The sequence below is a fragment of the Magallana gigas genome, chromosome 1 (assembly GCF_963853765.1).
Source record: "Magallana gigas chromosome 1, xbMagGiga1.1, whole genome shotgun sequence".
Taxonomy (NCBI): Eukaryota; Metazoa; Mollusca; class Bivalvia; order Ostreida; family Ostreidae; genus Magallana; species Magallana gigas.
Window position 1 is genome coordinate 22,303,872 of NC_088853.1, and position 144,179 is coordinate 22,448,050.

A 144,179-nucleotide genomic window follows, 5' to 3' on the forward strand; every position below is an offset into this window, starting at 1 on the left:
CTAACAGTCATTTAGTAAATTCAACTTACTTTTAAGATATTTTATATTTTTTCTTACTTTTTACAATTAATTTATTAGTTTGTTAAAAGAGGGATGTAAACATAAACAATTTTAAAATGATTTCTTTGATGATTTATGCGGGTTTTGAAGATAGCCATCATTGCAGAATTATTTTTCTTTTTTTTGCAAAGTCGCTACCATCATATCCCGCATGAATTACCAAAGAAAGCATTTTACTGGTTTACTATTTCCTAGTTTATTTTGTCATGTTATCTGTACTCATCGGACTCCGTTAAAAATTCTGAATGTCTGAAATTTATACATGCCGGAAGTATAATGAAGATCTTTACACCTTTAAATGTTTTGACGTGTGGAAGCTAATATGATGCAATTTTAAAAGTTTTTTTATGATTAACAAAAGCTGTCCATTGAATAACAGATCGGTGATTTTTTTTTATTTCATTTCATTTTAAGATATACTTTAGCTCTGCGAGACAAAGTGAAAGCTACATTAATATTTAACTGTTAATTTAAGATTTATTCTTCAGATATGGGTCATAATAAATTATGAGTTATTCGAGTTTTTTTATGAGCGTTATTTGATGAGCCGAAAGAGATGATGTTGTTAGGTATGGGGAATAGATAAAATGATATGGCTAGCTATCAGAATTCAATTACGTCCAATGAATTGTGTGAAAAGTATTAGTTGATACTGCTTAATTATACCTTTTCCATTGAGATTTTAAAAATGATTCTTCTTGCAGATGCATTTTATTGATTTGGAATGTATCAACATGAGAAGTACATAATCACAAATGATTGAATCATGGAATCTATGATATTTAGTACATGTATCTACTAAAGGTGAAACATATCTGGTACTTGGTAATTATCCTTGAATAGAAGGTGTAAGTTTTTAAAAATATTTGGTTGATCATAATCAATATTTAAAAGCAATTTCTGATTGACATGACAATGTATTATTATTATCTCTTAAAATGCATTCTAAAGGATCTTGTACTTCTACTCTGTCCCGAGTTTTTGCTTCCATCATTTTTTGCTTGATATTTCGATAATCATAAATACCTTTGTGATCAAACCACGTTCATCCGCTAATATGAAAAATGTCCAGATTATCTGTTTTAAAACGCTCCTTCTACCGGTTCAGGTTTCAATACACATCCAAAAATAGAAAGACTACGGGATTTTGCATTGCATTAGCCATTAATAAGCCCGGATGATAACATTGAAAAATTGCGCGAGGTATCCCGAGTACTTCAAAATGAAGAGAAGATGTAAACATTTCCCATTATAAATCTCCGTAAGAAATTTGTTTTCGTTCCTGTGAACTATTATGAGTAAAAAATGATAATTGTTCAATGAAGATATCTTGGATATTTTCCCCCTTTATCGATCTCAACTGTATTGTATTTCTTTCACATGTATATGTATTTTTATTAGAAATAATCAAAAAAGGATGGAAGCAATAACATGGGACAGACTATTGTTATAATCTATGAGCATTGTGGGTAGTGTGTGTATTGTGACTGCATACAGTACCTACACTAGTATGTACAATACGTATGTGTATACTACACTGTACTAATAAGTGTAATGATACGTGCGTATTCCACGTACATGTTTTGACGCTGTTTTTACAAAATTGTCTTGCATGCTATGGACTTTATGTTATAATATTGTTTTGTCTGTCATTTGATTTCCTTTTGACTGTATGCCAACATAGTGATATCAATAAACCATGAAATTAGATTGAATTTATTTGAACATATTTTATTGTATGAAAAAAGAAATAGGAACAAGAGTTATGTACAATCATGTCTACTAGTAATTTGTACTTTTTGAAGAAAATAAATAAATTTGTAACGATTTTCGCCAGGTCATAGATATTTTTGTAATCAAAATTTAAAAATTATAATGAAATGACTAAAAAATGACCAAAAATCTATGCACTGAAATAGATTGTAAAAATTTGCAAATTATTTTCTAATATCAAACTTTTTTTTTAAGATTGTAAAATATATACATGTACCTAAAATATCTGTGTGCCTGTTTATATGATAAAGTAGGGTTTTTTTCAAAAAATTGTACTTTTGAAGGTTGAAATTTAATTTTATATGAATATAATTAAATATTTACTTTGAAGTTCTGTATATTTCTTCATATGTTTTCATTGAAAATCTCTGACATTCAGTTTTCAATAGACCAATCCACACTTTACAAAAGTGATGTCCCTTGATCGCCATATTTAGGGTTTCTCACAGAAGATCTTAAAGTAGTTTAAAGATAGTTAAAAGGTTTATGACTTTGTCATTTTGTGGTAGTGTTGATTTTGCGTGTGTTTGTTTATTAAATCAAAAGATCAATATGTGTGTTTAAATAAAATAAAATATGTGTTCATGTTCATGTTGTTTTCATCAAATCATCATTTCATACTATATTCATCTTCTTCTATTGCATGTTACTATTAATAACTAAACGACCTGATCGACGAGACAGTTGTATGTAAAAATATCAACGCATTTGATTGGCCTAGCCACTTTGACGGATCGTGCATTTTATAAAAACCAGTTAACAGGTTCTGAGAGTGACCAGACCAGTTACGGCTCAGGGCGTAGGCAGAGCATATTCTAGCCACTTACGTACATATAAATAGTTTCATACAGAACGCACAGTAAGTAGTTTTTATCTCCTACTAATATTTCCTCTTTTGAATGAGTGAATGAATGAATATTTTTATAGTCTGCCTTACGTATATATTAATTTAGTATTCTGATAATTTTACTTTATAAATAATGAAAACGTAATGTTGAAGTTTACTTGTAACGCTGTATTCTATCCTCTAATATTTCATGTACTTTTTAATTGAAATACGGCACTGTTCCAGGTACTGTATATGTGACAGCTACATTGCCCAGATATAGTTAGATTAGATTCAGCTCGATTCCATAAATCGGTACGATATCCTTAGATATGCACATTATTACATTTATATTATATGTAATTCTAGAGAACTATTTTATAGCCAATTATAGCAAGTAACTGAGTATAAAGTTGCTGATATCCATTTTAAATTATCAAGTTCAATAACATAAACGTAATTATTTTATTACCAATGTTAGAGGCTGTGGGACTGTGTGTTTTACTTATATAACAAATACATGTTAGCGTGCAAATGAAATTATTGTTTGTCATATTGTATATTAATATTTATGTTGATTATTGTAGGGCTGATCCCATATATAATATAGTCCTGGGGTCAGGCAATAAAGTGAGATAACCCACAACCGGACTTGTTTTCCTTTATAAAACACCGGCTACAATTTGACAATAAAATTCCCTTTTTCTTGTGTATTTTGATTGCCCCAGGATGAGGCAACCCACACATCGAAGGAATAAATCAAAATTAAAGAGATTTTAACACAGGACGCCCAAATATTTGGTAGCATAAAGAAGGAACAAGTTGCTGTCCTTTAAAAAAGGACTGCAATACGTGGACCAAATGCATGAGTTTCCAACGAAAACGTAAAAGCCTTAAGATTATCAGATATTCCACCGACTCTAGCCGCCTACTTTTAACCACTATAAATTTGTATAGCCCTGACTTTTCATCTCAGAATTTAAAGGGTTCATACTTCTAAAATAATTATGATCTATATCAATGAAGATTGCATGTAAAGTATCAGGCATTCGGCGAGTTCTACTATTTGCGCACACATTACGCTTCGCACTACTTTGTTAGCTATGCAGTAACAGCTTTGTGTAAATTGATTTCATATTTTGATGCATTTTTCTTGAGATCTTAACTTTTATAGAGTGACATAATTATTCAATCATCTATTATATACAGACACAAAATTATCCAATCATACTTAAATGCTTAAAAAAAATTTTAATCGGGAAGTACTCTAGCCTCGCCTTACGGCCTACTATAAAAGTTAAGTTAAGCTACATGTGTATTTGGAAAACAACAAAACATTGCAAATTATGCTATTTGATGCCTGTTGTAGTTTCGGCATAACATCAACTTATTTCATAATAATGATAGTTCATATCAAATGCTGATGATTTCTTTCAAAGGAATTCTTTGTTTCTGTACTGTTTACCGAAAACTTTACATTTACAGCGCCTTTGAACTTATATGTGCATATGGCATGGAATCCCGATCCCGATTCAGATAAACGCGTGCTAGCCTGGTTCCCTGAGCTACTCATTACGTACGTACAGGAACCAGGCTAGCTAATGCGCAGGCTGAATTTTTCCCATAGCATCCGGTTTAATCTCGCTTATATATTTTCTGCGTGGACCTCAGGGTCCACGCAAAAAGTTTATTTTTTTCCCTTTTGACCTTTGGGTTGACCCCGGGGAACAACTGGATTAGATTAGTTCTGTAACTCGTCAAACCTGATCACGGCTTATGAACACAATTAAACGTCCAAAGGCATTTGGAATATTTATTATTGTACGATGAAATGAAATGTTCAAATGTACAAAACCAATTAGTACTTCTGAGATATAACCGTTGAATCATATCTTTTCATTAAAAGTTTTCTTGACAAAGTTTCTGGCACTATAGAATCATTTTTAAACGGAGCTCGGACTTTGAGTAGTTTTGTCAAACAGCAATATGACGTAGTCATGTCTATTTCATTGCTGGCCACTCAGCCATGGCTCATTGAAATCAACAAGATTTGTCTGGTCTGGGTTTTGAGGTGAGATTACGTAATCTTTGTATATTTCACTTGAAACCAGCGTTGTTTTTAATTTGTTTTGACACACGTAAAAGATAGTTACATCCTACTGAAAGTCCAAGATCTTGGTAAGGTGGCTCACTACAACGTGAAATATTTTCTCAAATCTGCAGAAAATAACTTGATTATGATAGATATCATAATGGATTCTAATGGGCAAAATATGTGCAATTTTGGATGAAAAATTACATTTTTAAATGCATTTTTAAATGCAATTAACATGAAGAAAATCTCCAGGCGGATTCGAACTCACGATCTGCGGTTCAGAAGCCCAATACTTTAACCACTGAGATAAGACAATACACAACCCAATTGAACGATATAAACAGTTTTTAAAATTATTAAAACATTTAAATCGCCATCTTGTGACGTAGTGTCTTAAAAAGTATAAGTGTAGGTGTAGTGGGGTACCTTAAAATGGTTCGATTTTTAGCCACAGAAGCGAACTTAATAACATAATTTAAACCTGTTCCATGTATCATTTAAAATCCTGACAAAGAGCGTATATAATGGCTAAAAAGCGACGACACACATACATTTCAATGAAAAAATCAATTTTTGCCAACTGGCGAACTTTGTAATCATGCATATTATATATATATATATATATATATATATATATATATATATATATATATATATATATATATATATATATATATATATATAGTACATGGACTCGAAAGCCGTCCCATGATATTATAATTTTAATTTAATGAAAAATTGATGCACTGTTTTATCCGAGGATATAAATATGCTGTGCTATGAGACTAAAGAATACAATCAGTGATCACAGCTCAGTTATATAAAATCAGTACCTAAATTTCGGAAATTACATAGCGTCAGATACTTATACTAGTATCTATTTTTACCAAAAGGTACTTTCCATTCAAGCACTGGTAAAACGAAATAATTTGAAAAGCGGTTATACCTCTTTGACTTGTTTCTGACAGTATTTACATCTACATTGTAGAGTTGCCTCGCCCTTGTTTCTTATGTTTAATCACATTAACATGACGTTAACCACAATGTTTTGTATAAACATTGATTGTTAAAATACATAAAGAAAGAAATAGCTGATATGACCACCGCTTCAATGTTGTTTTAAATATCCGTTGACAGTTTAGAAAAAGGCCCCTAAATTGCGATTGAAAAGAAAAATGTGAGGTATAAACATGAGGATTTGTTATTGCATAATTATGATGATTCCATATAGAATATTTTTGATTTAGACTGCAATCTGATTGTACATAGCGAATATAGAAAAACAATGAGCAGATCGTGGATCTGATTTTAATCAGATTGTTTTAGACTAGCTGCATATAGCAATAAAATTTAATTTTAAGATAATACGGTATCATAAATAACAATGGAAAAGAACTTCAAACTTCATTTGTTCATGATCATCAAATATACATATATCCCTGAGTAAATGTCAAATTTTTTTGTTGAAATGCATTAAAAATCACACGCACCGATATGCTCACGCTTTCTTGCTACAATTTTTCAAATTCCACGCTTCATGCAACATTTTAGGGGTCAGTCGGTGTGACGTCACTAACTTTTTCGATTGGTACTCACATCCGATTTTCTGGAGGGCGGCGTGAAATCCCGGCAGGTGCGTGGCGTTTAACCCGAGTCTATTCAAACACAGAGACACATACACGTCCTCTAGATAAATGAACGGGACGTCCTTAGAGACTTTATACACTTTCTCCACGACGTTCATACTAGTCACGTAACCCGTACCGGAACAATATGGCGGATACAACTTATTGGGGTACATTTCGTAGGTCACTGACCACTTTTCGGTTTTGGACCTGATTGGCTCGCGGCTGAGGTTACAGTATCCCCCGATACCTTTCTCTAGCACAGAACTATATTTCGTCACTGCATCCTTCAAGGAATTCAAATTCACAAACATGTCGTCATCTGTTTTCATGAAGAATTTGGCGACCTTGCACTTGAGACTTGCCCACTTGAAGGCCATCATTGTTTTCAAGGTCAAATTATTATAACTATCTACGAAGTCTTCTTGAATGATGTCACGATAGGTGGCGCTCTCCGTTTCCAAGGCAACCTGATCCGCGTTGTTTGACGTCGCCCCGAGCAGGAAGGCGTACCTGACGTCACCTGTATTCGATCTCGTATGCGTCAGCCATGTTTCTCGGAGCGCCTTCCTCCTGGCTGTGTTTACATGAGTTGTAGAAATGAGCACGATGACCTTGACATCTCTTTTATCGGCCCCGACACTGCATATTTCCTCGTTATCCAAAATATAAGTGTAATGATGCGGAAAGCACGAATCGCACACATCCGGGCGTTTAGACACTAACGTCCGGTTTTGTGCGGAAATCCAATCGGTTTTGACGATGTTAATCGAATGGGTTGGCGCTTTAGTGGCAAGATTGGAAGTCTGGAAATAAAGCACACGTTTTATATCCGTGTTGACGGTCTTGACGATGGGGACTAAACTTTTCAGGTTGTTGTTGATGTACATCAGGTGCATTAAAAGAAGAACTGAGGACGTGGCAAGAACGTAAACAAAGTTCAACATCCCACACGGTGTACAGAAAAAACGCCTCAAACGGCGCCACAAATTGAACGCCATGTTTTTACTTTCGTCAGCTTAGAACATCCATTGCGTCATGGAGGAGATGTTTTACTAACCAGGACATCGGCTGTAATGAAAAAAGGATAGAGTGTTAAATAATTTTCCTTCCTTTTTCCGGTTGTATATAAGTGGCGGATGTACCGATTGTAAGTTGTAACAAGGGAAGGGGGGGGGGCAGTTATCACTGAATTGTATACTCTTCTTCTTAACATAAAACAATAATAACCAACGTTTAAAACTCAACGACAAAATTAAAAAGGCATAACCATTTAAAAATAAACGTTAGAATCTAGGTCTGAAATAACAAAAGCTGGTTTTATGGTTGTTAATACACACATATTTAGCTCTCCATTATACATATTATACATGTACCATGTTGCACAATGCACAGGAATCTATAGATCTACATTGTAAGTATTAAAAGATTTTTTTGACGTCAGGACCCTGCGAAAAAGTAATATTCTGAGGAAAACTTAAACGGAAGAACTCATCTTCAATTTAATTTCATTTAAAAAGGAAGTGTTTCTAATTTAGCGATATTTGCATTAGTATGGTATGTATAAGTACTGTCTTGTGTACTTACTTAGAACGTACTACATTTTGTAGTGACTCCTCATTTAACAGCTAGCGAGCCCTTCCAATTCATCTAGTCATCGATGACACGTGAAATCTCCAGTTACATCTTCAGATCCAAAATCCTTAAGTGAGAGAAAAAAATGTTGTTTATGTTTCCTCCAATACAACGCCACTGAATTAATTTTAAATGTGTTAAGTGCATGTACATGACTAAGAAGGGAGTACAAAGTACTAGGAAATGGGATGACATACATCGATTCACGTCACTTGACACGGAAGAAACTTATAATGTACAACACCGGTTGGGTATCTTAATTTTAATTAATTCACTAAAAGCAAACAATTTAGATTTAGTGATATACATGTAAGCGTTTTTATAAGGAAACGAATTTACAAGGAAATGAATCACTTAAGAAAATGTTTTTTTAGGGCTGGAGAGTATTTGTATGCTCTCTCTCTCTCTCTCTCTCTCTCTCTCTCTCTCTCTCTCTCTCTCTCTCTTGTTTCCGAGTTTTACCGGAAAGGCCGGAGAAGTTTCGGTTGATTTTGCGATTGACCTGTAATTTGGACATGTATTGAAACCTCGAGCTGCCCAAACCATACCGAAAAGCCAGGTAGTCAACAAATTATCCTTCAAAACTTTATCAAAATTTTTGATACGATGTCTGAAGCCATAAAATTGTTCTTAATGGAGAGAAAAAAAGCAAATTTGAGTAGTTTCCTTTATATCGTTATACAGCGCTCTTCTTCTTAAGAAGATAAGTATACTCTAAAAATGGCCACTAAAAGCAAATTTGTTGACTTCGGAATTTGAGTAGTTTCCTTTATATCGTTATACAGCGCTCTTCTTCTTAAGAAGATAAGAATACTCTAAAAATGGCCACTACCATCCATTCCACTTAAATTAGCTGTGAAACCTTTAAGTGTTCCTTATATTGTCTGACTAATTTGATTTTCTTCCATTCTTTGTCATACATTTCTAATATTCCGCATTCGGAACTTCTCGTCTTAAGTGACTTACAATGTGCTACGTTCGCAAATTATCGCGCCTTTTCGGCAGAGCTAGGGAAAACACCTCCCTTTTCTACATAATGGTGTTAGTAGTTGTTACAATTTATCTCATTAAATGTCTAGACAAATCTACACATAGTTGTCTCTTCTGATGTATATTTTAGGGATTAATATCAATGAATATAATCAAGTTTGGCTCAAATAACAGAAAATGATAAGTTGTTCTTAATTGTTAATTAGTAAGAGGAGGTGGGGGGTAACATGGACGCCAACGAAAGGCCCGAGAGGTTGCGATTGGTTGCTATTGCCACGCTCAAGGCTTCGAATTAGTCTAAGGTGAACATCTGTTGTAGTTATAAATTAGTAACCCGGATTATTTTTAAAATGGCTGAATCAGATGTTACATTATACCACGTACTCCAAAACCAACTCGAGACTGTCAAACACAAAAATTAGCTCGGGTCGCTTCACCTCTAAATATTTTATTCAGGGAGATAGTATTTCTTTAAAAAAATACATGATCAATACTTATTATCATTAGACTAACAACAGTGTAAAAAGTAAAAGGCAAAGACAGAACTTGAGATTTCAAGCGTATAAGATCGAAACTTATTATTTAAAAAAATTGTAAAAATGTTCTACCTTGCAGTCCGATTCATTATTGTTACACGCAAAAACTGAACACAATCGAATGATTTCACATCAGTTTATTCCATGAGTGTATCAATGCGAGGTTGAACAAAGACTGACAGAATTTCTTATACAATATCTTTTAAATAGAAATTAAATGTCAAATTCCCACGGACGGGATGGAGGTTATTAAAAGTTAAAACAAAGATTAATGTGAAAATGCCTAGCCTGTTTATAATCTAAAATTTAATTGGAACCAAATATGCCAAGTCCCACAATTTAAGCGATAAGGTATGAAAGATAGCAGGGAGAACTGTCAAAGCCTCCCCCCATCCATAATTTACATCATTTGCTGACCTTACAAGAATTTGTAGAATTAAATTAAGCTCTTAACGTTAGCACTCTATGTTGATACACATGTATTCCCCCCGGAAGCGCCATTGATAAATATCAGAGTAAATGTCGAAACATTGCGACTATCTCTTTTGTCCTTAGCAGACTTGTTATTTACGTTTGGCGATCCTAAATCAGTGAGGCCAACATCAGACCCATATCATACCAAATGGCGTCGGAAGCAAATTGAAGGGGGGGGGGGGCTATAGCCAGACCTCTTCAAAACATTTTACAAGCAAATAAAAAAATGCTTATGTTATGTCTGAATCGGCAAAAATAAAAGTAGAGGAGGGGCTAAATGTAAGCCCCCCCCCCCGTTCCGACTCCTATGAGACCGGTCTAACATTTTATATCAACCTGTTACATGAAGTCCCACGGTATCGATACTTATAACCGATTTATAAATAAATGTAAGTATAAGGTCAAAACTTATTGTTAATTATATTATATTTATAGGGTAATAAAACAGCGTAAAAATCTTCTACCTTGCAGTCTGAGTAATTATCTTTTGTATGTTTGCTCATTATGTTGATACACGGGTATTTTCCCCCGGAAGCGACATTGACAAATATGATACCAGAGTAAATTTGAAACATTGCGGCTATATCCGTACCTTTGTCCTTAGCAGACTTGTTATTCACTTTTGGCAATCCTTAATCAGTGAGGCCGACATCAGACCGATATCATACCAAATGGCGTCGGAAGCAAATTGAAGGGGGGGGGGGGGGGCTAGACATCTCCAAAACATTTTACAAGCAGATAAAAAAAATGCTTATGTTATGTCTGACTCGGCAAAAAAAGTTTGGGGGGGGGGGGGTGGGGGGCTTCATGTAAGCCATGTAGACACCCCCCCCCCCCCTCCTGGCTCCTATGAAACCGGTCTGACATTTGATATCAACCTGTTACATGAAGTCTGATATTCTAGCTTTTTAACAGCCCAGTCAATCAATAAATAATTATTGAAATATACAGACAATGTTTTATTAAATTACGATAAACGAATATGCCAGTTGCAAAATCAATATTTGAAAAAAAAAACACCAGATAATTTTCAGCCCAAACAGCCGTCGAATTATATCTGGGGTTTTTTGTTGATTTGCTTCTTTTTTTTAGGGGGGGGGGGGGTATACAAAATAAATCCTTCATTAATAAGAGATACTGTCAGGGTTTAACTAGAATTTCGGATATGTAGAAACAAGACCCACCCCACTCTACTTAAAAATAGTAGATAGTCTGTGATCTTCAAAGCGCAGAGATTGTATAACGCAAGAACAAGATCTTTGATTACGAGTTCAGATTCCTTGTGTAAATAAGGTTCAAAACAAGCGGGAAAAGGATCTTAAAACTGAACAATGGAGAGCAAATGAGGTCTGGAGTAGTCATGTTCATGCGTAATATTATTTGGAATTCCGATGGAAAATTAAAACTTTTAACCCTATAGCGAATGCAATAGGAATAAAGGAAATAACAAATTCATGATATACGAGTACATGAAAATCGGTAAATTAAAGTTTTTGTTTGTTTTGGGTGTCATTTTGTTTTTTGTTGTTGTTATTTTTATTTTATTTTTAGGGGGGGGTCGGGGTTGGGGGTTGTTTTGTTTTGTTGGGGTTTTTTTTGGGTATGTTTGGTTACTTTTTTGGGGGGTAGGGTTGTTGTTTTTTTGTTTGTTTTTTTTTTGGGGGGGGGGTGTTGCAGGTATTAGAAATATGTTCAGAACAGGGCCGTCAGTTTTTTTGTGTGGAAATATACCTAATATCGAAAAAGACTGCTAAATTATTTTTTTTATATCTCTTCTGTTAAATAAAATTGAACACTGAGTAAACTGTTTAGTTCAGCAGTGATAGCTCGCATGTTGATAAAAATCACAATTGTATATCTAATATTGATTTACGGCATCCGTTTTTTTTTTGTTTTTACTGAGTACTATTGCATATATTTAAAAAAAAATCAGCCTTTAAATGTTATAGAATGTATTATGACCAAGCTGCAAAATGACATTTCCATCAACAGAAAAAGTTGACTACTTCTGGGGTCTTAATCGGGGGGGGGGGGGGGAGTGTCATGTCTTCAAGCACTTGTGGACACTTCGTACAAAGTCACTCAGCTGTGTCTAGAATGCATTCTAATTTGCTGCCATACAATGCAGTATTATGCGTCTTAGACCTGTCGTATCAATAGCTCAATGTATTCTTTCTTTAAAAAAGCGATCTGTCTGGAGAAAATATTCATGACTCTTAGTTTTTTATATAAATAGAATTTGAGACCGACTTGATTTTTTTCAAATTAATAAGAATCTAACCTCTCCCCATTACACAGCCAGCGATTAAAGAACAGCATTTTTTTGTAAAAACATTTTCTTTGATAAAAAAAAAATAATAACCTCGTCGTTTCAGAACATTATCACTGACGTTTGCCACTTCACAACAAAACCAGTCGGGTTTTTTTTCTGGTATCAAATGAATTTTCACAAATTATTGGCGAGATTCCCCCTCTTCTCTCTCTCTCTCTCTCTCTCTCTCTCTTATTCATTTTACACTTTTGGTCTGTTTCTGAAATATATTCAACTAAAGTTCCCATGAGATGAAGTTTCATTCATTTCGTGACACAAAGCAATCTCTCTCTCTCTCTCTCTCTCTCTCTCTCTCTCTCTCTCTCTCTCTCTCTCTCTCTCTCTCTCAACAGTTTTGTTTAACAGGTCCATCTCTTTACATGTTTTAACACAATATCAATATGAAGCCAAACAATGTATCCAGCTCAGAAAATCGGGCACCTGCTACATCATGTAAAACCGACGGTGGCGACTTTAGACAATTAGCATTCAGCTGAGCACTGTTAAAGGACAAAAGTCCCCTAATCAGATGACCAGGGCTTTACATCCTTACCTTGTTTAAGAAGAATAAATGTCCAATCACCCGAAAACTTGTTCCTTATTTATCAATAAGCGACCGTATTTTTTCGACACATTTCTTTGATAAAACAGAGCAAAGGTACCTATTGTCGGGACACATTTCTTTGATAAAACAGAGCAAAGGTACCTATTGTCGTGGTTCTCAGTTGAAGTTGATGAGAATCAACCGCTGTACACAATTCGATCGATACCAGAGTCAGAGACCTGTTGCACTTCGGGAAAGATTTATTATTAACGAGCAAGGCGTGTTACACAGGCTTAATCGATCAATAGATGAGAGAGAGAGAGAGAGAGAGAGAGAGAGAGAGAGAGAGGCGGATGGACAGAGAGAAAGAAGATTACCAAATTGTTTGTTCCCATTGTTGATGGAGTATGCAGCAGGTTAGAATTACCCTGAACTGCATATATATATATTGGGAGTTTACGCATGCATGCACTTTCTACAGGGAGAGCCATTTTTTGAGAGGTTCAATTTACAAGTGACCTAAATCTCAAATCTAAAGATCGAAATTCATTGAATAAAGAATGGTTCGCCTACGAAGTCGTTACAGGTATATTATCCTTTGCAATCGGTAGTCTAAAAGGAGATAATGAGACACGTGTTCCTATATTAGAGATACGAATTTCAGATTGTGATGGAACAAATTTACTCAAGATTGGTGACTGGCCTGACATTTATGATTTTATCTTTAAATCTTTTGACACTCAGGTCCCGAACGGAATGTCTTTAATTTGTGTTCTTTCATTGTTTACTAGATACAATACTACGTCGGACTGAAAAATTCATAGAGTGGGGGAGAGACAGAGGGATTTTGAAATAGAGATTACAAAAATCGTATCGATAAATTATCAAACTGTGGCTCCACTGAGCACTGAGCTTCAAATATTCTTAAAAATCGGAGAGAGAGAGAGAGAGAGAGAGAGAGAGAGAGAGAGAGAGAGAGAGAGAGAGAATATTCATGAGATAAAGAGAGAGAGAAAATGAGAGCAGGAGGAAATACTGGATGTCCAAGAGAAAATAAAGAAAAGACGCTGATTACATTTTTTATCGCCTTATCTGTATCTCACTTGAACCTTAAATTAGAATGAGCGCGTGCGAAGAGAGAGAGAGAGAGAGAGAGAGAGAGAGAGAGAGAGAGAGAGACTTATTCGTGACTTACCTACTACAAAGTGTAATTACTCTAGCTTCCAGGTTATCGGTTGAAGTGACTTCACCTGTGTAAAACCATAGTTTGAGTATGTACCTGTATTCGTGACCCACCTAATAGATTACACGGTTTCCCAGCACCCAATCGCGTGTCCCCATTGTGCTGTCTCGTTGACCATGCTAAAAAATGCGCTTGAATTATAAGATTGTGAAACAGTTACATTGTCAGCTTACAGTCCGTCTTGATGAATTTAAATAGCGTGAAACATCTTTGAATCGTTCTTTTTAAACAACTATTGTGACCGAAATAGAAAAGTGTAATTAAGTTAAGAATTTGGGTCATGGGGCAAGGATAAATTGACAAGTTAAAGGATTTATATATATTAAGTATATATATTTTTTAGTAAATTTAATACCCTTTTTCTGTATTTAGTTTCAATGGATTCTGTTTAAAGCGCTAAAAGCCTGGATCATCTCTTTGACAATTAAGCTTATGATCATTTTTGATATAAAGATTACGTAAGGACAACGTGAAATGTGGCTGGTATAGGGTAGGGTAAACATTAATTATGGTCAGAACTAAGTGTAACATTAAAAGTTTAAAATCAAAGATTCCTAAACTTAACTGTATGTACAGGTAATACTAATTGGGAGGTCGAAAAAGAAAACATGTATGAATACAAAAAAATTATATATATGGACACGAATTTCTTGTAATAATAAGATTTGCAAGTAGCTAATTGATTTACTGGGCATGGTGAATCAAAAATGGTATATATCCCTATATATATTCATTAAATTATTAACTGAAGTGACACATTTTGAGCCATCCTCATAATTGATTTACTTTACTATCCGATTAAATGGTTAAAGTTAAATCAGGCTGCTTACGATATTAATATTAAAGTAGGTGAATCAATTTTTTTTTTAACTTGAGAGAGAGAGAGAGAGAGAGAGAGAGAGAGAGAGAGAGAGAGAGAGAGAGAGAGAGAGAGAGAGAGACTTTAAACTCAGTTTTAACGGGGTTTTTTACACCGGCTGTATATGAAAGCAATTAAAAATCTAGATCATTAGATATTAATACATGTACACGTTTATTGATATATGCAGGTCTGTTACTCTACGAGAAAATTCGGGTTGACCAGCTGTTGACATGCCACATATCAATCTTAATTTTTTCCCACAACACAATATAAATATGATTTTACACTTTTAAATTGAATATTGAAAACTTGATTGAATATTGAAGCAAGATTTTTCCAACACGCTTTTAAGTAATTTTAGAACCGAGATTGAATTACTATAATTTAATACCCTTTTGAACAATGTAAACCAAAAAGAGATAACTCTAAGATAAAATCACTAAATATATTTAGATTTTTAAGGTAGATTTGGTTGGTGGTAGAATAGAAATGGTCTGTTGAGTAGCCAGCCTCTTTCCAAACAATTTTTATTGGTTTTTTCCGAATTTAAGAAATCATTGGCTTCAGAAATTCTCATTTTTTCGTGTGGAGGAAAAGGGGGTGTAGAGTTGCGTCATGCCACTTTGAGTTGTATCTTTAAAGGGATAAACCTCCACTTTTTTTTTTTTTTTAAATGATACGGACTACGTGTTCAAACACACATAGTGTGACGGCACACACACACCTACACTGGATCAGGTGCTCGGTCAATCAAAACATGATCCTTGTGGGGGATCGAATTAATGCGGAATGCTTCGGAACACTCCAACCTTTCCGTCCTCTAAGGCAAACGGAACGTTTCGGGCATTTTTCATACATTAACAGTATAAATGAAAGTTAATCTTACTCAAAAGGAAATCACCGTTTTCAGATTATTAGATTTTACAATGTTTGCCTATAAATTCTTCTTATTTTTTTTTATACAAATAACCAATAAAAAAGTTATCCCCCGCAAAAAAAATTATCCCTATAACCCCCTCCCCTTCTTCCGACAAACGAAATTATCCCCCGGGCCTCCCTCCCCGGTCCCTAGGGAAAAATAAAAATAAGTAAATAATTATGAAAGGTTATTTATCTCACTATTCAACAATGTTTATGCTAATGTTTGTTCTTTAATGAAGGTTCGAATTCCTCATATGCTCAATTATGCTGTATTGTTTATACGATATCTGGAGTGATAACTTCCGAGTTCGAAAATGAAAATCAATCAAATCAAAACTATCGAACACATTGCTATCTTCGATCGCAAATTCAAGAACAGTTAAGCGTGAAAGAGGGGGGGGGGGGGGGGGGCTGTCACAACTTAAGCCCTCCAACTTAATTAAGTGTTCATTGATAGGTTAAGTAAAGGAGTTAGGGAAAATGTGGGCTGTTTTATTCTCAATTTCCTGATAAAAAGTTATTCTACTCCTAATGGATTATTTTTTACCAATTAAGATGTCTCTCTCTCTCTCTCTCTCTCTCTCTCTCTCTCTCTCTCTCTCTCTCTCTCTCTCTCTCTCTCTCTCTCTCTCTCTCTCTCTCTGCTTTCAACTTAATTTCTTAATCTTTATCACGTCAAAATGTTGAAATATTTTCTCTGAGATTGTGTGCAGGATTGACCGATAACAATCTGAAAATTCTTTTAACACTACCCTTTTGATGTTGATTTACCTGGAATTAAGGGGAGGGGTATTCACGAAATTATACACCTCACCTGCATTTTTAGCTCACCTGAGCCAAACGCTCAATTGAGCTTTTCTGATCACAATTTGTCCGTTGTCTGTCGTTGTCGTCGTCGTCGTCATTGTTGTAAACTTTTCTCATTTTCATCTTCTTCTCAAGAGCCACTGGGCAGATTTCAACCAAATTTGGCACAAATCACCACTAGGTGAAGGGGATTCAAGTTTGTTCAAATGAAGGGCCACGCCCTCTTTAAAGGGGAGATAATTGAGAATTATTGAAAATTTGTTGGTATTTTTCAAAAATCTTTTTCTCAAAAACTATTCGGCCTGAAAAGCTTAAACTTGTGTGGAGGCATCCTCAGGTAGTGTAGATTCAAGTTTGTTCAAATCATGGTCCCCGGGGGTAGGGTGGGGCCACAAGAGGGGGATCAATTTTTACATAGGAATATATAGAGAAAATCTTTAAAAATCTTCTTCTCAAAAACTATCAGGCCAGAAAAGCTCAAATTAAATGAAAGCATCCTCAAATAGTGTAGATTCAAGTTTGTTCAAATCATGGTCCCCGGGGTAGGGTGGGGCCACAATGGGGGGATCAAGTTTTACATAGGAATATATAGAGAAAATCTTTAAAAATCTTCTTCTCAAAAACTATCAGGCCAGAAAAGTTCAAATTAAATTGGAAGCATCCTCAGGTAGTGTAGATTCAAGTTTGTTCAAATCATAGTCCCTGGGGGTAGGGTGGGGCCACAATGGGGGGATCAAGTTTTACATAGGAATATATAGAGAAAATCTTTAAAAATCTTCTTCTAAAAAACTATCAGGCCAGAAAAGGTCAAATTAAAATGGAAGCATCCTCAGGTAGTGTAGATTCAAGTTTGTTCAAATCATAGTACCTGGGGGTAGGGTGGGGCCATAAGAGGGGGGGATCAAGTTTTACATAGGAATATATAGAGAAAATCTTTAAAAATCTTCTTCTCAAAAACTATCAGGCCAGAAAAGGTCAAATTAAATGGAAGCATCCTCAGGTAGTGTAGATTCAAGTTTTTTCAAATCATAGTACCTGGGGGTGGGTTGGGCCACAATTGGGGGATCAAGTTTTACATAGGAATATATAGAGAAAATCTTTAAAAATCTTCTTCTCAAAACCTTTAGGCCAGGAAAGCCCAAATTTAAGTGGAAGCATCCCCAGATCGTATAGATTCAAGTTTGTTTAAATAATAGTCCAGGGGTAGGGTGAGGCCACAATGGGGGATGAATTTTTTCATGGGAATATATAGAGAAAATCTTTAAAAATTTTCTTTTTAAAGACTATTTGGCCAGAAAAGCTTAAACTTGTGCATAGGCATCCTCGGGTAGTGTAAATTCAAGTTTGCAAAATCACAGTCCCTAGTGGTTGGGTGGGGCCTTGATGGCGGTTTGAATTTTTACATAGGAATATATAGAAAAAATCTTTAGAAATATTCTGGGAAAGTTTTCGGTCCAAAACTCAGTACCTAGTGTGAAAGCACACGTTATGCAGAACACCGATTTAAGTTTGATGAAACTATGATTCCCTAGAGAAAAGTGGGGCCATGAAATTGGGGGGGGGGGGGTATATAGGAATAGAGAAAAATCTTCTTACAGGTACAACAACAAATGGGGCTTGGTATTTACCAAAAAAAAGAGGTGAATAAAACTTGGCAGATTTTCAATTTTTTTAGCAAGATCTACTGTACTTAGTTGTCAAGATATTTTGATACTGTAATGCAAATTTGATCAGAATTAAGTCAATTGTTGCTCAGGTGAGCGATGTGGCCCCTGGGCCTCCTGTTTAACCTGTCATACTCTTTAATAATTAAATATCCACAGTTTTAATGCGTCAGAGGTTAGAATTACTCCACCTTATCTCTAGAAACGTACGGTTTTATTTTGCCTTGGACTAGAATGTGGTTTGATCTATTTATACGTCATGTTATTACGCCATGCGCAGATCTAGAGATTGAGTTAAACTAATTTAATGAAAATTACATACAGTAAAAGTACAAAAATTAAGGCCTTGGACCCCTCCCCCGACAAACAATCCCAAATTCACCCGGAAAAATTTTCTCGATTCGCCGATCCGCGTATGGATAACGCCACTGTCATAAGAGTTAAAAATATTTAATATCAGATTGAAGTTATACTTGGCATTGTGAATTTTAAGACATTTATTTACATATATGTACAAGGGTTTGTTTTTTCTCGTATAACTATTCTATATTTGAATTGTGTTCATGAATATAGCCAAAGCTAGACAAAACCAGATCTAGCCAGTTTTAATCAACTTTCCCACGTATATACCAGGTATAAAAACATAACCTTCCTTGAACTGTTAAGTTACTGTCATATTATATATCTAAATTTATATCAAGCATTTTCCCTAACAAAGATTTTGCAGGTAGCAGTTCTTGAATTACAATTTTTTTTTTTTTATTAATTTAACATCTATAGGCCTACAGTTATTATTGAACATGCATGTGTAAATTGTTTTTATGCACCAGAGTACCCCCTTGATATTCATTGTGTATAGCTGTCAACGATATAAATACTTTTTGTTCTCATTGTGTTATAAGACAGAAGGATTCGCCCTTGTTGTTGCGTCAAGATTCACGTAATGAGAAATATAGCCTCCATTTTTTGCATTTATCCTGGCAGACGGACAAAAAATAATAGTTATTGAATTATACAGATATCATCTGAATCGAACATCCGGGTACTGTTTTCAAAGACCATACACGGCTTTAACACTTATCTCTGGAATTTTACAGATTTGGGACCCAAAGAAAAAAAACCTGTTGCGCACTCCCAGCATTAATTCGCGACCTTCAACTTAAAATTTGAAGGAAACAAAATGGCGGACTTAAAGAGACGCCGGATCTCCATGATCCGAAAACAAGATAGTAGATAAATTGTTCATTAGGGCTGAATTATTTGGTAGAAAGATGTTTTTGCTGATAACTATTGAATTTATAACAAAATATTTGTTGTTTATTGAACGTGTGAGCTAACGGTCTCATATAACTGAATAAAAGGGCGTTTTTATATCATTTGGAATCCCGAATTAAAGCAGTTGATATAGAGTTAGCATGAAGTAATGTGCCTACAAAATCATGTAAGTATTTATTTGATTGTATGGTCAGTAATTACAAAATATTAAGAATGGGAATAAGAACTTTGTGTATGTTTAGGAGAAATAAAGTTTTTTTTTAAATATTCTGTAGACATTAGACAGACAGTGCAAACATTTCATTTTCTAAATTTTCACTGGCCTATTCGAAATATATGTAATAGCTTTAACGAGAATTTAATACGGTTTATTTTCGGCAAACACTTGCAGAATTGATTTAATGGTTCTGTAAATATCGCCATATTGGATTTGCATTCATTCAATTCCATTGCCTAAAAGGCAAAATTATTTAATGACCGTTAAGAAGAAAAAAATCTTGACCTACATATGATAAATGTTATAAATCGTAACTAAGAAAATATCATTGGCATTTTTACCATCTCCTTTATAATCAAAGCGGTTATTACCTAGTACGTTCAGTGGAAAGGGGGGGGGGGTTGCTGCGCCAACCCCAAAAATTCGTTACAAGCAATACGAAGTAGGGAAATCACTAAATCAAAATAAATAGGGGAGATAATAAGCTCATCAAATTTCTTTTTTTATCAAAAAAATATCAATTTTCGAGTATTATATTTTCAACTAAAAAAATTATAGACCCCCCACTCCCGCCTTTCCCCTGTACTAACTGTAGCCTGTTATGTTTTTTCTGATCTTCAAAGAGCTATATCATTAATAGCACCTTTGACATAAAAATCAAGCACTTGTTACGTATTAGTTTCTATTTGTGGAGATAGGTACATACATGCACAGATCGGGGGGGGGGGTCACATTCTTAAAATTACATTATAAAATTACCAAAAATGTGCCCATGGCAAACTCAAATAAGGATAGGAAGCCCCCCCCCCCTCCCCCCTGAAATATATGGATCCGCGCATGAGTACATGTAATCTTTAGGAGGGTTGGTGATCAACAACACCACCATCAGATCCTCCTCCCTAATTATATTAGATATGATTTTTGGGAGTTGATTTTAATCAACTCTCCTATGCAGTTACTCTGGCAAACCGAAAGTGAAACAGTGTTTGGACCTAAGCACAAATCATCACCACTGACAAGACGTAGATCTTGAAAATAATAAATAAATCTTATGTACTGTATGCTGTACCATTGTTTTTCAAAAGAAACGTATTTATAACTACCTTGAAAATAGTCAGATTTTATATAGTACGAACAATTTAATTGTTTTTTGTAGTTGCATGTATTCCTACGCCAGAGTTAATTAAATATAGTCTCGTTCAATCAGACGCTCGACAGTCTCCGTAAATCTCCGACAAGCAGAGAATCTCTCTTGGTTATCGGATATAAACGGAGACAGCCGAGCGTCTGGTTGAACGAGACTAGAGTTCAATATTGCTTGGATCCAGACGTGTACAATTTTTAGAAACATTTCGATTACTGATAAACAGTTCGATGGAATAAATTCTATCTTTAAATATTACACAACATGATTCATACGGGGTTTTCTCTAAATTCCTGTCGGAAATGTGCGAAATTCAAATACAGATTAGAAACTACTTGCCAGGCAAAATAACATATCGTTAATTTTAAAATTGATTATAATCAATAAGATCAACTCCCGACAGTACTTCAGTACTTTGATTTTATATCTATAAACTGTCATTTAGTAAAGAAATAATCCATATATTTTAGTTCTGGGATTTGAACATTTTGCTATATCTTTATAAAGAGATCTCCTTCGTAAGGAGATCAAAGAGGCGTATCAACAGTATTGAATCATAATACAATCCGAAAGCATTATTATCAAAACCGATTTGGTTTGACTTTTCCTATAGCGTCACGATCATTTCTGTCAGCTACGTCATGCATAAATTATACACGCCGCCGGTGTGAAAACTATATGATTGGTTAACTCCTATTTTTAGGCCGAGTTATCAGTATACGCTTATGCAATGCCAGAGCTGAAGGATTTCTCAGAACAGTTTATTTCCCCCCAATATTATTCATTCAAAATCGACTATCCCGTATGTTTAAATTCTGTGCTAAACTCTCTCTCTCTCTCTCTCTCTCTCTCTCTCTCTCTCTCTCTCTCTCTCTCTCTCTCTGTGTAAACGGGCGTTAAACCATAGCCTCAAGCTACGGTCCAGAGTACGGCGTTATAAAAAATATAATATTTAAAAGTTGCATGTGCTAAGCGTTCATTTCATGTAAATACCGTAAATGTATAATGCACATGTATTACCTACTAACTTGCCAGTCAAAGTGATAGGTATGAATTCCTCGATTTCTACACCTTTCGATCGGCAATCGACAGTCAATAAAAGTATTGAACGATGGTGTGAAAGAACGAGACGGAAGTGGAGAGTGCAAGAAGGTTTGTACATGTGCGTCTTCATTAGGCAAGTGTCCGATTCGTTTCTCTTCTGTTGCCCTATCACTTTCGGTGTAAATATATATACAGTCATTTAGGGTATTTCGGGTCACTTTTTACATTTCTACTGCAATTAAATAAACAAACGAATATTATTAATGAACCTGGGCATTATTAAGAAGTTTATTGTTTGATTGAAAAGACTTACGAACCAAATTGCGATTATCATTGATAAAACGACCGCAGTGGGAGCTTTATTTAGACCTTCAATTCAAGGAACTGCGGGTCACTTCCGGTTATTTCGGGTCACTTTATAAACGTGTGCAAAACAAAACAAAAATTACATTTAATGTTGTTTTATGACCAAAATTAGTTAGTTTTGCTAATATCCAATTGTTATTTCAACAGAAATGATTTTTTGTGGGGGAAATCGCTCACGGTGAAAGCTGATATCAACACACTATATTGACCGTGTGTAATGTGGGGCGGATCTAGCTTGAAGACCATGGAATTATGTCCTTTGGATTGTTAATTCAGAGGCAAACATTTATGTCATTATTTATTTCAATAAAATGACTTTTTAACAAAGAAAAAAAATAACAATGGAAACACCTGGTTTTAAATAACGGAAAAATGACTAGGAATGTAAACATGGTAAAAGGCTATAAAAAAATTATACAGTAACAAAAAAAAGTAAATTCGTCCTGCTAGGACTCATATAAAATATAAACATATAAAAAGTATATAGATTTACAAAATAAACATAATAGTAATAATATAGCACATTGGTATTACATTGTAAAACACCCCTCACTTTCAGTGGAAATGTGCATATCTCTCTCTCTCTCATAAGTCTGGCAAATTCATGCTCTCTCTCTCTCTCTCTCTCTCTCTCTCTCTCTCTCTCTCTCTCTCTCACATTCAAATTTATGTGCATCTTAATTAAAATGATATTAAGACTAAGTATGTCAAACTTAGTATGTAAACTTTTACATTGAAAATAAAGGTCCTACTTTGGACATACATGTATAAAAACAACTTCACATTCTATTAAGGAGGCTGGGGGTTGTTGTCTTAAAAATTTAATTAACCATCAAATTTAGCTGAAAAAATAAGATATGGTCTATAAATGTGTCAACAATTATTTGATGAAGAGAAATTTCTAAAATGTTTACCAATTTCTATATTTTCTATATATCATGTATATATATAGCTCTTCATTTATAGGAGATAAATATGCTACGACACCCCAGCCTCGTTAAATGTACTTTGATAAAAGAATCACAATTTATGACACAGAGACATTAATGACAGACTTTTCAGGCATATTTTCAATATGCTGCTCTATAACAGTCAATGCTGCATGGAAGTTTTTGGGACACACTTTGTATTGGCAGGGTATAACAACACCTCCTCCTTTTTCCAGCATATGGGGCCAGGGTGGAAAACTGGGCAATGGTTCTCCCCATTCTTCTGAAAATAAGCAATGTGTATGTAGGGGCTTAGTATGTTTATTCACCACTTGTCTACATGTACATTGTCATTGAAAAAAAAATTGCAGGTCGCAGCAACTTATTTAATACACACATACAAAAAATGGATTTTTCTTAATAAAATGATTACTTTTATATTGTTTAATTTAGTATAACAAATTTTCTACATACGAATAAGCTATAATCATGATAATATTGAAAAAGCACAATGTAAACATCAACATGTGACATACGAAAACGCGAGGCTCTAAAAACGCACATGACCCGAAATAACCTAAACCGAAGGGGGCTAGGAATACACCACTACCTCGATAGATTTTATTGCAACCAAAATTTGTTTAGTTGCATTAGAAAGCGTATAAAATTTCCTTTCCAGCAGTATATAACACGTAATGTTTTATCAAACGTAAACTTCACATGATCGAAGAAAAAAAGATGTCTCCGTTTTTGACATGCAAAATTCTCTGGTCGGGACACATAAGCCAATTAATCAACGTATTAATTAAGACATCTATTTTCAATATTTTCCTTTGTAACTGTGTGAATGCATATAACATACCTTGATGGACGTGACTGCAATATATTTCGTTTTTCTGTAACGTTTAACGGGAACTGTGTATGGAAAACCCCGATGACTCCCGAAAATCGGGGTGACCCGAAATACCCTAAATGACTGTACTAAAATATCCACAAACAATTTACTGCAGATTACTTTATTTTACCTGTCTCTGAACCCCCGATCACCCGCTCCATACATGAACACTGGTTTGTTTACATACATAAAAAATACAGTTCTTGATCCGCTTTCCGAGTACGGTTAAAGGTTGTTTAATAGCAGAAAGTTTGGGGCGGGTAAAGCTACAATTATTAACAGTAGTAAACTAAATGAAGAATTATTTAAATGGATTATTTGCACAAAATGTGGTATGGTATGATGTAAATATTTTTAAAAAATAGTGTTATTTTTATACGCGGCAAATTGCCGTAAAGTTTTTTTGTACATGTAATTATTGTATGCACTGTAGCTTTATATTTTCTAACCCCAAATTTATACACATATGTTATGTACCGTATGTATTGTTTTATCACAAGTGTACACTTTCGAAAAATAGCCCAATTTCGACAGTCACGAGTACCCATGTGAATTTTTCATTCTCTGATATGTTGTTGTTCTGTCCGTGCATAATTTAGTCTTAGTTAACCAGCAGCCAATCAGCGGTAAGCTGAATCCACCAATAAAAAAACTGTGGTTAAGGTGCGGGTATTGTTTATGTATGACGTAGCTGAAAAAGTTGAACGCGACGCGATCGGAAAAGTCAAACCAAATCGGTTTTAGTAATATACTTCCTTTCTTACAGCTCACACACATCACTATGAAGTTAATTCTTTAAACCAATCAAATAAAGCGTAACAACTATGCAGTATTGAATCACAATACAATCAGGACGTCATTTCCTTTAACACAGCACACATCCGCCACTGTGACGTTAAATTTGTTTGACCAATCAAATAAAGCGTAACAACTTAATTTGAATCATAATCCAATCTAAACACTATATCCTTTTTAAACACAGGTCACACCCACCACGTACCAAGGAGAGCCTGCACCGTCATTTAATGACAACCCTCATCGACCGGTTTCTTGACGGAAGCAGAAAGGAGGGCCACAATTTCATCGCATGGAAGACCCACTTCAAGCGCTACTGCAACATGCCAGCCCAAGAGGACAAAGGCCTACGATCAGACTTCAGTTATCTGGAGAGGCGGGGCTTATTGTCTGTGGGCCGCTACAGCATTCTCAATAAAATATTCCAAAAGTTCGACCCTCGGGCCGTCAGTTTCATCAACAAGGTCTCAGAAGAAATGGCTGCCTTGCCATCGGAGAATAGGATAGGTGAATTAACACAGAGTTTTACTTATAAAAATATGATACTTTCTCAATTTCTCTTTCCATTGTTATCTTCTCAGAACTCTCTCTCTCTCTCTCTCTCTCTCTCTCTCTCTCTCTCTCTCTCTCTCTCTCTCTCTCTCTCTCTCTCTCGTAGTCATGTAGTAGCAGAAGCTATGAATGAAGTAGTAGAAGAACAGTTTAGTATTATTTAAAGTAGATGTGATTCGTTTTCATTGAATATTTCGCAGAAAAAAAGACGACAACCCTAAAAATAGACGCATATATACTTCCTGTCGAAAAAGCGGTAGAAAAGGCATTATGGGAGATCCTCCATGACACTGTTACATACATAGAGTCAACGCCGGATCCCATTGCTACTACAGACGAAACCATTGAGCTGTTAAACAGCAATTCCACCGGGGGAAGCAAGAAAAAACCAAAACTCAAAAACCTAATAGACAAATCAGTCAAACTGATAAAAGAACTGCGTGACGAAAAAGGGTCACCCAATCAAGTCAGCTATGACGTCATCAAAGCCATATTTCATCTGTATCAAAAAATGCGAAAAACGAACCACCTCAAAGGTTTGAAGGTCGGACCCAAGGGCAACTTCACATTGCTGGCGGACTTTTCGACCGAAGTTGACCTCAAGAGCTGCCTTACTGAAGGCACAATGAAGACTTTGAAGAACGACGTGTCTGATTTTTTTGCTTCCAGTTACAACTGGCTCGGAATCGACATGAAGTACGGAAAGGTCATTGTAGAGGTCAAAGAGGTGAAGGCCACGGAAGTCAAGGCCAAACTCAAACCAAGTAGTAAGCTTTAATCTTTGATCATACCATGTCTTATGTTTTTGGACTCAAAGTTTCACTGATCCTTTGCAAATAAATTTTTCATCCATATCAAACATTTACGCGTGACATATTATGATATTTTCCATTCACACAAATAATTGGTTGAATATTATTTATCAATTATTAATCAATCTCCTGTTTGATATGCTTTAAACCTCGGGGGCGGATAAAAATATCCTTGGGGTCCAAGAGAGGATTTAGTTTGCCTTGGATGGGGATGGGGAAGGGCTTCAATTAAAACATATTTCTGTAAATCTACATTGTTAAATTAATATTAATATAAAGTAAGATTTTCAGGAGGGAGGAACAGACTCCCTGATCCCTTCTAGATTCGAACTTGATCTTCATGTGGTTAATTCCATTGCAGCTATCCCACTAGACATTAGGACCCCGGAGAGAAAAATCCCCGTGCCCACCTTACACGAGATCTGTCACCTGACCTTTGTTCTCCCTGACCTACTTTGGGCCAGCGACTCCGAGGGCACCATCATTCTCGTCAACCCCCAGGGTGAGGTCTTAGACACGCTGAACACGCAGTCCCATGAATGCGGGAAACACGCCGTCACCAACACGGGTGAACTCCTTTACTTAGATCACGGCTGCGTGATGAGGCACGTGCTCGGTCACGGCTCCAAACCGCTCGTGACGGAGATCACGTTCGGCGGATGGTGGGAGTGGTCGATTTTCTGCAGTCACCAAAATGGCGACATTCTCGTTGGGATGACAGACGAGAATTTAGATCACGGGAGAGTCGTACGATTCAATAAGCTCGGGAAACTGATGCAGACGATAGAATACGATGATCGTAACAAACTCCTGTACAGCGTGCCGAGGTATATTGTGGAAAACGTGAACCGTGACGTATGCACGTCGGATAACGCTGGAATCGTGGTGGTGGATAAAACAGGAAAACATCGCTTCACGTACGACCTGAAAGTCCCTCACGGTCTGTGCGTGAACTCTCATGGACATATCATTGCGTGCAACTGGACGTCCGCCATTCACGTCATCAACCATAACGGGCACCTGCTTTGCATCATGGGAGTGGAAACAAGAGACGTCATTTCCCTTTCTATTGACGAGGAGGACAATCTGTACGCTGGGTCTGATTCCTCAAATATTGTCAGTGTGTATAAGGTTTCTCTTGAAAAGATGTTTAGGAAATGAAAACATCCGAAAAGAGGGGAATCAATTTCTGCTTCTGTCTCCGCTTCTTAATACCGTGTTCAAAGAACGCTTAATTTCTTCTAATGATCAGAGAGGGGAGTGTTTATTAGTTGATATTTACATTATTAACTGTCTTTGTCTGTGATAATATTACGAATCAATTTTGGAGCCAGTGGCCAAATAATTTAATAAAAGATGAGCGATACAAAATGGTCGTGTCTTAAATGCATAGCACACGCCACATGAAAAAAAGAGGTCTTAAAATGTTGTTTGAAAGTGTAGAAATTGAAAAAATATAAATATTAGTCATTAGAAATTACTTCTCAAATATTATTTTGATTAGTTCGGATAGGGTGTGGTCAAGTCTATCCTAAAGTTCTGCAATTCTTTATTCCTTAAATGGTTACATGTAAAAGGGTACGGCCGAAGTAAACAAACATTAGTTTCATGTTCTTTTATGGAATATTTTAGTTCAAGAGACATTATATGGACTATATAAGGAAATTATTAATAATAATTAAAGTTTGTGGTTTAAAATTTTAGAACTTGGAGTTTGTTTACTTAAAACTCATTTTGCACGTACTGTAATAATTAAATCTGTATCAGACTATAAGATTAGTTTGATTTTTTTTTTCTAGCACATACATTAATTTAAACAGTATTTCATTCAACAGCCATTTACGCCACAAACTGTAATTTGACCTTTAAGTTTACAGCAGGTAGGGGATTACTTTTGTATTATTTTGTAACGTAACATAATACGACATAGAAGAAAACAAGTTATCCATGTATGTAAAAAGATAAGTGTTTCAATCTATGATACAGATGGTGCAAAGATGGTCATAAATACTTTCGTCTTACCTTCGTCTATTCTGAGGAAAATGTCGTAATGGGAAAGATTTTAACATCAACCAGCTTCCAGTTTCTTCGATCAATATTTTTTACGTAAACATTATTTGATTCAAAATAGTATATTGAATTGTTTTAGGCAGCAGGCACAGGCTATTTCTCTCCCTAAACTATGTTTAACTTTGTGATACTCATAGCAAAGAAAAAAACTCTTGACTTTTCATATTTGTGCACGAAGTTTAAGTTTTATTATCGCTTTAACAAACAACTTACCATGTAGTTGAGATGTGATAAATTTAAAGTAGGTCGAATATTAACCTTTTATGATTGGTAAGGTTGAAACAGGTCGATATTAGGCCGTAATAGTAAAAAGAGGGGGGATACTGCCCCATTCACTATCAGACTGATGATTTGTAAATCATGTTTAAAGTTGGTTCTCTAAGGTACATTTTATAGGTGTATTTTTACTTGATCAACCCTTCAATACTCTTGCCAACAGTGTAAAACTTGTTAATCATTTAAGATTGAAATATTTCTACGCAGAGAAATTTTTTTTTTGGCTTTCTCTCTCTCTCTCTCTCTCTCTCTCTCTCTCTCTCTCTCTCTCTCTCTCTCTCTCTCTCTCTCTCTCTCTCTCTCTCTGCTGTTAGTTATTACAATTACTAACACTTCTTGTTCAATTATTATTTGATAGTTTGAAGAAAATCAAAGGGATTTTTTCATAGCATTTTTACATTTTTTAATTTTTTAAGCCATTATTTTTGCTCTAATGGCAAATTGTTTAAATTGACAAGGGGTAAACATTTTTGATGTGATATACTATTTCTTTGGGAGCTATCCAAGTCACGCACAATTATTCGTCCTCAATGGCTATCCATTTTGTTGTGCAGACATCGTATCGCACCTGGAAACTTATTGTGGTAGGTGTCAAAACTATTGTGGCATTATAGTGCATCTTACTGAAGTTTTAATTTTTTTTTAACAAAAGTTATTTCCATTTGATTTTAGTTTAAGCATTTTTAGCTCACCTGACCTGAAAGCTCAAGTGAGCTATTCTGATCACATTTTGTCTGTCGTCCGTCTGTCTGTCCGTCTGTCTCTCTGTCTATAAACTTTTCACATTTTCAACATCTTCTCAAGAACCACTGAGCCAATTTCAACCAAACTTGGCACAAAGCATTCTAAGCCTAAGGGAATTCAAAGTTGTGAAAATTAAGGATCATGCCTCTTTGCAAAGGGAGATAATTAGGAATTATTGAAAAATTTCGAGAAATTTTCAAAAATCTTCTTCTCACGAACCATAACACCAGGAAAGCTGAAACTTGTATGGAAGCATTCTCAGATAGTGAAGATTCACAGTTGTGAAAATCATGACCCCCAGGGATAGGGTGGGGCCACATTGGGGGGTCGAAGTTTAACATACGAATATATAGAGTAAATCTTTAAAAATCTTCTTCTCAGAAACTAATCAGCCAGGAAAGCTGAAACTTGTGTGGAAGCATCCTCAGGTAGTGTAGATTCAAAGTTGTGAAAATAATGATACCCCCGGGAGTAGGGTGGGCCACAATGGATGGGGGGGTCAAAGTTTTACACAGGAATATGTAGAGTAAATCTTTAAAAATCTTCTCAGAAACTAATCAGCCAGATGATTCTTTATAATTGTTAAGACTTTGGCCCCAGGACAATTCTTTGTAAAATAGATTTTATTTATACAGGATCTACATGTATTATTGTACATTGTCCAGATAGATTGTATTATGACTCCATTAAGCTGATTTTATCATACCTATTGTTCCTCAGGTGAGCGATGTGGCTCATGGGCCTCTTGTTTATCTTATTACCAAACTGCATTTTTTTAAAAAGGAAACACAGAATACTAAAATAATTTTTATTAAGAGTTTTGTTTATTAAAACAAATAAATCAAACTTCTCGCACATTTCATTACATAGTCTGAGACGTGTATAACGTGTTGTGCTACAATGTACAATCTCTTCAAGCGACGGAAAACACCTTGGGCGCGTTTGATTGAACTGACTCTAGTAACTCGAGGGTTATGTTGGTGCATGCGCAAAGGCTGGACTCTATGAATGTGAATAAAACGACGAGTGTTGCTCTAGTGTTAAAAATGGCGAATAAGTTTTCTCCTCTCAGCTGACCCAAGGCTAACTGTCTTAGATTTACATAAATTTAAATAATTTTAGAGTAGTTACCATTACAAGTTTAAAGGGGCATGGTCACAATTTTGGTACAAAATCATTTTTTTCGATTATAATGTTTACAATGCTTCAGTAAGGCATTTTTAACAGGCAACCAAAATTTGAGTGTCATTCGTTGAGTTATAATCAAGTTATAGAGCTTAAAATTCTTCGCAATGTAAACAAAGCTTTCATTTCTTTGGCCCTCTGAGACGTTTTACCATCCAACACATGACAGTCCTTTGTTGGTTTGTTTGTCAGCGACCACTACAATAAATACAGAAAACGCTCTAGATACCCAATTGTTTTATACAATGATAGGGATTGGACAAAAAAAAGACAAGAAATGATTTAAATGAAAAAAAAGAAGGTAAAAAAATTTCTCCATACCCCTCCCCAATTTAATGAAAAACAACACAAAAACAATTAACGCCATACAATACACAAATTGTTAATGAATTTGTTTAACTAATCTAAATGATAAGGTTAACCCCCCCCCCTTATACACGATAATCCATTTCACATACTTAATTAACGTAATTATGAGCTTCCGGAAATTCAAGGGTCGTACAAACCTGAATAATCTTACATCGTTTATTTGTACCACGTGGACTTTGAATGACAGTAATTGACACGTGCTGAAAACTACAAGATCTTCGTCCGACTATGGTCGTTTTGGAAAACGAGGTTAAAGCGATTCTCTAAATGAAACATATCCTTACTTACTCGATAATTTACAAATGGTTTAGTAATTTAGGTTCATTTTAAAGTGAATAGACATAAATATGTCAAATAACCCCTCAAGGGGCCTCATTTATAAACATAGATTTAGGTTGTAGCACATCTATGATAAACACGAAAAATACATGCTTACAAAATAATAATTGTGGTTATTTTAAAAACTGAAAACAGTTATTACCTATGAGAAGTAGAAAAGACATTTTTATCAACAAACCTGTCCAGGCGATTCTTCGAGAGCCCTGCATGTGTTTTGTTTACATTAAATACGCATGCGAGATAGTATAGAAGGCTGAACCCCGAACACGTTGCGATGTATTTATGTGATAGGTTATACGTAATTATTAATTTTAATGAAATAATTAGATTTATTGCATGGAGAACTTTGTAATTTTCTGAAAGTTTATACATTCATGGGTAGTACAAAAATACCGAACCCGATCGGAAAATTTTTTCAAGTCGGTTTTTTGATTAGATGCGCTGTACTGTCTCTTTAATGAAAAAACATGATTGGTCGCTTACCTTGGACTCTCCGTGGTTATAATGGACAAATCAGCAGCAATTAATCGTTTCTGACCGCATGCAGTTCAAAACAACAGTAGAACGTATATCAGTTGGTTAAATGGGAGTCAAGGTCGCCTTCTAATTAACATGTTAAAATATTTTTAAACAGATGTTTCAAAATCTGATTTCTTCAATGAAATCTTAAATTAAATTAGCAAATTATTTTTACACACAATTACCACTGTGCAATATAGAATTCAAAGATGATTTTTTTAAAACCGTTGCTATGGCAACGAGCTGAAAATTAAGGAAAATTACTATTGTTTCAAGGCATTTGTTCATAAGTATTACTCATATGAATAATTGTCGTTGCTATGGACTTTGCAAAAAGTAAGTATTTTTGTGTGTTCTTCTACGATTAATATTTCTAGTGGGTGAATTTTTACAGATACCAACAAAAATCTCTAAAATCAGGAAAACCAGCCTATCGAAATAACTTTCAATTTTTACCATTGTTTGCCCTTTTTTCATTTTATGACCTTTTTACTAGAGAAATAGATGTCAATTTTCATACATAAAATTTATATTGCATTATAATTGATAGGGATGCTAAATATAAACAGTTACCTATTTTGGCTAATTAAACAACGAAGAAAATCAATTTTAATAGTTTTTTAAAAAGATTTCCACCGTACCATAATATTTTTAAAAAACTGGTAGGTGGAACAATACTCCACGTGAAGACCGCAAATGCGGCTTATGTGAAGCCTATCAAATTGGCGATGAATTTCATTATGTTTTAGAATGTAGTGCACTGTCACATGTAAGAAAAAAATTGTTTAGTAATTATTATCTTAAAAATCTTCTCAAAAACTAATCAGCCAGGAAAGCTGAAACTTGTGTGGAAGCATCCTCAGGTAGTGTAGATTCAAAGTTGTGAAAATTATGATCCCTGGGTTTTGGATGGGGCCACATAGAGGGGGGGGGGTGTTAAAGTTTTACACAGGAATATGTAGAGTAAATCTTTAAAAATCTTCTCAGAAACTAATCAGCCAGAAGATTCTTTATAATTGTTAAGACTTTGGCCCCAGGACAATTCTTTGTAAAATAGATTTTATTTATACAGGATCTACATGTATTATTGTACATTGTCCAGATAGATTGTATTATGACTCCATTAAGCTGATTTTATCATACCTATTGTTCCTCAGGTGAGCGATGTGGCTCAAGGGCCTTTGTCTTGTTTATCTTATTACCAAACTGCATTTTTTTAAAAAGGAAACACAGAATACTAAAATAAAAGAAAACTACCATTTTTATTAAGAGTTTTGTTTATTAAAACAAATAAATCAAACTTCTCGCACATTTCATTACATAGTCTGAGACGTGTATCTTAACGTGTTGTGCTACAATGTACAATCTCTTCAAGCGACGGAAAACACCTTGGGCGCGTTTGATTGAACTGACTCTAATAACTCGAGGGTTATGTTGGTGCATGCGCAAAGGCTGGACTCTATGAATGTGAATAAAACGACGAGTGTTGCTCTAGTGTTAAAAATGGCGAATAAGTTTTCTCCTCTCAGCTGACCCAAGGCTAACTGTCTTAGATTTACATAAATTTAAATAATTTTAGAGTAGTTACCATTACAAGTTTAAAGGGGCATGATCACAATTTTGGTACAAAATCATTTTTTTCGATTATAATGTTTACAATGCTTCAGTAAGGCATTTTTAACAGGCAACCAAAATTTGAGTGTCATTCGTTGAGTTATAATCAAGTTATAGAGCTTAAAATTCTTCGCAATGTAAACAAAGCTTTCATTTCTTTGGCCCTCTGAGACGTTTTACCATCCAACACATGACAGTCCTTTGTTGGTTTGTTTGTCAGCGACCACTACAATATTATCAAAACCGATTTGGTTTGACTTTTCCTATAGCGTCACGATCATTTCTGTCAGCTACGTCATGCATAAATTATACACGCCGCCGGTGTGAAAACTATATGATTGGTTAACTCCTATTTTTAGGCCGAGTTATCAGTATACGCTTGTCAATGCCAGAGCTGAAGGATTTCTCAGAACAGTTTATTTCCCCCCAATATTATTCATTCAAAATCGACTATCCCGTATGTTTAAATTCTGTGCTAAACTCTCTCTCTCTCTCTCTCTCTCTCTCTCTCTCTCTCTCTCTCTGTGTAAACGGGCGTTAAACCATAGCCTCAAGCTACGGTCCAGAGTACGGCGTTATAAAAAATATAATATTTAAAAGTTGCATGTGCTAAGCGTTCATTTCATGTAAATACCGTTCATTTCATGTAAATACCGTAAATGTATAATGCACATGTATTACCTACTAACTTGCCAGTCAAAGTGATAGGTATGAATTCCTCGATTTCTACACCTTTCGATCGGCAATCGACAGTCAATAAAAGTATATTGAACGATGGTGTGAAAGAACGAGACGGAAGTGGAGAGTGCAAGGAGGTTTGTACATGTGCGTCTTCGTTAGGAAAGTGTCCGATTCGTTTCTCTTCTGTTGCCCTATCACTTTCGGTGTAAATATATATACTAAAATATCCACAAACCATTTACTGCAGATTTCTTTATTTTACCTGTCTCTGAACCCCCGATCACCCGCTCCATACATGAACACTGGTTTGTTTACATACATAAAAAATACAGTTCTTGATCCGCTTTCCGAGTACGGTTAAAGGTTGTTTAATAGGAGAAAGTTTGGGGCGGGTAAAGCTACAATTATTAACAGTAGTAAACTAAATGAAGACTTATTTAAATGGATTATTTGCACAACATGTGGTATGGTATGATGTAAATATTTTTTAAAAATAGTGTTATTTTTATACGCGGCAAATTGCCGTAAAGTTTTTTTGTACATGTAAGTATTGTATGCACTGTAGCTTTATATTTTCTAACCCAAAATTTATACACAGAGCTACAGCTATATATGTTATGTACAGTATGTATTGTTTTATCACAAGTGTACACTTTACCCATGTGAATTTTTCATTCTCTGATATGTTGTTGTTCTGTTCGTGCATAATTTAGTCTTAGTTAACCAGCAGCCAATCAGCGGTAAGCTGAATCCACCAATAAAAAAACTGTGGTTAAGGTGCGGGTATTGTTTATGTATGACGTAGCTGAAAAAGTTGAACGCGACGCGATCGGAAAAGTCAAACCAAATCGGTTTTAGTAATAAATACAGAAAACGCTCTAGATACCCAATTGTTTTATACAATGATAGGGATTGGACAAAAAACAGACAAGAAATGATTTAAATGAAAAAAAAGAAGGTAAAAAAAATTCTCCATACCCCTCCCCAATTTAATGAAAAACAACACATAAACAATTAACGCCATACAATACACAAATTGTTGATGAATTTGTTTAACTAATCTAAATGATAAGGTTAACCACCCCCCCCCCCACCACCACCCCCACCCCTTTCGGACACAGAACAAATATCTTACAACGTTACATTGCACTCAGTTTATTTACATTTTGTGTCACGAAATACTCAGATCTTATATATGTACATTTGTAATATTCTTTTCTTGAATGGCGATTTTAAAACTGTCACCATATACATGTTTTTCACAGCACAGAGATAACGACGTCATGGACGTGTATATATCTGTATGTTCGGTATGTTTGAAGTTTCAAGAGTCCAAGAATTTACTACAAGTAATTCTTCCTGAAACATCCACGCCTCTTTTCGTTTGAGGTTACAAGACCAATATTTCTTTCATAATTAATAATTTACTGTTAATATTGAGTGACTTTTTCTAGGTGTGTTAATCCACTTTAAAACTTAGCGAAACTTTTAGGAATTGTACCTTACACCTATTCTAAATGTCTGTCAAATTTGAATTAAGATAAACAATATTGAAAGAAAGTTATAATGTCCGGCGGCATGAAATTGTTTTTCCAAGAAAAGAAATGTCGACGCTTTGATACTTGTGTCCAATGAATTAATGCTGGTCTTACACTTAAATTCTGTGTTTACATTGTTATCAAACTGTGATGGTACCGAATGAATTCCTAAGAAGGATAACTCTTGGTTTTTTTACGCCCAAGGTTTATTTGAATTAATTTCGCACTGTACGTTTCTCAGGACTTGATGAAAATACATGATTGGTCTTAATTTACCTTGGACTCTCCGTGTTTATAATAGACAAATCAGCAGCAATTAATCGTTTCTGACAGATTACACGGGCTTAAAGCTTTGCTGTAAAAGCCCTTGGACAAGAAAAAAATATAAATGAGCGAGGGTCGTTCAGGCGTAACGCTGTTCCCTACTTTGATCGCGAACACCTGTTGCCGCGGTGAATGGATCTATAGTCGGAGTAGAGCGAGGGGAAATATCCCCCCTTTTGTTTGTGTCACAGATGGCAGTTTGTCAAGATTTCAAATAATAAAAAAAGGTTGTAATGACTGAGTTTTGACTGGCTTACAGAGTAGGTAGGGCTGAGGCGATTCAGCAGAGCCATTCAGGGGGTTCTTTTTTAAATTTTTTTTTATCATTATAAAACAATTCTCCTCAAAACATGAAAAACAATTCAGTTAGAAAAACCAACAGGCTAAGAGACTAAGATGGGGATAAATTCAAGGCACTTTCTTTTGTTTAAAAAAAAAAATTTAACAGTCAATAAGTGCAACTTACATGTAGGTCGATTTTAGAGAGACAAAGAATGCAGACTGTCGGGTCAAACTGGGGACCTTTCACCCCTGACTTTTTTCGAACAAGTCGTATAGACTGAAGGAAATGGATAGGCTTGTGTTTATTGATACACAACAGAGTGGGTTGTTTTGTACGCTGTATGAATGCACAGTGAAACTCTAAACTCATTTGCCCCATCGTGAAAGTGGAAAGCAAATTTAAATATGAATTTATGTGTAGAACTTCATAGTATTATCATGGTGTCATTTTGACCCTCAAATATATTTTTCTATTTTTGACCATTTCCTTATAATTTATTATAAGTTCCACATAATTTATTATATTTTTAATTTTGAAAACTTATATTTTATATTTATTGACTTTAATCAATTTTACATAAGATTTACTTAGATAAATAACTTGAGGCCATCTGTCGATAATTCACACGCACAGTTGTTAAATCAATTAGTGCCATCCGAGCTAATTAAATATATGCTTTTAGATTTATCCTTCGAAGACATCCGCTGTTTTTATAATTACGTAATACGCATTGTATCGCAAAACCATCGTGTCAATCCGCCTCTTTGATGTAAGCAATGAGTGAATTTTTCTTTACGATTCTTTGTATCAATTAATGGCAAGAACAACTCAATGCCAGGACAGGGGACGCTACAGGGTTTTGTCCGATCACTTTTGCGACGGACTCCAAATAATAAAGAAGTGAATTTTATATTGTCTCCTGTCCTGTATTTCAGGTAATGTAGAATATTTGTATTTTTACTTTGTACTTAACATGTTTAACTTTGCACTTTAGAAGAAGTGTTCATCACTTCATGATGAAAAGCTTTTAAACAATTATCTGTTTTGACAAATAATTTTAAGAATGTTATCTTTTGATTTTCACAATTTCATTCAGAAAGACAAATTAAGTTTTAATTTTTGTAACAACTCACATAATGGTATTTCCTATTTTTAAATCAATTTTACAAACCACAAGTTGTAACTTAATTTTTAAAGTTAAGACTTTTTCGGATATTGCATATCTGTCTTTTACGGGTTTCTAATTTAGCCTTGTAAACAAAGCGTGTTGTGTAAACGCGCAGTACATTGTGCTGCTTTTCATATTTAATACTTAACGAAAACAAATATGCAGAAAGTAATCATGTAAGTAAAGTTATTTTTGTGATATGTGGTTATGCTTTTTATGATATATGTTGATAACTTGTAAATCAAGAAAAAACTTCAAAGACTGTCAGGTTAAGTCGAGCATTTTGTACTTTTGTTTGATGTGCAAAAGAAATACTGATTAGGGTTTAGATTTTGAGTTGTAGTATGTTTGTATATAGTATATTAGATTTTAAGTAAAGCTGGACTAGGTGTGAAAGCTTTGATAGGCACCCCCCCCCCCCCCCTGTAACCGGAAGTCATGATCTTGTCTGGTGTTGACTGGAAATTGTTGATGTAAACAATAACATGTGATTTTCTATTTTTGGTCTGTTGCTTTCAATCCCCTCTCATAGCCAAGCATAACTATTGTAAGCTAATTCTCCCCTTTTAAGATTAATATTTCATTTTGATTTTATTCATTTATTTTCATGATAAAGATATATAGTAGACATGTTATTGTACCTGATATGAATTGTGTGATTATATAATGGTGTTTTAATTAACACATGAACTTTTCTGTGACATCATTATGCACATTCATTTTAAATATGCAGTGTACCATTGTTTTATATCTTTTATTGTGTTTATAATTGATTACACACTTTTGCGACGGACTCCAAATAATAAAGAAGTGAATTTTATATTGTCTCCTGTCCTGTATTTCAGGTTGAATATTATTAGTTATCACCAGAGCCCCAATCACACGGTGATAAGTTGGTGCAGAGATCCGAACAATCCCGGATGAAAGCAAACAGACCACTGAACTACAACCTGAGGAATAGGACTCCCAGCTTCCTAACCTCACCAGAGGATACAGAGACAGGACAACACTCCCAGTCCAGTACCGCTGAGTCCCAGCAGCAACCAACGTTGGACAACGCTGCTGGCCACCAAGAAACTGGGGCAGACCATCCTCTTGTGGAAACAGAGGAACAGATTCACTTGAGTGAAACCAACCTACCAGCTGAGGACGTGCAGGTTCATTTTAACGAGCCTGCAATCACCGAAGAAGCAGACCCACAAACAGAAAACAGTGAAAACATCCCAGCTGAGGATACAGAGCATCAACACATTGATTCTCGAGACGCAGAGAGAACCGAAGATCAGCAGTTTTCTGAACAACTTTATATCAGTGATAGCATTCCATTAGACTCAATTAACCTAACAAACATGGCTACTATTGCCCAATTATCAAAATTTAATGGCACTGAATCACCATGTATTTGGTTATCCAAGCTCAGTGCGTGGCAGAAGTTCCATAGGATCACTGACAATGCTGTTCTTGACTATATTCCTTGTCTTCTAGAAGGCAGCGCTGGAACCTGGTTTCAGACCATCAACCCAGGACAGTTTCAAAACTTACAAGGGTTCAAGGATCTTTTAAGTGAAAGATTTAAACCATCTGCGCACAAGACTGCCATGCTTAGTATAAAGCAAGAACCCAATGAAACATGTGAACAATATCTTGAGAGGGCAGAACGACTGGCCTTGGCTCATCATGATCTCGACGAAGCCTACAAGGTCCAGTTTATTGCAAATGGACTTAACACAAACCTAAGAGGGCGTGTTCTGGCCAGGGAACCTCAGACTTTTCAAGCGCTGCGTAAAGACATTTCCCTGGTCCAACTTGAACTAGGATGTGACCAGCATGTGTCCTTCATGACTCCCAACACCTCGTTTGACATGACTGAACTAAGTAGGTCGATAAATAGCCACATAGAGCAAACAGTCTCCACTCAGATCAACGCCTTAGCAGACCGTCTTCAAGAGGCTCAACACTTTGATCGACGCAGAGAGGAAGAAAGACGAGATCAATACCGCGACAATTCCAGAGGTCAACATGAACGGTACCGAGACACTTACAGAGGTCAACACGAACGGTACCGAGATGATTCCAGAGGTCGACATGAACAGTACCGAGATGATTCCAGAGATCGACACAATCAGTACAGTGACACTTCCAGAGGTCGTTACAAATCCCCTTACCGTGACCACTCCAGAGGACGTGATGGCTCCCGACGCAGAAGTTTTGAACCCAGGGAAGATTTCAGGGACTTCAGCAGTGATCGGTCTAGAAACTCAAACTTTCGCCACAACAATTCACCACAAAACCGGAATCGACGAGACTCGACTCCAGGCCGACACCCAGAAAGGAGACGCATGAGTGAGGGAGAGAGCTCCATGTGCGCTGGTTGTGGTAAGTCATGCCAAATTAGAAGTTCATGCCCTGCATTTAACACTAGATGTTACAACTGTAAAAACTTTCACCACTTTAGCCGCATGTGCACTAAACCTTTCACAAACACCAAACCTCACAACAAAAATTCCTTCAAACAACAACATAACCACTCTTTACGAAGATAGGGATTCGCGCCTATCCTCAAAAAGGATAGGCAGCATCACTCTGAGCATCACACTAACCACAACCCTAACCACCATTCCACTACTAATGCTTCCTCTTCCCAGTCCAAACCCTCAACTAACAAACGGTTACCAACTAGTGCTAACAAAACTCAAAACCCTCCATCAAAACGACATTCAACATCTCCATCGTCAAGAAATGTCAACCTCATCATCCCAGTCGAAAAGAATACAGTCAATGTGACTATTTACAGAAGACATTTCAGAGCTTTGGTAGACACCGGTGCAAGTATTTCCTGTATTAGTGCTCAACTCCTAACAAAACTTGGTATTACCCGAGGCCAACTAAATATTTCCAACATTAAAGATGCAGTCGCTGTTGGAGGTGAACGACATGCAAGCCTTGGTGCTATAACTCTTCCTGTGTCATTCAATGGACCCATCATTAACCATAAATTCCATGTGTTTCAATCCTTTCACCAACCTCTAATTCTTGGATTGGACTTTCTTCAAGCAAATGATGGAATTTTCAATGCAGAAAACAACACTCTTTATGTGCGTGACTCAGAAGATACAGCATATGCCATCGACACCAACACTGGACTTGCACGAGTTTCAAAATTTACCATAATTCCAAAACAGTCTGTAACTTTACTTCCAGTGTTCCTATCAAATGTGCCCAAAGATTCATGTGTACTTCTCGAACCAAACCCAAAATTACCATCACTGCGACTTGCAGGTGCTAAATGTATAGTCGACACTAAAGACAACAAAGCCTTTATTCAAGTCATCAACCCAACAACAAAACGAGTCAGAATCAATGCAACTACAGTGATCGCATCAGCAACAATCGTCGATCCAGCCACTGTGTTCACCATGGAGACTTCTGAAGATAACCAGACCATCTCTCCTAATACAAGTAATGAACCACTGAACTTTGACCTCAACAATGCTGACCTATCAGATGAACAAAAACAGTTACTTCTGACATTTCTAAATAATCACCGTTCTGTGTTTGCAACTGATTTAAAAGAACTTGGCCAAGCCAATACACAACCACACAGGATAGAAACCGGTGATGCGTTACCAATTCGGCAAAGGTTCTATAGACAGTCACCTCAAACAAATGCCGAAATGAATCGCCAACTCCAAGAAATGCTAGACACTGACATAATTGAGGAATCCGACTCCATGTGGCAAAGCCCTGTTGTCATGGTGAAGAAAAAGAACGGCCAACTTCGATTCGCTGTGGACTACCGAAAACTCAATGCAGTCACCAAGCAATTTACTTTCCCTCTGCCTCGTCTAGAGGATGTGTTTGACACTATCGGTACCACACAGGCTAAATTTTTCTCCACCTTGGATCTTGCTTCAGGATTCTGGCAAATACCAATGGATGAAGAAACCAAACACAAATCTGCCTTTGTAACCCCCACTGGTGTGTACCAATGGAAGAGGATGCCCTTTGGTCTCGTAAACGCACCTGCCAGCTTCCAAGCGCTGATGACTCACGTTCTAAGAGGACTCAATTGGAAGACATGCCTGGTGTATGTAGATGACATCCTTGTCTTCTCCAACTCCTTTAAGGACCATCTTAAACACCTAGATGAAATCTTCAGACGACTCCAATCAGCTGGCCTTACACTGAAACCAAGTAAATGTTACTTCGCTCTTCCAGAGGTGAAATACCTTGGACATGTTTTGACAAAAGATGGTATTAAAGCAGATGTGTCAAAAACTGATGCTGTCCAATCATTTCCCACTCCAAAGAACCAAAAAGAGCTAAGATCATTTCTGGGACTTTGTAATTATTACAGAAGATTTGTGAAAGGTTACAGTAAAATTACAAGCCCACTCACAGTATTGCTCTCCAAAGACGAGGAATTCTTATGGACAGACAAATGCCAGACTGCCTTTGACCGACTAAAAACTGCCTTAACCACACCACCTGTATTGGCCTACCCAGACCACACACGGCAGTTTACCCTGACTACAGATGCATCTGGAACAGCCATAGGATACATTCTTGGGCAAAAAGACATAAATGGACGAGAAAGAGTCATCGCGTATGGTGGACGTTCTCTAAACAGACATGAGAGAAAATATCCAATCTCAGAACGTGAAGGACTCGCCATTATCGAAGGGATAAAAACCTACCATGTTTACTTAGCTGGACGCCCATTCAAAATTTATACAGACCATGCTGCTCTAAAATGGCTCCATAATGTTAAACAGTCAACAGGACGTCTTGCAAGATGGGCAGTACTACTCCAAGGATATTCATACGAAATATTATTCAAAGCAGGAAAGAAAAATGAAGTTGCAGATGCTTTGTCCAGACGTACATATCCTGAAACAAGCAGTCAAGCCCTAGAACCAGAAGACATTATTCCATCACCTGATGTCCAATGTTTTGCTCCTGTAACTGAAGGAAAATCTACTCAAGCAACCTTCTTTTACACCGACTATCAACGACCATTTCCAACAACCATAGATGTAGATACAGTTCACCAAGTAGATACAACTTCCATTGATGAACTTCAAAGCAGTTGTCCAGATTTCGAAGCTTTGTACAATTACTTTAAAAACAAAGAGCTTCCAGAGGACAAGAAAAACCGAGATCGACTTCTTAGCGAGTCGAACTTCTATGTGTTTCTTGATGACGTCTTATACCATTACTATCAGCCAAGATCTAAAAGGGCACGCCATCCAAACAACCATCTGAAACAACTAGCAGTTCCTCGATGCCTCAGAGAGGACGTCATACGCTCCTATCATGACAGTCTTGCTGGAGGAGCACACTTCGGATTTGAACGAACATACCGTGCTATTCAACTCAAGTATTATTGGCCAGGCATGTACCAAAACATAGCAGACTACGTCAGATCCTGCAGAGAATGCCAGCTCGCAAAGAAACCAACACATCATGCACCAGCACCTCTCACCCCTATGCCAATTGAGGACCGATTCTCAAGAATTCATATGGACATTCTTGGACCACTGACCAAAACAACAGAAGGTCACAAATACATTCTTTTGGTTGTGGACTCATTTAGCAAGTGGCCAGAAGCTTTCCCACTCAGGACGCAGGAATCTACAGAAATTGCTAAAGTGCTCTTTAAAGAAATATTTTGTCGGTATGGTGCACCATATACAATTGTCACAGATCGTGGACAGAACTTTATGAGCAAACTGATAACAGCTGTGTGCCAAATATTCCAAGTCACCAGACATTTTACCAGCTCTTATCATCCGCAAACAAATGCCACGTGTGAGAGGATGAACAGTACCATTGCACAGTGTTTGCGTACATACGTTAACAAAGACCAAACAAATTGGCATGACATTTTACCTGGAATTCTTATGGCAATCCGAATGAGTCCATCCACACAATCATCAGACTTAGCGCCCTACCACATTTTATTTGGCAAAGAGATGTACTTACCATTTGACACTTCTCTGATACCTAAGGATGGTATGAATCAAGATGCTAAGGCTCACGTCACAAACCTAATGAAACATCTCAAGGTAGTGCAGGAGATAGCTGAACAAAACATCCAACATGCTCGTCAAAAGCAAAAAGAGCAATACGACAAGAATACCAGAGAACCAGACTTCGATGTTGGCCAGAGTGTACTGCTACACCAAACGTATGTGCCCAAGGGACTCTCACCAAAGCTGCGTAACCCATGGGAGGGCCCCTATTACATCACTGCAAAGGGACCAAACAACACATACCAATTACGTAGATGGTCTGATAACAAAGTTGTAAGGTCTCGGATCCATGCAAATCGACTCAAACATTATGAGAAGCCAGAGCATCGTAAGGTTTTAAATCCACCACCACCAGAGATACCCATTGATGATTCACACTTGCCTCCACAACATCGCAACCCTCAAGGTGCTGAAAATGATGCTCAAGAAGATGAGTTGCAGCCAACAGGTGAAACCAATACGGAAGCACACACAACTCCTGATATGGAGGAACTTCATAATAATGGTCAGCCTTCTGCAGCACCTGAACCTCAACATCCAAGGAGAGACCAAAACAAAACAGAGAAACAAGGAGATGATCAATCAGAAGATGAAAATCAAGAAGAGGATAACAATACAAATGAAGATGAAAGTCAAGGATATGTTGAGAAACTGATGCAATACAAACTTGTCGATGGAAAGAAATTCTTCCTCGTTAAATGGCAAGGGAGCAGCGTTAAAACCTGGGAGCCGGAAGAGCATATCAATGCAGATCTTATCCGCCAATATCATATTACCAGGACACAGACCGGTCGGGCACGCAGACGCAGAACAAAATCCTGCTTTTACTAGATCCAGTCTTTTTAATCCATTCCACCTCTAACCCACTCTTTTTCCTTAAACCTTCTCACTGTGTACATTGTACCAAATTCTGTTAAAATTTTAATGATTTGCAAAAATTATTAATTTAGTGCTTCTCAGTAAAGACGTCTACTGATACTGACATAATTGTTACACTGTACACAATCTTTACCTTTCCTTATTCCTACTTTATACTACTAGGTGGATCTGGACAAAAGAAGAACCTCGGATCATCACCATATATGTATATGTACATAATCAGCTGCCTCTGCCTCTCATCTGTCTGTGCAACTGCGCCATTACCATCAGATCAACATATTCAAAGAATAAACTACGGCATACTATTCGAGAAAACTAGCGACATCTACCTTGGACAAGAGTACTGGCTGCATACATTTCGAATTCCTCTTCCGAAGAAATTGCACCTACAGCCTCTATACTGCAACATGCCACAATGTCAAACTGCAGGACACATCATAAAATCACTGAATCTCCTAAGAATGCAGTGTATGGCGAGTGTTAATTCAACAGTCCATCACATTCACCAACTGGTACCAACCTCTGAACTTCCTCCTTCACGAAAATACATAGGTTCATCAAGATCAAAGCGAGGACTGTTTGACTTTGTTGGTAAAATTTCGAAGTCACTATTTGGAACAGCCACTTCAGGTGATATCGCTACTCTACAACGCCACATGCAAACACTGAACAACAACAACGTCAAGCTTGCCAAAGCCATGGCCCAACAAGACCACCACCTCTCATCATTCATCGAAGCCGTGGACAAAAGATTCAACAATGTTGTTGCTGCTGTTAGACAAAATCACCAAGATGCTGTGTCACTTTCAGTGTTAGCACACAACTCAATGGATGCTTTAGATCATGAATTTCTCATCCTAAGTGAACTCATCATTAAGCAGACCAACGTTTCGGCTCAATTAGAAAAGGAGTTAGAACATATTAAACTAGGACTTCACGATTTGGTGAAAGGCAAGCTATCCCCATTCCTCCTGACACCACATATTCTGAAATCATCCATCGATCAAGTCCAAAGCATCATTTCGGCCAAATTCCCAAAATTCCATATTTCCAATAAGGATCCTCTCTTTTATTATTCCATGGGAGAATTTTTGTTCACTAGATTACACACAGAACTATACTTGACCTTAAAAATACCAATCTCCCCATTTCAACAGCCAATGTCAATGTATAAAGTCTACACATTTCCAGTTCCTGTTAACTCTAGCTCCAACCATGCCACTCAGCTCATCGATCTGCCACCATACTTTCTACACACAGCTGACAACCAACACCATGCCACAATCACCTCTCAGCAGTTAACGTTGTGTGAAGGAACCTCAACCCGTTACTGCAACTTCAATATTGCAATGAAAGCAACAGCCTCTCCAAGTTGCTTATCAGGAGTCTTCTTTAATCAAAAGAAAACCGTAAATGATCTATGCGATTTTCGGTTCCTAACAAGCATGCTACCCCCAGCTATGTACGAGCTTTCACCATCCAACCTGCTGTTATACAGAACGCCAATGCTAGCACTGGATTGCGCAAATGGACAACACATCTTGAAAGGATGTTCCTTCTGTGTCATCAAATTACCATGTCAATGTTCCATAACAGCTGACGACCTCTATCTACCTCCCCGATTAGGAAAATGCAATAATCAAACTGACAAAGTTACAATTCTCCACCCAGTCAACTTAGCCCTACTCCAACAATTTTTCCATGCAGACTCCCATTCAACCATATTCGGCGACACCATCTTCGAAGAATTCATTCACATAAAGTTACCAAATTTCCACATCTTTAATCATTCATTCTCCAAATTTTTGGCTAATGATCAAAAACAGCACCTAAGCTTGAAGCGCATCGCCAAGGCCGTTCGACACGATGGACAAGTGTTTACAAATTTAGCAGAATCCATGATCGCGGGACAAGTCAATTTTGCAGTGGACAATTGGCCAGACACAAGTGGTATCCTGGCCATCGTTTCCACATCTGTTGGATTCTTTGGACTCATCTTTAGCATCTGGTCATGCTACAAAATCCGAACCGTCCTGCTTCCTGTGTTGTTGCTACATCAAGTGAAACCATCAGCTGCCGCAACCATTAAACCAACTTTATCCTTCATCTATAATCAGGCTGAAGATGACACAACCGCGACCAGTGTTAATGAACACTTTTATGCCACTTTTTCCACTCCTTGGCCTTATGTTTCCCTTTCTGTGCTAACAACAATCCTTGTTATTGCATGCATTACTCACCTATGGCAAAAATTTCAACGTTCACACAAAACTTCACTTCATTTAGAACTAACAACTGGACCTACTTGTGAACTTTTCACTCTACTAACCCTTCCACTTTGCCCTCACAATTGGAACATTCAGACTCCTGAAGACATTTCATCAGTTCATGTTACCACCTCATATTACATTCTACATTACCTGCACATTCAATGCACTGATTTTACCATCACTAACAAGCACACCAACCGCTCCATTGATGTTCCAACTACCATCTTGATCTCACCATTCACTGCTAGAAAAATTCATAACATCCTTCAGCATCCATATACAGCATATTTCCTGTTGTCGCACCACCAATATTTCCAAATTTTGTAACAGCCATCTAATCTTCCTTGCAACATCTTGGCATGACTTACTTGTGTAGATAAGTGTGTGAGTAATAGCGAATTTTTTTTTCAGTGTTTGAATTTTAGTGTTCATTGTACCTATGTTTTGGGTATGTGCATTCTTATTTTTGTTGCACTATTGTATTAACTTCTGTTGTACATATTACTTCATTTTTTTTCCAAAATGTTTTTTTTCTCATTACCTGAACATTGTATGCTTCATTTTTATCTTTGAGGACAAAGATTTTTCTGACCAAGAGGGAATTATCATGGTGTCATTTTGACCCTCAAATATATTTTTCTATTTTTGACCATTTCCTTATAATTTATTATAAGTTCCACATAATTTATTATATTTTTAATTTTGAAAACTTATATTTTATATTTATTGACTTTAATCAATTTTACATAAGATTTACTTAGATAAATAACTTGAGGCCATCTGTCGATAATTCACACGCACAGTTGTTAAATCAATTAGTGCCATCCGAGCTAATTAAATATATGCTTTTAGATTTATCCTTCGAAGACATCCGCTGTTTTTATAATTACGTAATACGCATTGTATCGCAAAACCATCGTGTCAATCCGCCTCTTTGATGTAAGCAATGAGTGAATTTTTCTTTACGATTCTTTGTATCAATTAATGGCAAGAACAACTCAATGCCAGGACAGGGGACGCTACAGGGTTTTGTCCGATCACTTTTGCGACGGACTCCAAATAATAAAGAAGTGAATTTTATATTGTCTCCTGTCCTGTATTTCAGGTAATGTAGAATATTTGTATTTTTACTTTGTACTTAACATGTTTAACTTTGCACTTTAGAAGAAGTGTTCATCACTTCATGATGAAAAGCTTTTAAACAATTATCTGTTTTGACAAATAATTTTAAGAATGTTATCTTTTGATTTTCACAATTTCATTCAGAAAGACAAATTAAGTTTTAATTTTTGTAACAACTCACATAATGGTATTTCCTATTTTTAAATCAATTTTACAAACCACAAGTTGTAACTTAATTTTTAAAGTTAAGACTTTTTCGGATATTGCATATCTGTCTTTTACGGGTTTCTAATTTAGCATTGTAAACAAAGCGTGTTGTGTAAACGCGCAGTACATTGTGCTGCTTTTCATATTTAATACTTAACGAAAACAAATATGCAGAAAGTAATCATGTAAGTAAAGTTATTTTTGTGATATGTGGTTATGCTTTTTATGATATATGTTGATAACTTGTAAATCAAGAAAAAACTTCAAAGACTGTCAGGTTAAGTCGAGCATTTTGTACTTTTGTTTGATGTGCAAAAGAAATACTGATTAGGGTTTAGATTTTGAGTTGTAGTATGTTTGTATATAGTATATTAGATTTTAAGTAAAGCTGGACTAGGTGTGAAAGCTTTGATAGGCACCCCCCCCCCCCTGTAACCGGAAGTCATGATCTTGTCTGGTGTTGACTGGAAATTGTTGATGTAAACAATAACATGTGATTTTCTATTTTTGGTCTGTTGCTTTCAATCCCCTCTCATAGCCAAGCATAACTATTGTAAGCTAATTCTCCCCTTTTAAGATTAATATTTCATTTTGATTTTATTCATTTATTTTCATGATAAAGATATATAGTAGACATGTTATTGTACCTGATATGAATTGTGTGATTATATAATGGTGTTTTAATTAACACATGAACTTTTCTGTGACATCATTATGCACATTCATTTTAAATATGCAGTGTACCATTGTTTTATATCTTTTATTGTGTTTATAATTGATTACACACTTTTGCGACGGACTCCAAATAATAAAGAAGTGAATTTTATATTGTCTCCTGTCCTGTATTTCAGGTTGAATATTATTAGTTATCACCAGAGCCCCAATCACACGGTGATAGTATGTTTATGTATGAAAGTTCAGTGAATGGTTGATTGCAAGATAGGAATGAAGTACTGTATTCAAATTTCTTGCCATGCTGACGGAAAGATTGATATTTTGTGGCTAGTCAAAGGGGCACAACTCAATCTCTATTCATTGTATTGAGTCAAAACAACAGGAGAACGTATATCAGTTGGGTAATTGATTAATTTAAACATATTTTATTGAGTAATCAAATGGATTAGGCAACAGGCAAAGTCTATATAAACCCTCTCCAAATTACAAAGTCAAGAAGTGGTGTTATAAAATAATCATAGAATATAGTATATAGTATGTAGTATAATTTACCAGTTTACAGAGTGATATATTATTGATATTTTATGTATACAAGACAAAGGATAATTGGATAATAAATAATAAGCTTTACTTTTGTCATATGATTATAAATTGTAAGTTAATTTGTTGTTTAGCATATACATGACACATTCATTCCTACATTTATAAACCCATCACCTCATTCTTTCATACCGACAGACAGACATAGAATATTGGTGTCATGATCCAGCCCATTTGAGAGAAACAGTGATTAAAAAAAGAACTAATAAGTAAAAAAAAAAAAAAGTTGGTTAACTGGGAGTCTAGGTCACCTTCCAATCAACATGTTTAAATATTTTCAAACAGATGTTTCAAAATTCGATTTCTTCAATTACATCTTAAATTAAATTAGCAAATAATTTTTACACACAATTACCACTGTGCGTTATAGAATTCAGAGATGAAAAAACCGTTGCTATGGCAACGAGCTGAAAATTAAGGAAAATACTATTGTTTTAAGGCATTTGTTAATAAGTATTATTCATATAAATAATTGCCGTTGCTATGGACTTTGCAAAAAGTAAACATTTTTGTGTGCTCTTCTACGATGAATATTTCTAGTAGGTGAATTTTTACAGATACCAACAAAAATCTCTAAAATCAGGAAAACCAGCCTATCGAAATAACTTTCAATTTTTACCATTGTTTGCCCTTTTTTCATTTTATGACCTTTTTACCAGAGCAATAGATACATAAAATGTATATTGCATTAAAATTGATAGGGATGTAAGAATTCAATAGTTACCTACATGTATTTTGGCTAATTAAAAAACGAAGAAAATCAATTTCAATAATATTGCTTTTCATAAAAACAAAAGTCTCTGCTATATTCGAACTGGGGACCTGAAGAGTAAGCTAAACATATTGCGATTCCTATAATACACCCAATTTGGAGACTTTAGCAGTTTTACAAGAAGTTAAATCGCCATGTTGTGACATGATGTCATAAATGAAAAATGTCACGGGATGTCGAATACCCTTGATGCATGCAGTATGAAAACCAGAAATCACAGATATAATGTATAAATAACTGTATGATAAAGTGAAAAACGTCTTATCAGACTGATCTGAACGTGAAAGAGTTCAGGAGGCTGGGTGGTCAACAAGTTAACCATCAGGGGTCATCTCAAAGTTTGTTAATTTTTAACACAGGACCCTATGGGATTAACAAGTTAACCATCAGATGTACCGTGAACTTTGACATACATTTATGATATCTATGGGCATAAAGTTTCATTCAGTAAAGAAAAAAATTCAAATATTTTAGCTTTAAAACTTGAACATTTTTCTATATCTGTATGCATGTACATGCAGAGCTTTTTATTCTTAATGAGATTAAAATAGTCTTAAAGTTAATATGCCCATGGAACCCTACTACAAAGTAGTTTTTTTGCAGCAAGGATAAAATGTTCATAAAGTCTTCATGGGGCCATATGATTAATAAGAGAATATATATTTTATCAACAAAATTTGTATAATATTTTGCGAATTGCCAAAATGTTTCGAATTATTGAAGTTATTTGAAGACTTTGCCATATCTACTTAAAATGTTAGATTACATAAAATCTCCGAAAGACAACCTAATCATTACACCTGTCAATTTAACATTTAAACAAAAGTACGAGATAAAGTCTTAAAATTGATTCGTCGAAACGTAACCAAATGTATTTACAATAGACAACATTTGAACATACGCAAAGACATCTTTGGACAATAAAAGACACAGAACAGCAATAGTATCAAATGGAATCCATTTATGCTCTTGTTTAAAAGGAAATATGGATCATTACAAAGGGGGTGCGAGAATACAGATGAAAAGTTCATAAAGAAGTAACACTATTGAATAATGAAAGATAAGAACATACATACTGCGCGCACTGGACCTGTGACTGCAACGTTGAGTAGGACAGATGATATGAGAAACACGAGTACGAACTTCATCTGAAGGTACAAAAAGAGATTTTTTATCTTAATTGATTTAGTACCTTACCTTAGCTGCCATAATACGCATCTCAACATATGAATTGGTACCAATATCGACAATCTGATAAAGTATTTCAATTTTAAATACATTTAATCTTTTTATAGCAATAGATATCATGATAGAAAATGCATTATAATTAAGGATGTTCACGAGTAGTCGAGTACTCGACTATCTCTCGGTCACAACGATCATCGACTAGAATTTTCTCGTTGTTAATTGAAAAATTTAATACATTTTATTTCTTCTTAACACGGCAGTTTTGGGCCTACGAATTTAAATACAGTTAAAAACGTCCATTATAAAACGCCACGGACGGGCGATTTCGCTTTGTTACAGGCGTAATAGGTTATTTCGTGAAGTTAAAATTATGTAATTATTAATTAAAAACAGCAATTTACATATCAATTAAAATTGAAAAAGAATTACCTTCACTGTTGTGAACTGTACAGCAACTATAATCGCTAAGGACTTCACTACTGTGAAAGAATTTATAACGCAAGAGAATGTAACATCTGTTATATAACTATGCCTGCAATTATACAGATTTAACCTACAGATCACTTAGTTTCCCTTTCCGTGCATCAGAAAGAAAAACATGTATCTATACTTGCTTTGTTTTGAGGTAAAAGACCATCTACTGAATAAAAATGAGAGTTCTATCTGACATCACTTTTATTTGATTGTGCACATCTTGAATATAAATAAACCAAGCTTGTTATGAGATTTGCTTTTATCAATATCATTTTACAATATCAATGCAGTGCGTGGTTATAAAATAAAACAAGAGGCCCATGGGCCACATCGCTCACCTGAACAGCAGTTCCTTGTAACATTACATTTCTTGAGAAGAAAATTTTTAAACATTTTTCATATGTAGTTCTATGTTAAACTTTAAACCCCGCCTGGGGCCCCAGTTTTGGTCCGAGGGTCACTTTTTTTACAATTTAGAATCTTCACTATATATAAAAGCTTTTGTGTAAATATTGGCATTTCTGGTGCAGTGGTTCTTGAGAAAAAGATTTTTTAAACATTTTCCTATGTATTTCTATGTTAAACTTTGAACCCCGCCTGGGGCCCCAGTTTTGGTCCGAGGGTCACGATTTCTACAATTTTGAATCTTCACTATATATACAAGCTTTTGTGTAAATATTGGCATTTCTGGTGCAGTGGTTCTTGAGAAGAAGATTTTTTAAACATTTTCCTATGTATTTCTATGTTAAACTTTGAACCCCGCCTGGGGCCCCAGTTTTGGTCCGAGGGTCACTTTTTTTACAATTTAGAATCTTCACTATGTATATAAGCTCTTGTGTAAATATTGTCATTTCTGGTGCAGTGGTTCTTGAGAAGAAGATTTTTTAAACATTTTCCTATGTATTTCTATGGTAAAATTTGAACCCCGCCTGGGGCCCCAGTTTTGGTCCGAGGGTCACGATTTTTACAATTTAGAATCTTCACTATACATACAAGTTTGTTTGTAAATATTGGCATTTCTGGTGTAGTGGTTCTTGAGAAGAAGATTTTTAAAAACATGCACCCTATACTTACTGTTTCGCAATTATCTCCCTTTTGAAAAGGGCTGTGCCCTTTATTTTAACAATTTATAACCCCCTTTCCATAAGGATGCTTTGTACCAAATTTGGTTAAATTTGGCCCAGTGGTTTTTGAGAAGAAGTTGAAAATGTGAAAAGTTTACAGACGGACGGACAGACGGACGGACGGACGGACGGACGGACGACGGACAACGGGTGATCAGAAAAGCTCACTTGAACCTTCGGTTCAGGTGAGCTAATAATATGTAGTCATTATTGGATCTGCTTTGGGGTAGACTGAAACCCACCTGCATGTTAAATGGAAATAAAATCTATATTTGACACTTCTTTTGAGATCACATCCTGGATAGACTACGCTCGTTTCAAAGCATGCTTCTTTATATCTATGATGTTAGTTTAGCTTACTAAATTAATCTGAGATTACGGAACAGGGATTTAGGGAACTGAAGTCCGCATGAAAATTCAGTCTGTGCAAAATAGGGCGCTTACTATTTCCTCGGTGCCAAAAAGAACGCTTCCAATATCACAACCCGTGGGGACCTGGGATGGTGTGCGCCATTCACAAAACTAAGACTCTTTTTTTGTATACAAGATTTAAATGAAAACAGGTTGATTAAAATATACTTAATATTGGTAACAAATTCAGAAAATAATGATTGTATAAAAATAGTCTAGACACACGTTTTTATGCTTGAAATATACATCGTAGAAATAAGAGAAGTATATTATCAAACGTTTGCAATTGTTCATTACCTCTAGAGATAGAAAAAGGTAGATATACAACGGCAGTAACTCCAATAAATTTTGGAATGTGTAAATATTGTGTAGATAAAGTTTAAGCGGATGAAAAACACTGTTAATGCATTGTGAATTTTATTCTGTTTTGCGCTTCTTTTATTTCAATTCATTTGCCCAACTTGTTTGTCATTAGTTTCCCTAATGCTCACATAAATGTCGAAATGTCTGTGGAGTAAAAATCTGCCAAAAATCCACAAAAAATGTTCTACAAAATATTTTAATTGTATTCAGGACACATCTTCCGTGCTGAGAGAGATCATTTTTGAATTATACACACGCATCTCTATATGATTTGTATTTATAAATCCCTTCGGTGTATTTCATTGTATTGCCTTCACTATAATGTACCTTGTTCGAACCAGTTTCGCTCAATCATAATGCTTTTATCATAAATACAAACGAAATGGCGATCACCGTTCGTTCATTAGCAAGTGTCTCGTTACTAACCCACGCTGTTCAGTTTATGTACCCCTAATAATGTTCATGAGTGGGCATCAGAGCAATAATTTCTTTCAAGACCTACCATCGTCATATGCTAGATGAACATAAACTCTCGGTTAGCTCATGTCTATCGAATGTTACAAACCCTAATCAAAACAACCAACCTTCCGTGCAGTTCATCCACATTATCACTCGCTACAACACGAGCTCAGTCTGCCTATCTCTCTGTCTGTTTTTCCACAGGAAGAAGTCGAATTGCACTCGAAAGAAAAGCCCCCAATAACGCTACGTGCAGTTGTTTGGTCAGCACCAATATGTCATCAGAAATTCTCGCCAAGTCCATCTTCAATCACTATGTTTTCAAATAACCGGATTACTTTAACGGAAGCTAAGCGGATCCCCACCGTTTTTACTGAGAGGACATTAATACTTTTTGTAAATTTCCACTAAATGTTAAATCGGTCGTTTTCACGAAATATGGTTATTCTTATTTATATTGTTGATTAAATGTATAGCAACCCTGTAGAATATTTTATGTGACGCCATTTTAATCAAAGCGATTTTCTATACTCTGCCTGAAGATAATTACTCGATATCTATAAATAACGCATGGTTCAAACAATGTTCATTCAAAAGAATGAAATATTTTCAAGATTTCTTCTTTCAAACGTCTTCTTTAACTTATCAGCTAAAATGTGATGTCCACAGGGATTTCGTATTGCAAAAGACCCGGATTATAACTTTGAAAAATTATGTGAAGCATACCAAGTTATACCAAAATGGAGAAAAGATGAAGACTATTCATTATTGAAACATTTCAAATTTGAATTTTGAACGAAGGACGGGGGCATACAAGGCGTTACATATCCCCAACTTGAAGCGTTTAAAAAAGAACTTGTTCAAATGTTGATAAAAAAATGTTTTTTTTGCTTGTATGCATTGTTTATACCATAAATTTTACGGTGCATGTTAAAAACGTGTTTTCATGCTATAAACACAAGAAGTATTGGTTTCCAAATTAAGCCACACGACGTTTTGTTTCTAAATCTTGACCATTTACAGTGATAAATTGCAACATTTAGGTATGAATAGGCCAAGACTCCATCTTAAAAGTACTTTAATTAAAAGAATAAGTTTTCATTCTTTTTTATAATTGATTTATTAAACTTGAGTCTAAACCCAGTATGGGTCAAAATTCATATTTTTCCAAAACTTCAAAATATTGTTTATAACTGTCAAAATATAAAAGTTATTCACCTTGATTGGCATGTGTGAACGTAGCTCAATGTAATTGGCGGGGGACTTTAAACAGTATCTCTGAGATGGTGTTCGAATCATATTTTGTTTTAATTCTACGCATTTGCTTCCTTTTAGGTGAAACATTGTTTTTCGAAAATGATATGTAATATACATTGTATATAGAATTATATTTTTTTAATTAAACTCTTAAGAAAACGACAAAAAATATTTAATGATCTTGCCCACTCCAAATAACGTTTAGTAAACAAAAGCACAGTTAAAGATTGTTTGAGATCAAGTTGTAATGTAGGAAAATAATCATAGAAATGAAAATAGTAAAAGTATTGTTAATGGTCAGATGATGCAGTTCTATATTATACATGTACTGATGCACACCTTCAAATGTAAGATTCCTTTATATGAGATTTACAAGAGTCGTTTAAATATCCTAGGTGCGGGGGATTCGACAGCCATTGTACGCTCTTTATACGCTCTTTAATCCTTTATGTTGATTTTGAACGATTATAATCTATAGAAATATAAGGAAACGTTAAGCGGGCCTTAATCCAGGAAAATATTACGTGTAATCTGTCGTTCTATCTTTTTCTCCTTTATCTATTTGTTCCCTCTCTTTCTCTCTTTCTCTGAATTATTTAATCAATTCAACGATCAATGAGTCAATGAATCACCATACTTACCATTATTCTTTAAGTACTACTTTTTAAATACACATTGATAAAAAAAAAATTGTACATAGTGTGTATATCTCTCAGGATTCTCCAAAAAAGAAATTCCTTAATTTAAAAAAAAAAAGACATTGTAAGATTCAAAATATTTTTGTAATCTTTTTTTCATTCATGCATGACTTTGAACTCGAAACATTCAATGTTTTCCTAATTGTCATTTTTGTTCTGAAAAAAAAAATAATACCGATTAATTCATGCAGTACGCTTTTCATATATAATGTAAGTTGGATTGGTTTAATGTTTAAAGAGCAATCAAAGAATTTAGAATTTACAGGTCAAATACATCTAAAAAGTCTGAAGAAATTGTGTGATATACAATCTTGTCAAATAATGTACTGAATGGAAAAATGACCAATATCCAAAATTTCTTTTCTGTTTAAAAGAAAACACAAACAGAAAAATGATAATTGCTATTCGCTCGGCCAGAAGCATTCTGTTGTCTAAATAGAATGTAATAAAAAAGTGTTATGTTCTTTTTACATAGAATTGTTTTTCAAATAGACTACTGATCGGGACGAAATAATGAATAAAACTTGGCCTGATATTTATTAGTTCCTATAAATAACCATATTACGTTTTACATAAAAATCTTCATGATAGGCGTAACAGTAACAATATTACCGGACGTAACGGTAAAAACATTACCGGCCGTAACAGATACGTCATTGCCAGGCGCATCTGTAACAACATTACCGGACGTAACGATAAAAACATTACCGGCCGTAACAGATACGTCATTGCCAGGCGCATCTGTAACAACATTACCGGACGTAACGATAAAAACATTACCGGGCGTTACGTTAACAACATTACTGATACGTCCGATAATGTTGTTACTGTTACGTCATGTAATGTTGTTAGCGTTACGTCATGTAATGTTGTTACTGTAGCACCCCTTAATGTTGTTACCGTTAGGCCCAATAATGTTGTTACTGTTACGCCCGGTAATGTTGTTAATAACATTACCGGGTGTTACGGTAACAACATTACTGGGCGTAATGATAACAACATTATTGGACGTAACGATAACAACATTACCGGGCGTAACAGTTACAGCATTACCGGGCGTAACGTTAACAACATTACCTGACGTAACGGTAAATACATTACCGGACGTACCGGTAACAGTATTAAAGGACGTACCTGTACCAAATTGACCAGGAGTAAGGGTAACAACATTTCCACACGTTACGATAATAACATTACCGGGCGTAACGATAACAACATAACTGGGCGTAACGGTAACAACATTACTTGACGTAACAGTAACAACATTACCGGGCGTAACGATAACAACATTACCGGGCGTGACGGTAACAATATTACCGGACGTAAGGGTTACTACATTACCAGCAAGTAACAGTATACTCGAACGGGACTTCATGGTTCGTCTTTCCCCATTCATGTATCCAAATCTTAAAAGTTCTACTGCACATCCTCTTATCAAGTCTTGTGTCTCTGGATACTCCCTTATTCTCACTCCGACGCTGAAAAGAATAGCAATAGTTAAAACATTTTTTGTAATTGGACAAACAAAGGCTCTTAAATCGCTTTTACACTAGGGAGTCATATTCCGAGGGGGGCACTGATACATGGGATATACCGGTAACAGTTATAATGTACAAATATTTTATATATTTGCATTAATGCAACAACATTACCGCGGACGTAACGGTAACAACATTATAGGGCGTAACGATAACAACATTACCGGGCGTAATAGTAACAACATTACCGGGCGTAACGGTAACAACATTACCGGGCGTAACGGTAACAACATTACCGGGCGTAACGGTAACAACATTACCGGGCATAATAGTAACAACATTACTGGACATAAAGATAACAACATTACCGGGCGTAACAGTTTCAAAATAACCGGGCGGTAACAACATTACCACACGTAACGATAATAACATTACCGGACGTAACGGTAACAACATTACCATGCGTAACAGGCTGGTACAGTAATAATGACCGGGACTTCCTGGTTCCTCGTTCCCCTTATATATCTCCGAATCTCTAACAGCTCTACGGATCTCTCTCTTATCAAGTCCTGTGTATCCGGATACTCCGACGCTGAAAAGAATAGCAATAGTTATGACATTTCTTGTTTATTGGATAAACAGAGGCTCTTAAATCGCTTTTCCACTACGGAGTAATATTCGGAGGGGGCACTGATACATTGAATATAAAAATTATAATTCACAAATATTATGTATGTTTATATCTTCGTTACTGTAAAGCTATTGTTAATGCAATATATTTTGATCCTTTATACCTTGACTCAAGATCCTCCATAGGGGTCGGAATCGGGGAGCTACATACATATATTGCCGGAAATGTGACTGCAATGCTGAGTAGGGAAGATAAGATGAGAAGCACGAGTACCAGATTCATCTAAAAACCGAAAATGAATTCTTCTAACATCTAAATTGAGTTTGCACCTTACCCTCCCTATCAAGTACGCCTCTCAGAAACTTTAACGAACAAAGATTGGTACCACTTACCTTCGCAAGCTAGTGCCTTGTTACCAATGTTGAAATCTGATCAATTCAGTTTCAAATACTATAGTATCTACCCACAAACGTGTATTCAAAAATAAAATTTGGTGTTATGAAACACCAAGTGTTATGAAGTGATTTGTTTGTGATCATGGATATTGTAATTTAGAGACGGCATTATGATGATTCGAACGTCAGGGACATCCCTTTTCACCCCTGCGAACTGTTCGGAATGTTTTCTTTTTATCGCTGCTAAGTATGAAATAAATCCAGAGGTGCTCGAATGAAAGTTGACGAGACTTCACCGAGATTTGTTCAGTTCCTATGAAATTTTGAGCGGAAGTATATGTGTTCGGATAATATTCTCAAAATACGTAAGTTCTGGTCGTTTTTCATATCATATCCTACTTGGATTAATGTTAAAACATTTAGCTGTTATTTATACTAAACGATAATATTCAGAACAGAGTTATCGTTCGTGTTCAACCACATGTAGAGTGGTTGAAAATATAAACTTTGGGTTGCTAAATAAAACCATAGTCTTGTTTGATGCTTGTTGTGTGCAATACCATGTTTTTTAGAGTGTTTTGCATAAAAACATAGTATATCGAGCCATTTCCAAGGAACATTCTGCATAAAATAGTAAAGTCTGGTATTACTAGGTCTGGCGTGCAACAGCAGACAAAAACTATTTTTGGTATTGTCGCATTTATTTCTAGAACACATTTTATCCACAAATTGATGAAGATAAAGTTTAAAATCAATAAACCTGTAGATTTTTTATTTTCCTACAAGTACCTAGATTTTATGTAATAGACTATTAAGACGAGGCATGATTTTTACTCACGTAGTATAAAGTTTAAATGACAATAACATTCGCAGGGGTGATTTGCTTGGAACAGGATTGACCAGCTCTCCCCTCTCCCCTCCCAAAAATATAGACTGGAAACATTGTAAATATTAAAAACGTCAAAATACATGTAATTTAATCGTGGCCACGTCTCTTTTAACAAGATGCACAAAATGAATATCGTATTTTCCTAGTCATGAAAGCAGATATATTAATGGCTATTTAATTAAATCACTGAACAATCATGTACAACAAGAGAATTTAATCAAATTCAGATTATTCAAAGAGAATTTTTAAAAGCAATTTACACATTAATTACTATTGAAAATATTTTACCTTCAATATTGTGAACTGTATAGCAACTGAAAACGCTGAGATCTTCACCACTTTGAAAAAAAAATTATTAATAATAACGGAACATAATGTATCGTATGTTATATAGCTATACCTGCAATCACACAGATTAATTTGAGCCTTTATGCATGTATTACTTTTCACTCTTTTCGTGCACCAAAAAGAAAAACATTCATCTAGCTGTATTTGGATTTGCTTTGTGGAAAAGACCATCTGTGGAATTCAAATGAAATCAATATACATGTATTTCATTTTTTATATCAAATTGTGCTCATCGAAAATATAAATAAACCACACTTGTCATTTTATCACTAGTATTATATAATACGAATGCAGTGTGTTGTAATAAGATAGAAAATCGTCTAGTTATAATAGGGTGCGTTTTGCGGTGAAGACCATCTGTGGAATGGAAATGATATCTATGCCTGACATTTTTTTTATCAAATTGATCATATCATAATCGTAAATAAACCACGATTGTTTCAAAGCATGCTTCTTGTTATGTAATGTTAACTGAGCCTGCTACATAGATCTGCTGTTTTACAATAGTGCCATGTTCATTCAAGTAATCAGCGCCAAACACTCGTCTATGGTACGCCATAGCTGTCTTAATACCTGATTTGGTTCTTGGTAGAATCAGGCTTGACCATTAATACGTTCACTGAGTAATGGGTATGACGTGTTTAAAAAATATAGAATTACTGTAGAAGCACATATTTTCGTTAGGTCAAAATTTCGTTGTTTTTTAAGAACAAAATATTTCGTTGGCATTTAATTTTGTCATATCATAATCTTTTTGTATCAATTAATACTTGGGTCAAAAATTCGGCATGGATTTAATTTTGTTGATTTATACTGCCAACGAAAGCAACGAAATTAAAACCTCAACAAACATTTCTGGTTCAACAGTAGCTCATTTTTCTTTAAGGGGGATGTGCGGCCATCTTGTACATTTGAGGATAAGAATGTAAACATTTTTGAACTGGCTTGTTTCTGCCATAACCTAGCCAAAAATGTTGCCAAAAGATATAAAAGCAATAAATATGAAGTCCAACATGTCATTTTGTTTGAAAAGTGTGCATACAAGAACAAGACAATGTACAAGATGGCCGATCATCCTCCTTAAGCATGCAAAAAAGCTAACGGCACATTCTGGTACAAGTCCGCTGACTAAGTGGACAGTTGTCTGTGTTAGAAATCCCTACGCCAATAACAGGTAATAGTGTCATCTTAGAGTGTCATATCGCCATTGATGACGTCATAGTTTATATGGATAAGAAATAAGTGCATTTATACTTGATGCAATTATCATTAATAATATTTTATAATTTAAATCTGACTTTAAGAGTGCATATATTTGATGCAATTATCATAAATAATGATTTTGAATTTAAAACTGACTTTAAGACTTGTCAGCAATAAAATCAAATGAACATTAAGATTTGAGTTTTTCCGTATGATTAAAGTCTTCTTGATGACGTCACTAAAATTTCCTTTTCCAGGAATTTCTATGACTTTTATTGCTTTAAACATGATATTTTTACATCTACCAAGCATAATTTCCTCTATTTCTTACGGAAACTTATAGTTAATTCGTAGCTCTATAGAAACAGCCAGACTGAAATATACACGCCCTATTTATCGATTGGTCGAAATCTACAGCTGCTGAAAGTGACAGGACTGAAATTGACACGCCCTGTTCATCGATTGGTCTGAACCTACAGCGACCTTAGTAAAATTCCGGAATGCACGAAATAATCATGACGAAGCCAGACTCAAAGTCTCACATGAGACGATTTGGCTGTTTCTTTTTGCTAACGTACTTTTGTACATTAACAGTAATTTAGTGAATTTTACTAGCTTTTCATAATCAGTTTATTAATTAGTTAAAGAAAGATGTTAAAATATAACAATAAAATGCTTTCTTTGATGATTCATGCGGGTTATGAAGGTAGCGATCGTTGCAGGAAATATTAACATAACCCGCTAACGCAGGCTATGTATTTTTCCTGCAGTGTCGCTACCTTCATATCCCGAATGAATCACCAAAGAAAGCATTTTATTGTTTAAATAAACACTCCGTCTGCTTTTCTGATTTCTCTACATTTATTCTAGATGTTTAATGAATGCAGTTATTCATCGTCAATTCAAAGTATACATATTATAGTTCCTCCTCTCCCACCCCCCCCCCCCCTCTTTTTTTAAAGGGATCATGTAGGTGACGTCAGAATCCTGGAAGAGTTTTATAATGCGCCAAATAAAATAATATGTATATACATGTATATAGCATATGACATGTAACTCTATTATCAGTACCTTTTATAATACTTTCTGCAACAAACACAATCGCTTGTTGTATGTGTATGATGAATGTAATTTCATTAAAGACAAAGAAATTTCATCAACATAGCGCAGTTCACTTGTCTGGAAGTTTAACTGATTTCGGATCGATCATCAGGTTATTGTTTGATCACCTTTGTGACAGCATCACTGCATGATTGGTTGATTTGTTATAATCATATTATGCATATGAAATTGAATACCATATTAAAAAAATTTAATTGATAGATCGTATGAGATAAAATAATATTAATTCTGAAAGGATATACATGTATATGGATTTTGAACCTTTATAATTTATATATATATAAAGGAAAATCTTATAAAACGAATCTAAATTAACATATTAACTCTCTCTCTCTCTCTCTCTCTCTCTCTCTCTCTCTCTCTCTCTCTCTCTCTCTTATTCTCAATATAAAGAAACACAGAACTCTTCTACTCTAGACTCTTTGTATAAAATTAAAATAATCGTTAACTTGCAGTTCGACCAGTATAAACAAAGTTTGTTTGAGCATGAAAGGTTCTGCTTGCTCAAGACTACACCTCCTTTGTAATAAGGTCAACAAAGAGCCTTGCTTTCAATCAATATATTTAATCAATACACACATATCCCTTAATTAACTTTTGATCCACCCTGTAATGCCGCTTAAAAGATTTTAAAAAGCCATAATTGTTTGTAACCGATTACTCAATAAATAATTCATCCGAAAAAAAGAGATAATTTTGTCGTTGCGTGGTAAAGAACAATATATAATATCTCCCCTTCCACATCTTGAATCCGCCACTGAATTTTTTAGAACTAATATTCAGGGAGCCTTTTAAGCACTTTACAGGGTTTTAACTTGTATATTAAACAGAGTAAAGGGGACATCGATTTGATAGTCAATAACTCCCCGTGTAAGACAAATACTTGAACTGTTTAATAATGCTAGGTCGCCTTCGCTGATTACACTAGCTATAGATGGGGGTAATGTAAGATATAAATACCTGTATAGTAACCGATCCAACAGGGAATTATTTACCACCAGGTAAGTTGTTTTTAACAATATTTTATACATGGGGGTAACAAACCACGAAACTGTTTTAAAGATGTTTCTTGTCCATTAGATTTGTGTTCAAGAAAGTTTTGAATAATTGGGATACTCTCTCTCTCTCTCTCTCTCTCTCTCTCTCTCTCTCTCTCTCTCTCTCTCTCTCTCTCTCTCTCTCTCTCTCTCTCTCTCTCTCTCTCTCTGAGAGTTACACATAGTTGTATATTTTGAGCTTAATGCCTTGAACTGATAAAAAAAAAAGCCTTATAGATGAGGATTTATAATATTAAATGAATCATGCATTTTTAACAAACAGGTATGTTGAAACTTAAAACATACATAAACACAAATATTTTCTTATTTATCATAAAAATATTAAACTCCCATTGAAGAAGCCTGGCTGGTACAGTTGTCCATTTCAAATACTACACAGTTTATATGAATTTCTTCACTATAAATGATAAATGAGATGGTAAGTGAACGAAGATATATATATAGATAATATAAAAATGTACATGTAATTATGATATTTGATTGTATGCGTATTTTTTTCATTAAGTCATTTATTTATTCATTTACTTTTTTATTTTATTTTTTTTAATTTTGCTTTGAAATATAAAGATCTTGATAAATCATATTCCTTATCAAATTGTACATAGTACATGTACATAAAGTCAAATTGAATGTGTGTTTATTTTGAGAGTTTTTGTATACGGCTGGAGAGTGGGGGGTGGGGACTACATGTACATCACAAGTACTAGCTACATGTAGATCACACATACCTATTATTTAGGCCTTTGATATCATGTCATTCACAGCAGCCCTCCTAGCACACTTTCAGAAACAAAACTGCGCAGGGTTTGGCTGGAATACTCGATACTTTTAAATTCCAAGACGCCTAAAACTCTTACCTTTTTTTTAATTATGAGGAAGATATCAGCTTTTTTTATTCAAATTTACAGGCAAACATGTCGGGCAGAAGCAACCGTGGGTTGTCCGCCATTGCGCGCGTGAAGATGGGCGCCGTTCTGAGCAGTAGGTATTATGTTATGAATGCGCGGATCTAGATGGGGTAGGGGGTCGAAATTAACATTGTAATATTATATCAAAAAAAGTTCTCAACCCCCACTCCCTTGGCAAACAAAGATATCCCTCCCCCGACCCTTGGAAAAAATGGTCTGGATCTGCGCATTTTATGTAATATGTATATGCATGTCCATTTATTTTAATTCGTCCCTTCTTCGAATCATCGTTGGAACCTTGCAGCCTATAGCTATACTCTGTCCCGAGTTTTTGCTTCCACCACTTTTTGCTTGATATTTCGATAATCATAAATACCTTTGTGCTCAAACTACGTTCATTTACTCATATGAAAAATTTCCAGATTATCTGTTTTGAAACGCACCCTCTACCGCTTCAGGTTTTAATACACATCCCAAAATAGAAAGTCTACGGGGATTTTGCTTTGTATCAGCCATTAAAAAGCCCGGATAATAACATTGCAAAATGCGCGAGGTGTTCCAAGTACTTCCGAATGGAGAAAAGATGTAAGCATTTTCCATTATAAATCTCCGTAAGAAATTTGATTTCGTTCCTGTAAGTGATAAAGGGATAATTTGTCAATGAAGATATCTTGGATATTTTCCCTTTCATCGATTTCAACTGTATTTCTTTTAAAGATATGTGGGGTTATTTTTGGAAAATCATCAAAAAGTGATGGAAGCAATAACTTGGGACAGACTATAGCTGTTACACATGCGCATATCAAATGCTAGAATTTGCCATGGTTTCCGACTATGCATTTGGAGGAAAGGGGGGTCATTAATTTTCAGTTACAATTAAGCAGTCGAAAGATTGACACCAGACCAATCATATGCACTTGAAAATACATTATTGATTTTCTCAAGATTTGCAATAGTGAGGGTAAAACAGGTAGGGTATTTGGGTGAAAGCACGGCTCATATTATCATTATAGTCAAACAAAAAGTTTTACAAGACATCTTTTATATTAGAACTTTTATTTTTTAATATTCAGATTAAAAATTTAAACACAATCAGCTGTGTAGTGCAAATTTAACATGGAAGGCCAAATGTCACATGGCTCCAATTCGTCCAAGCTGGAAAGTCCGGGGGGTTCTGGTAAGAAAATCGTTGTAATTCACATCGGGCTCGATCTACAAAAAAGTGAAAGATTAGTTGTTGCCAAGAAACAATATGGCGGATAGAAATTGATCGGGCACCGACTAATTCTCACAGAGCACTCAACACTTGATGAAAGTCTAATTGGTGTACTGAATCGCACTAAGACATGAGTAAAACTCCAGCAGTATCAAAGTCCAAGCGAGATCGGCCAAGATCTGGCGGTTAGTACAATCACTTTGCTTCAAACTTCTCCCGTTTTCACTTGCACGCAATGTAAACATTACACAAAAATAATGCAAGAAAATTGCTAAAAACTATAGCCACATGATTTTAAGGGCATTTTTACGGCATATGCAAGCAATCGTTTATCAGGCCCAGGATTACAAATGAAATTGTAGACATTCACACTATATTTTAAAAAAAAGAAAAGAAGAAGAACGGTTGTCCCTTGAAGATTTATATACCCAACATAAATGTATTTGCGTTCTTTTCTAACATGTGAAAGTTAGTGCTCAACTCAAGCTTATAAATTTATTTATAAGAAATATTACCTAACAGAAGAGAGAGAGAGAGACAGAGAGAGAGAGAGAGAGAGTACTATATGATATATCAAGTACAAGACAGTTGTGTATTAAAATAAAATTGTGTATGTATTCATGTGTATAAGCCAGAAACATAATGTTGTTGGTTCAAACACTGTGGTGTCTATTAATCTATTCAAGATAAGTCACTGTATTCGCTTTGTCTTATTCCACCCAGCTGAATACAGTTCCCTGTTATTGCTGAGAGTTACATTGAAACCTGTAATTGACTGTTGTTTATTCAAGAGCCATGAGTGCAATATACATGATGTAAAGCCCCGTTTATGCCAATTAAAATTTGGCATTTCATTATTGCTAATTTTACAGATAAGTTGTGTATCAGTACATGCATGTAATGATCATAGAAGTTAGATTTACAGTCAGAAGTTGTTTGTCGTTGTTCTCTCAGCTGGGTGGAATTTTCTCTCGGGTGAATTCAGATTTTGAAGTTTCCTAAAAAATACTGGTAACATGTTTATAAACAAAAGAATTTGATTCCTTGATTACCTTTAAGTTTTGATTCTTTGCAAACGGAATGTTTTCATGGTAAGTTTCCCAACTGCTTGGTCTTAAAAAAAGGACCAGAAGCAATTTCTAATTGTTCATTCAAATAAAGTTGTCCTCACATTCAGGATTAAGATGTATTCTTTCGCATATACTGGTTATTCCCTTGCAACATTGTTCCAATCTTTGACAGATCATCTTTTCAATTGAAATTGAAGAATTTGCAGAATACCATGCTTTTACTAGCTCCCTTCATTGGGATTAAACACTGTTATTCAACATTTGAATGGTCTCCTTCTTTGGGATAACTTTTGGGATCATATATGAAATGTTGTCCCACAATTGTCCGATCTTGTTAATCCCTCTTCTTTTCTTTGCATCCTTCCCCAATTCAAGATGGTGTATCTTCCTTTCTTCCACACTATAGTCTTCTCTCCATGCCTGAAAGAAAAAAAGAGTTCTATTTAGAGAGCAATCCAGCCATTGCCTTATTCTACTAAAAGGCTTTATTTAAGGTACAAGAAAGATAACTCTTCCGCCTTTCTTCATAGACCACTAGGATTGGAAAAGCCTATCAATTGCATCAGAGTTGAAATCAAATATTGTTTGGTATTTGAATATTAAAGCTTACATAATTACTTTCATAATTAAGTTATTAAGTCACATTATGAAATTTATAAACAATTTTTTTAAGGGGGGGGGGGGGGGGGGGCGTTAGTTAAAGTTTCTTTTAACAGAGATGTTTTGTTAGGTGACATTTTTTTGTCTTAAATTGGGAATATTTATTATTTCAAATGCAAAAAAAAAAATCTTTCACTTCAATCAGTCTTATCTAATATTATTGAGAAATCATATGTTAGGAATTGGCAAAAAGTGAATGTACCCTTTTTAAAGAACAAAACAGAAATATTTGCACCCACTGAAAATATCCGGTATACAGTACCATGCATATATAAAAATAAAAAAATTCGTTATTTAAAAAAAAAAACCAAGCCTGTCTTTCTAGTGAAATGGTACCTTCTTCAGTTCATAGTATTGATGGAGCTATGCAAGCCTGATGAAGTCTTTAATGATATTGATTAAAAATGGTAATAAATGAATAGGATTTTTTTTCTCTCCAATTCTGAGTCATCATAGATGGAATTTTTACATCCATTTTATAAATGTAAATTGTAAATATATAAATCTTCTAAAAATATTTCAGTTTTATGTTATTAAAATCACATTGACTTATTCATTTATGAAGAATTGTAAGTTTTGTTTTTTATGACTGTTTCACTTTTTTTTTTGCATTGATGAGAGAGAGAGAGGAAGAGAGTGAGAGAAAGAGAGAGAGCTCTCATAAATGAATAAAGTTCTCACATTCGCTGTAACAATATGCCTACACAATATTTACCTTGTCATGTTTGTCATATCCAAGTCAGGGCCCGAGTTTAAGTGCCATTTAACATGGCCCCATTGTGGGTTTATATAGGGGCATTATGCTACGCAGGCCACAATTAAGTATAGGGGCGGAGCTTTCAATCTCTCAGCGTTGGCAAAGTGTTTATAAAATCCAATATTGATTGACTGATTGACAAGATTACTTTTTTGAACAGCCGTGATTGCTCAATTTATGAAGCAGGATCATGTTTTTCACATAAATTGAGACATTAAAATCGACAAATCTTTCTTCGTCTCAATATGGTTTCACACTACTGCACATCATTACAATTTTCTGCGTCAAATGATATTTCTAAATTTTGTGTAATTTTTGTAAATTTTTATACTGACTTGTTTTTCGTCATTTTGATAATGGAGAGGAATAATTCATGAGATGAATAAAAGATTAACATAGTATTTAAAATTTATGGTCTCAGTTATGATGTTTGTGTGCATGGCTCTCTGTCTCTCTGTCTGCCTCTCTGTCTCTCTCTTTTCATGCTCTTACTCTCTCTTTTTATCTTTGATTTTTACACCCCTCTTTCTCACTTTCTTTCTCTTTAAAATTTGCCTCTTGCTAATTTTCATATCTCTCTCTCTCTCTCCTCTCTCTCTCCTCTCTCTCTCTCTCTCTCTCTCTCTCTCTCTCTCTCTCTCTCTCTCTCTCTCTCCTGCCCTTTCTTTCCTTTCTCTCTTGCCTCTTTGTATTTTTCATTTCTCTCCATCTTTTTAGCTTCCTTTATTGCATGCACTTTCATTGTCGCTCTATCTTTGACTTTTCACATCTCTCTCTTTCTCTCTCATTCTCTCTTGTCTCTTGCTAATTTTCATCTCTCTCTCTCTCTCTCTCTCTCTGCCATGTTGGAGTGTAGATTAGAGTATATGAGGACACTGTTTTAGGGTTGTTATCTAGGGGTTTTACCATCAATCGGAGGTGAAAAGGGGTCGGGACCCCAAAATGAGCTAATGTGAGACTTAATATGTCTTTATCAGGGGAGGTTATAAACTAATAAACCTAGGGGTGAGAAGTGGACGGAAACACTGGGTCCAGTGTAGTATAGGTGTGTCTATCAACTGATACTGACTGCTCCTATCATTGATTTTTGGTGTGCAAGCAAAGATATGAGAAAGATATTGGACTGAACTATTAAAACTCAGCTGATGAAAAGTTTTATTCCAACACTCAGTTAGGACATATTGAATATTTTGAGATAAGATTGAATGTATATGAATATATTCTCAATAAGAGTTTTATTGAGGGTGGATTTATGCCTTATGAAGTATGACTGCCTGGTTTAACCTACCGAGAGAAAATTGTGAATTATAACTCATTGAAAGTTCTTGCGGATCTGGAAAAAGAAAGGAATTTTATGCATATTGGTTGCAAGAATTTGTTTGTTAAGGCTGCTTTTTGATATTCTGGATATCAATGTGGTACAAATGACTTTCGTAAATCTTTTGTGATTATGGAAATGCTCTTATTTTACATAACTGAGAGGTACTCTGTGCAGTTTGAACTTTAATATGAATATCAGAATACGTTTGATGGGTGGAGAGATGACCTGGCAAAGATAAAAAAAAAAATCAGGGAAGGAATTTTAACAGGATTTTAATTCATTTTCAAAGGAACTTTACTTTATTTGTGGATTTTTTTGTTTCTTTTTGTTGATTGGAAGAATCAGTGGCATTTTGGTCACTTGATTCAATGATTTGAAAAAAAAAACATTTCCATTATTCTTCATGATAGAAAGTGAATTGCCTGTTACATACCGAGATGCATAACGTGATGGTCATTTATATAGGGTATATAGAAAAAAAATAACAATCCTTGGGTTGCTATGGAAATAACAGGTGCTTGATTGCCAATTTTTAATAAGGATGCAGATATTTCCAATCCATCTTTTGTGAAGGTGACTTGAGGCCTTCTATAGGGAATACAAACATTGATATATCGAGAAACTGTCCTTATAATATCAACACAGCCCAAAGTCATCCATGTCATTTCCTCGTTAATGAACGAACACTTAATTAATTGGAAGATCCAGATTGTGCTACCCTAAGGAACATTTTTAGTCGTCACCAAATGGAGTTTTGCTGAATGGTAAATGTTAGCACATCACCAATCATTCAACGTTTGACAAATTAAGTCAAAGATAAATGGTGCTTCAGAATTAGAGTTCTTTGACTTCATCAGACAAAATGTGTCTAATTAAAGTAGGTTTTTATTTTTCTTCTTAATGGGAGCATTAACCACTTCAAAAGCAACTTACACGTTTTCCTAACGAGCAAAGATTGTAACCATATTGATTGGGCGCTTAATTCCATTGTGATTACGTTTTTGAGGATGTTTCTAATGCGTAGTGAATAATTCAGAGTCGGATTCAGGGGGGAAAAACGTAGTTATCTGTGAGATTTTGATGTATGCTTATGTGTGTTAATTTCGATTGCAGTGGAAGTTTTCAAAAAAAAAATTCATAAACTCAGTGAATATATATATATTTTTTTTTGGCATGTGACTCAAATCAAGGTTTTTGTTTTATCTGTTAATTAAACCTTCAGCATCATGAATGGATGGGATATAAGAATTCAACAGAATAAGGAAAGTGTTAAATGGAATCTTTAAGTTAAAACGTTTGGACTCCTGGAAGTTCTTCAACAAGTTACAGTTTAAAAAAATTGAGGCATATTTTGTTCTAATTGTACATTTGTGCAAAGCAAGCAACAGTGGGAAAAGTCTTTTTCATTGAAAATTTAAATGAAAAAAAATTAATGCTTATTTTTTGTAAAAATGAGCAATAAGATGGTGAAAAACTCAAGTTTGAAATCATCTGGACTAAGTCTAGAAATAAACTCTCCGCGAAAAAAGTCCCCGCGCTCTTCTCGGGGCACAAAGGACAAAGGTCAAGATGGCTCAGGGTCGGACACCCAGGAGAGAGGCACAGTGGGGCAAAAGAAGGGAGTCAAACTCCCACCCAATACCCCGAGGAAGGCCTCAACTAGCAGAGCCTTGTTAAAACTTCGCGGTTCAGTTCACACTCTGCAAGTTTTGTCACGGTTGAGTAAGTATGCCTAGTCAGCATATTATTTTAGTTTATATTTCGATTGGAATATCATTATTGGTTTGCAATTAAGCTTCGCTCTTGTCCTATACAAAATTTTAAAAAAAACCAAAGTGTTGTCTTCATGTAGAATATGGTACAAAAAATTGATACGTTACAAGATTAGATTTTTTCATGCACTCAATGTAAGGGGTATTATGGGAACCTAAGTTACAGAATTCCCCGTTTCATTTTTTCTTTAACTCCCACTCTATTCTAAAATTCTGAAAATAATATGCACACCTTAGTGTAACAATGGGTGAAAACAGAAATCACTATTGAATGTGTATTAAAATCAACATAGGAAAACATGAGGAAAATGAATAAATTTACAAAATTCTTACTTACCTGACTCCAAATCTCAACTTAATTCTGACCAACTTAATCCAGTTTTAACATATTAGTCCCTAGCATTAATGTCTTTATATCATGATCTGAAGTGGAATCCAACTTTATCTGATCAAGTCTCCTAGCTGCCGGTTTAAATCTCTCATTAATTAAATGCTTGATCACAGGGAAGATAACTCTGCATTGTTTTTTTCTTCTTAATGGGAGATAAGCATCTTTCTCTCCTAGCTTAGAAACCATTAATACAAGAATAATTGGCATATTGTTTGCTCACAGTGGCTTATTATTATTTTGTGTTCTATTTTGATCTGTGGATGTGAATTCGTATTTGGGTTTATTAAGTTGGACATATTCGAGAGAGGAATCTAATGTGTCTGTAAGATGTCGGCTCTTAAAGGTGAGTCTCAAAGAGAGGTAAAAGGGTTAAGGTTGTTAACACAGAGAATGGAAGCCCTATGACAGACTAAGTGGTCAGAGGTCATATAAGGTACAGCTATTTGTATGAATTAAGATGTGCAACGGGATGGGAGAAATAATGACTGACCAGACCGGGATTCGAACCCGGCCCCCTGAATCTCTAGTCAGGTGCACTACCAACTAAGCTATCTAGCTCCGGTATTCGAACCAGTCTGACCGTCACGTTCCTCCCCCCTCAAATGATTTTCGTCCTTGAAGATCACCCTTTGCTTGTCCCTTGGCTGAAGTCAACCTGTCAGTTCCAGGACTTGGTCATGGCACCAAATGTAACAGAATGGGAGCAGACCGTGATTCAGACGTGGCCCACAGAATCTCTAGTTAGGTTCTCTACCAACTGAGCTATCTGGCACCCATATTTGAACGGGTTTGACTGTCACATATGATTATCCCTTTTGCTAATTAAATTGTTGCAGATCGAAGGGATTTTAAGCATAACCAACATTATGTATTAGAGTGGTTTTGTGTGTTTGTATGTTTTAGTGTATTAAAACTTGTGGGAAAGATTGAAAGAAAACCTTAGAACTTGGAATCATCAAACTTTACATATACTTAATAAGCATTTTTAGAAGTCAAACAAAATATATTTTTAATGAATATCAGCTTAATCCTTTACACTGCTTAGTGTAATGGATAGAAAACCAGTGGGTTCCGACGATGATTTATACTCAGATTGCAGGAAACCTCCGCTTCATATCAATTTGGTGAGTGAGATAATAATGGTACATGTACATACTAGTCAGAACAACATGAAATGTTCGTCTCTTCCGCATTCATTTTCTGCTTTAAATTTTTCTTCAAAGTGTTAGTGTAGTAATTTTGGAATCAAAGAGTTGCATGGAGAAATTTCTGTGTATTGTAAAAAGTGATTGCTAATTACTGGTTTGCTTACCTTAATCAATAGGAATTCACTCTCTAATTGTTGTTAATTGCCTGGTCCCACTAAGTTGTTCTGTGGATCCAAAGTCCTGTTAATCCCACCAATAATGGTCCTGAGTATAATTGCATTTTGCTGACTTCAACAAATGAGCAGTCAATTAGTCCGCAATATTCACAGTGCTTTGATTTCATTGTTCGTATTTAATTACCCTTTCCAACAGGGATGGGGTCAATTACAATGGAAAGTAATTAATTAAATTACAATTACTTGCTTAGATTCTTCAATTAAATTACCATTACCATTACAAGAGTTTTCAAATGTAATTAATTAAATTACAATTACTTTGCAGAAGTAATTAATTAAATTACAAATTACATTTTCATCAAAATTTACTAAAACCATGATTTATCTACAACACATAAACATTTCAGGAGGTATGTCTATAATATGAATAAAATTTCCTCATAATCAAAAAAATTTCACTATTTTAGAATTTGCTAACTACTCTGATAAGTTACAATTTTTGGAAAGAAAAAATATTTTGGTTTAATTGTTTATTTCAATACGCAGGCACTGGTAGTCACAATATGGAGGTGTCCCATACCACCTTGATATTCAATTAACATTTAAAAGTCATATACCCTAACCTACACCTATCATGTCAACTAAAATACTTCCTGCATGCAAAACTGTTATATGAAAACTTTCTCCTTTGCATTTTTAAACACTATTTTTTTTCTTTGTAAATACAATGCCAAAGTACATGTTGCAGGTTAATCTCAGGTAGAGTGCAGACTTTAATTGTTATTAAAACACAATTCACACCTGTTGTTCTCTACCTAATTATCAAAATGTTAGCAATAAGGGAACACACCCTGTGGACATGTTAGGCACCAAAAACTTAACACCCATTTGAAGCCATGCATTTTAGCACTGTGTATTTAAGGCTATCAATTACAAAGCATGACTTGATAGTTTCTATAATTTTGATAACACTGATTTTGTTTGTAAATTAAACAATGATGTTTTAAACTAACTCAAGACAATTGACACACTAATTATTCTAATAAGAAGGAAAACAAGTTTTTTTTAAGCAAAAACCAATCATCAAATACATGTACCGAATTAAATTTGGGAAACTTATCATTAAATATTGAATCACTGAAAAAATCCATTTTGAAAAATATTTAGTATGATATATATAATAATAGTTCAATGCTTTTTAACTACTCTTCGAACTTGACCTTGTACCATTCTTAGTGTGGGGAAAAATGGGTAGTGGACAGCTTGATATTTATATGTACATCAGTGTGTAATTGAAAGTAATTGAAAAGTAACTGGAATTACATGCCTTTTTTGAAAGTAATTAATTAAATTACCATTACATGTAATTGAAAATTTGGCCAATTACACATTACTTTCAATTACATCAAAATTTGTAATTAATTACACTCAATTACCATTACAAATTACCATTACCCCATCCCTGCTTTCCAAGTGATTGGTTGAGAAATGAACAGGAGGGCCAGATTGAAATGTTATCAAAAAATCTTGATTTTCAATTTTTTTTCCTCCCTTTTGATCCAATTGTAACCATAAGCCAACTCCGAATAGCAATTTAAATTCGTAACTGGTACCCGCTAAAGAAAAACAGTTCTTGAAGTAACTTTTGAAATGTTTTTCTAGGTGTTCTGAAATCTGTGAAAGTTTCGAGTTTCATTGACTTTCTGTTCAATTGTACGACATCAGTTAATGGACTCTATGCTTGTTGCTGGTTCTCCAGTGTTTGTACGCGATTTCTGACACTTTTTGTTCCGGGGACGAATTCTTTTGTTGGACATTTCGGCCGATTTTTAAACAACTACTGAATACAGTTCAAACACTTGGAAATCTGTAATTGGTCCCTGGCTGCTACCAAAAACTTTTGAAATGTTTTAAACTAACCCTCAGAAGGGGCTTTTGTATCAAAAGGAAACAGAGTTTGTTAGGATTGTAATGTTAGATTGTTATGGAATTGTGAGGGACTGGGAAATAAGGTAAAGTCACTGTTTTGTATTTGGTTGTTGTGGGGAAACAATATCAATTCAAATTTTTTTTTACAAGAAGTTAAATTCTTTATTAAGTTTGATGTTTAAAATTTAGTTATGATTCTTTTTTTGAAGAAAACAATTATGAGATTTTTAAATCAAATATGAAAGAATTTTACAAAAACAGTAATTTAGAGATACATGTAACTATAAAGTAAATATAAACTGTGAAGGTTTTTTTGATGAACTTCTTTAGTAGTCAAGATTGTTTTGACAAACTTCTTTAGTACGGTGTCTTATGTGAAATAAACTCAATGTAATTATGCTTCATTCTGGGGATATTATTAATTAAGAAGCTGTATAGATGCAGAAAAAATATTTTGTGTAATATTTTTTCAATTTTTTTTCTTTATACTATAAATTCTAATGAATAGACCTAATTTCATAAAGGAATTAAGAAATGGCTAGTTTTGGGAAACTCTTGAAAAAAATAAGCACCCAATCAAAAATCAGCGAAGGAAGTAATGAAGGAAACAGTACCCAGGAAACCGCAAAGAAAATTTTTGGCAGCAAACTCGGAGGCTTGCAGACAAAATTAGCTGCTGGGCAGATTTTAGGTAAGGAGGCCACATAATATTTGAAATGCCCTGGCATAAGGACAATATTATTCAGGGAATCGTATCGACAAGGATATATAGAAATGAACACATGTACCTCAAAAAATCAAAATGCAGGGCAGATTTTAAGTAAGAGGTCCATATAATGTAAGAAATGCCCTAGAATAAGGGCAATATCATTCAGGAAATTGTACCGACAATGATATGCAAATGTGTACCTGATACTCACATTGCATGGCAGATTTTAGTTAAGGGATCCATGTAATGTAAGAAATGCCCTGGAGTAAGGGCAATATAATTAAGGGAATTGCACTATATGTATATTATATGTACTCTCATTGCAATATATTCTGACAATTCTGTCACAATTACATGAAGATTTCCAATAAAAGTTTTAAAATATTCCAATGTGCTTGCATATTGATTTGATATGAGGCAATTGGAAAACTGAATACCGTAAATTACACATGTATGATAGTTTGTTTTAATAGCCTGCAGTCAATATTCAGGGTTTTATGATTAAAATTCTTTGTTAAACTGCTGATAGCTCAGTTAACAGATCTGTGAGATAAAATACTGGTTCAAACATACTGACATAAAAATTGTTGAATTCATTGTACCTACCTTAGAAAAAAAAACCACACCGTTAAAGGGGCATATATAAATCACGATTTTGGTCAAATTCTATTTTCCTGATTTTATCATTTACAATGTTTTAGGAATGCATTTCTAATGATCAAATAAAGTTTGAGAGTCATTAACCAACCCCTTTAAATCTTCATGGTCATCTTATCCTCTTAAAGAAAGTTTGAGATTGCTGAGAAAATAATGTTCATCTCTCTGTAATGTCAACACAAGCTGGTTCATAGTGAAAAGATGTATAAAGGTTGAATTTGATTTGTTTGAAAGTATAGTTATGAAAAGTTAACATTAGAAGATATTTAAAGGGAGATCTGACAAATGCATGTATAAGCATATGGTATGAAGGTTTAACTTTATTGATGCAATTATAAGATCATTTTAGAAATTTCTAAATTCCTCAAGTATGTTTAATCAGGGAAAACATCCGTGCATTGAAAAATCACAATATCGCAATTTGAATTTTGCTCTTTTAAACATGATCAATCAAATTTTTGTTGACATTGATGTGTTTTAACAGGTTTACAAAATATGTAACTACAGCTAAGAGAGAGAGAGAGAGAGAGAGAGAGAGAGAGAGAGAGAGAGAGAGGAGAGAGAGAGAGAGAAAGGGGTCTTGTTCACATTGATGTGTTTTAACAGGTTTATGAAATATGTAACTACAGCTGAGAGAGAGAGAGAGAGAGAGAGAGAGAGAGAGAGAGAGAGAGAGAGAGAGAGAGAGTTTTCTCAAGAATTTTCTCCCCTTATCGAGAACGGGGATTACATACCAGAGCCATTGTCGGAGAAATAAGACAAACAGCTGTATGCATTGTCAATATATCAAATACCGGAGCATTGTTATCTGTGGAACAATCTGGTTAATTTGTTGTGTGTACTGGAGAAAGACAAACAAAATGCATGTGGAAGGGACAGCTAAGTATCTGTATAAAATGATGTGTCAATAAAGTGAGTGACGGGGCCAGCCAAAGGGGGCACACCCAAATAGCAGGGGCCAGGGGTACCAAAGAGGGGAAATGATATAAAATACATCATGACCCCATGAAAGTTCTCCAATATAAGTCAGTTAAGAGGTTGTAAAAGTGTCATTATTTATTTTTTTTTAAAGGTTCTGAAGCAAATTTTTGTACAAATATTGTAAAGAAGTCATAAGATATTAGAACAAGCAATTACATGTATATAAAGATTTTGAGGAAAGTTTACTCTTTTATGATTGATACATTTCTGTTTCTATATTTGCCCCTTTTCTTTATTCAAAGACCCATTGTCACATTTTCTGTCTAGCTCTATGTAACTAAGTATAAAGTATAAAGAGAAAGGACATTGAGAGACAGGAATTGATACATTGAAACTTGATTTCCTCTTCAGTTCGTTGTCAGTTTGTTTGGTAAACAAATATTCGTGATTTTCCCTGTCACTCGTCCATTGTTGGCCGTTTTTGGTCTCTCTGTGAATGTGTGTGCTGTGATTAATAATGTATGGAGTTTATTAAAATCTGGTGGGAATTCAGTACCTTGTCATGGAATTTGACAATTACAACTAGCCAATTGTCTGCCAGAGGTCTGATGAAATCTGTCCATTGTGGATTTTCTTGCATGAGAAAGGATTATTAATAGTTTCGTAGAACAAAGTTTGGACATTTATAGAAGAGTTTGGATTCATACTGGATTGTTAAATTTTGTATTTTTGGTGAATCTGCATAAATAAGTGTTTATAAGTTTGAGAATGTTGAAATTCCTTCATCCAATTTTCCAAGAGTTCAAATGATTGCAACTGTGTTTCGTGGAAAAATTTGAAAACTCGAACAGAATATTTGGAAGATTCCTTGGGCGATTGTTATTTTGGGGGAATTATTTCAAATTATCTGAGTGCAGATGACATGTATTGAGAATTTGATGGAAAACCATAAAAAATATCAACCCAGGACTTTTTGATAATATACATGTTTATCATTGGAAACAACCATCTAAACTGAGTTCTTGAGACACAATATATCTCTCAAAAGTGACAAAACATTTTCCTCCACGAAGCACAGAAGGGTGTGAAAATGATGTATGCCTATACCACAAAGAGAGAATTAAGAGATTTCAAATGGATTCTGTGAATTATGAGCAATTAATTTCCCTTTTTATTTGAAGAATTTTATCAGTATTGGATGAGAGAAATTACACTTGTCTTTTTCGGTATCCTAGCTGGCATTTCTTATGATATTAATGTCTGCCATCTTTGGATCTTAAAAGCAAAAGACTGTGTGGGAACTGATTTTACCCACTGCTCTCTTTTTTTTTTCCGTTCTTGACAACCAGCATTTCATCTGTTCATCTCGGTCTCCTAGAAGCTTCGCTGATATAAATTAAAAGACAAAATTACGACAACAGACATCTCTTTGTTTGATTTACATCTCCTCAATCAGTGGTTCTAATCTTCCTTAAAAGTTTCACAAAGACAAGTGTTTTGACAAAAGAGAAGAGCTACAGTTTGTGAAGTTATGATACAGTTAAAAATTTTGAAAGCTCTTGAAGAGTTTTAGAACACGGTCTTCATATACTTTCTTTGAAAATTTGAACATTTCAAATTCGGGATGGAGATCCAAAGGATGGTTTAAAATCTGGAAGCAGTTGATTATACATTGTACTCTGTTCATGTTTTTGTTGCGAGAGATTTCTAAATCAGGATCTAATAGACCCACAGATGAAACAAATTGTTCTGAAGGGTTAAAAAAGGAGTGAAATTTTTTTGGCTGTATTAAGGACTGTTTGGAGTTATTTGTTCAGCTGTGTAGATTAAATCTTCTTGCATATTGACAAGTGGATGTGAATTTGATTACTTTGAATTCCTAATGGTGAAAAATATGGTAACGGAATTGGTTAATGAGCAAATACCATGCAAATGAACAGGGAAATTTTACTTATTTGAATATTTATCGAGGAGAAAAATTGTTCAAATCAAACATTTCAAGGAGAAAATCACCCAATTAGCACAGCAGAGCCATTTCAGTTTTGATCTTTGTGAGATACTGATTCCAGTGATTGTGACAAGTGTTGCGTTAATTAGAAAAAGCAAATTAATGGCCAATAACATTTAGTGTAATATTTTGTAATTTGTCTTGAAAACCCGAAAGACGTATATGTGTAAGCAGACATAAAAAGAGGGTGTATTTCGCAAATATATGAATTATTTTCAAAATTTTATGTGGATTATAAATACCGAAAAAATTTACAAATTTGAAGTGAATTATAATTGGTGTGGTTATTAACTGAGGAAAAAATCGTCCATTGAATAATGAGTTCAGAGGTTGGAAGCCGCAGGTTGTCAATGCAAGTGGTGTCTCAGTCGACACCCGTCCAAAAAGAGCGGCCGAAGCACAACTCTGCACCACTGAGGCGACAGAACACCTCCACAGCGATTGGGGATCGTAAAAGCTCCCAAACCAGTTCTGCCGCCAGTAGTGCGAACGAGAATCGCAGGAGAAGTGCAAGTAGGTTATGTTGTAAAATCTCTCGAGATGAATTTTAATTTCTTATTTTGCGTTTGAATTGTCCTATTGTATTTAGCATAGCTATTCAGTGCTAATGAGATTCACAGGGAAAGGGCAAGTAGGACATAGTGTTAAATCTCTTGAGATATTTTTTTCAGTCCTATTGAATTGTCCATTTTGATAAAATATAGTAGTGGTGCTAATGAGAATCAGAGAAAAAGCACAAGTAGCTTGTACTGTAAGTTACCAGCAATGTTTTTTCTCCTTTTTTCATTGAATATCATATTCTCTTCAAATTGAGTTGATTGATTGGTTGATAAACAGGAGTAGAATTTATGCCATCTTCTCTGAAGCATCATTTTCTGACAAGTCTTAAGAGAGGTTTATTGAATGTTTTGAAATTCCTTAGTACATTTCAAGTTATGGTTGTTATAGAGGGAACAGTTGCATTTTTTTTTTGCCTCTCTCTCTCTCTCTCTCTCTCTCTCTCTCTCTCTCTCTCTCTCTCTCTCATAATTTATTGTGTATGACCTCTTAAAAGCTCTTCTGAATAGTTGTACAACTTGTTTTTAGTCCTCTGATCAGAATATCCTTTATTTATTCCTTATATCATAAAATATGTTTATACAAACAAACAGACCACACTCTGTTGGTAAGGGTTGGGCATGAATATTTTACTTTTCTTCTTTCTTTCTATTTTGAGAGAGAGAGAGGGGGAGAAAGAAAGAGAGATTGTTATGATCCTTATTACAGTCTCACATTTTGCCAATCAATATCAAAGTTGTTGAATTAATGATGTGTGTTAACAATGGTATCTTTAAGCTTGATAAAGCCATATTGTCATTTGAGTACATGGGCCAATCTCACAATACCAGGCAGTAACCTTTTGACAGACAGTTCCCAATGTTTCTAGCCATCATTATTTCCGCAATGTCTGGATTTTTTCTCTTCTGATGTCATTAATTATTGATATTGCTCTGCAATTTGCATTTCATTTAAATTTGCTGCAGCATGAATTTGCTGACCTCCATGATGAAGTAAAAAATCTAGGCCTTCTCTGAGGTTTTGTCAGGCTTTTCTTTTCATCTTTCCTGAAAATATTTAAATCTTCATAACCTATGAATTACTGGTACATACATGTATCGACATGTACACAAGTATACAGCATCAATTTGTCATGACTGCGATGGTCAAGGTCATTTATTATTATCAAGGTCAAATTTGAAAAGCATATAGTTACACTTCAACAATGCTTAGTGAAGAGGGGACAAAATGTTTTTTTTAGGTACTTTTAACTTCTTGGAGTTGTGAATAGTTACCTCTAGATTTTCCCTCTTTCCAATTACCAGTTCAGTGGTTCTAAATAATGTAAATTTAAATTTTAAAAAAAATGGACTTGATTTCGAAACTTGTGAAATAATGGCCTACTTTTAATGTCCAAAGTCAAATATCGAAGTGTTTATTATGATTTTTTTTTTAATACAATTAACCCTCTCACAAATCTGACACATTATTCTTTTTATATGTAAGTTCTTTTAAAATTTTTATCTTTAAAATGCAAATGATACAAAAAATATATTTACAGAAGAAATTTAAAGCAAATAACTTGCGCAAATATTGATATTGTCGCACGGGAAAAGACATCATTCTTTAAACATGATTATGAATATAAAATACAGCCGTGTTTTCGCACAAGTAGTTTTTAAGATGACATTCGTTTCTCCAAATATTTCTCTAGTGTACACAATGTTTGTTATTTAATAGAGTTTTGCTTTTTTGCTCCTTGCGCAAAGTGGGTTGCTAAGTTTGAGTAGATTTCTAACATTATGTGAGACCAGAGATATCCTGGAGATCGCAAACAGCCTGTCAAATCTCTCATAATTATTACACGCATATTGAATTGCATGCAAGCAGATATATTGGAAAGGGGGATTTAAATTCAACGTTAGACACTTTTATAAAGTGTTATTCCAATTTGTTCATATCCTATTCTGCTTATTAAATTCCAACATTTAAATTTTTTGTTGTTGAATTTTTCAGTATTCTGTTTTTCATAGGTCATATTAAAGTCATACTCTATCAGACTTTGCTGGATTGAAAAATTGCTCGTCATGAATAAATTTAATCGTCACAAGTTGTTTAAGATTTTTTTTTCATACACCACTGGTGCTGTTAATATCAGGTGTTTTTGTTCGATGGTGAAAAGGCGTAAATCACTTTATATTTTTCATCCAATGCATTGACTTGTGAACAAAATTTCCATATTGTTCCCCATTGAGTTGGATTTTGAAAATTTATTGGGGTTCAGCCATCCCAGAAAATAAGGACTTTAGTTGTTTATATATATGCCTATTTCCTTTCATTTCATGCGAAAACGCCCTGGAGTTAAAGAAAGCTCGATTGACAGAGTGAAATTGGATAGTAGTTTTTGTGTTTTAATGTCGCCATAGAGATGACAACAGGAGAAATTCATTAAATGATATTCAATGCATTTGAGTGATTTAGTGCGATTAAATTCAACAACAACAACCAAAAACTTTTCATTGTGAAAAGGCCATTGTTGATTCTAAGGCTGCCTGCATTAGGAAATAAATATTGAATTGGCTGTGTATTGACTTTTTTCAATATGGAAAAAAAATTATGATGAGATTTTAATTGCTTGTGATATTACTGTCTGAGGATTCTTTATATTGTTTGCAGGAACTTTCTCTTATTAGGAATTAAGTAGTATTTGAAAACTCGACAGAGGGAATTTTTAGTGAGAGCTTTGTAATGTGTTTTTTATGTGTTTAATGGTGTTCATTGCCGCAAACAGCCATTAAGAACTCCCCATAAAATTCCTTTGAGTTTGTGTTGGAGACGTGTGACAAAATTAGTGACTAGGATCAAACTGTCAGGCGAAAAATGCATTAAATGTGATTGTCTTTCCATTTTCTGATAAAATTGACATTTACGGCCATTATTGTGGTATTTCTATTTCAAATGTAGAAATCGGGTCAAAACCCATTTTGCGAAGCCCCTTTTACATCAGATAAGACAATTCTAACTAACGGTTTTTTTTGAAGTGGGAATTCGATACCGACTATTTCCAATCACTGACAGTAGAGGAAATCCTACTTTATTGTGGGATTGCATAAAAAAATATTTCAATTTTGAAGTGAACATTTAGTATTACTTTGTGAGACTCTACGTTAGCTCATTTGGAATGAATTGCCAGGAGTTTTAAAAATTAATTGAGAGTACGTATTAAGGAAAATAACATCATACCAAAAGGAGAGTCGAAAATTGAACAACAAAAAATCATGGGGAAGGACGACCACGCTCACGGAGGGAGTAAATTGGAACGGCGATTAAGTCGTGACCATGGAACACATGCCCCAAAATCGGAACATGGCGCACACAAGCAAAGTGCCCACCACGCTCACGGCAGACGGATGTCAGTCATTGGAAAAGATGGCCGTAAGTTGGATGTTTCCAGAGTTTTCTTTGATATGGCAGTGGTGTTTCCTATGTGTATTCCATGAGCTTTATATTATATGGCAGTGGCGTTTTAATGGGATTTGTGTACATGGTTCTACTGTGGCCATGGTGTTTCCATGTATATTTTCCATTGGATTCTGGGCTTTCAGTTCTATGAATTTGTGGCCATGGTGCTTCCATTTGAATTTTCCGTAGGATTCTGGGCTTTAGGTTCTATGAATTTGTGGCCATGGTGTTTCCATGGGTTTGTTACATGAGATTGTGTCAACATAGCTTTACTTGACGATATTTGTGAAAATATTAAATTCGGAGGGGGACACTTTTTTAAGGATCTTCAATGTTTCTCAGGTTCATGGGGTCCAGGGGACATAATTTCGTCGATTTAATTGGAGATGTATGATGAAGGAATAATCACTGTTTCATAATTTGTTTTGAGGATGTAGTTTTTTGGGGGTACTAAGGAGAACCTACAAAATTTATCCCAATTCAAAATTCATCAAAATTTAGCCCAGTTACATCTAGTAAATCAGGTTGAACAGTGAGACATTCAGAGGGTCAATCTATCATTTGAGTGAATAAGGAATTGGATTGTCCAGAATTTTGGTGAAATGTCATTAAGATGATTTTTTTCATTGAAGAAACATTTCCTTTTATCAAGGCCATTATAAGATTTAGGACTTGAAGGAGTCATTGGAATATGATTTGATTTCAGTAAAAATGGACATAGGAGAAATCTTGGTCTTAAAAGTTTTTCAATAAATCAATCAAAACTTTAATCCTTTAAGTGAGGTAATGTCAAAAAATTATTACTTTGGTCAAAAACATCCATATCACAGTCTTATAAACAAGCTTTTGGATGTTTTTGTGCGTGTGTGTTAAAGCAATTAAAATGTTTTGTAATGGAATCTTTAAAAGTTCATGAGCAATTACAATATACAAATCCTAATTTACCCAGGAAATTTATCTTCAATTCTAATTCCATGATTACTATCAAATCTTACTGACTAAAAGAACCGCTTTGAATTTGATTGGTGTCAAATTGTAATTGGCCCAGTGGGGGTGAATAAAGTGAAAAAATAAGATGGAAAATTGAGTAAGATTTCCTTATCCAATGAAGACACTGCTGATATTGTGCACAGCACAATAATGAGTTCTGAATATAATCACTGAGAGATTATTTTTGTACCAGTGATGTGAATTTAATTTTACAATTTATTTTGTAATTGTTGAATTCTTAGGAATGAACGTTTCATTTTCAATTAAAAGATATTGAAGGAAAACTTACGCCAATGAGTATAATTGAAAATGGCAAAAAAAGTACCGGTATTGAGATTGGCAAAATTAAAGCCAGTGTTAGGTATACAGCAATCAATTTAATAATAACTTGCACAGTTGCGCTACTGATGAATAACCTGCACATGCTCACAATTGAAATTGCGTATTGCATGATCAATGTTGCATTGTACTGTATGTAAAGGGTGTGACAGAAGTAAGCAACAGAGAAAGAGAAACTTACATTATTTGTGAGTAGCAAATTAAGATATTCATATACACTGTAAAAACAATGAGAAAATTAATTAATCTGAAAAAAAATGTTCATTGAAATTATTTGAAAAATCTGCGTGATTGTTGTCATGGACTTATCGATAACGAATCTGATGATAATTAATTAATTGCAATTTCAAAGAGCTAGTTTATAGTACATGTATTAACATTTGGCAATTGACATGTCACTTTTAGATAAGCTTAAGGGACGTAGCAAAAACCAGGCGGGAACTCCTGAGAAAGCTGGTACCCCTTCCCAAGATGGTGCCGACGAGAACCAGTCTCCCACCCGGAACGTTATCTGGAACGAGGAGATCGAAAAACTCCAGATTAAGGAGGATGTCCTGAAAACAGTAATTATTTGAATAGATTCTCATTAGATGGAAAACTCATTCAGTAGATTAACTTGCACTTTTTATTATTTAAGTGTTGTCGCTAGGATTTGAGGCCAAAAAATTCATAATTCTATAAGAGGACAATTATTTTGTCAATTTGCATACACTACAAAACAAATGAAAAATATTGGTCTTTTGTATCTAAGGCCTAAATATTCAAAATGTGAAGGAAAAATTTATTTTGCAAACTACCAATAATAAACTGGCTCAAAGCAAGAAGGTTTTTTTTATGACCATGATGGTACAAGTACCAGTGCATTTTAACAGAAGCATGAGACAAAATGAAGAAAATTGTTCATACAAATATTACAAAGAACAGAGACCTCAAATCTTCAAAATATATTTTATTTGTTTCAGCTTCATGAAGCGGCCCCACCCACTGCCCCTAAAACTCCTAAATCCACCCGCCTGACGGTCCGAAAGATGAAGCCAGCGTCGGAGTGGGACAAACCCAAACCCAAAGTGTAGGGGAGACAACTCCAAAAACTGTAGTCTCTTTGTAAAAATCTCCAAAAACTGTAGTCCCTTTGTAAAAACCTCCAAAAACTGTAGTCCCTTTGTAAAAACCACCAAAAAATGTAGTCCCTTTGTAAAAACCATCAATCGAAAAGAAGGAAACTTTATTTTCAGTGAGAAATTGAAACTACAAAACTGCCTTCATTAAAATAAAGAGAAAAAAATAAGCATCATTATTTTCATGATAACATATTCAATGATTTTTAATTATGAGAAATTGACAAGAAAAAAATGTGTTACATTTTTATTTCATGAGTGAGTATGTTACAAAACTGACACATTTTTGATGGACAGAAATTTTCATTCTGTCAAAAGTGTTTTGTAAACATTATCTTTGTTCAGTTCTTTGACTTAAATAGGATGGATTTTTTAAAGCATTTTAAGTTATATTGGATTATCTTCCTTTGCAGAGTAACAGTGGCTCGTCCTGCACCAGTAGACGCTCCAGTGAAGGAGCCTGACTACTCAGGTAGATCTCTCTCTCCCTCTCTCTCTCTCTCTCTCTCTCTCTCTCTGTAGATAGGATCCAGATCCAGTCTTCTGTAGAGCACTTTTTTGAAAATTGTTTGATCAATTTATTAAATTTTAAATAAATATAACTGTTTTGTTGTTTCATCTGTTTTGCTAGGTTTTGCTGGTCCCCGCTACAATGATGAAGGGGCACCCATCCCCCACAGTCTACTTGGATCTTACGATGAGTTCAGGAAGGAGGCCATCAAAAGGGGGGACCTGTTGGTAAGGGACCATTTACCGTAATTGTGGGAAGTGATAAGTTTGGTTAACTTAATCTTGGGGGAAATTTCTTTTGAAAATGGATTTAAGAATATGTATTGATAAACATCATTGTAGAAGACTTATTAAAATTCTTTTCAAGAGAGAAAAGGCATATGCAATTTTGAAAAATACAATGTAGTTGACAAAGATAAGGCTACATTAAGGTATTTTATTACTGAAGTCAGAATATGTAAAAGCACTCAATTTTTATCATGAAATACAAACAAACAGATTTATCTGTTGTTATGATCCAAAAGCATTGAATATGAGATTGAAATTCTTACTTTAAGTCTAAGATCTTTCATGTCGTGGGCATTTGTTTATGGAAATAGAACACAACCTTTTAGACATTCTACCGAGTTCTGCTAGAGTTATTCCTCTTTTTCTTAATATTGATAAATATATATTCTCTAAAATTTCTTCAAATGATTTTAGGACCTGCCTGTCCCTAGCGAAGCTGACCTTGAACCTGACCGCCCAACCCTAAAATATGAGAAAAAGAAGCGGGACAGAGGTGACAGACAGCGAAATAACGAGAACAACGCACTGATAAACTGGCAGATGAAGATGATGGAGAGGAAAAGACAGCAGGGATACATCTCCAGTAAGTTATATAGTGATCAGATGGAATCAGGATAAGTCGTACCCTAGAACTTGTACCCTAGAGAACTCATACCCTGGAAAACTCGTACCCTGTAGAACTCGTACCCTGGAGAACTCGTACCCTGTAGAACTCGTACCCTGGAGAACTCGTACCCTGGAGAACCCATACCCTAGTAATAGGGTGCAGGCTCTCTTAGAGAACTAGTATCCAGATACAGGTTCTCTACTAGAAAATGTACCCTGGATAACTTTGTTTTTTATTTTTTGTTATACTGCACACAGATACATATTCAGTTGTCATATTAAACAGTTAGATTAAACAGTTATTTCATATCAATGTTGACTTTTTACTCTCACGAGATTTTATATTGTTCATGAACATGTACCAGTTTGTGAGTGTTGAGAAGGTTTTTGCTAAAGTATTTAGGACCTGTACAAATGTCTGTTGTCTTTTTATAGAGCTTCTACAGAAAAACCCAGAAGATTTGGCAATGAACGCTGCTGACAATTACCGAAAGATTGAAGAGGAACGTTACATCATTGACCGCGCGATCCCTGCAAAGGATTATGGGAAGGGATGTAAGTACTGGTGGTGTAGGTGAATAATAAATTGACTCATTAAAGTACATCAAATTGTGATGCACAAATCTCAAATCGCTTTCACAGAATCCAACTAAATTTTTATTCCCAAATTTGATTAAAATGTAAAGAAAAAGGTAAAGGCATAACCAATTTTTCTTTTTAAAGATTTAAGATTGCCAGAGTAGTTTTCTAATTTGTAAAAAAAAAAAAAAAAAAAAAAAAAAAAATGGCTGGATTTTGGCTAGAGTTATCTAACTTTGATTACTGTGTGTTCAGATCGTGTCGGCAGCGAGTTCTGGAAACAACAGGAGAAATTTGGTGACGACGAGACTGGAATTCAGTAAGCTGATGTTTTAGATAATTAATAATTTTAAAAAGGTTGGTAATACATGTCAAATTTATGTGAGTGTTCATTCACTCACATTAAATTAACATGAAGAAATAATTTATCAGATACATGTACTGAAAGTTGTATGATATATATTGTAAAGTTATTAAAACAATTTATGTATATGAAACTTATGAAATAACCATCTTCTCTTTTCATATGAAATTCACATGAGAAAATAATGACTGAGAAACAAGTGTTATGAATTTCATATAAAACAACTGATATAAAAGTGTTCAATCTTTGTAGTTACCCACTTCATGTGTTTTATTTTCTACGTACAGCACAACAATAACCTACATGACATTTCTATTTATAGCATGACCTTGACCAAGTCGGAACAGGGATACCCCCGGCCCATAGAACACATCGGGGTGCCTAAGTCGGTCAGGAACGAGAAGGGATGGTACTGGCCCCCCCATCACACCACCCCTGTACACTACCCCTGGCACAAGAACCCGTACCTAGAGGAGAGGAAGGAACAGCTTAAGGATGTCATCACGGAACTGGACCCTCACAGACCGGTATGTAGTGTTAAGGTGGTTTACCCATCTAATCTGCCTTAAAATTTCAATTATGAAATATTTGACAGTAAACTATTTTTAAGTAAATAAATATTCAAAATCTTAAAGATTTAGAATATGGGCATTTTTCTATAATTTTATGTAGAGCTCTTTATGTAAAGGAGATTCATATGGTTTAAAAATGACATTAAACATCAATACCTCTTAACAGAGGTTATTACTAGAAAATGCAGTTGTTTCATAGTATTTCACTCAGTTATGAAAAATAAATTTAAACCTGCATTTTAGAAATTCTTATTTTTAACTTTAAAATTATGGAGGGGATTTTTATGATAAGATATTTTTTCGTCAAGCTTTTTGGTGTTAGGCGACTAAGATAAAAGATTTTGTTTTGTTATAGAGGTAGAAATTTTTATTTTTGTTAAAAAGTTAATTTTAATTGGTTATTTTTTTTTTAATTTAGGACTTTGACCAGTTAGAAGTTATCGGAACAGCGAACCCAGTAAACCGTGAACGTGTACAGTCCAACCTAGGAATGCTGGAGGAGGAAGAGAGATTTACAGAAGGGGGAATGGATTATCTGTAAGTTGAAGGAGTGGATCCATACTTTTTATATTATAAAGGGGTGGATCCAGGTTTCTAGTATTATGAAGGGGTGGATTTAGTGAAGGGGTGGATCCAGACTTTTTGTATTATAAAGGGGTGGATCCAGGTTTCTTGTGTTATGAAGGGGTGGATTTAGACTTCTTGAAGGGATGGATCAGTGCTATCTTTAAGTAGAAGGGAGTGGATCCAAAGGGATAACAACTTAGACAGCGGTTATACTGGTATCTGGTGATGTATGGTTTATGTTCTGTTTCAATATTTTCTGTCTGCTAGTATGTGCTAGTTTGTTGAAACTTGGCTCCTTTCCTAAAAAGACAAAAAATTCATAATCTGAAAAATTATAGGTCAGAGTCAATGTGATTATGCAACATGGTAGAGAAGTTGTTTAGAAGTTGTTTTGAAGTTGTTTAGATGGTTTAGAAGGCAACATGTTAGATTTCAGGTCCAGTGCCTAAATTGGGCACTATTTGACATTGCTTTTCTCGCAGTCAAAGCTTCTAACAAACCAACCTTATTGCCTTATAATCATAATCAAAATCCCTTTTCAATGCGATATATTTGTGATATATTTTCATCTCTATGTAGGGACCAAGAACCCCTGCAGGAAGTTGACGAGAAAGACGAGGGTAAGGAGGAGAGTGTATTCGGTCCCTCCATCAGTTTCGCTGGTCAGCCCGCCCGCTGGACTGGAGACAGTTACAGTTACGCGGACCAGATCGGAATCGAGGCTAGGGTCACATTTGAATCGCTGTCTGGTGACCGTGTGACCTCGTACCTATACATCATCAACGACGGAACCACGTCCGTGTATTACGACTGGAAGGTATGGGAACCAGTTTTACAAGAAATTTTAACAGAAAAATATGTAATTTGATTAGAAAGGGGACTATTGGGACTATTTTGGGGGAAAGTTTTGAAACTGATTTTGGGGGAAAATTTTGAAAGGATATTCATTTTCTGTACATACAGTTAATAATGACAGAACCACATCCTTGTATCAGGATTAGAAAGTAAGGAAATTGTGGTGACTATTGTTTGAAGGGGTAATGTGTATTGTCATTTGAAGATGTGGGAACTATTCAAGAGGGAGATTAAGAAATTTGTACAAAGAAAGGAAAGGTTGATTAGAACAAAAAAAAGTGCATTTTACAGCTTTTAATGGAATTAAATGGGGGGAGAAAGGGCTAAAGAAAGGGAAATAACTTTAATCCATACATAATTTTTTGTACAGAAACTTCCGAAGGAGAATCCATTTGACCTTGTCCATGCCCGAGTCCAGCGGTTCTACTTCAATAACAGCAGTGGTAAGTACTTGTAAATACTTCAATAACAGCAGTGGTAAGTACTTGTAAATACTTCAATAACAGCAGTGGTAAGTACTTGTAAACACTTCAATAACAGCAGTGGTAAGTACTTGTAAATACTTCAATAACAGCAGTGGTAAGTACCTGTAAATACTTCAATAACAGCAGTGTAAACAAGTACTGTGGAATGATTAGAATTTGCTCAATTTTCATATGCATTTCTGTACCTGGGCTCCTTGAATTTTCCTCCTCAATAAATTCTGAAATGCTGTATTAATTTGTTTGTCGTACAAGTTAATCCACAAAATTCTGTTCATGAGAACCTGTCAAAAAATTGGCAATTAACATGGAAAGAATCCTTCAGTCAATATTGATAATGCTTTAAGTGATATCCGTAATCTTTTGTCTCAGAATCTTGAAACCATCGTTAATGTTATTTGAAATTAGTTTGTTTTGTTTATTTTAAAACAGGCAACATATATCGACCATATTTCAAGGGTTAGAATTTTTTCAGTGAATTCTATTTTCTGTGATATTTTTTCGTTTGTTCATATTATTCTTTTTGTGATTTGCCATATTGTTTTCTTTTTTGAGTTAGTTTGTTATTCTGTTAAGTTCCAATACATTTCATACTAGTATCTTGTTTTCAGGCAAAATGATTTTGAACTTTTTCCAAAGAAATGCAAAAAAAAAAAAAAAAATCATAAACTTATTTTTAAAAGATCTTTTAATTGTGAAACAATAATGTAAAGAAGATACTTCAGATATCCAACTGACGATAAATTGTTTGTCGAGCCACCTTAAAATAAACTTTCTCAATTTTTTCAAGGTGTAATTTTACCTGGAGAGACCATGAAGTTTCCATTCGTCTTCAAGTCCCCCAACGCTGGGGTTTTCACAGAGCAGTGGAAATTTGAGACCCGCCCCAGCCTCTGTGGGGGCGCCGCCCTGATTGTGACCCTCAGGGGTATCGCCCTCCAGGAAGACAAGTTCCAACGGGAGAGGGAGGAGCTAGAGGTAAGGAAAGGGGTGGATCCTATGGTATAGGGGGTGGGGGAATAAAATATGTAAGGAAGAGAAGGGGTGGATCCTATGGTATAGGGGGTGGGGGAATAAAATATGTAAGGAAGAGAAGGGGTGGATCCTATGGTATAGGGGATGGGGGAAGGAAGAAAAGAGGAGGAAAAAAAGAATGGATCCTATGGTATAGGGGATGGGGGAATAAAAGAGGTAAGGAATGGAAGGGGTGGATCCTATTGTTTATAGGGTAGGGAAGAAAAGAGGTAAGGAATGGAAGGGGTGGATCCTATTGTTTATAGGGTAAGGAAGAAAAGAGGTAAGGAATGGAAGGGGTGGATCCTATTGTTTATAGGGTAGGGAAGAAAAGAGGTAAGGAATGGAAGGGGTGGATCCTGTGGTATGGGGGTGGGGGAAGAAAAGAAGAAAAGAAAAAGGGTGGATCCTATGGTATAGAGGATGGGGGAATTTCAGGTAGGAGAATGTGGATCTGATTGTTTAGGGGGTGGGGACCTAGATGTGAGAAAATGAGGAAGGAAAGGAATTAGGGGTATACAAGGGATTGATCTATATTTATGGTGAGAGGGAATCCAGAGGAAGGGAGGTAGGGAAACAAGGGAAAATGATCTAGAGGTAGAGAAAATGGGAGAGAGAGAATTAAACTAGAGGTAGGATTTATGAGAGAGAAGATTTAAAAATAGGGAAAGGAGGAAGGGAGAGAAAGGAATGAGAGAAAATGGAAAGAGAGGAACTGTATATGGAGAAGTATTGGATCCAGTTGTAAAGTGGATGGGGGGATAGAAGAAAGGAAGGTGGATTTTAGTTGTATAGGGGAGGATGGAATGAAGGTTTTAAAATATTTCTTTTATTTTTACATTTATTATAATGAGAGAGGGAGGATTTGAGAACATTAATTTAATTTCTTTTCCTCTATATCTATTTATCAATATTCAATGTGTTTGTTATACTTGGGGATGGGATGGATTAAAAAATATAAATGAATGATTTTGGTCTGTATTATATTTCTTTGCTTCGTTGATATTGCTTTAAAAATTTGTAAATTTTTCTTCGTTCTACAGCGAGATCTACAACAGAAGCAATCAGAGCAGGTTATTCGACAGATCATGTATGACATCATCAGCGGAATCAAGACGCCCGACCGACCCTCCTCACCGATCGATGCCTACATCACTGACGAGGAAATATTCAGTAGGAACAATCCGAAGGTCTGAGTGACAATCATGTACAATATATTATATATAATCTATATTATCTATATATTATATATATTCTTTATATGTATCACAAACTTATCCTGTTGATAATTAAGGTGGTATGGGATATTTGTCGATATCATTCTGGAGTACATTAAAATTTGAATTCTCTCACCAGTTCAGAATTTTCAAACTTTACACTATTTAACCAAAAAATGGCTGGCTTTTGAAAATTTTTTGAGAGGTAAAAAATGTAAAAACCCCCAGCAGGATTCAAACTCATGGCTTCGTAGTAAACCCTCTAACCCACTGCGCTAGGCTGTTAGGTGACCATTATGGGAAAGAAACTACTTATATAATTATTACACTAGGTTTTGTTGTTTATTTTTATAAACAATGCATCAAAACATGGAGGTGTCCAATACCACTTTAATATAATATATCATATAAATCTATATTATATTTATAGTATATAATATGTATATTCTAAAGATGTATCACAAACTTATGATTAAAGCTAAACGCAGTTGTAATATTAGTTAACATGCTTCTTATAAAACTACTGTTACATCTATTTTTAAGAAGATCGTGGGTTTTATTTTATTAATCTTCATTAACAGATGGCTGGGCGGACAACAAATTAACCATCAATTATTTAAATATTATTAATTAAGTAATTATCAAGTACTGTGGAAATCAATCATCATTGGTCGTGGCTTCTGTGAGTAATCCTTGCCCACGAATTTATATCCCCACAAACCTATAGGCTACACAATAATTTGTTTAATATCTTTTCAAATTAACCCAGTTACACTACCTACGAAATTACGTCCACATGAACCAGGAAAATTTTGGCTACCCACGAACATTGACCCCCACATATAAAAATGATTCCACAGTGTATTTATAAAGCTATATTCTATTATCAAGTAAAGAAAAATTCCGTAGATATAAGATTTTGATTTCTTAATAATTTTAATTTTTAATAATTTTTTAATTTTGTATTTTCCTGCAATATCTTCAAACAGAGCTCTTCCACTTAAGGAGATAAATACAGTCCTAAAAATGGCCACAGCCATCCAGCCTTAATTCTGACCATAATATAGTTGACGTACATTTAGCTGTATGATACTACACTGCTACATGATCACGTTTTATTCTTTAGCAACATGTTCTTGGCGACCGCATGTGCATGAGTTCTACTTTTAGCTGAATGTGTTCTATTTGTGACCAATGTTCCATTTTTTTAGTTTTTAGCTTCGTATTTACAAGAGTTCCAACTTTAGTTATGTATTCTGGTTTAGCTACATGTGTTTTCTTCTTAGCTAAAGTGGGGGGTTTTTTTTCGCTATTCTATTTTTATTTTTCATTGTTATATAGCCACATACGTTTTAATTAAACAATAAAATGCTTTCTTTCGTGATTCATTCGGGATATGAAGGTAGTGACTTTGCAGGAAAAATACATAACCCGCGTTAGCGGGTTAGGTAAATTTTTCTGCAGTGATCGCTACCTTCATAACTCGCATGAATCATCAATAAAAGCATTTTATTATTTATATTTACATCTTTCTTTTGACTAATTAATAAATTGATTATCAAAAGTAAGTAAAATTCTCTTAATTACTGTTAATGTACGCAAGTACGTTAGCTAAAAGAAACAGCCAAATCGTCTCCTGTGAGACTTTGAATCTGACAGCATCATGATTATTTCGTGCAGTCCGTGATTTTTCTTAGGTCGCTGTAGGTTTCGACCAATCGATAAACAAGGGGTGTCAATTTCACTCCTGTCAGTTTCTTGTCAGTTTCAGCCGCTGTAGATTTCGACCAATCGATAAACTGGGCTTGTAGATTTCTGTCTGGCTGTTTCTATAGAGCTATGAATTAACTATAAGTTTTCGTAAGAAATAGAGGAAATAATACTCGGTAGATATAAATATTTTTAAATAAAGGAGTTCTATTTCTATGTACAGGCTTCTTCTTTTTAGCTATGTTTTATTTTTTTTCCTTGATATTGCTACATATATATTATAATAATGTCGAAAGACGTGCTCTTTTTTAGCTATGTGTGTTCTATTTATAGTTACACTACAACCACGCATTAGTGACTGAACTAAAGCAGCTGTATCTGGAGATCGCCCCGGAGGAGGAGCGCGAGGGACGGGTCTGGGACCTGTCCGTTGAGGATCTCAGAGATGTAGGTCATTCTCCTGTCACTGACCACTACTAAGAAATTTTTACTTTTTGGTCAAATTTGTCTTTTCATCATAATTTGTTTTCAGCACTATTCTCTCACTGACAGTGCAATCAAAACAGGTTTATATTTTAGGGTCAATTTTTTTTTTATTATCATAATTCGTTGAACTCCAGCTCCCAAGATTTTGTTGATAAGTCAAAAAAAAAAAAAATCCCTTTTTCTTTTGTTTTTATCAGATACTGTTTTTTCATCATATTAAAATCATTCAGCACCAACCACCTCAATTTTGTTCTTATGTTGATACACAAAATCAAGTAGTATCCTTTACAAACAAAAAACTTGACAAGAATTTTTAATCATATGACTTGATACCTTAAGATTGTTTCTAATTTTAGAAATACATGTACCATGTGACATTCGCTGTTTTACATAAAGAAAAATAATAGCATAATCATTTACACAATACAGGAGATCGTAGCAATGGATGAAGATGATGAGAGAAAAGAGAATTTCCTCCACCAGTTGAACGCTGTTGTCACAAAGATGTCCTTCTGTCCGAACAAGCCTGTTAAAAAAGACCTTTATAAAGTGGGGTAAGTACCGTCTAGCTGAGTGAGTATTGACTATAAAGAGGGATATACTGCATAAAGATTTTTTAAAGGAGGCTTGATGCTCAAAAAATCTCCATTCAGACCTACATTACCTTTTCAAATATGATTTTAGCCTTAAACTATATTATATAGTGAAGGGAAAATATTAAAAAAATGACGGAGTAAAATTTGATTTTTTTTCCTATATTTTTATACAGAGCTCTTTATCTTAAGAAGATAAATATAGTCCAAAAATTGTCCTCAACTATCCAGCCCCCTTAATTAAAATTGCAGTCCTTTAGAAGTTCAGTATCTTCATTTAAAAGTTGTTCAAAGTGTATTAGCCAATGCTAAAATCGAAATTCAGTGAATTTATTATTTTCTCTGTTTCCTGCTTTGAGAGGACTGTGTTGGGATTTTGTTGTGTTTGCCTCAGTCATGTCATAAAAGTCATCGTAAATTATGATGAACTTAAAAATTCCTTCCAGGTATGAGTTATTGCTAGAGGCTGTGGACGGTATAGTGAGGGAGTCGTACGGAATCCGACAAATGATGGGACTTCCAGAGAAAGAAAATGACGATCTTCCAGACGATTTTAGTGAGTAGAAAAATAAAAAATTTTCGGTGTTTAGTTACAAGTGTCACGTAGCTTTATTTCATTTTTGTACGTAGTGAGTGCTATTTGGTGTTGCATTTTGCTTTGATGTATTTATTTTGTCAATGAGATGAAAGGTTGATTTATCATACTTTACTTTGAAGGTGTGAGAAAAAATATGATTAAGCTTTATACTGTAAATTTCTTTTTAAATGCGAGGAATAAGTATCCACATTAAATTGCAGGAAGCACTCCTCGAGTACTTCATAATCTCAATTTTACTTTTCAGACAGTTTTGAGCTGTATAAAATTATGACAAAAAATTGGATGTTTGCGATTTTGATTCTTGCAAATTGATTTATAACAGCGGAATCGCGGAATTAAGTACTCACATTAAATGAGGAATTACAGTATGTATCTATAAACAGCATGTATTATTTGAAATACGTAAAATATCACCTTTCAAGAGTTTATTTTATTCATAAAGAAAATCCTAATACTTTTTGAAAGCCATTGATATACCATGATAAAGTGTAACATGAAAGATAGTTTCTCTTGTCTGGAAAATTATTATTTCAGACGAGAAAAGAGCTTTTTTAATAGGACACTTAGTTTGTTTTTAATTTTTAATTCATTTTGTTTTAGTTTGCTTTTTCAAAAAATGTTTTTCAATTATGTGACATAAAAAATTTAGACACGCTAGACAGAGATGAACATAACATGGACTCAGAAAATGGTGGGTCAATCTTTAGAACAACACTGTAGTCCAATATCTTGACACATGTTTGTACGCAGCCTGTATCTCTGTGTAAATGGAAACTTAGTGAGATGTTGAGTATCTCAGCATATCCTGTCTCAGTGTGTATTGTGCTCACAATCTTAATCTCACATCTGAGTTCTCCTAGATGAGTTCAGCTCTAAGACATATTGGCTTTGTATCTCAGAGTATATCTCAGACTTCTGGTAGACATTCTAGTTTCAGATCAGTGTGACTAGCAAGCATGTGTGTGTATTGTACTGTGGTGATCAGCTAGATCTATAATTTGTCTTAATGCTGTAAGGAAACAATGGTCCGTCTTATTTTCACTTTCATTTCTTCATTTCTTCTGATTTTAATGGAGACACTGGATTTTCATTAGTGAACCTTTGCTTCTATGATTAAATGTGAACAGTCAATTTTCTAGTTTATTTATATGCATTACTTTGTGAAAGAAAACTCTCTCTCTCTTTCTCTCTCTTCTCTCTGTTATCTCCCCTTATCTTTTTTTTCCTCACTTTGATCTCTCTCAATTTCTCTTTTAAGGAGATTCTCTCTCTCTCTCTCTCTCTCTCTCTCTCTCTCTCTCTCTCTCTCTCTCTCTCTCTCTCTCACATGAAAAAGGTAGACAGTAAAATTTCAAAACAACGTCATAGAAGTAGAAATTTGTGCTGATTGATTCTAATTTTATTGTTTGTATTTCGGCCCTTTCAGCATACAGGATGTTTAAGAAAGTGACAACAATGACTGCTGTTGTTTCGGCTTTCAGTAAAAGTGAGTCCAATGAGTGATTCTAGTTTATTCTGCACTCTGATTGGTCAATCAAAGTGAGGCTGATCATGTGACTCTAGCTTTAGCATAAATAATTCTTTCTTTGTTTTCAGTGAGATGTTTTTTTTTCATCATTTAATAAATTATCACTAGTCTAATTTCTAGGTGAGGTGGGTGTCTCTTTTGGGTCTTGTTTGCTTATAATTGCAGCAAATTAATTTGTTTTGCTTCTTTATAAGGACATTTTGCTTTGTTGTTTATCTCTCCTAATTGTTGTAGGTGTAGTTGTTTTGATTTCTTTAAAATGTTTTGTATAGATCTACCATTATTATAGATAAGGTTGTTTTCCAAGAATATTATTGACACACAAAAAGGCTACTTCCAGTTATAAGTAACCTCTGTTTGACCTTTCATAAACTTGTACACAAGTTGGATTTCAGACTTGGAGTTTTTTTTCGTCAGTAAACAATTACTTAATCTCATTCGGTGATAATTTGATTTTTTCTGGTCAACAATTATTTTTCCCGGTTTGCTGTCACATTGACAGCTTTTCATTTGTTTTAAAGGCTATCCTTTAAAAGAATAAGATACATTGTATATATACATAAATAGGGTTTTTCACACTGTATTTTCAAAATTTGTTTTTTATTCACATTTTCTTGAAATTGAATATTTTAAACTGAAGTCTGGTAAATATGTAGTTATGAATCATAAACAGTAAAACTTTGTTATCTCGAACTAGATGGGACTGATAAAAACCTTTGAGATATCTTGAGATATCCAAATATAGAGATATCAAGGTTAAAATAATTAAAAAATAAGTAGTTGGGACTTTCAAATCACTTCGACATATCCTTTGTATTTGAGATATCTGTGTTCGAGATATCAAAGTTTGACTGTAATTGAAAAATAAATCAGGCAAAGAAACCAGCAGATTTATGATGCTTATAACTATCTGATATTTATATCATTTATTTATATTTGATTTTGCTGTGCCTTTTTTTGTGATATATATATATATGAGGGATGCTCGGAAATTATTGACACAATGACATCGGTTATTCATCTTTCTGATAGATGAACTTTAGGGATAACTGGCATGCATCTTTAACAAACCTCATTTAGAAATATCAATTCAAAAGAAGTCAAGATTAAGCACTGAGTGAATATTTTGTCAAAAACAATTTACATAATCACATTGAAAGTTTGGGTGCCAGACAGTCACTAGTAGGAGTATATGTCTCAACAATTTCCGAACGTAATTTCATATTTGGTTAATTTTTGTATGTGTGTGTGTGTGTGTGCAACGACGTGTGTTACTAATTTTTTTCCATCCTTTCATTAGATGTTTTAGCGGATTCTCGGTTAAGTAACCGACGCCAACCCTCTCGCTTATCAAATGCGGAGAGTGACACCAGTGAGTTATCCCCCCCTTGATAGTACTGTTTAAACTTACTAGCGAGACTTTACTTCTTCTGAGTTATCTTTCCTTGCAACCATGGCAACTGATATAATGCAAAGCTGTCATTGGTCAACTGTCTTAATTAATTTACATTTTAGTAATATACATATTTACATTCTGCTGAAATAGATTTAACCTCCAATAACCTCTTTCTGCTGTTAAATCTAGGAGAATATTGATATATGCATAAACTGCATATAAAATGACTGTCATTGACCCTTAATTGGCTGCATGTTTCCAGAGAATTATATACTATGAACAATTCATTTAATGATTTAATCAATAAACTAAAGTCATGCAGCAATATGCCACCATTTCATAAAGTCTACATTTCATTAATTCACTAAAATTCAACTCCTTTTTTTTTTCATTTTCAGTACATGTACTTGTTTCTTAGAAATGAAACAAAATTAATACCTGAGGTCATATGCTATTTGTTGGTGCATTTTGAATTGTCTTTTTCTTTTCTAAATCAATGATTCTTTTCTCAAAACTGTGCTATTAAAATACCCCAACACATGTGTCAGTCTTTTGTTGTCTTTCTTCTGATATGGGAAGTTGGAAGCCTAACTTGATATAGTCAATAAATATAATATTATAATAATACATTTCCCGACCCTTTTCTGTGGGAGCTAAAATATGTAATTGTATTTATAATCTCTTTTCTGCGTGAATAGTTTTTCTCCCCTGTATCTACTGTAGCAACGTAGTGCTTCTTAGAGAACTATAGTTCCTAAATACTTGTGCTATTAACCCTTTCATGTAGTAAGGCATTTTGCACCTGCAAAATGCCAGTATTATCACTGTTATTGGTTGGATTGGACAATATAAATTTTATTGTTAAATGGGGATTAAAATGAGAATTGCCTTTTACATTTAGAACATGACCGTGTAAATGAGTGAAATACTGCTAAGTAGTACACAATGTCATATACATGTATTTAATTTATTAAGTCTGTCTATATATAGTGTTAATGAGTTAACTTATAATGACATATACATGTACATGTTAATAATCTGTCTAATGATATTTTTGCTGCACATTTAGACAGTTTTTAATAACATTGATACACATACCTGTGAAAGAAGTGCAACTGAAACAGATGCAATGGAAAATATCAAAGATAATCTTATTCACATATTATCATTTTTTCCCTCGTAAAAATTCACAAGTATCTAAAGTATTGCTTATATGCAGGGATTTTGACTAATTGTTTATTCTTCAAAATTTGTGTTTTAATAAGACTTTGGTCCCTGGACAATCCTTGGGTCCACAAGGGGTTCAGCCATTTTGATGTAGGTTTATAGCCCATCTATAAACAGTTGGTAGTTTAGCTCAATATGCGATATGACTTCAATTAATCATCCTGTTACAATACACAGGCTCAATGATAAACCAAAGAATATCAGGAGAAAAATTTGAAAAATCTTTATTAATACTTGATCTATTCTATGCATTGTCCTGATATTTTGTATATGACTCCATTAAGCTGACTTTTTTTATGGCTTTTGTTGCTCAGGTGAATCATGTGGCCCATGGGCAACACCTTAAATATTACTATATATCAAATACTGATATTGAACACCTGATAATATTTTGAACCTGGGTTCAATATTTGGTGGTATAAAATTATTACTTGTAATATATGACAGTAATGACACTGGTATAATTATTATACATTCTCAATTAAGGATAAAAAATACATCTTCATGTAATTAGTCAAATCTCGAAAGAAAAGATGAAAAATACCTCTTCCTGTAATTAGTCAAATCTTTTATAAAAAAAAAAAAAAAAAAAAAAAAAGTAGGTGTGTCAGATATAAATGGAACACAAAAAAAAATTCTTATGTTTAAATTATCACAATGTCAAACAAAGGATTTAAGCAAAAGTAAAAGTTTGAAATAGAAAGATGTAAGAGTTTCCTTGACTACCAAAAGTTTTGGACTCCTTTAATTGAAAGAGCTTATTATGAAAATCTGTCAGTAGTTGACAAAGCAAGATTTTTCAACAAATTTTACCATGAAATTTTAAACCAAACCTTAAATTATAATTTATTCAGCAAAATATGTTTCTAAAGTTTCTTATGATTATGAATTTGATTATAACAATTAAGTAAAATTCAGTTTTCTTGTAAATAGCCATTTTAGTCTCTTATAAGGTATATTTTGAGTGGGACATCAAGAATTGGGTCATAATACAATTGATTCAGAAGTACCTGAATTTTAGAATTAGTTAAATTTTCATTATTTGTAAAATTTGCCAATGAAACAGATTCCCATCTCTCATCCCGGAAAAAGTTTGGTACCCAGAATCAGTGGAGACTAGCTTCAATGGTGGTGTCCTTTGCTACCAGTAGAAGAGTGTCCAAGTTTGGGCAAGGATTGGGTACTATCACAAGTTTATGTTCAAGTTAAAATTCAAGTCTGTTTCAAGTTTGTTTTGAGATTTTTTAATTTCTTTCTTCAATGGTGGTGCCCTTTGCTACCAATAGAAGAGTGTCCGGATTTGGGCAAGGTACTATCAAAAGTTCATGTATAAGTTAAAATTCAAGTTTGTTTTAAGCTAATGTTTTGTTTGGGTTTTTTTTTTAAATCCTTTCTTCAGGGGTGGTGTCCTTTGCTACCAATAAAAGAATGTTTAAATTTGGGCAAGAATTGGGTACAAACTATCACAAGTTCATGTTTAAGTTTAAATTTACGTTTGTTTCAGGTTTTCTTTTACAAAATTTTTGAATTCCATTCTATAATGGTTATGCAGTCCTTAACGAAATACATTGAAGAAAAATTGGGTATTATATTAATTATGTGTACATGTTTAATATTAGTTCCATGTTATTAAATTCAAGTATTCTATTCAAGTTCACAGTTTTCATGTTTCAAATTTCTTATTTTTTTAAATTCAACTTTCAGGAGTATTTTGTTCATATTTTTTTTTTTTTACATCAAATAATGAATTTTCAGCAGCAAATGATTTCTTAAACATTCATGTAATGCGAAATAATATTCCCAGGTTGGATAATATCATTCTTTTCAGAAATTTATTTTTAAGCTATACAAACATCAATTATAGTAGCTTGTTTTGTCATTTGAGGAACTTCAATTGCCAACGAATGTTATTTAACTGGCTAGACGTTGGTACTTCAATAAGTCAATTTAATCTATTCAAACATGAAATATTCATATACATTGTTTTTGGGGAATGTGTAACTGTAAAAAAAGAGTGATAATGATCTTGAACTCTATCTTAAACTCATTGAATGTAATTTTAGATCGTCATCATATTTCCTTTTTGCCTGACCTTAATTAATTGATAACGTACTGTAACAGTACATGTACTATAGGTGTGCGCTGTTTTGACTTTGCAGTGTATGGAATTGGAAGACTTCATCAATTTGTTTCTTGGAAATATATATTTTATTCATTATCTGTGGTGATATTACAAAGATCATTGGATATAAATGTAATATATTTACATATCTTTAAATATTAAATTATTATATCATATTTATGAGTGCAATTTGCTTCAAAACTTACATAACTTAATGTTATATGAAGAAATAAGCAATCCCAAATGAATGAATGAATCTTAGAATTATGTACAATTAAGGCTAAATATTTACATTTTCTAGTGTCTTTGTCCAAAGTAACACTACAAATTGATTTTGTAATACATGTACATAATGGTCTAATACAGTTCATCAATAACTATTTTTATCAATACTTAATCGTACAGTTGCTGATAATTATATAAATATAAGGAAATAAGGAATCATTCTTTGAACATTTTATAAGATGGTCGGGTGTGATCAAATCTATCATAAAGCCCTTCAGGCTTTATAAAATATCCTATAAAAGGGCGAAATAATGTGGTAACTATGGTATTTAAAGTTTGTGTTGAAACAAATTTTGTATTATCATTTTCCCATTGAAATAATTTGCTTATTTTTAAAAACCAGGAAACTACTGCAAAGCCTGTTGTTATTCACACTTTTAAAGCAAGTCATCATTTAAAACACTCATAAAATAGCAGTCTATTTTTTTTAATAAAATGGATGTTTCAGTAATTCAGAGATAAAAGATCAATTACTTTGCTAATCTGACTTAATAATTTCCATAGAAACTGAAAGTAAATAAAAACTGAAATTATTATTTACCGGTACAATTGTGAAGTAAATAATGAATGTTTCGAAATCAATTTATTATGCAGACATCATGAAGGTGATGAATTTTTTATTTACATGTACCTTTTCAAAATCAGTTGACATGCTTGCTGACATTCTTGATTAAAAGTAAATCTGAAATTTTCTTTTTTTTTGTTGTTTTTTTTTTGTTTTTTTTTTTTGTTTTTGTTTTTTTTTGTTTGAAATTGCCACCTGGAGGTTTTCAGAACCAGGAGGGAATTTTTTTTCTTCTAAGTTTTAAAATTTAACTTATAAAGAATTAGCAAAAAATAAAAATCCCTACATAAATATAATTTTTCTATTTTTTGCTCAAATTTTCTCTGCAGGGGTATTTCAATAAGGTAGGAAGCCATTCCAAACAAACAATTAGCTTATTTTGGCCTTTAGAAGACCTTTTGAATATGGAGACCTTTTGAAATTTGTAGTCTAGACTTTATTAATTGAATAATTTTCAAAACTGAATGACCTTATCCTATTTATTATAATCTTGCTGAAAGTATGTCTTTTTTTTTCTTTTTGCTCTACATAATTCATACAAGACTTAGCAGTATTTTTAAAAGGTTTTCTGTTGATAATTTTTTGTCTGATTTTGAAAAAAAGTAGATTCAATTTGCATTGTTTGACATAAATTGAAACTTTTTTGAGAACTCATTTGTAAAATTTGATATTTCAAAGATCACACAAAGATATTGGTATTTAAGATCTTTTAAACTACTGTTACGGGATATAAATATCTTTTGCATTATGCGAGCCAAAAAAACTTGTTTTCAACTGTGAAATTAAAATCTCAAGAACAAAAGTATGGAAATATATATTAATATGATGTCAAAACGCTAGAGAAATTCTTAGCTAATCAACTCAAGTCTTTTCAAAATTAGTCAAGGGCTTACATTTTAACAATTCTTTGAAAAGTGTTGGTGTTAAGGTGCCTCACTACACCTTGAAAAAAGAAATGATATTTCAAAAATTTCATTCAGTAAACATAAACAAAAGCCCCAGGTGGATTCGAACTCATGACCTGCGGTTCACAAGCCTGATACTTTAACCACTGAGCTATGACGATATACATCTGAATCGATTGATAAAAACAGTCTAACAAAACATTGAATCGCCATCTTGTGACATAGTGTCTTAAAAAGTATAAAAGTTGGTGTAGTGAGGTACCTTAAATGAAATTTATAGTGAACAGAAATTTTTTTATATGCATTACTTTCCATAAATCATTCCATACCCATGGGAAAAAGCAATAAGCTGGGGTACTTATAATCTGCAAATCAAATACAGTTTGTCTAATGGAATAATAAGGTTGACACATCTTTTGGTACCTATCGTGTATCAATAACCCTTCACAAGACCGTTTCTCATAAAACTCTTCACATTTTTCTCAACTTGCTTATTAAGTAGTTTTTTCACAATACGATTATCATTTTAATATGATTCAATATCAATTCTAAGAAAGAAATTTTCTATATGGTTATAATTCCCATTTGAATGAAGTTCATTATATTTTTAAATTATTCTATACACAAAGAAAAAGAAAACATGCGAGTTTGGTTAATTAATATGTGTAATCGTAATAAATTTATCGGTTCTGAATTTCGAAAAAATATTCATTTATATTTGTAAACATTAATACGACTATAGGTGTTAGGATATTCAGGTAAGAGTTTAACATCTACAAATTCAAAAATCATCATTAAATTTTGATTATCATACAAACAAAGTCACAGCCTGTCCATTAAAAGAGATTTATGCCATAGTTGAACCATGCATACAAAATGTCTTGGAGGAATCGCAACATTGTATTAATAATTTTATACTGTACACTTCCCGTTTTTTTTATTTCATGGGTCACGAGAAAGTAGGGAGTAAAAGATTTTGGAATCCGAAATTCTTTTATCAAGACTTGATTAATTCTTAGAAGGCTGTATATAATTAGAGATATAATGGAAGACTTATAATTATTCTTCAACCATCAACATTTTGGTGTTCATTCATGAGACATTAGATTAATTAAAATGATATTGGTTTGCCTGCATGCAAATGAAATCTAATTCAGGTATTCTAATGCTAGAATGATTTAATGGATAAAATAAGCCAGGCTCTTTTGGTGTGTCTTTATGCATTTTGTGTAGTAAAGACTGAAAAAATCTCTCTCTCTTTTTCTCTCTTATGCTTTTAATGTCGGCAAAGCATCAGAGAGCGACCAAAAATATGTCTGTCTAGTAGAAAAAAGTTCAACAGTTGCTGAATTGTTGTTGAATTTTGCAACAAGAGTTATATATTCAATCCCCATTTCTTCAACCAGAGCAAAGTAGTTCATGGAAATTCATGCACATTGTATGTGTCCAAAATGCAAAATGCATGTTTTTAAAACATGTTATTAATAAGAAAACTAAAAAGGATAAACAATTCTCTTGAAATTAAAAAAAAAAAAAAAAAAAGAAACAAAATGCCAACACTTTTGACAAGACGTGGCTCTTTGTGTAACTTTTTATAAAGCGGAATCTTTTACTTTGACGCTGTTTGGTTTTTTGTTAATTTTGAAGTTGTGCTATTTATAGTAACATTGGCGATTTGCTTGCCTACAGCCAGGACTCTGCTTTCAGCAGAGCCCAGCTAAAAATCAAATGTTGGCAATTGCGCAACAGGATGTGCCACCCTATATCACATGATTTTAATTATTCTTTCTCAAAACAGGAAAACCCGACATCTATAGGGAAGGTGTTAATTAAGATGTTGACTGTTAAAAAGCTGTAACTATATCCCCGGTTAAAATGTATGTACAGTCGTGTACGTGCATGTGCATGGTTTTTCCATATCATTATCCCACACCCATGGGGAAGAAAAATTAGCTCAGGGACTTAATCTCTGCAAATTGAATAAAGTTTTTTTATCGAAAAAATGAAATGTTAATTTGTCTCTTAATTAATGAGTGAAATTTTTATAAAAGGGCTGGATGGTCAAGGTCATTTCTAGAGCATATTATATTGATTTCTTTTAGAAGCAGTGCCTGATATATAACGTCACATTAAAATCTTCAATTTCTTAAAAAACAAAATATGTTGGATTTTTTTTTAACCTTACCAAACAGTTGTTTAATGGCTCAAAAAATCATCTTAACTTAAATTTGCAACTATAAGGGTTTTAAGATCTGTGCATGGGGCTACAAATACCTCGAGTCGAATGCAACAGCCTTTTCCTACTCATCTCCAATCCCAGAGTTTGACTGTAGGAAGAATGCTTTAAAAATGGAGTCAGGAGACACTGAAGTTGAGAAAATTAAGTCTTGAGTTTTCCTCAAAATATCTGAGATTGTTAAACACATGTCTCAAATGTTTAACTGACAGCATTCAAAATGGCTGACAGTCGTGTTCTTGTTTGGAATTTAAGATCTGGTCAGCAATTTGTTGACCACTCAGAATCCTTATAAGGCAATTTTTTGGTTTTTTTTTCACATTTCTGGTTTTATAACTGTACAGAGGAGACTCGGCCAATTTCTGCTGCTCTATCATCTGTAAGCAATTTATTCTTAACAGCAGATCTTTAGCAGCCCCGGGGAGGAACGAATGCATTATCATATGTATCTCTGTTTCAGTTACCATTGTGTCATGCATGGTTTTTTTTCAGTTTTCATTTCCATATTATATAACATTGCTTTATTTAATCAATTTCTATTAAACTTAACTAGGTTCCATTAGCACTTTGCGATGCTCAAAAATAAGTTTATTGAATATTAATTAAAGTTATTTCAAATGCATGAAAAAGATTTCAATTGTTAGATATATATATATACCGGTGTGTGTGTGTGTGTGTGTATATATATATATATATATATATATATATATATATATATATATATATAAATTGATTTTAAAAAATGGCTTCATTCTTTTCATCTCAGAATTAAATGAGAAATTTTTGGAAATTTCATTCTATAGATAAACGAAAAATATTTTTCTACTTTGAAGAAACAAGAAATTGGTAGATAAAATATTTAACATGGTTTTTTTTTTTTTTTTTTTTTATTTTTTAGGTGATGCTCGAAGTAAATCAAAAGCAGAAAACAAGGGTACCAAGTCCCAGGCGGAGAAAAAGGCACCACCTCCAAAAGATGCCAAAGCGGCCAAAGGGAAAGAGGTGCGTATATCAGTTTGGGCAAAAATTGACCAGGCCTCAGGGCAATTAAACTTTATCAAGCTCAAATACAATATCAAATTAACTTCAATCTACAAAATTAAAGCATATTATACCTGTTGTTGAAAAGTGGACTTGTCTTGAAGATTGCAAAGTTACTAAAAGGAAAGAGGTGTGTGTATTAGATTGAGCAGAAATTGACCTGGCTTCTGAGTGCAATAAAACTTTGTCAAGCTTGAATACAATATCAAATTCAATCCTATCTACAAAATGAAAGCATATACAGGCACGTAGCATCAAGGGGGGCCTCGCAACAACAAATTTTTTAAATTTACATATAAAAAATTGAATTATCATGGAGTTAGCCCCTCCCCCACTTTTTTTGGAGGATGTAAAAAATTGATATGAAAAAAAGGAAACTAGGATTGAAATTGAAGTTATATGCTACGCCAACTCAAATACAATATCAAATTCACTACAATCTACAAAATTAAAGTATTAATACCCGTTGTGGAAAAGTGAAACAGGACTAAAATAAAAGGTGGACTTGTCTTTAAGATGCCAAAGTGGTCAAAGGAAAAGAGGTGTGTATATCAGTTTGGGCAGAAATTGACCTTGCCTTGGGGCAATTAAACTCAAATACAAGAGAATTCGAGCGTAAGTTTGGTTGGTTGTATGAATTAAATTGAATGATAAAATAATGGTGACAGTGTTCAGTATTAAAACTAAAAGATTAAAAGTAAATGATCTGACATTCTCTTTTAATTTAGACATCAATTTTAGACACATACTGTATACTTGAGACCTTTAATTATCTATATTGATGCTATGAATAAACTTGACTTCTTCTTCGAAAAAATGCTTGTGTTTTTTAAGCTTTGGCCATCATAAATCAGTCTTGGTTTGGTTTTTAAAAAAAATAAAATGTATTTATGGCAACCATGACCCACATCTAAAAAGAGGAACACACTGTACTCTTTCTCTCTTTCATTCATTCCTTCATTCTATCTCATTCTTTCATTTTCTCTCTCTATCCCTCTTTCATTCATTCATTTATTCATATTGATTATTTCTCTCTCTCTATCTCTTCATTCCTTCATTCTCTCTATCTCTCATTCTTTCATTTTCTCTCTCTCCCTCATTCATTCATTTATTCATATTCATTATTTCTCATTCTCTCTCTCTCTCTCTCTCTCTCTCTCTCTCTCTCTCTCGTAAAGTGGTGTGTCTTATCATGATTTATTCACTTTCAAAGCCTACATTAGATGATTAATCAGTAAAAAAAAATTAATTATTTGTTTAGCATAACTATTTTATCACTCTAAACTTTTGACCAGACAGGAACATTCTTCATAAAACAATTTTTTTTTTGAATTCCTTTCGAACTTTTTTTTTAATCAAGATTAAACTGTTTTGCGTTTTGATAAGTTGACATGATAATTTATTATTTTTTTTTTTAATTTGGAAATCATGTTTTATTGTGTTCCAAAATATCCACCAGCATTTATTAACTCACTTTTGTTTTTTTACTTTAAATTTACAACGAAATTATACCATAAAATAACCTAAACAATTGATCATCGGACTGAATTCTCTGACCCAATTTGAAGTTTATGAATTTAAAGTATAATTATATCGGAAAAAATGAAAAGTCTTTAGGAAAAAAGTATTTCTAAATAAAATGCCTAAATCCCAACATTTTACCCACCTCAGCTTTCAATTTCAAAAAAAGCCGGAATTGCATATATAAAGATTAATTTTTATGTACAGATTATCAATTTAGAATGTATTCACAATTTTAAATTTTCATGAGTTACAATTTTTCTACAATAAAAAAAAAGTCCTCTGAAATATTTTTTTTTTCTCAAAATTTAATTCTTTTCTGGTCTCATGACCCCCATTAGAAAATGAGGTAGAAAAAGAACTTGTGAATTCAATTTACCGGTAATTGCTATTAAAAATATTACCAGTGTATAATACCCGGTGAAAAATATCTATTTAAAAAGATGACATTGTAATCTATTGTTGATAGTTGCAGGCCTCACAAGCAAAGCGCAGAGAGGTAAATCATCATGCCTGAAATCCAACTAATTTGTCAAACTTTTAATTACAATCTTAAAAGATTATCTTCTAATAAGTCTCAAAGCAAAAATTAAAACCACCAGTACCAGTGATAATTTTTTCCTTCCAGTAAATTCCCTTGAATGTCAGTTTTAATTAAATTTGATCATGTGACTGCCTTTTAATCATGTGACTGGATCATGTGATCAATTTCAGAGCATAAAATCAAGGGAGGGTTTAAAATCGAGAGAGGTAACCACCAACATCTACAAATCTCCTTAAATCTATACATGTGTATATACCTCCTAACAATTGTATCATTAAGTTTTGTGAAAAATCACTGTGTATAGTCTGTGTATTCCATACAAATGAAATAAACTGTCATTTTTGTATTAAACAAAAAATTATTCCTTAGACCTATCCACACTTAACAAAAGTTTTGTCCCTTGGCAGCCATCTTTTGGGGAAAACCCCAGATTTCTCACTGAGGTTGTCATTTGACACAAAAAACCCTGATTCCGTTGTGCAGTGTAATTGCCCCAGGATGGGGCAACCTACACTTAAAAGGAATAAGTTAAATTCTGACAGAAAGATTTCATCACATGAGGCCCAAATTTATATAATATATATATTTGGTTGCATAAAGAAGGGGAAAGTGTGATTTTTCCCTTGTGACCTTTGGGTTGACCTCGCAAAGGGAAACAACTTTTGTAAAGTGTGGATTTGACTACACCACCATCTTCCCAACTGGGAAAACAATAACTGTAAAAGCACACCTAATTGACTTTGTTTACGTGTCTGTCTGTAAAACTGAGATGCTGACAGATGGTAAGAAAGTTTTGGTGGAATTCTTTCACCTTTACTTTTTAAGACTTCATAATTTAACTGAGCTTTTTGAGATATCAGCAATTAAAAGCTGATTTTCAGCAGTGAAAGTTTTTTTTTCTAGGATCTGCATTTCTGAAAACTTTGATTTTTTATTGATTTGTAGTATTTCTCATCACAATAAAATTTTGTCCTCTTGTTTCATAGATTAACTTTTGATTGTCATTGTTATGGAAACCTACAGTGATCTATGTCTCAAAATAAATAATCCTGCTGAAAAGAATTTCATGTCTCTATTTTCATTAAACAGGCCAAACCTGACCCCAAGGCAAAGTCTACACCACCCGCCAAGAAGCCAGCCAGTAGCCGCGGTCCCTCAGTGACCCCGGGGCCACCCCCCAGTGCTGTTCCCCCAGAGAGGGAGAGGACAACCACACCCATCAGTCCAGTACCCCCAGGGGGAACAGAGTCCCTGCCAGAGAGAGCCTACAAACAGAAACTGACTGCACAGGTAAGCTCCGCCACCTTATTTAGTTATTGATTGATTGATTGATTTAGGTTATAAGTCTTTATGTCTTTATGGTCAATTATCCAGTACTTTTTGAATGAATCATTAACCGGGTTTTCCAACGGAAAAATCCGGTTATTAAAATGGTGAAAATGGCGGGCGGGCGGGCGGCTGCCAAAAGGGTACCCTCATTGTACGGATAACTCCTCCTACAGTTCTCAAGATAGGAAGTTGTTTTTTTGCAGATCAATTGTACATATATCCGTGGTGTGCATATTGCTAAGATTTTGATTTCTGATGATTTCTGAAAAAAATACCAGCTTTTGAACTTAGTCATTTTTTGGCAAAATATTGCATATAGGGTACCCTCATTGTACGGATAACTACTCCTACAGTTCTCAAGATAGGAAGTTGTTCTTTTGCAGATCAATTGTACATATATCAGAGGTGTGCATATTGCTAGGATTTTGATTTCTGATAATTTCTGAAAAAAATACCAGCTTTTGAACTTAGTCATTTTTTGGCAAAATATTGCATATAGGGTACCCTCATTGTACGGATAACTCCTCCTACAGTTCTCAAGATAGGAAGTTGTTCTTTTGCAGATCAATTGTACATATATCAGAGGTGTGCATATTGCTAGGATTTTGATTTTTGATAATTTATGAAAAAAATACCAGCTTTTGAACTTAGTCATTTTTTGGCAAAATATTGCATATAGGGTACCCTCATTGTACGGATAACTCCTCCTACAGTTCTCAAGATAGGAAGTTGTTCTTTTGCAGATCAATTGTACATATATCAGAGGTGTGCATATTGCTAGGATTTTTATTTCCGATAATTTATGAAAAAAATACTAGCTTTTGAACTTAGTCATTTTTTGGCAAAATGTTGCATATAGGGTACTCCATTTCACTGGATACGTGTTGATAGGATTATGGATACAGTTCACATAAAAGAAAACCCGGTTTGCTGTCACATTGACAGCTTTTCTCTTGTTTTTGCATTTTTCCTATTTTCCCTTTTTTATAGACCATTAGATGTTTTCGAATTGGCTTTAACAATCTGGCATAAAAAATGTTAGGTCGTATACATACATTGAATGCGTCATTGAGTATATTAAATGATAGAGTTTGTAAGACATTGTATAACACATGCTGTGGTTTCACCAATATCTCGTGAACACCAATTTTCATGGAGTTCGTGGTTGAGTTGATCCATGAAATTGAATATTTATAGAAGAAAAGTTTTTTATGACACAATTATTGACAGGATCATTATTATTATACATTAATTTATATAAAGCCTTGAAACTTCCACAAAAATTAATATTGATGAAATCACAATATCTATGTGGCTTACATAGTTAAAAATGATTGTAGATCTATGGTTTGTCAATCTGATCTAAATCAGATCCTTGATCCGCTCCTTATTTTTCAATTGTCACTACACAATTAAGTTCACCAGGAGGTGACCTCAAGCATCATGTAGGGACAAAAGACTAACAAGTAGTGGATTCAGGATTTGATTTTATCAGTTGATGGTGATTTGTACGGACACAAAATTTGTATTTCATTTTATGGATTTTTGAGATGGTTCACGGTTTGTTATTGTCATTTTTTTCATTAACATTTTTTTTTCCACAGGCCTACATCATAATGGATAACACATTCAAGAAGATGGGGGAGGTCTTTGATGAAATCTCTGCCACTGAAGACCAGGCACCAATAGCATTATGACACAAACACTTGTCAGAACAAGACTCATTTCCTCCAACTCTGTGATTTTTTTTTGGTTAACTATCAGTGTTTAGGGTGAACTTTTTTGTTAACTCATTTATTTTATTCTTTTATTGGTAAACTTGAATGTAAGAAGACATGAAAAAAAATTGAATATACTAAATCTGATTTTATTTGATAAAAGAGCTCGGTAAAGGGGAGATAAATTCTGACATTTATACAAAAAATACAAACAAAAAAGTTTTATTAATTATTATGCTATTTCTTTGTTGTGTCAAAAAAAGATTTTTGTTGATGTCCAAGCTGTCAGTGACCAATCTGTGATACTTTTAAAAAGAAAACAATTAATGTATCCGTCCAATTATTTATTATATTGTGAAATTTTTCTTTAATATATTATATACATGAGTTTATACGTTGACGATATTTCAAAAATATTAAATTCTTTTTTTACTCTCTGATAGTGTTTTTTCATTATTATATCCTTGCTTCATGCAAGAAACAAGTGTTGTATCATCATATACAGTGTATTAAGTACCAATTAAAGACTTTTTTTTCAAAAATCCAGGAAGCGCTGTAAATTTTAAGTATCCCATCATGGACAAAGCTGTTATTTAAACTCAAGCCATTAAGATAGTTTTGAAGACTTTTGGAAAATGTTGAGGTACTAGTAATGATGAAGCCACAGAAATTAATGAATGCCAAAAATTATTTCAGGAGCAATTTCTCAAAAACAGGTGAATGAATATCTATTGATATTTACATTGTTCAGTGTAACAATACGAATCAATTTAACTCTTGTTTAATCCATTTCATCGTACAATGACGCAAATGAACTACCGTTGAGGCACAAACGGGGTTTGCATTATTCAGAATGCTCTCATGAGCGTCCGCTTAAGCGTGCCCGCTCAGGTGACCACATCCTTCTTTGACAGGTCTACCCTCGAGACCAGCTATGCTGTGCGCGGTTCCCTGGAAGACTATACAATGATTCAGATTGGAGGAAGCAGTCACATAGCTCATATTTTAATGAATTAATGTTATACAATGACAAAATGACAATAACAAACCGTTAAACATCTCAAGAATCCATAAACCGAAATACAAATTCAAAGCAGAGCAACACGGACCTCCAGAAAGATAGAGGTAGGATCATGTACCTAGGAGGAGTGAGCATCCTCTGCTGACCGGTCTCACCCGCCGTGTGCTCTTTGTCGTAATCAGGGGAAAAAACGGAAAAGTCCGCAGACAATTAGGTGATTTATTCTATCTATGGTCTAATAATTAGTATGAAAAACGTCAGTCAACATGCGACCCAGTGGAAGATTGTATTTGCTGACAAGGTTGTTGTATCGACCTTAGAACTTACGAAAAGATGACTTCAAACGAGACTGTTGATAGTCATGTTTTATCAACTTGTTTGTCAGTAGCTTGCCTTGTCTTAGAAACTGTTCATACGAAGAGCATGTCCTTGCGTATCGAATTAACTGATAGACAAAAACACCATATGCATGTGATGAATGTATATTGCTACATAAGTAAGGAAAGTTGACAATAGGAAAATTTAAGTCATCGCGTTTATCATCAAGTTTTGTTTTTAGGCTACTAATGTCCATTTCCAGTAAAATATTCAATTGATGTCATTAATTAATGACATTAGAGGTGCGTTTCATTCCGATATGAAAAAAATATAAAGTAATTCAAAGTGGCGTCATTGAAAAATATCGGTTTTCCCTAACCAAAGTAAACCAAATTTGAAAAAAATAAAAATAGAGGATTAAATGATATTATGTCTGGCATGTAATTTGAAATTTAAAATAACATTTTTTTTTTATTTCAGATATATTTTCAAAGAAGTTAAACACCTGAGTAATTCAAACAATTGCAAATAATAAAAATTTTAAAACATTCTTAATGTGCACCCCCCCCCCCCAAACAAAAAACAAAAAGAATTAAAAGTTGGTTTCCATTAAAAATATAACCAAAAAAAGTATTTTAAAAAACAATATATATTTATATACTTAATCTATCTTTTTCTCAAATGAATTATGAATCAAAGCAAGATGGATTCATGCCAAATTGGTTTATTCTCAACGGACCCTGGTCACTCCAGCTAGTAAATAACACTTGTTTTAATTAGGCCCCGCCTACTTTTACAGTAACCGTGTAGTCATGATATTGATCTTTAAGCAGGCATATATAATGAGCCATTCATATATTGCGCAGGTATTGGATTTCTAAATAACATCCTCCAATACAGAATATGCAGAGTTATAAATCAAAGTAAGTTAAATTATGATATAATGTATATATGTTATACTTATTGTGGGTTTAAAAGCTTTGTTAGCATTTTATTCGACCAATATTTGAGCTTTTTCAGTCGGTCCCGCTTATCTAACCTGAAGAGAAGTCTCTTGAATATTCTTATAAAACTTGATCAGCCTTTTAAATCATTTTACTTGCGGTTCAACATTTGTTTTTTACTTAAATATAGCTGCTTTACATTTTTTATCAATATAAGAACAAACCATTTTCTTTATGTTTAAAAGAATGATAATTAGATAATTTATTTATTGGTGATATGTCTGAGTTTAACAATATTGTTTATAATGTACAGTTTCCTGAAGTCATTTTAGTAAGTCCATCATGTACATGCATGTACACAAAAATAGATACCGAACAAATCGCCGGAATTAAACATAAACATTATTTGCAATTTTTTGCACCCAAGAGGCGGGTCCAGATCCTCTCTCCGGGTTTTTTCCTCTCTCTCTCTCTCTCTCTCTCTCTCTCTCTCTTCTTTTTTGCTATTTTTTTGTTATTGGTTGTTGTTTTGTTGTATGTTTTGTTTGTTTGTTTGTTTGTTTTGGTATAATTTCGAATATCCTAATACTAAGTCTACGTGAAATGTTTAGAATGATTAGATTATTTATTAATATAAATTTAAACGCACCCATAAAATGCCATTCATTAGCAAATTTCTTAAAGGGACAGAGGAGTAAAGAAATTTTATGTATTTATAACGACTATCTATAATTTTGGGCACAAGTAAACAAGTAAATATAGTTATGTAGTTATGACTTCTTGTGAAATCGCCATGGTTTGTATACTTTTTAAAAAGACAAAACACGTTCTAAGGTGGCATTTGACATTCAGCAATTTCTATTGTGACCTAGAGAACATTATGAAAATACAGATTTGAGTTTTAGCTTTATTTTTGACTATTTATAAAATTACATCTAAATTTGATTTCATTTTCTACGCAAATATATGCAGTATAGTACATTTCTTCTTTTCTTTGATTTCTTTAAGTTTTGGATTTGACTTCATACACCGAGATACCGTTTACAAATGAGATGCTCCATTGTTAATCACTGTTCAAACGCTGTGATCAATCCGCGAAAGCAGTGTACACTTTTGGAGCAGTGACGTTACAAATGAGTTGCCATCATAAGACGTTCAATAAATATGCTTTTAAAAAACAAACAAATGATGCATATATCATTCATCATGTGTGTTGCTTTCTCCGACTGTCTAGACGTTCAATAAATATGATTTTAAATTTCAAAAACAAAATACAACAAAAAATAATACATATCCTTCCTCGTATTTGTCGCTTTCTCCGACTGTGTTTAATAAGACCTTGGACTTTCAGTAGGACGTAGCTATCTTTATTTAAACAATATTTTATTCAATATACTAGTAATATATTAAATGGTATTGGGCAGCAGACACAGCCTATTTAAGCCCTCTCCCTAAATCAAGGTCCAAATGAACAAATTGAAATATTTAAATGTTCAATATTGATAACACAAGCCAGACTATAGAAAGATACAAATAAAAAGAAGAAAAACAAAAGTAACCATATGGTACCGGTTTGAAAAGAAAAGGTTAGACTATATTCTATTCCATGAATAATTACAAAAAGTGTTCTAATGCTGCAATAACAGTATGTACTGCTTTAAATATTTGAGCATTTATATTTTATTATACTTTCATGTTAAATACTGAAATCTGATTGGTTTAGACGCAGTTGGTAATCCCTTCTATTACTCTCAGCGTTAGCAACACACTTGGCAACGGGTAACGCAACAAATTGTTACATGCGCATAAATTGTGCGCGTACGGTTCGCCGTAGAATTCACTTTATTTCTGTATAAAAGCAGTTAAATTTTCTTTAAAATTAAGACATTCAGTATAATAAAATAAATACTGCCTGTTTGGGAGGGTACCTGTTGAAATTGACACCCCTCGAAAACCATTGTCAACCTCCGCTTCGTGTCGGTTGACATTGGTTTTCTCGTGGTGTCAATTTCAACAGGTACCCATGGTTAGGACAACCAAATAACATTAATTCAAGTAAAAGTTGATGATTACAACTAATTACTCAGTATGATCCTTTTTAAGGCTTGAAAAAGAGTAATTCTACATGATTCATACTTGGGGCATTTTTAAAAATAATGATAAACATCTTCAACAGAAGTTGCACAAGTACTACACATTGCGGTTTCTGTTAAACCATGATTATACATATCTGCCATTAACATACTTGCATTGTTTCTTAATTGACGTTGAACTATTTTATATTTACGTGTCCCAAATTTAAAAAGGTTATAACCTTCCCTACAAAAATATGAATTTTATAGACTCTTAAAATAGGATATGCTAGAAGCATTTTTAATGTGATCTGGTAAATCAAGCCATTGTTTTACAATGGAAGGGAAAAAAAACTGTCCATATAGGATATAGTTCTTATTTGAGGAAATTTAAATTGTACATCATTGGTTCTCAGGTTATAAGTGTGAACTGGTGGACGATATGGTTCTAATAAGTCATACAAATACTGGGGTCTAAAACCATAATAATTTTAAACAATAAGATTAACTTATGTATTTTCTTCCTAGTTTGTCAAAGGTCCCACCCTAAGGACGTAGGACGTAACTATCTAATTCTTGCGTCGAAACAAGTTTAAAATGATGCAATTACAAGGGATATATTAAAATTCAAGGCAATTTTTGAAGAAAAAAAAGTGACAATTCGGATCATAAAGATTATAGAGGCATTAATTGCAAAACCAACTTGTAAAAAGTATAAATAATCTTTGAAAGTATGTATGTAAAAGTATAGAATAACCACATAATTTGTTACCATAATTTAAACTTATTTTGTGTTCTCCTGTTTCGTTTGCTTATTTGTATGCAATATGTATTGGATAAACATAAAAATAAACAAGCAGGGTTTAAATTCTAATAAAAAGTAATTAAAAATGAAGAAATACGCAGTATTACATAACATACCGTAGGAAAAGTTGATTAACATTCTATATAATAAACTGGGAACTAGAAAAACGATTGGACAAATTTTAAAATATGATTTTTTATTGGGTAAACCGGTGGTAAAAGTGAATGTAAAATGTCTGCACACAAGACCATCAAAAGTTTAACCACATTCTTTGACAATTTTTATCTTTTTGCATCATAACAATTAAAAATACATATTGATAATATATATTACAATAAATTCAAACGCACATTTTCTATAGCATGGATGAAAAGTGATTTAAATTTACGTGTTTTTTTTCTTTTCTTGTCATTTAATTTCGGTTGTATCGCGCCTTTTGATAGGCTAAAAAATATTTTACATCATTTAAAGAATGTTGCATACGTCATTATATTTACATTCCTCATATGTTTTGCTTGTAAAGTGTGTTATAAGCTACGGCAGTTATAGCACTGTAATGCACACAGGGTACTCAAAGTTAAAAATGACGAATTTTATTACGACGTCACAAACGTTGAACACTATTTTAAAACTGCAACGTCACAATCAAAAATCAAAGTTCATCCTTGCGGCTGTTTCTGTGGCTCTTCCACTAATATGAACTTACCCTTAGGATAAGATAGGAATTTTAAGGTATACATGTAAATCACATTTGCAGACAAGGCACGAAGTTAGTAAAATGTAGATATAAGCATTAAATTAGGATTTTTTGAAGTACACAATCTCATAACTGCAGCGATGTGTGCATACAAATTTTCATAACGCGCTTATGCTCGTTACTCAATTTGAATGCACACACCGCTGCAGTTATGAGATTGTATACTTAAACAAAATCTTGATTCAATGCGATATTAAGACCAACGTCAAAAACCGTATAAATCAACTGACGTTACGTTTGAATGTTTTACAATTTGGTTAATCTAAAGGTTAAATCACTGTTTTTATCTAATACCAAGAACACAGAATTGATGAATTATAAGCAAAGAATTCAATATTTATTAGTTTTATACGATATAAAACATTTTGCAACAGTTTACGCACTTTATCAACTGCTTCGTGGTAAAAAAAAAAACTAATATAAATATTGAATTCTTTCCTTAATGCTGTTATAAGATGTTCATTTGTTCTCCTCCTAGGTTTTGTCAGTTCTTCTAATGCTAGTTTTTCTTTTTAATTTCTTTCTCTAATATTCCACAATTCTACCTAACTGGAACGATATTTCAAAATAATGCTTTTTCAGCTATGTAACTTTGTCTTACATTTTCTGCATAACTATTTATCTTTTCAAAAGTCATATGCAAGTACAGTAAACCGGGAAAACACGTCAAATCAATTGCATTATAGTATGACGTCATTATGAATTACTAGTAATCACCAAATTAATGTCGACCTAAATAAATTACTTAGTGTCTAGCAAGGATTTTTAATTTGGATCTGATGGCTGACCTGTAGACTACTTAGCCTTATTTGGGTCACTGATACAGATATTTCTTAAGACGTGTGTGCAAAGGTTCTCGCTAACGTTTATACTATAAAAACAATTAAAGGACCTAAAGGCCACATCGCCCGACTGGGTAACTACTTAGACTTTTTTTTAGGATGTAACTATCTTTTAGCGTCAAAACAAGTTAAAAATGACGTTGGTTTCAAGTGAAATATACAGAGATTGCGTGGTCTTAGCTCAAACGTCTGACAAATATTGTTGAATTCAAAGAGCCATGGCTGATTGGCCATCAATGAAATAGAAAGGCCTACGTCACATTGCTTTTTGACACAACTAACCACGTCCAAGTCTATGTTAAGATGGTTCTAAACAAATTGTAAACCATATCATACCTAATAAAAATTCAATGCAAGCATTAACATTGACCTCCTAAAGATATAAAAAAAAATTAAAAAATTATTCTAAATAATAAAACGTTTTATTCATGCAGGATATGAAGCTAGCAACATTGCAGGAAATATATACATATATAACCCGCAAAAATGATTGTATATAAAATAAGTCTTCTCTGTTTCCAAACAGATGTGAATTACAATCATTTTGTTTAAAAATATAGGGAATGTTACTCCTTGGATGCAATTGTAAATTTGATTGATTGTTCTTTAAATCAAGATGAAAGGAAATTCAAATAGTATATTTTTCTTTACTTTTTGCTATCATACAACTTGGCATAGAAAAAGTAATCAATGTTTAGAATCTAACAAGCCTAGGACTATATTTTTGGCGTAATATTGGCGTAGGAAAATTTCACATTTCGCAATTCAGAATTGCTGCAGATTAATGAGTCTGTTCTAGCATTTTAAAAACAATTACATTAATGTTGGATATTTTTACTTATGTGAACTACTGATATGATACTTGGGTTTCACAATATGTTTTTAAAATATAATTTGCCTATCATTTTACATTTTTATAAGCTTTTAAAGCGCCTATTCTATACATTGATTTTTGTGGGGAAAAAAATAACTAAAATCAGTTTTTCTCTCTTATTAAATGGTCAATATATTAGCTTTTCTGTCAATTTATATCTTTATATAAAGTCTTCATAATACATAAAAATCAGAAATATTTTATTATTGGAAACAAAAAAAAAATCAAACTTTCTTCAAAATTTAAGAATATTAGAGGAAATGCGGGCTAAGCCATATCAATTTTAGTTGAAATATTTATTCCACTTTAGTAGTATAAGCTGATAGACATTTTGATATTCTATCATTTATCAAAGAGCTACACTTATTTTTATCATCCTTTACGTTGAGGAAAAAGGTAGTGACCTTGACCTGACCTTTATGCGAAAACAAAACGGTCAAATTTAATTAAACTGATAGAATCATTTGGTAATATCAACGGTTTGACTGTGTCAAAATTTCATGAATTTCTTATTAGAAGAAGTATGTTTGATAACGACTCCTTCCTTAAGGACCCAACATATTCGATAACTTTATATAAATTATCCAGATTTGCTTTTTTTTATTCATACCATAATTCTGCCTTTCATTAAGACAAATTGAATACGTCTTACAGTGTTAAAATAACATCGAGCAATTGAACGATATGCTTAGCGTAGTAGTTACCATTATCTTCACGGTTAGTTAAAGGCCACCGATGCCTTGATACATCCTCTTTTTTAAAAGTGATATTTATTCAATTTTATCAATCGAAAGCAAAGTTGCAATAATATTGTAAAACAGAGATATCATCAAAGAATTTCTTTGTATTTCATTTAATTCATAAACAGATAAAGTTTGAATAGAAAAAAAAATACTTTGAGGCTGAGGATCGGAAAAACTTTAAGAACAATTTATAAAGTTTGAATAACAAATGACATTTTTATGATGAAGAAAAATATACTTTGAGGCTGAGGATCGGAAAACCTTTAAGGAACAATTTATAATGTTTGAATAACAAATGACATTTTTATGATGAAGAAAAATATACTTTGAGGCTGAGGATCGGAAAACCTTTAAGGAACAATTTTAAAAGTTTGAATGACAAATGACATTTTTATAATGGAGGTAAAAATACTTTGAGGCTAAGATCGGAAAACCTTTAATGAACAGCATAGGTGTTAATTGGAATCTTTTTGACATCTGGATATCTTTGAAGTACATAAAGAGCATAAACGTCTCTCTAATGGAATATTGTTGTATCTACCAGTTTTTACGGTAAGACAATGAGATATTAATCTCAGTTAAAAATTAGTTAAAGATGACGAATTTTATTATGACGTCACAAACGTTGAACACTATTAACTGCAACGTCACAATCAAAAATCAAAGTTCACGCTTGCGGCTTTTACTGTTGCTCCTCCATTAATATGAACTTACCCTTAGGATAAGATAGGAATTTTAAGGTATACATGTAAATCACATTTGCAGACAAGGCACGAAGTCAGTAAAATGTAAATATAAGCATTACATTAGGATTTTTTGAAGTATACAATCTCATTACTGCAGCGATGTGTGCATACAAATTTTCATAACGCGCTTATGCTCGTTACTCAATTTGAATGCACACACCGCTGCAGTTATGAGATTGTATACTTTAACAAAATCTTGATTCAATGCGATATTAAGACTAACGTCAAAAACCGTATAAATCAACTGACGTTATGTTTGAATGTTTTACAATTTGGTTAATTTAAAGGTTAAATCACTGTTTTTATCTAATACTAAGAACACAGAATTGATAAATTATAAGCAAAGAATTAAATATTTATTAGTTTTATACGATATAAAACATTTTGCAACAGTTTACGCACTTTATCAACTGCTTCGTGGTAAAAAAAAAAAACTAATATAAATATTGAATTCTTTCCTTAATGCTGTTATAAGATGTTCATTTGTTCTCCTCCTAGGTTTTGTCAGTTCTTCTAATGCTAGTTTTTCTTTTTAATTTCTTTCTCTAATATTCCACAATTCTACCTAACTGGAACGATATTTCAAAATAATGCTTTTTTAGCTATGTAACTTTGTCTTACATTTTCTGCAGAACTATTTATCTTTTCAAAAGTCATATGCAAGTACAGTAAACCGGGAAAACACGTGAAATCAATTACATTATAATATAACGTCATTATGAATGTATCACCAAATTAATGTCGACTTTAATAAATTACTTAGTGTCTAGCAAGGATTTTTAATTTGGATCTGATGGCTGACCTGTAGACTACTTAGCCTTATTTGTGTCACTGATACAGATATTTCTTAAGACGTGTGTGCAAAGGTTCGCACTAACGTCAATACTATAAAAACAATTAAAGGACCTAAAGGCCACATCGCCCGACTGGGTAACTACTTAGACTTTTGTTAGGATGTAACTATCTTTTAGCGTCAAAACAAGTTAAAAATGACGCTGGTTTCAAGTGAAATGTACACAGATTGCGTGGTCTTAGCTCAAACGTCTGACAAATATTGTTGAATTCAAAGAGCCATGGCTGATTGGCCTTCAATGAAATAGAAAGGCCTACGTCACATTGATGTTTGACACAACTAACCACGTCCAAGTCTATTTTAAGATGGTTCTAAACAAATTGTAAACCATATCTAACCTGAAAGAATTTCAATGCAAGCATTAAAAATTGCTTCCAAAAGATATAACAGAAATTAAACAATTATTCTAAATAATAAAACGCTTTCTTCATGCGGGATATGAAGGTAGCGGGATATGAAGGTAGCAATATTGCAGGAAATATATTTATATATATATCACCTGCAAAAATGGTTGTATGTAAAATAATTAGAACTGAGCCATCATTTTGTTTAAAAATATAGGGAATGTTACTCCTTGGATGCAATTGTATGCGCATGTAATTATAATTCCGTTTAAGGATCCAAGGTCATCACCAATGTTCGATAACTTTAAATTATCCGGATTTGTTTTTTATTCGTACCATGATTCTGCCTTTCATAAAGACAAACTGAATAAGTCTTCCAGTGTTAAAATTTCATCGAGCTTTTGAACGATATGCTTGGCGTGGTAGTTTCCATTATATTCATGGTTAGGGTAAAGGCCATCGATGCCCTGATACATCCTCTCTTTTTTAAAAGTGAAATTTATTTTATTTTATCAATCGAAAGCAAATTTGCAATAATTTTGTAAAATGCATGGATATGATCCAGAAATTTCTTTGTATTTCATTTAATTCACAAAGTTTGAATGACAAATGACATTCTTATAATGAAGAAAAAAAAATACTTTGAGGCTGAGGATCGGAAAACCTTTAAAGAACAATTTATAAAGTTTGATTGGCAAATGACATTTTTATTATGAAGAAAATAAATACTTTGAGGCTGAGGATCGGAAAACCTTTAAAGAAGAATTAAAAATTTTATAAAGTTTGAATGACAAATGACATTTTTATTATGAAGAAAAAAAAAATACTTTGAGACTGAGAATCGGAAAACCTTTAATAAACAGCATAGGTGTTAATTGGTGTTAGTAGGTGTTAATTGGAATCTTTTTGACATCTAGTTATAGAAATGAACAGGTTGATTTTTTTATTATTAATTTCCTTATTTTGGTGTTACTTCTGCCTAACTGGAACAAATGATTTTTTATAAATTTTGTAACTTTGTCATACATTTTCTGCATTTAACAGTCATTCATGCAATTATCGGTGGTAAACTTGTATTGTGTTGTTTGTTGGTCAACAGCTGTACAGCTCATAGATACATGTATAGACAAGACAATGAATATACACATATGTTAATATACATATAAACGGGCCACTTGAAAAAAAGGCAAGTCTATATGTGGCGATTTCTGATAACAAAAGCATTCTTCATATATTTATCGAAATTGAACAAATCTTTTACATTTTGTGAAATACTGTAAGGACAAGGATTTTAATATAGTAAAACTTCTTGGGGAATTTTTCACTAAAATTTCAATAAAAGGGACATTTCAATTTAAAATGTAAAATTCTTCTATCTTTGATGTACATAAAGGGCATAAACGTCTCTCTGATGGAATATTGTTGTATCTACCAGTTTTGACGGTAAGACAATGAGATAATCTTAATTAACTTATAAGTTTCTTATATTGTAAAGGAATTCTTTTTGTCATATATGACTATTAAATACAATGATTAAATAAATAGTAATAGATTGTACATTCAGAAGAGGCATTGAGACTGATTTAGATATCAAAAATACGTTGCTATGCAACTGTTAAAATAATTTCTAGCTTTTCAAAAAATTGATTTTCCCATAAGTTCATTAGTCCAATACTTCATAACATGTATTTAATATTCGCAGCACAGTTTTTTACATTTGTTTTCACATAAAGTTTCAATATACATATTAACATGAATGCAATTTTTTGATAACAGTTTCATCCTGTATCTTAAAATACGTATTTTTCTAATACATCGCAGAGGCATTCTGCTCTATTCACAATAAATAGCTGCATTAGAGGTGGAAATTTTACAGTAATTAAGATAATTTTTTCTATTTCCGAGGCAAAATGAAAGCCGTAGTCTTCATAACCATAGCAATGCTTCCTACATAAGTATCAAAAAGGGACACGAGCGTAGTAAAATTAAAACGAATATAACAACATTTCCTATTCAGTGATAAATACGCTTTTATACGTAGTAATCTTATGACAACTGTTTTTCGTAACATGAAATTTGACATTGCAATCAACAAAAGTCCGAAATAACAAAAACTTTCACTACTTCAGTTTGTTCACACTTATACCATTTCTGAAAACCATTAATTTTGCTTTGTTAACATTGACCGTTAGCCATTTTATCTGCATGTCAGCCATTCAAAGTTCGTAAACCAGTTTCAATACACATAGGTTTAGTCTTATCGGTTTCTATGCTGTGAATTACTATCATATTTATTATTGGGAGTTGATTTTAATCAACTCGCCTATGCAGTTACTCCGGCAAACCGAAAGCGAAACAGTGTTTGGACCTAAGCACAAATAATCACCGCTGACAAGACTAAGTTCTTGAAAATAATAGAAAAAAACCCGATGTAATGTATGCTGAAGCATTGTTTTAAGGAAACTTATCTATAAACACTTTGAAAATAGTCAAATTTTATATACTACGAACAAATTAGATATTTTTGTAGTCTCATGTGTTCCTACGCCAGAGTTAATACAGTCTCGTTCAACCAGACGCTTTGCTGTCTACGTAAATCTGCGACAAGCAGAGAGGGGGCTCTCTTGCTTGTCAGATATTAACGGAGACAGCCGAGCGTCTAGTTAAACGAGACTAGAATTCGATATCAATAGTGCTTGGATCCATACAATTTTTAGAATTGTTTCGATAACTGATACATACTAGTAGTTGAAATCTATCTTTAAATATTACACAACATGATTCATATGGGGTTTCTCGAAATTCTTGTCGGAAAAGTCTAAAAATTCATATTATAAAAAAGTGCTTAATTCAAATACAAACTAGAAACTAATCAGTGCCATGCAAGATAAATTGATTTTAAAATAAATGATAATTAATCGATAAAATCAACTCCCGTCAGTACTTCAGTACTTTGATTATAATACTTACGCATATACTTCCATTTCAATGAAGAAGTGTTAATTGGAATCTTTTAAACTTCCGGATAGAGTTCAACTGGTTGAGCAGTTGAGCAGTGAGTTATATAGGGAAGTTCTATATCACCCAATTTAGGACATGTAATGCTGAGTCAGAATTGAGATTGATAAGAACAATAAATGATCTTTCATTAATGTAAGCTGGACAAGTGAGAAAAACATGAAAGCTACCTTTACTTGTACGTCCATCATTTGTACCATTTTTATTTGGAGAAATGCCTTAAAATGTAGTTATGTCAAATAGCAAGGGGACGTAGGCTTTGCCTTTTTCATTTCCCCTCTCAGTCATTGCTCTTTGCAACAACACAGTCTGTCTGGCTTTTGAGCGAAGACTACGCAATTTGTGTATCTATCACTTGAAACCAGCGTCGTTTTTAACTTAATTGTTTTGATGTTGAAAAAAAGGCAGTGACGGTGATAATTACGGTGCAGAGGCGTGGGGGCTGTCATACAGGAAGGACGTTGAACGTGTTTGTGAACGTGTCCATACTCGATTCTGTAAAACTCATTCTATGAGAGTTCAGTTCCAAGCCCAATTTCGTTATATATATAGATATAGATATAGATACACACTTTCAGTTTGCTTCCGATGCCACAGACATATACTGGAATATGGTCCGCCCAGTGTGAAAACTCTTTGAACAACATGTCCAAAACCAAGGAAATCTGTTTTCACAGAGTTAAAAAAAGACCATTTGACGTTTTGTATCAGAATGTTTTGACCGGAGAAAACAAACACGTTGTTTGTTCTCAGAGACAGAAAAAAATAATAACAGTTTGATGGGAATTTATGTTTATTATGTTAATTACATACTATAGTCTGTCCCAAGATATTTTTGCCGCATATTTTCTTAAATTATTCAATATTTATAAATACCTCTTGGTTCAGACGATGTTCATTCAATAGTATGAAAAAATCCCAAGATTTCCCCTTTGAAACGCCCCCTCTAGCTCGTCGGGTATCAGTACAGGGCTAAAAATAAAAAGTCTACGAGGTTTTTCCATTGCCAAGGAGATGAAGACGCCCGTATGATAACGTTGAAAAATTGCGCGAGGGGTCCCGAGTATTTCCGAATGGAGAAAAGATGTTAACATTCCCCATTATAAATCTCCGTAGGAAATCTGTTTTCGTTCATGTGAATTTTTACGAGGGAAAAATGATAATGTGTGAATGAAGTTATCTTGGGAATTTTCCCTTTCATCGATTTTAATTGCACTTCAGTCACAGGTATGTGTATTTTTATTAAAAATCGTTCAAATATGCAGCATAAATATCTTGGGACAGACTATAAATCAAAGTACTGAAGTACTGTCGGGAGTTGATTTTATTGATTATTATCAATTTTAAAATCAACGATATGTTATTTTGCCTGGCAAGTAGTTTCTAATCTGTATTTGAATTACGCACATATATATAATATGAATTCTCGAACTTTTCCGACAATAAATTTCGAGAAAATTCCATATGAACCATGTTGTGTAATATTTAAAGATAGAACTAATTCCGTCAAACTGTGTATCAGTAATCGAAATGTTTCTAAAATTATACATGTCTGGATCCAAGTAATATTGAACTCTAGTCTCGTTTAACCAGAAGCTCGGCTGTCACCGTTAATCTCCGACTACCAAGAGAGACTCTTTGCTTGTCGGAGATTTACGGATACAGCCGAGCGTCTGGTTGAACGAGACTAAATTGAACTCTGGCGAAGGAATACATACAACTACAAAAAAAACCAATTAACTTGTTCGTACTATATAAAATCTGACTATTTTCAAGGTATTTATAAATACGTTTCCTTGAAAAACAATGGTACAGCATACAGTACACCGAACTTATCTATTATTTTCAAGATATAAGTCTTGCCAGCGGTGATGATTTATGCTTAGGTCCAAACACTGTTTCACTTTCGGTTTGCCAGAGTAACTGCATGGGAGAGTTGATTAAAATCAACTCCCAAAAATTGCTGCAGATAGTAGCTCCCACAGGGAATACGGGTTCGTCAGTCTAAATTTTCCAGTATAAGAAATTGACGATTTAATTCGTTGAATGTTGCTCTAAATGTTACGTATGTATAAAAATATTTGCATAACTCATTTATTTTAAAGTACTATCATAGGAAATGTATACATATATATCAGAAAACAGTGTTTATTATCTGACAAAATATAGATTGTCTATGAAATATAAGCTAAATGTGCCAAAATATATCAGAAGAAATATCACATATTGTCTAAATATGTTTTTAGAACATCGTGAATATATCGTAACACACAAACTATTTAGAAGTTTGGTCTGCGTTGAAAATTAGGAAACTAAATAAAGTAACAGTACTCTAAAACTCTAAAACTAGTGAGTTATGAAAATTGATCATTTACTTCTTGAAAACCTTCCGCCACAAAATATACTCCCTTACTAAACTCTGTAAAATATAATTTTTTAAAAATAATTTTATTCAATATAGTTTATTTGGCATTGTAAAATATATAAATATACTACTAGAAATAGTCTAGAATGGATATGTGATGTAGGAAATAAGAAATCACCCATTTAAAAGGTAATATGAATGATAAACTGGATTTTTTATTAACTAGATTTTAGAACCATTTTAAAAATATCTTGTCAAACAGCATTGTGATGTAGGCCTATCTATTTCATTGATAGCCACTTAAACATGTCTCTTTTAAATCAACACGATTTGTCTGACTTTTTATAGATATGACTACGCCACATTTCTCTCGAAATCAGCTTGATACCGGTATTTAACTTGCTTTGCTGTAAAAAAAAAAATGGATAGTTACGTCCTAACGAAAGTCCAAGGTCTTGTTAAAATGATTCTAGTTTATATTTTTACAAATCCTATCTTAAATTTTTAGGAAGATCTGATAGGTCAATTTGGTAACAATTTGGCCCCTCATATGGTGGTTTAAAAGGTGAGCTCGTCAGTTTCCGGTTTCGTTTCTAAGCCATGCAATATTGTCTTCGCGATTTCCATAATTGTGAATTTTGGTAATTTTTGCTACTTCTACGGTTTGGGTTTTAGTACATTTTTGAAAGACGAAGGGACTTATTACATTTTGTTTCCAGTGGTAACTTATTCCATAGCTGAATAGATGGAATGATGGTGGGAAAAAACTCTTTAAAGATGATGCTGTCATAGAGTATGTGGCATATCACAAAATTACCAACGTTTCGAAGTTTTATAACCATGCTGGCGTTGTTTGAGAGACAAGATTAAATCTTGTAAATAGAAGCATTTTAACAAAAGTTTGGACTTCGGGTAGTTGTGTCAAACAATAATGTGACGTTTGCCTATTTCGTTACTGGGCACTCGGCCATGGCTCTCTGAAATCAACAAGATTTGTCTGGCTTTTGAGCTAAGACTACGCAATTTGTGTATATTTCACTCGAAACCAGCGTCGGTTTAACTTGTTTTGATGTAAGAATTTGATAATTTACGTCCCATCGGAAGCCTAAGGTCTTGTTTAAATGGTTTTACAGAGGGTATATTCTATAAACAATCATATAGAATGATAAAAGTTTGTGTCTTTTCCTTCTCTTACACGTGCACTGTTCCCACACCAACTCTGAATACAGATGCATTTTTCCGAAGACTTGAAATAATTCTTCAGCTTCTTCTTGGACAAATTAAAGAGAGATTTTAATTTCCTTGCATGTGACCATTATCCTACGTAATACAGTTATGCATTGCTTACACCTTTGGTATTTTAACAAGTGTGAGATGAAGTCCGTAAGGTATAACTGATTTTTTACTATTTAGTAATTATTGTGAATTTAATTAAAAACCTACTTTTATTTTTAATAAACAAGCTCGAAATAGCTAAAATGAGAGTAAGGTGGTGTACACGCGTTGGCGGACCCAAGTCAAGGGTAGTTTGCATCAAAATATATACTTGCGGTGAAATAATATTGAATGATTGCCTAAATAGTGAATATATTCACTGGGAACTTATTTAGAGTATAAATATAAAACATCACTTTGAAAGAGAAGACCAAGATGACAGTTGGATCTAGATTCATTTAGAGGGCTCAATGCTCGTTGCCATTTTTTTTTGGGGGGGGGGGGGGGGTGTGCCAACCTCCTATACATGTATAAGAGGAGTCCTGCAAAAATGAATAGGAAATTAATAAAATTGAAAAATTGAAGCTAAAATTAATGAAACTCTTCTATATCTAAATAATAGCTTAACAAATCACATTAATCATATATAAATTGAAAGAAGTTCTGGTGGTTAGTTTGTTGACTACTTCGCTCCCTTACTATTGCTACCATCAGAAGCAAAGTCAACGGGAAGGGGATTAAAACCATTTTAACAGGAGCTTGGACTTTGGGTGGTTGTGACAAACAGCAATGTGACGTAGGCCTGTCTATTTCACTGCTGGCCACTCAGCCATGGCTCTTTGAAATCAACATGATTTGTCTGGCTTTTGGTCCAAGATTACGCAATCGGTGCATATTTCGCTTGAGACCGCGTCATTTTTAACTTGTTTTGACGCAGGAAATAGATAGTTACATATTACTGAAAGTCCAAGGCTTTGTTAAAATGGTTCTATTTGATACTTGGAATAAATAAAATTCCTTGCGTGTACAACGCTTCACGTTTTATGCCATGCATATTAGTTTCTGGGTTTTCCGCGGGGTGACAAGACCTATGACACATACTAGTATTTAATAATTACATAATCATAGAGCGTACGGTTGTAAATTGGATTTCTTCAGAAGATATTGAAAAATATTTAAGTGCAGAAAATTCATCCTCGCAGGTGCTTGAAAGAGGGATTTAGAATTTGTTGACCAATACTAGTGATATTTTTGCACCTAGAAATCACATCCATGGACTCTAGTGTTTCTATAAATTATAATACTACTTAACGTAGATTTAGAAACAAGCAATCATAAACCGCCATTTGAGACAGGTAAGTGAAACAATATACCTATAAATCAACAATTTTGTAATTTATGTAAAAAGTAACGTTGGCAATGAAATTCACTATATATTATGATATGTCCAGCCTTGAAAGAATATGAAACAAGAGGCCCATGGGCCACATCGCTCACTTGAGGAACAATAGGTATGATAAAATCAGCTTAATCGAGTCATAATGCAAACTATCTGGACAATGTACAATAATACATGTAGATCCTGTATACTAGTAAATAAAATCCATTTTCCCCTGGATATTCTTTTTATTTTTATAATCATTAGTCCCTTTTCTAACAGGATGATTTTATCGTCATATCATATGTTGAGTATTGCAGTTCTCAAAAAGATCCTTAACAATAGTTTATATATGGGATATAAACGTACATCAAACTCTGAACCTTCTTGTAAGGCCAAAGAATTGCCCTGGGGCCAGAGTCTTAACAATTATAAAGAATCATCTGGCTGATAAGTTTCTGAGAAGAACATTTTTAAAGATTTACTCTATACATTCCTATGTAAAACTTCGATCCCCCATTGTGGCCCCACCCTACCCACGGGGGTCATGATTTTCACAACTTTGAATCTACACTACCTGAGGATGCTTCCACACAAGATTCAGCTTTGCTGGCTGTTTAGTTTCTGAGAAGAAGATTTTTAAAGATTTACTCTGTATATTCCTATATAAAATCTCGACCCCCCCCCCCTACATTGTAGCCCCACCCTACCCACGGGGGTCATGATTTTCACAACTTTGTATCTACACTACCTGAGGATGCCTTCACACAAGTTTCAGCTTTCCTGGCTGATTAGTTTCTGAGAAGAAGATTTTTAAAGATTTACTCTATATATTCATATGTTAAACTTCGATCCCCCATTGTGGCCCCATCCTACCCCCATGGGTCATGATTTTCACAACTTTGAATCTACACTACCTGAGGATGCTTCCACAAAAGTTTCAGCTTTGCTGGCTGATTAGTTTCTGAGAAGAAGATTTTTAAAGATTTACTCTGTATTTTTCTATGTAAAATGTCGACCCCCCCCTCCCTATTGTAGCCCCACCCTACCCCCGGGGGTCATGATTTTCACAACTTTGTATTTACACTACCTGAGGATGCCTTCACACAAGTTTTAGCTTTCCTGGCTGATTAGTTTCTGAGAAGAAGATTTTTAAAGATTTACTCTGTATTTTTCTATGTGAAATGTCGACCCCCCCCCTCCCTATTGTAGCCCCACCCTACCCCCGGGGGTCATGATTTTCACAACTTTGTATTTACACTACCTGAGGATGCCTTCACACAAGTTTCAGCTTTCCTGGCTGATTAGTTTCTGAGAAGAAGATTTTTAAAGATTTACTCTGTATATTCCTATTAAAATGTCGAACCCCCCATTGTAGCCCCACCTTACCCCCAGGGGCATGATTTTCACAACTTTGTATCTACACTACCTGAGGATGCTTTCACACAAGATTCAGCTTTTCTTGCTGATTAGTTTATGAGAAGAAGATTTTTAAAGATTTACTTTATATATTCATATGTTAAACTTCGACCCCCCATTGTGGCCCCACCCTACCCTCAGGGGTCATGATTTTCACAACTTTGACTCTACACTACCTGAGGTAGCTTCCACACAAGTTTCAGATTTGCTGGCTGATTAGTTTCTGAGAAGAAGATTTTTAAAGATTTACTCTATATATTCATATGTTAAACTTCGATCCCCCATTGTGGCCCCATCCTACCCCCATGGGTCATGATTTTCACAACTTTGAATCTACACTACCTGAGGATGCTTCCACAAAAGTTTCAGCTTTCCTGGCTGATTAGTTTCTGAGAAGAAGATTTTTAAAGATTTACTCTGTATTTTTCTATGTGAAATGTCGACCCCCCCCCCTCCCTATTGTAGCCCCACCCTACCCCCGGGGGTCATGATTTTCACAACTTTGTATTTACACTACCTGAGGATGCCTTCACACAAGTTTCAGCTTTCCTGGCTGATTAGTTTCTGAGAAGAAGATTTTTAAAGATTTACTCTGTATATTCCTATTAAAATGTCGAACCCCCCATTGTAGCCCCACCTTACCCCCAGGGGCATGATTTTCACAACTTTGTATCTACACTACCTGAGGATGCTTTCACACAAGATTCAGCTTTTCTTGCTGATTAGTTTATGAGAAGAAGATTTTTAAAGATTTACTTTATATATTCATATGTTAAACTTCGACCCCCCATTGTGGCCCCACCCTACCCTCAGGGGTCATGATTTTCACAACTTTGACTCTACACTACCTGAGGTAGCTTCCACACAAGTTTCAGATTTGCTGGCTGATTAGTTTCTGAGAAGAAGATTTTTAAAGATTTACTCTATATATTCATATGTTAAACTTCGATCCCCCATTGTGGCCCCATCCTACCCCCATGGGTCATGATTTTCACAACTTTGAATCTACACTACCTGAGGATGCTTCCACAAAAGTTTCAGCTTTCCTGGCTGATTAGTTTCTGAGAAGAAGATTTTTAAAGATTTACTCTGTATTTTTCTATGTAAAATGTCGACCCCCCCCCCTCCCTATTGTAGCCCCACCCTACCCCCGGGGGTCATGATTTTCACAACTTTGTATTTACACTACCTGAGGATGCCTTCACACAAGTTTCAGCTTTCCTGGCTGATTAGTTTCTGAGAAGAAGATTTTTAAAGATTTACTCTGTATTTTTCTATGTGAAATGTCGACCCCCCCCCCTCCCTATTGTAGCCCCACCCTACCCCCGGGGGTCATGATTTTCACAACTTTGTATTTACACTACCTGAGGATGCCTTCACACAAGTTTCAGCTTTCCTGGCTGATTAGTTTCTGAGAAGAAGATTTTTAAAGATTTACTCTGTATTTTTCTATGTGAAATGTCGACCCCCCCCCTCCCTATTGTAGCCCCACCCTACCCCCGGGGGTCATGATTTTCACAACTTTGTATTTACACTACCTGAGGATGCCTTCACACAAGTTTCAGCTTTCCTGGCTGATTAGTTTCTGAGAAGAAGATTTTTAAAGATTTACTCTGTATATTCCTATTAAAATGTCGAACCCCCCATTGTAGCCCCACCTTACCCCCAGGGGCATGATTTTCACAACTTTGTATCTACACTACCTGAGGATGCTTTCACACAAGATTCAGCTTTTCTTGCTGATTAGTTTATGAGAAGAAGATTTTTAAAGATTTACTTTATATATTCATATGTTAAACTTCGACCCCCCATTGTGGCCCCACCCTACCCTCAGGGGTCATGATTTTCACAACTTTGACTCTACACTACCTGAGGTAGCTTCCACACAAGTTTCAGATTTGCTGGCTGATTAGTTTCTGAGAAGAAGATTTTTAAAGATTTACTCTATATATTCATATGTTAAACTTCGATCCCCCATTGTGGCCCCATCCTACCCCCATGGATCATGATTTTCACAACTTTGAATCTACACTACCTGAGGATGCTTCCACAAAAGTTTCAGCTTTCCTGGCTGATTAGTTTCTGAGAAGAAGATTTTTAAAGATTTACTCTGTATTTTTCTATGTAAAATGTCGACCCCCCCCCCTCCCTATTGTAGCCCCACCCTACCCCCGGGGGTCATGATTTTCACAACTTTGTATTTACACTACCTGAGGATGCCTTCACACAAGTTTCAGCTTTCCTGGCTGATTAGTTTCTGAGAAGAAGATTTTTAAAGATTTACTCTGTATTTTTCTATGTGAAATGTCGACCCTCCCCTCCCTATTGTAGCCCCACCCTACCCCCGGGGGTCATGATTTTCACAACTTTGTATTTACACTACCTGAGGATGCCTTCACACAAGTTTCAGCTTTCCTGGCTGATTAGTTTCTGAGAAGAAGATTTTTAAAGATTTACTCTGTATATTCCTATTAAAATGTCGAACCCCCCATTGTAGCCCCACCTTACCCCCAGGGGCATGATTTTCACAACTTTGTATCTACACTACCTGAGGATGCTTTCACACAAGATTCAGCTTTTCTTGCTGATTAGTTTATGAGAAGAAGATTTTTAAAGATTTACTTTATATATTCATATGTTAAACTTCGACCCCCCATTGTGGCCCCACCCTACCCTCAGGGGTCATGATTTTCACAACTTTGACTCTACACTACCTGAGGTAGCTTCCACACAAGTTTCAGATTTGCTGGCTGATTAGTTTCTGAGAAGAAGATTTTTAAAGATTTACTTTATATATTCATATGTTAAACTTCGACCCCCCATTGTGGCCCCACCCTACCCTCAGGGGTCATGATTTTCACAACTTTGAATCTACTCTACCTGAGGTAGCTTCCACACAAGTTTCAGCTTTGCTGGCTGATTTGTTTTTGAGAAGAAGATTTTTTAAGATTTACTCTATATATTCCTATGTTAAAATTCGATCCCCCATTGTGGCCCCACCCTACCCCCAGGGGTTATTATTTTCACAACTTTGAATCTACATTACATGAGGATGCTTCTACACAAGTTTCAGTATTGCCGGCTGATAAGTTTCTGAGAAGAACATTTTTAAAGATTTACTCTATATATTCCTATGTTAACTTCGACACCCCATTGTAGCCCCACCCTACCCCCGGGGATCATGATTTTCACAACTTTGAATCAACACTACCTGAGGATGCTTCCACACAAGTGTCCGCTTTCCTGGCTGATTAGTTTCTGAGAAGAAGATTTTTAAATATTTACTCTATATATTCATATGTTAAACTTCGATCCCCCATTGTGGCCCCACCCTACCCCCGGGGGTCATGATTTTCACAACTTTGAATCTACCCTACCTGATAATGCTTTCACACAAGTTTCAGCTTTCCTGGCTGATTAGTTTCTGAGAAGAAGATTTTGAAAGATTTACTCTATATATTCCTATGTAAAACTTCGATCCCCCACTCTGGCTCCACCCTACCCCCGGGGGTCATGATTTTCACAATTTTGTATCTACACTACCTGAGGATGCTTTCACACAAGTTTCAGCTTTCCTGGTCTTATAGTTCATGAGAAGAAGATTTTTGAAAATTTCTCGGAAATTTTCATAAATTCCTAATTATCTTCCTTTGCAAAAGGGCGTGATCTTTAATTTTCACAACTTTTAATCCCCTTAGGCTAAGGATGCTTTGTGCTAAGTTTGGTTGAAATTGGCCCAGTGGTTCTTGAGAAGATGTTAAAAATGTGAAAAGTTTACAGACAGACGGACGGACGGACGGACGGACAGACGGACAGACAGACGGACGACAGACAAAATGTGATCAGAATAGCTCACTCAGGTGAGCTAAAAACCAATTTACCATTGGTGTATTTTAGACGACCAATTGTCTTCAATTTTTTAAGAATAATTTTCATGTAAAAAAAATATTATTGTTATATTTTATTATTATTATTATTATAAATGGTTATTAATAACTTTCAATTGAGTAAATCTATCAATATAATAAATATGAGAGTCAACTCTCCGTGTCAAAATTGACATGTACAGTATACACTCTTGATTTTTTGATAATACCGGGCACAGCGAGAGGCGGGCGAAGCCCGCCTCGCGAAGCGAGGATTAATGGTAACACGTATATAAGAAAATCAGTGAAAAAATGAAAATTGAATCAGGGGTACTAAGGCCCAAAAAAAATTCTTCCAGCCATGGGCGCCGCCATATTGGCAGCCATTTTGTTTTTAAAAAGTTAGTTCGATCATTGATTGACTGGTGCTTATCGATGTTTATTGCCCTTAAACTCGATTAAAATATTCCAGTGTTTCAATAGAAGGTAATTAAATGAAATGAAAGAGGACACCTGATAAGTTTCAAAAGTGCTTCAATAAAAAAACACGACTTGTTCTATGTATGTCTTATCAAATTATCAGATGGAAAATAAAAATATTAACATCAAGGAACTGATCTTTTAGATATTGGATCCTACTGTGTGCGTTTCCAAAAAGAAGATGGGGGAATAAGATGGCGCAAATGCCCATTCAGTTTAGTAGTGATATACAATTTTGAATTTATTTTTCCCCAATTAAATCTATTCAAATATATTATAATAAAACTTTGCAAAAGCAAAATTTCTAACTATAGTCGGTTTTTAATATATTTAACAAAAAATAAGAAAAAAAATATTGTCGGAAATTTTGGTGGTATCGAACCTGTAACATAAAAACGCTAGATATATAAGGTTAGTTTATGCCAGGTGCTCTAACCACTGAGCCATTTCAGACACAACAAAGTGGGATTTTTAAATATTATGTGTGACTAAGGCCACGAACTACCGGACTTGTATTATTTTTTCAAAACGTTCATTTGTTGGGATACAAAATTATATTTTTAATATATAGTGGGTCATCTCTCCACGTTTTTGTTGATTGAAATCGGTTTGTTTTCCAATAGACCTTAATTAGACTATGAGAAAAATATGGAGCACAGACCCACTCTATAAAAGAAAATGCCCTGAAGTTCTAAAAAATGACAGTATTTGCAGGTTTTGATACGTACACGCCTGTTTGAGTCAACATATTCCAAGTATTGAACATACCTATAGGTTAAAAATCAATGATTCGTTAAATATATATTGTTTTCAATGATTTAAAAAAAAACCATCAGATTTATTTATACTTTAATTTTTCAGTAGCCTGTCCGACCGCGTATGGGCATTTTACACGCCTTATCCACCCATCTTCTTTGTTCTACAAAAATCAAACTGCACTGTGTTAAATCTGCGCTCGGGCCAACGGCCACACCGTTTATATATTAAATTATATTGTTTATGATTTAATTCTGGTTGAAACGCGACATTTGATTGGATAGAAAAATTTAGTTAAATCTGTATAATTTAATTCTGGTTGTAACGCGGCATTTGATTGGTAAAAAAATTTAGTTTAACCTGGTTATAACCTGGTTATAACCTGGTTTGCGCGTCACAAGACATGTCACAATGCACCAACGTCAAAAACGCAAAAACGTACTAAATTCGCTTGACGTTACGTTTGAATTTTGAACAGATTAATTTCATTTTTAAAAGTGAAACGGACTCAATTTGTACAGCAAATTACAGAAAATTAAATTATAAGGAATGAACTCAATATCTACCCAAGTTATACTCGTACATGTATAACCTGGGTGGGAGCATTTTTACGCTTTTTTAAAATGCGCGTTTAACATAATATTTCGAAATGAAAATAACGCTAAAAAATATCAATAACCTTCTATTAATCGTGCCTGTTTGACATGAATATTTTTTGTGAAGTTTACGATGAGAAAGTGCATTCACAATTATTGTATACTGTGAAACACCAAAGAAGATAATCTAGTATAACGTTTTATATCTAATAGGCCTATACATGTATTTTGAAGAGCGCACAGGTCTGCAGTGACATATCAAACTTCATTGATAAAGAAAATACAATACTATGCACCCACCCAACCCTTCCCCCCTAACCCCCCCCCCCCTTACACACACACACACACACACATGACATATTCCAGGAAGTTTATAGTTGTCAAAGCGGATCGTTATAAAGTGAACAAATACTATAACTATAAGGCGACAAGCAGACGATCGCTGGCACGCGCTGTTATCACGAGCTGTTGCTCGTTTGTTTGCCCAGCTGTTTCTTCGCGAGAGGACCCTAGCTAAATACAGTCGACGGGTAGAATTATTATTAAGTCTGAAAATAACCTTTGTTTTTAGTTTATAACTGTATGACATGCAATCAAAGACCAAATTATGCTATTGTTACAGAATTCAAAAAGGTATAGAAAAACTGCTGAAAACATGTACATAATATATAAAAACAAACAAATAATGTTTCGGGGGGGGGGGGGGGGGCAGGTATTTCTTCTTTCCTCGTCCCTTTTTCCCAGTAACTAGGATTTTGAGCTCCGAAGAACACATTTTTTATTTATTTTGTGGCCTTTTTAAAGATTGTTGAGATTTTCGAGGGTAAGATGTCCCTTCCAATCTTCATCATCACCCCCATCCCCTTTGGAAAACGATGTTATTCATGTAACTAATAACTGTAATTAATTCTATATTTGAGATTGACTTTTGTAAAAATCACAAGTACACAATATATAGCTCAATATTTTCTTTGTTAACATCTTCATCGTCTTGCATGGTTCCAACATCAGATTGGATGTTTTCTTCAATTTTCTAAAAGTTTACTGGTATTAATCAAAGTACTAGGCTTTCATGAAAATAAGTTTCCGATTACGATTTACGGTTCATTTTCTAGTTGTTACTGGCGTCACAGTGCAAATCATCGATGTATACAACAACCCCCCCCCCGACCCCCCCCCCCCCCCCCTTCGTCTCAAGTCACGGTCTAGAGTCTGCGTACCTCTCCCGGGCGGGTGTTGTCCGTGGTTTGCGAAGATGCTCTCTCCCAACACGTGTCCGTGAAAACACGTGCAGAAGAGTTAGGCAAAATACAATTAAATCATACGCCTACAACTCAAGGGATATACCCTCTGACAAATAAATACGAAAACAAGCTGTTGAACTTTTGTACAAGACATTTACTAGATGCATTTACGTGTGTATTTGCAGCATTATTTTTTCTCAGCTATTAATTCTTGCGTATATGGAAATTTTATGGCCATGAAATTTGAAAAATTGAATAATGTTATCTCATCAAGTTTTATTTATAACATTTTTTAATAGATTCGACATACTTATGAATATATATACACACCAACTTACAAAAAAATATTAACTCTTATACATGTAATTTATATATTATTAGAGAAAAGAGCAGAAAAAACAGAAAGCTAATCTTTTCAACGGCTTGTTACCTGAATTCGTGATAAAATAATTCTACACAAATTTGCTTTTTATAGAACTGTTTTCATTTTTCTGATTTATATTTATTTACTTATAGCTAAGTTTTCGTTAGAGAGATTAATCTCCCTTTTACTTGGAATACACAATATATAAATAAAAGAAATGGATTAAACGAATTCATAGAAAGCTACCAAAAAAAATGTTTAAAAATGATCATACATGTATATGTTTTTGAGCATAAACCAAGCAATTTTATCGATAGAAATCTTTGAATGAATTACATAAAAAGAATAAACTTATTAAAAAAAACCTCTAATGAATAAAAAAAAAAAAACATACCAATAAAATTGATTGGACAATTGAACATTACATGGATGTCTAGATGTAAGTACATGTACATTTAATTCAGTTTAATAGTGCGAAATTAATTTTCAATTTATCATATACATGTAGTATGCATGCACTATTTTGCAAGACGACTGAATAATTTATACACGGGGGGGGGGGGGGGGGGGATCTAAAAGGGGCACCGACACCCCCGTACTCCTCTTGCTAACTTTATATAGTAAAATTATCAAAAATGTGCCTTGAACCCCTTCCAAACCTGCATGGAAAATTTAAATATATCCTTCGGACTCCCCTAAAAAATATTATAACTGATAAAAAGACATGTTTTCCAGACACATGCACAATAATAAAATGTGCATAATGCTTGCTAACTTTACTGCGAATTGATTTTGGGAAAATTCTATATCTTACATTCCATTTGCACAATCGAGATAGGTTTTTTTCCCCATAAAAGTCACGGTAATTCCAGATCAAATGTCATGTATAGTAATAAACAAACATTATGTATATAATCATTTGTAGCTTGAACGCGTACATGTATAATAATTGTACTTTTAAAAGGCACGTATCGAACGGTGCATTATTACTTCTCTCTCTCTCTCTCTCTCTCTCTCTCTCTCTCTCTCTCTCTCTCTCTCTCTCATATGTATGTAAACCATAAAAGAATTTGATATAATGCATTCAAGGAAATAGTAATAAATTATAAAGTTACGTAATCTCGCGTGAATCTTGGCTTAATTGATTTGTCGAGATAATAATTCGCCGCCTCAATGTGTCTGGGGTCGCGCTGGGGGTGCGAATTGTCGTGTATAGATGACCAGCCCTGTCCCCCGCGGTTAGCGGCGGGAAGAGTATACAGATTATGACGAGGTCCCGTTGGGCTGTCATCTCCAGATGTAGAACTCTCTCTGTGTCAGTTTCAGGCTCCATTTATATGTGACGTCATGAAATACACAAAGGGCCGGTGATACAATTTTATTTGCATAGTTATTATATTGAAAAGTAAGAGGAATCAAGCGTTTTATAATTTTTAGAAAGCTTAAGATATTCATTATTTCGTTTATTATTTTCGTGGATATATTTTTCATACTCTTTTCTATTTTACTTCACTTTGCCTCAAATAAAAAAAATTAAAAAGATGTAGAAAGGAAAGAAATTAGATGTAGCGGTTAATTATAACATATTAATAAAAGACAAGAAATTATTTGAAAAATCCAACATATTATCATAAAGATTTTGGTAAATCAATTTCACATATTTTTCTTTCTAATTTTTGTTGGTGACTTTTTTTTCTACCGGCCAATAAATTATTAGATCTAATCGAATGTCTATAAAATAGTGGTGACAATAGTACATGTACATATATAGTAAACTTATTCAGTAGGAATCATGTGAAACTTAATATATCTACATATTTCTATACATGCTAATACCGATCAATGTTGAATATATCTGTATAATAGACTATTATCTTTTCGAAACTTTGCTGAGAAAAGAAATGCCACGAGAAATATATATTTTTTTGTGATAAAAAAAATTGATTTAACAAACTGCTTTATACCATTTCAATTAATAATTAATTACTGTACTAATTAAAACAGCTATTGAGTAGTGTCCCAAAACTTAGAGTGAGTTAACTCTTAGCTTTAGATACCTTAGGCATAAGACACTCTTTATTCGACCCCTACTGATCCCGATGAAAACATTGACCGCATCACACATCACATCGAACAGTAACCGACCAGAAAATAGTTCTAAAAGATCAACAATTCCAACATCTATTAATCTTGACGCAAATTTTGAAAATACGAAGATTTAACACCAGAATATATTAATTGAGGTTGAATATAACCAATCGGAGTGAATTGCCACCGCGCAATTATCACAGAGGGTGATTTCAGAGAGCGCGGAAGAATATATCAAACGGGCGAATCACATACGCTGCTTGCGACAAAGGATAGTGAAACATGTCATACAGAGGCCATTTGGGTAAATAAGGTAGATTCCGAATAGCCGAAAAAAAGTTTATGTTTTACAAACACTGAGGGTCTGGAAATTTGCTGGATTTCCAGGCAGTGAAAAAAGGGAATGTTAAATTCTGACGGATTATCGGAGGGAAGCGAAGCTTGGCAGCAACGAAGAGCAAGGTAAGTTCCAAAACGTGTTCGGGACTTCGGTAGTTCGGTCGTCGCCATTTTGGCTGCTCCAAGAGTTGATCGTGTTACCAAAGATAGCTGTAGATAAGGCAGTGCCATTGTGTCATGTCCGTTTGATTCCTTTTTGTTAAACCTCCTTCACATTACATCCCTAAAATCGAATCTGATTGCACAGAAAGTTTAGAGGCAAAATATCACAACCCTTATAAAGATGCTGTATTGTTATAACAATGTTTTTGTGCTCGTCGAACATTTTGAATTCACTGTAAATAATCTCTCTCTCTCTCCCCATTGCTTTGCGTTGCACTGAACGCCACTATGTCCTTCTGGTTTCGTTCACAGTGTGTTAATAATGGCCGTGTGTTGTTATTATAGTTCTTGGGCATAACAGATGGCCCTGTCCCAACTGTTGCTAGATCAAAAAAAAAAATCTGTGTGTTTTCCCATACTGTCCCAATATCAAAATTGGTCGCACGACTTTTCACAGATGGGGAGAGAGGAGGTCTGTTTCAAATGAAAAAAATGATTTCTCAATCTGTTTGATATAGATCAGAAATCTACACATGTTGCGACACAATTCTAGTTTACACCATAGAACATGTGTGGTGCACATCTGCAGATACATTATTGGAGCCTGTTAACAATTAAGCAAACATTCTCACCTTCCATTCTCAGAAGGTTTTGATTTTTGAGGACACATGTATTTTTGTCTTCTATTGATAGAGCTTGCAAACAGTTTTAGAATGGAATTTTGCCATTCATACTTATCAACAGATATTACACCTACAAGTTTATGATTTTTTTATTGCTTCAAATTTGTTAGCTTTTTGTAGTGATTTGCTCAATGTTGAATTAAAAGTGATGCTGATGGAGGTCTCCACTGTTTGCGTTTATGTTATTTATGATAATTTTTTAAAATATTTTTTTGTCGTTTATTTGAACTTGATTAATATTAATATTTGGGGGTGAGAACCATTTTCAAAGTAATCAAAAGAAACCTTAATTTCACACCTTTCCTTCGCGTACAATTCTTTAATAAATTTTACACAGATAAGTTGTTTATTTGATCAAGTATCTTTACAGACATGATTTGTCATTTTCTGATTTTCAGGTATTTGCCCCCAAATTTGATTAACACCCTCTGCCTCCGGTTTTGATTTTAAGAAGTTCATGCTAATCATGTATCAGACCACAGTATTTTACTCAAAAGTCATAACTATTGATGTAATTTAGGTGAACACTGAACAATATCAAGTAATTTAAAAGATAAAAAAACAAACATTAATATCGCATACACATTGAAATCTTTGAAAATGGCATGTGAATTCCTACTCCAAGCCTCCCAGTTCCGTGCTCCCCACTACAATTTGTCATCTCTCTCACTCTCTCTCTCTGGTATTTCAAATATGTTTAAATACACAAACACCTACAGGCATGGAAAACGCATAGATCCACCCATGACACAAATAGCAAACCAAAAATAGTACAGGCTTTGTGTTCAGTAGAATAACACAGGGACTTGTCCACACTGTTGCAGTATATGTCCCAGTTCAAGAAAAAGCCATCATACAGATTCATTAAAAATTCATGAAGGGTCCCTATGAAACCAAGAAATGAAAAAAAAGTGAAAAAGAATTTTATTGCCGCACCATGTTTTACATTTTACCTAAGGGAGACTAGTTATCTTGATCAATGCATACAGTAAATAAAGAGAATGGCAGATAAACAGGGAGAAAAAGAAATATTTGATGATTGTCTAATCTTTATTTTTGTTTTCACTCGGTTATAGGTTTATAAAAATTTTCTCCCTTCTCTCCCCCCCACCCCCATCTCCTCCCAACAAACTTCTCACCACAATACAGACACACCCATCCCACCTTAATCCTGACCAGAACCCCCAAAAGTATTTCTCTGTTTGCATCTTGCTTGAAGTTTATTTTGATTTGCATGACTACTTTCATTTTTTGTTGCATTCCTTCTTTGTTGTTTATGTCAGCCACTTTTATTTGTTTGAGATATGAATAATGTATGCCTATAAAAATGTTCTGACATTTTTATAATTGTTGTGACTAGTCAATGTAGATAAAAATTTGAAGAAATTGGTACAAGAAAAACTTCTGTGACAATTGACCATTGTAGCACTCCTCGAAATCAGTTATGGCTTCCTTTTAAAATTTTGATTTGCATGTTGAATGTTTTTTTCTTTGCCTTGTTTATGCATGTTTTATATTTTACTTTGAATGTTTTTTGGTTGCTGTAAACATGTCACCTGAAATGAGTGTTGTGTAGGGTTAGAGGGAAACTACATTGTATGAACACATCCAGCACATGAACATCGAACAAGGTCTGGATCTTTGTGAACTAGGTCAGGATCTTTGTGAACAAGATCCGGATCTCTGTGAACAAAGTCTGGATCTTTGAACAAGGTCCGAATCTCTTTGCACAAGATCCAGATCCCTGTACAAGATCCAAATCTCTTTGAACAAGATC

At 34.2% G+C, this 144,179-nt stretch overlaps 5 protein-coding genes and 3 long non-coding RNA genes across 31 annotated transcripts in view; 4 read left to right on the top strand and 4 right to left on the bottom strand.

Moving 5' to 3' along the window:
* Window positions 1–6,048: 6,048 nt before the first annotated feature.
* On the bottom strand, window positions 6,049–14,196 carry LOC105317646 (beta-1,3-galactosyltransferase 5). Of its 3 annotated transcripts, none has more exons than XM_011414358.4 (3): window positions 14,065–14,196; window positions 7,967–8,081; window positions 6,049–7,450 (listed from the first exon to the last, which is right to left on the bottom strand). In XM_011414358.4, the coding sequence occupies exon 3, from the start codon at window positions 7,378–7,380 to the stop codon at window positions 6,253–6,255; it is 1,128 nt and encodes a 375-aa protein (XP_011412660.3). In that variant the 5' UTR covers window positions 7,381–7,450; window positions 7,967–8,081; window positions 14,065–14,196; the 3' UTR covers window positions 6,049–6,252. The 3 variants fall into 3 exon arrangements, with proteins under 3 accessions (XP_011412660.3, XP_011412668.3, XP_034320986.2); XM_011414366.4 differs by lacking the exon at window positions 14,065–14,196 and adding an exon at window positions 12,879–12,903; XM_034465095.2 differs by lacking the exons at window positions 7,967–8,081; window positions 14,065–14,196 and adding an exon at window positions 7,756–7,773.
* A 5,453-nt stretch (window positions 14,197–19,649) lies between these two features.
* LOC105317667 (uncharacterized) lies at window positions 19,650–28,169 on the top strand. The gene is made up of 4 exons (XM_011414386.4): window positions 19,650–19,807; window positions 25,219–25,538; window positions 25,784–26,350; window positions 26,757–28,169. Coding segments are annotated over exons 1-4 (1,689 nt in total). The 5' UTR covers window positions 19,650–19,805; the 3' UTR covers window positions 27,557–28,169.
* Window positions 22,698–24,329, bottom strand: LOC117690316 (uncharacterized). Its single transcript, XR_004602398.2, has 2 exons — window positions 24,204–24,329; window positions 22,698–23,624 (listed from the first exon to the last, which is right to left on the bottom strand). It is a non-coding gene; the product is annotated as an uncharacterized lncRNA (long non-coding RNA).
* A 9,126-nt stretch (window positions 28,170–37,295) lies between the features above and the next one.
* On the top strand, window positions 37,296–47,810 carry LOC117691101 (uncharacterized). Of its 2 annotated transcripts, none has more exons than XM_066088591.1 (3): window positions 37,296–38,052; window positions 38,351–39,881; window positions 44,582–47,810. In XM_066088591.1, the coding sequence occupies exons 2-3, from the start codon at window positions 38,426–38,428 to the stop codon at window positions 47,014–47,016; spliced, it is 3,891 nt and encodes a 1,296-aa protein (XP_065944663.1). In that variant the 5' UTR covers window positions 37,296–38,052; window positions 38,351–38,425; the 3' UTR covers window positions 47,017–47,810. The 2 variants fall into 2 exon arrangements, with proteins under 2 accessions (XP_065944663.1, XP_065944664.1); XM_066088592.1 differs by having other exon boundaries at window positions 37,296–37,681.
* An 8,258-nt stretch (window positions 47,811–56,068) lies between these two features.
* On the bottom strand, window positions 56,069–59,848 carry LOC105317677 (uncharacterized). The gene is made up of 5 exons (XR_010711649.1): window positions 59,721–59,848; window positions 58,312–58,430; window positions 57,977–58,109; window positions 57,381–57,517; window positions 56,069–56,195 (listed from the first exon to the last, which is right to left on the bottom strand). It is a non-coding gene; the product is annotated as an uncharacterized lncRNA (long non-coding RNA).
* Window positions 59,849–63,054: 3,206 nt separating this feature from the next.
* On the top strand, window positions 63,055–112,547 carry LOC105342533 (MYCBP-associated protein). Of its 18 annotated transcripts, none has more exons than XM_066088639.1 (26): window positions 63,055–63,106; window positions 64,072–64,144; window positions 84,540–84,697; window positions 85,097–85,203; window positions 85,666–85,724; window positions 85,884–85,990; window positions 86,465–86,633; window positions 87,092–87,211; window positions 87,491–87,554; window positions 87,922–88,126; window positions 88,590–88,708; window positions 89,318–89,555; window positions 89,964–90,036; window positions 90,866–91,053; window positions 92,133–92,279; window positions 94,350–94,463; window positions 94,932–95,056; window positions 95,542–95,651; window positions 96,343–96,384; window positions 97,120–97,179; window positions 98,522–98,593; window positions 106,856–106,959; window positions 108,989–109,018; window positions 109,234–109,269; window positions 110,153–110,353; window positions 111,997–112,547. In XM_066088639.1, exons 2-26 carry the CDS (start codon window positions 64,078–64,080, stop codon window positions 112,087–112,089), a joined length of 2,808 nt encoding a protein of 935 aa, XP_065944711.1. In that variant the 5' UTR covers window positions 63,055–63,106; window positions 64,072–64,077; the 3' UTR covers window positions 112,090–112,547. The 18 variants fall into 18 exon arrangements, with proteins under 18 accessions (XP_065944711.1, XP_065944715.1, XP_065944668.1 ...); XM_066088619.1 differs by lacking the exons at window positions 63,055–63,106; window positions 64,072–64,144 and adding exons at window positions 74,472–74,594; window positions 75,036–75,202; XM_066088643.1 differs by lacking the exons at window positions 63,055–63,106; window positions 64,072–64,144 and adding an exon at window positions 65,297–65,472.
* LOC105342528 (uncharacterized) lies at window positions 65,109–67,859 on the bottom strand. Its single transcript, XR_902543.4, has 3 exons — window positions 67,733–67,859; window positions 66,340–66,777; window positions 65,109–65,283 (listed from the first exon to the last, which is right to left on the bottom strand). It is a non-coding gene; the product is annotated as an uncharacterized lncRNA (long non-coding RNA).
* Window positions 112,548–141,244: 28,697 nt separating the features above from the next.
* LOC105345239 (transcription factor 4) overlaps window positions 141,245–144,179 on the top strand; it is a gene marked incomplete in the record, with an annotated part of 55,095 nt that continues 52,160 nt past the window's right edge. The window contains 1 exon segment of one of the 4 annotated variants that reach the window (XM_066088651.1): window positions 141,245–141,680. In XM_066088651.1, coding sequence (XP_065944723.1) covers window positions 141,622–141,680 — 59 coding nt within the window. 4 annotated transcript variants of the gene reach the window in all.

Coding starts and splice junctions, on each gene's coding strand:
- LOC105317646 (XM_011414358.4), bottom strand. CDS start 7,380: ATGGCGTTCAATTTGTGGCGCCGTTTGAGGCGTTTTTTCTGTACACCG.
- LOC105317667 (XM_011414386.4), top strand. Junction 25,539..25,783: donor GCCATCGGAGAATAGGATAG/GTGAATTAACAC, acceptor AATATTTCGCAG/AAAAAAAGACGACAACCCTA. Junction 26,351..26,756: donor GGCCAAACTCAAACCAAGTA/GTAAGCTTTAAT, acceptor ATTCCATTGCAG/CTATCCCACTAGACATTAGG.
- LOC117691101 (XM_066088591.1), top strand. CDS start 38,426: ATGAAAGCAAACAGACCACTGAACTACAACCTGAGGAATAGGACTCCC. Junction 39,882..44,581: donor CTCCATGTGCGCTGGTTGTG/GTAAGTCATGCC, acceptor TTATACTACTAG/GTGGATCTGGACAAAAGAAG.
- LOC105342533 (XM_066088596.1), top strand. CDS start 70,547: ATGAGCAATAAGATGGTGAAAAACTCAAGTTTGAAATCATCTGGACTA. Junction 85,725..85,883: donor GAAGGAGCCTGACTACTCAG/GTAGATCTCTCT, acceptor CTGTTTTGCTAG/GTTTTGCTGGTCCCCGCTAC. Junction 87,555..87,921: donor GACGACGAGACTGGAATTCA/GTAAGCTGATGT, acceptor TTCTATTTATAG/CATGACCTTGACCAAGTCGG.